We start from the raw sequence: 142,811 nt of genomic DNA, 5'->3' as shown, positions 1-142,811 counted from the left end.
AGAAACTAGTACTGTGTCCCATGACTTTTGGCAAGTCAGTGTACAAGATTTTGGCCTGAAATGCATTGTTTAGATCTCGTTTCAGTGGATGACCACATGCAGGAAGCTGTTGAGCCAAATAGCCCTTAGAGGTAACTTGCAGATTTTTTTTATTTTTTAGATCCTGGTTTAACTATATTTTTTATTGCATTGATCTCTTTTTAAGTATGCGTAGGTTTACTGTTGTGTTTGGATATAAAATAAAATATATATTTAGCTATTTTTGTAACTGTTTTGTGGACATGGTGACCCCAGCTCCATTCCCCGCCACCATAAAGCAATCTGAGACAGAATTCTTCATAACAGCATTCCTCTATAAGGCCCCATTTCCCACCAAACAACACTCAGTGTATCTGTTTAGATCAGTAAGACTGAACTGAAGACGTTTTGACAAATCAGTGGAATTACGCTTTAATGTGTGGACCTCTCAGGCTGGAGGATGCGTGACCTTGTCCAGGTTTCACCCAGTCATAACACGAGGACACGGATCCCCATAAATCTTGCCCACGGCTCTTTGGTTTGTTTGGCTGGGGTTGGTTTATCCTCTCTGCCTCGTCAGGACATCACTCTGCCATGTGATAAACACTCGCCACGGTGCGTTTCAGCCTGACCTGCCATATGCCTGGCAATCTTCTGCTGAACATTGAGAAAGAGAGTTTAGGTGCCAGGATGGGCCATTTGCTTAACAGTTGTGTAATTATCAAAATAGGAATAGTATTTTTTTTAGCTATTCATAATATTTAGAATACTTTTAAGACATTTTCCATCTTAATCACTTTTTATTTTCACTTACTTCACTTTCCTGTCACGCATGAGTCCACCCTGTTATGGCAAGCTGCACTACATGGTGACAATTTTAGTGAAAACTGGCATTTGATGAAAACATGGTTGACTTGCAGACATGTTAAACTTTTTAATTCCCATGATATTTTACCACAACAGGGTGAACCACTGAAGCTTCACCCTTAGGTTTATCTAAGTATAAAGACCATAGGAAATATATTAAATTAAGGCTAAAGATGCAGCAGCGACTGTCTTCAGTTCCTTGAATATAAAACAGTATGAAGTTTGTGATGTGCCTGATTAAGTATCAAAGGGGCGGGGTTATTCCGAGATGACAAGGTGTACAGGGAATTATTGGACACAATTTGTTTAAATAGATTGATATTTAAATATAGTCAGTACCAGTCAAAAGTTTGGATACACCTTAAACTTAGTGGGTTCTCCTTGTTTTAAAATGTACTTTATAGATTAATACTACTACTCATCCAAACTGTTATTAAAAAATATGGACTAATTTATTAAAAAAATGACAGCTGTGCTGAACTTAATTGCTTGAATTTCTTGTCCTCTTAATGTGTTTGAGAGCATCAGTTGTAAAGTTGTGAAGAGGTAGAGTTGGTATACAGTGAATAGCTCTATTTGAGTAATGCTCTAATCCATATTATAGCAAGAACTACTTAACTAAGTAAAGAAAAAAAAAATGAAAGTCAGTCAATCTGAAAAAAAAAATTGATGGTCGCAAAGACCATCAAAAACGTTATCATAAAACTAGATCTGTTTTGAATGATCAATTATTATCAATTAATTATATTAATTTGGCTTATTATTTCATAATCAGTACTCCATGCTGATGTAAAGCATAAGCTGTTTTCCCTGTTGTGGTAAAATATCACAGTAAATTTTAGAAGAATGACTTTAAAACAGAACATGGTCACCATTAACATTTTAACACATCCTCAACTCTAGGTCAAACTAGTTTATGTAGTGTATTAGTTACTGATAGTTACTGCAGTATTTTGAGCAAATTCTTACACAGCATGTTACTGTAGACCTGATAAGTAGTGGTAATGGTTCAGTGTGGGGTAAATGCTGGAGTAACCATCTAGAGTGCCATCTACTCAAGGCCAATTCTGCTCTGTCAGGGCTCCAGTAGCCAAAGGACAACTACATGAACAGAATTTGAACCGTGCTTAGCCTGCTGGACCAAAAATATTTTTTTATAGATTAAATTTACAGTATAGATACTCAAATAAATATCAAAGCCACTAATTGCTGCTAGCAAGTTACTGTGCATTTTACAGTGTTCTTTTTACAGTGCAATTTGCATTACAATTGTCCACCTTGTGCAGATTGCATGACAGGAAATAAAAAGTTTAAATATTAAGTTATTAGGCAGACAAATATGCCTGTTTTATTTATCTATTTCATAAGTCTTATAAAATTGTAATTTTCATCTGAAGTCTTATAAGTATCATGAGAAGTCATCAAGTTATTTCTTAAGGTTTTGAGTTACAGTATATTGATTTTGACTCATAAGCCAGTGGTGTAATTAAGGTCAAACTGGTCATAATGGTAGCTGTTCTTAAGTTTCTGCAGAAACTTTCTCAGCAGAGGAGTTCCTCCTGCAGCAGGCAGGAGTTATTGTGAGTGGTGTGGAGGAGTGAATGGGGAGTTTCCTGTATCGCTGGGCAGATGTTCCAGTTGTGGAGGAGTCTGAAGCTCTCAGTCATCGGAAATGCATCACTTCAGCTCAGCAGGACGACCAGTGACTCACACCGTTCCTGACCCCAGGCTATAAACCCCACTCTGGGACACGCTAGAGCTGAGCTGCAGAGCTGCAGATCCAACAGGGTTGGTCTGAATCCACCCAGAGCACAAACTCTCAACTCCTCACTCTCAACTCCTCACTCTCAACTCCTGAGCTGATTAAACACTGTTCTAAATCTCAGAAACTACAGCTGGAACATGGAGAAGCTGCTGCTGTGGACGACATTCCTCACTGCTGCTCTGAGTGCCGTGTGCTCCACTGTGCTTCAGAGAAGAATGGAGTTCACTGAAGCTATGGTAAGAACTTTAAGACGTTTGTGTTATATACGGAATATCTGTTATAGGAATATATTGATATGATGTATAATGCTGAATTTGATATACTATTAGATGAGAAATATTGTGAAATATTCACAATACAATAATATGTATTGTTAAATTATGACTACATATAATGTTGAACGAGAAATATACAAAGATATATGAGGAATAAATAAAATGTTATGTAAGGGATATATACAGCATAATATATGAGTAGTATATAGGATTATATGAGGAATATATATACAATTTTATAGAAGAAATGCATAATGTTATGCAAAGGCATAAATAATGATATATGAGGAATGTATGTTGTTATGCAACAGTGCTGTGTGAGGAATATGTAATGTTATGTTAATATGTAATTATATATTTCCTATATATAGGAAATATGTATAATGATATATGTATAATACTTTATATAATGAATCTGTGTTGTGTGGGTGCAGAATTATCTAAAACAGTTTGGGTATCTGGACACTCCACTGGATCTGGAGGTGCAAGCACACTGGAGCGATGAAGAAATCAAAGAAGCTCTCAGGTACTGATTTTTTCATGTATGATTTTTTTTTATTTTTCAATGCTATGAACTGTCTTAAAACAAATAAAAAAATTCTGTTGTGGTCAGTCTGTTTCAGAGGGTGTCAGAGCTGCCGATCACTGGACAGATTGATGAAGCTACTATTGGGCAGATGAGGCAGCCTCGCTGTGGGGTGGAAGACCCTTTCAACCAAAAGTCCATGAGATACAGGACGTTCGGTGGTAAGTATCAGAAAAACAGTCAGCATCATATATGTTAGGTAGGATTACTTTTTATTCCATATAGATTATAGTTGTGTGCTGCACAGTAAAGGTGTCTAAAGCGTTCTGCACGCTCTTTATTTATATGTGGATTAGGATTTGCCTTTATTCCTGCATATGAACACTGTACTATATCTTGTAGAACTATTATCTGAAATAATAACTGTCTATTCAACAGGAGTGCACAGAAGAGGTGCAATCTTACTTTGCTGTTTTTCAACTCTTAATGGGTTTTGAATGAGGGCAGCCATTCAGAATAGGGCTCATGTTTCTTATCACAGTCTTGCAGGAACAGAAAGTGTGTCATTGCTGTAAAAAGTGACCCAATCTTTGCATACAACTGGACATATATGCATTATACAGAATGCACAAATCAAACTAATAATACAAATAAACTTTAAGACATTAGCAGAGTGGAAGAAATGTTATGTGATAGGATGTAAAATCCATATATAAAATGCAGTGTTTATGATATTTCCATTTAATGGTATTTGATTGCATAATACATTCATTACTGCATTTCATTTGTGCTACAAGATTTACCTCATTACTAGCCCTATATTAATCTTCTTAAAACTTTGGAATGCATTATTATATTATTATATATATTATTAAACTAAATTATGCTGAGCAGATAAAGCATTAAATAAACTGGGTAAATACTGTCTGCAATCAAAGAAAAAATAAAAGAGTGTATTTTTATATTTTGCACACTGTCTCTACTTTTTCTAAGTTGACGTTGTACAAGTGTGTGGTACACACAAAGTATAGATGCAGAGAAAACACTGCTGACTCTGATCTCTGCTGGACAGCTGTGAGTTTTCTTCATGCTGGCTGAGTTCAAGTCTGAACATGAACTAGCGAAGGTCCTCTAATCTTGGCAGGGAATGTAGAGTAGGGGAGGGGGGGGTGATTTGTTGACTGTGTTCTTGATTCCAGGAAAATGAGTCATGTTGGACCGGGCCGTGTGGGACCGTTCTTCTGTTTACTTTAACATTTCAGCAGCTAGAATTTGTTCTGCAGAGGGAATAACTGAAATAAAGCTTATTACACCTATTAATACTGTACTACAGGTTTAGGACCTTTAATGCAGTTTTACTGAACAGTTTATTTATTTATTTTTAAAGTTTCCTGAATTTGTTTATTGTTGTCTATTCTGCAGGAGTTTGGAGGAGGAGGAGCCTCACTTATCGCATTTATAATTACACCCCTGATATGGGAAAGGCAGCCACCCAGCGGGCCATCCGTTCTGCCTTTAAGTACTGGAGTGACGTCACTCCCCTGAGCTTTAAGGAGATCGACTACGGCCGTGCAGACATCAGAATCTCATTCCATACGAGAGAAGGCTGTCCCTCACCTTTTGATGGGCCAGGTAACATTTCAGATTGTGGAATATACTTGACACTTTTTTTATTATAATACACAATATTATAGCAATGGGTGTAAAGTGAATTAGCTGAATAATATATTAATTGGACATGTGGACATATGGGGTCCTAGCCTACACACTGCAAAAAACGCATCATGATGCTCAATGCTTCAACAGTCCATCAGCAGTCTATTTTCATGACTTGCATCTGCGTTGTTTAAATAACAGCGGCGTTTGTGAACATATCTATGCCGATGGGCTTGGTAGCAACGCACATTCAACACGCATACACCCGACTCCTTAAACACATATACATGCAACAATGCACATACTCAATTTATACATCAACAATGAACAGAATATAAAATAACATTACTGTTCCTGTAAATGACCTGCTCACGCATCTTTACACCAGGGACCTGCAGGTCAGTGCACCATTAAAATACCAATCTGCCAAAGTTAGAGCACACCTGCAAGTGAAACACTGATTGGTTTATGTCACATTAACCCCAAAATACATGATTAAATAGAAGAAAGTGCAAAGTGTACTTTTCCCATCGTTATGATACCAAAGACACTAACACCCTTAATCAAGCTGTGCAGTACATGGTTAATGGTTCGCCTACAGATTGCTAAAATAGGGCCCCATGGTGTATATTAAATCTAAAAGAAATTTAAGCAATACAATTCTGCCCGTTCAGAGACTTAAGGCAGTGTTAGTTAAATCAGGTTAGATGGATTTGGTCGTCTCTATTTGTTGGTCGTCTCCACCAAGACTCATATTACCATCAGAGTATATGCAATCTATACCAATCTAGCAGCCCTGTAACACTCTGCATTTAAATCACAGAAATATCACATATTGTGATCATTACTGAAACTAAATTACTGTCTAGACCATAGGTTTTTGCTTGCAGTAGACATGCATAAACATGTTAATGCTGAGCTTGCAAAAATGTCAAATTGAACAGAGGTTGAGAAATGGCTAAGAAACTATAACATATGTTTATTTTTCAAAGTCACTCCCCTGAGCTGTAGAGATGTCCCCCTATATTATTTAAGCGGCTCTATATCATTTCACACAACCCACTTTCCAGTCCAGGAAAGTTTTGGAGTTCGTTGGAAAGCTCTGAAATTTGGGCATTCCCTTAAAAACCAATGTTCCTTAAACTATGAGCTCAGATCCTACGCTACTGCCAGTGGGCAACCTCAGGAGAACCTCTGCTGGAATGCCAGGCATAACACGGCAGGGGTGTCTTATGGAACGGCAGTCTTCAATTAGCTTTCGCGCTTCACTGGTTTTAAAGCTTTTGACCACAACTGTCGCAACTACAGGCCAGCGCAGTAAGACCGTGGTCAGCAAACCTGGACATCCTGAACATCTTCTGTGTTGCAGAGTTCGGCTGTGACTGTATCCTGCCACATGTTCATCAGCCGCTGTATGTGTTGTCTTCAGAAGTTCTTAACTTGGAAGATGAGGCCTAGTTTTTTCACTGTTTTCTTGTCACATTATGTCTGTGATGCTACATTAATGCAGAAAAATACATCAAGATCTTAGAACAACAAGACAACATCTTTTCCAGGGACATCCATTTATTTTTCAACAAGAAAAATCACATGCTGCACACATTACAAAAGCATGGCTGTGGACGTAAAGGGTACAGGTACTGGACTGGCCCTCCTGCAGTGCTGACCTGTCTTTGAAACTGTAAAAGTATAAATGGGTTGCTTGCCTGAAATGCAGGAATGGATGTACATAATATTAACTAATGAAACCTTTACAAAGTTATTTTCATTTTCTAATAATATTCAAATTTAATAGGTAATTATGTAATGAATCACACAGTACATCATACATTAATCTATCTTTTTCAACTTATTTTCATGTTTAGTTGAGCCAGTAGGTAATGAGGTAAGGGGAATTCTGATGGAATAGTTCTTGCTTGGGGCAAGTTTCCAACTCTGTCCTTGTTAAAGACCTAATTAGTTGAATCAGATTCACTGAGAGCTGAAAAAAAAATACTGAAACTATAATTTTCCAGCTGTGCTGAGATATCAGAACCCATGCCTACGGGGCAGCCCTGCTAATCCAGTGCTGTGATGTTCTTTATAGATGCTCAGAATATAACCTTGAATCTCGTCCTGTCTGCAGGTCATGTGCTCGCTCATGCAGAAGCCCCTACCTCAGGGATTGTTCACTTTGATGAAGATGAGTTCTGGACAGAGGGCAAATACTACGGCTCCAACCTACGCATCGTGGCAGCCCATGAGATAGGCCACGCCCTGGGTCTCGGCCATTCCCAGTATAAGAGCGCTCTGATGGCTGCACACTACACTGGATACAAGGCCAACTTCAGACTGCACCCGGATGACATCAGAGGAATCCAGGCGTTATATGGTAATATTTGTGTGGAGGAGCCAGTGAGGTCTGTTTCTGGTTATTTGTGTTCTCAGAATACGTACTTATGCCGCATATTACAACCCAGTGTGGACAGCACAGCGGATGGTAATGATAATTGGTAATCAGAATTTTTCAATGTGAAAGGACAAGACACTTACTGGATATACACATGGTCTCCTAGGACAATAGAGTGTCCCATTCTATTGGTCAATGCTTACAAGCCAAAAGTCATGGACAGCAGTATATAAACCATTCAAGAAGTGTTACCTCAGGGGATGGATTGGGAACACCCACACGCATGTGTGTGAGTTGTAAGATGTACGCATGTGTGTAAGTTGTAAGATGTTATCATGTTAGTGAAGTTCAAGACCGTCCAGCATGCTCAAGGCCACATAAATTTTGGGAGTTGAGAGATAAAACAATGCCTGATAATAGGTGCCAGACAGGACGGAACTGGACGTTCCATTTTAGAAGTTTAGAAGTACAGGAGATTAACATTCCTCAATCCAGTGTTACATGTGTACCAGAGATATGTCACAGAAGGCTAATATTACCACAAACAGTGTCCATGGGACGTGACAAAAGTCTAGTTAATTGTATGTCATTTCTGTCCATAAATCCATTCTGTTCCATAATTTGGCTTGTCAGTGTTGTCCACAACTAGGCTTAGTCACCCAATCTGAAAACAGTCTGTATGTAGTAAAAGTTGAACATTCCATTTTCTCCCATTAAATATAAATCATATCCTAATCTTAGATAAAAGCTCTTGAGTGAGTCAGATTTCTAGAAATGATGTGGAAACTTAATTTATCATCAGCTGTAAATTTATAAATGATCTGTGTTTCACTTTTGCTCAGGTAAAAGAATCTCGGGTACGACCACAGATGAAAATATTTTCACCTCACACCCAACAACCAACTCGCCTTTTCCCAGAAGAGAGGTTCCAGACCCATGCGATGCCAAACTGGACGCCATAATGCTGGGTAAGGAAGTAAGGTCGTCAACTCTTCAAAACATGAGGAGAATTATGAGGGTTTATTTGCAGTAGAATGAGCAGCACCTGGTTTTGTGGATTGGTACAGGTCCCTGGAGTAAGACCTTTGCCTTCAGTGGAAACTACGTCTGGACCATCACAGATTTGGGACACAACCCTCCCATTAAGATCAACCAGCTGTGGAAAGGGCTGCCCGGGAACCTGAATGCAGCTGTGTACTCTCAGAGAACCAATAAAACCTACTTTCTAAAAGGTACGGATATTTATATATATACACTGTATGAACATTTTTATGACTTCCTTTTTTAAACCCACATGCATTGATGCATAATCAGTCCCCATTTGCCGCTACACTATACAGAAAAAAAAATATTGAGACTCATACACCTTATACCTAGAGGAGCTTCTTGTATGACATTCCAGCTGCATTTGTATGGAGTCTGTCCCCCTTTGCAGCTGCACTACATAGAAAAGTATTAGGTGTGTCCCAATAACTTTGTTTATAATATGTTTTTAGGTTTTCCACACTTAATATAATTTTAATATTTGTTTGCCTTCAAAAAAGTTATATTTGTTATTTTAGTCAGACATAGTAATAAAAATAAAAGTTTTTTTAATCAGAAAAAAATTACAAAAAAGCAAAAACAAAAAAGATATCTGTAGAGGTCAAAAACAAAAGTGCAAAGGGCAGATTACATATATTTAAAAATGTCTAGGTGTTCATTCGCTTTTATTAATTTGATAAAAACTAAAATATAACATGTTTGCTGCAAAGATTATTCCACGTTTTATGTTTTGTTATTTACTGTATTTGTTTATTTAGCACATAATAAGAAATTGTTTCTAAAATGTGCAAAAAGTGTTTAATTTAAGATTCGTTGAGACATTTCACTAATAAACAACTGGTCATTTGAATAGGAGTGCAAACAAAAGTGTCAGTACTCTCATTATGTGTTTATCTAGTCATTTTCACTACTGACTAAATGCACTATAAAGTTTAATAGGTTGTTAAAAACTTAAGAGAACTGAATCACAGTTCAGGACGTCAGATAAAGTGTCACAGTTTGAATAAGACAGGATGTGATGATGTCTGCTGTGATGGTTTTGGAAAATGGGGAAAAGCTGTGTTCCTCAAACTGCTGCATTCTTGTTCAAACACACGTGATGTTCTTGGACTTTTTAATGACTAACAAACAGCTCAGTGTGAGTCATGCTGCTGTTACCGGGCTTCAGCTGTAAACACTGTAGCATTACAGCAATAATGTTAATATTAATGGAGATTATATAAATTAAACAGTAGTGAGTGACCAGTATGCTTTCAAATGGCCAGACTGGAGAAAGTGAATCACTGTAGATTTACTGATTCACCCTGTGAAGCATTTTGAAGAAATACAAACCAGTGTCCACCATATAAATACCAAGCTGATTAACCGGTGCTTTAATCACTTTGACTGGATGTGCATAATGTTTCAATTTTAGTCAATAACTTAATTATACTACTTAACTCTAAATGTCAGGTAAAAGTTAGGCTTTAAAATGTCTGCAGCTATTGTTTTTAGAGACTAATCATGTCATGGATCTGTCTTGTGACAAAATACATTGGTAAACCTTCAGTAACATTAATATTTAAAGTTTAAATAGGGAATGTTTAAAGTAAAATGATGATTCTAAAGTAATTTACAGACCATCTCCCCATTACTCAGCATAGGTATTAGGCTCCAATGATGTTGTCTTGTAGGAAGCACATACTAGCCCTTATTCTCTCAGCTCAGCACTGGAAGCATTGTATGATAGGGAAGACCTAGCTAGTGGGTGGTAAATTAAAGATAAAGAATTGTAAACAGATCATTGGTCCTCCTTGATTCTTTTCTTTACTGTAAAATGCTCCCCTCTACCCAACAGGTGACAAAGTATGGCGGTATACAAACTTCCAGCTTGACCTGGGATACCCCAAAGAGCTGAGGAGGATCCCAGCAAACATCGATGCAGCTCTGTATTATGAGAAGAACAAGAAAATATTCTTTTTAAAGGTACCTTGCAGATCCACCAACATTTTCCAGATGTACACACTGCAGTTAGAACTTACGACCACAAGGGGGCAGTCACATTACAGCAATAGGAACACACTCGGTCCTCTGGACCAGCACAACACAATCACATCCAGCCACATAAGCCTCCAGAACAGTGGGTTAGGCCCAGTCTTGGACTACATGTCTTGGACTATGGATGGAGATTATATATTGAATATATGAGGCTGTGGTAAGGTTACCCCAATATAGCCCTTTAAAAGATGTGGAATGTTCCTTACAGCACTCTGGCTGTCCTTTACTTGACATTACACATACTGAACATTCTGAAAACATCATTACAGCACAGTGTGTGAATGTGTGTTCATTCATCTGAGCTTATTTACAGAAAATAGGGGTGCTGGGTTAGTAACTCATCTTAGTAACTTCTGGAGCTCTGTTATGTTCCCTAGATCTGGTTCTGACCTGATTTGTAAAACAAAATGTTAATAATATTTATGAAATTGTTGTTGTAATGTTTCTGTTACATCAGGATTTCAACCTTCAAATTTTTAGACATGTCATCTGTTTCTTATAATAAGAAACAAACATGAAATAATTGCTCACTTAATTTATTTGAACAGGTGCACAGTATATTATTTATAAAAAGTGCAATGAAAAGTGTATATAAATCTGTATAAAACTATATAAAGAGAACTATCATCCAAACATTTTCCAGTCCTACTCTACAAGTGCATAAAAAAATGTATATAACTAAAAAATACTTTATTTCAATAATTCAGTTCAAATGTGAAACTATACCACAGAGTGGTTCATGCTTCTCTCTGCTGACAACTTTTATGGAGATGTGGATTTTATTTTCCAGCAGGACTGGGCACACTGCCCACACTGCCAAAAGTACCTTATATAATATTCCAAGTTTATAAAACACTGATTTTGGGGTTTTCATTGTCTGTAAGCCATAATCATCAACAATAAAATAAATAAACACTTAAAATAGATATCTCTGTGTTTAATACATCTATATAATATATGAGTTTCACATTTTGAACTGAATTACTGAAATAAAGTAACTTTAAATAAAATTAAGGAACTTCATGAGCTGAAACATATGAACAAGAACAAATATAAAAGCTATATGGTATATATATATATATATATATATATATATATATATATATATATATATATATATATATATATATATATATATATATATTTTTTTTTTTTTTTTTTTTTTTTTTTTTTTTTTTTTGTATTAATTGTTCTTTTTCCTCCAGGGCTCTGGTTACTGGCAGTGGGATGAAATGGCCTACAATGACCTCAGCATCTACCCCAAACCCATCTCCCGCCTTTTCACCGGAGCCCCGTCCAGACCGGACGCAGCGCTCACATGGACCAATGGAAAGGTCTACTTCTTCAAGGGTGACAAGTACTGGCGCATGAGTGACCAGCTGATTGTTGAACCCGGTTACCCCCTCAGCAAGCGAGAGCGCTGGATGAGATGCAACCACTGAGCCACTAGAGTGCAGCAGAGAGCTGAGAACTGCAGTGAGCTCAGGAGGGCCTTCAGTGGCTGGATGACTGACTGTGTGAGGGACATTGTTTAGCAGATGTTCAGCAAATCTTCTGGGGTTTAGAAACGCAACCAACATGATGATTAGAGCATTCATATTGCGGCGTTAGGGAGCTGAGAATGGACAAAGCTTCAGGTTCTCTTTTGAGAAGAGTACCTGTGCTCGGCTCCTGGGGTCTCAGCTCAGTGGTGTTATTTACATGGTCACTAATTTCAGGGAACAAACTTCACAGATTCAGTTTTGTTGATGCACTGAGAAAGAGTTGAAAACACTTGAGAACGTTCTCGATTTCTGTATAATAATGTGTTTATTGTAGCAAAACTCATGTCAGCACCAAAATCTGCCTATGTAAAGATGATTAGGCTGATAGATGCTCATCCCAGAGCTTTTCTTTATATTTCAGAGCAAGGAGCGTCTCACTGGGTTTAGTTTTACTCAGAAATGCAGAGAAGCAGGGCATTACAGAAGAGTTTGAGTTATTATTATTATTAGGTTCTTCTGAACCATGAGGAATATCTCGTAATAACCACATTATAGTTGAAACCACCCTAGAAACCACCCTAGCAACTACCTGGTATAGTACATGACCATGCGGGGTCTGTATGCATGGTAGCTTTTACCTGGTATATCAAAGTAACCACCTAGCCAACATTAGCTAACTTTATTGCCTTAGCAAGTAGCTGGCGTTCCAAAGCAAACACCAGCAATACTTTAGCAAATGCTTTTGCAACCACCTAGAACACCTCAGGAACACCATATCACCCACTTAAAATCATCTTTCTTTCTTATTATATTTCAGAATCCACCTAAAAGATAATAGCAACAAAATAGCAACCACGAGTTTTCTCTACGAGTTTTCCTTGTGATCTCAGGATAAGTTGATAAAAAAATATTTTATATAAAATTTTGAGATAACGGGTTTTAATTATTATTAACTCACAATCTGTCTGAATATCCACAGAAACTTGTGTAAAGAAACATTTTAAATTTGTAAAATGTTTTTGCTGTTGCAGGAGGTTTTGGTGATGGCTTCAAAACTCAAATGAAGCTTTATTGTTTTTAATTCTCTATATTATTCTCTTTTCATTATCTCAGAATTATAAAATAAACCACACCCTATAATTAATCATTTCAGGTTTGATTTGATACGTATGTATAAATTTGTAGAAGATGTTTACATGTTTAACAACTAATAAATTTTACACAAAAGAAAACATTTTTTGTGTCTTCATCAATATACAGACGTATGACAGTGTTTGAACACCCTATTTAATTTAATGTTTAGGGATTATACATTTTGGTGATTAGAAGTAAAAAATAAATGATAATCTTTATACTAATAAAATGTACAATACTGGTGCATGTCAAAAAATTAGAAGAACATTGAAAAGTTTAACGTTTTAAATATTTAAATAATTCAGTTCAAAATGTGAATCTCATATATTAAACACAGAGTAATCTATTTTAAGCGTTTATTTCTTTAATTGTTGATGATTATGGCTTACAGCCAATGACCCAAAAATCAGAATATTATATAAGACCATATTGCTTATGCTTATATTTGGGGTTCCGTGTCTAAGAGGTTCAGGTCTATGGAAAATTTGAATGGGTTTTTCAAAAACTGGCCTCTATCACAGTCTGTGTTAAATAAATATGTTCAGAACCCTGTACGTTTTATTCTATGAACATTTACCTCCTAAACATCACTGAATCCTCTGAATTATGAGATCGTTTAAGAGTAGTAATGAGAAAAAAATGCTAGCTTTAAGCTAATGCTTAACTGACATCACAGCACAGCGGCAGGGAATGGCAGCGGACTCGATTCTGCGCAACACCAGCGGACTCCGGACGGATCGTGTTTTGGATTATTCTTTCTCTTCACAGAGGATCATTAAAGCATTTAAACAGGTAAAAAAAACTAGCAGTCTGGTTGTGTTGAGCAGTGTAGCTTCTGTGCTAGAGCTTTAAAAGGCAGATAATAAGAGAAAGTGAGCTTCAGCTGTTCCATGGTTCTCTGTTGGGTTTAGTATTTATTTAAGGTCATTAGTTTATACTAATTACAGCACACCTGACCCAAATAATCAACTAACTATCTGCCTTCACTGAGGCGAGCTAAGTGATACAGCAGTAAAAACTAGCCAGATAGTGTTACTCCAGAACCACAGAGCTAACCCAGCTAACTTAAGAGCCATAGTCTAAAATACTTAATGTAAAAAGGCAGTGTGTTTTTTTTCCACAGAAACATATTAGAATGACAAATCTTAACGTGGCTTAATGTACTAAAACAACAAGCCAGAAACACCAAGAATCTCTCATTTATTTTACTGTATAATAAAGACAGTAAATGGTTATAGCGTTTAAAGCTAGTTCTGTGTTTGTGTTTTCCTGCTTTAACACTCTCAGCTTTTCTCAGTAAGGGCAGTTAATTCGTTGGTTGGATCGGCTGGGTGTAATATGCTGTAAACTCCGCTCTAGCATTAGATAAACGCTAGCATTTTTCTTATTACAACTCTTAAACAATCTTGAAATTCAGAGGATCCAGTGATGTTTAGGAGGAAAGTTTACACCGAATAAAACGTCCAGGTTTCAGAACATATTTATTTAGTACAGAATGTGATAGAGGCCAGTTTTTTTAAAAGCCTATTCATTTTCCTCATAGAGAAAAAAAAAACGGTTAAACGAGGACTACAGAATGACACGACTTCAGTGGTCTATTGGTACTTTTGGAAGTGTGGGCAGTGTGCCAAGTCCTGCTGAAAAATGAAATCTGCCTCTTAATTAATGTTGTCAGTAGCAGGGGGAAGCATGAAGTGCTGTAAGATTTTGTGGGAAAACACTGCACTGACTTTGGACTTGATAATAAAACACATTGGATCAATACCAGCAGATGACATGTCTCTCCAAACCATCCCTGATTGTGGAAACTTCAAACTAGACCTCAAGCAGCTTGGACTGTGTCTCTCCACTCTTCCTCCAGACTCTGCTCCCTTAATTTCTAAATAAAATGCTAAATTTACTGCTGATCAGTGATGGTTTGGAGAGACATTTCATCTGCTGGTGTTGATCCACTGTGTTTTATCAAGTCCAAAGTCAGTGCAGTGTTTTCCTGGAAAATCTTTTATGATGCAGATTTCATTTTCCAGCAGGACGTGGCACACTGCCCAAACTGTCAATTGGTCTTATATAATATTCCAATTTTCTGAGATACTGATTTTTGTTTTTTTGGGAAGCCATAATCACCAACAATAAAATAAATAAATGCTTGAAATAGATCACTCTGAGTGTAATACATATATATGATATATGAGTTTCACATTTTGAACTGAATTACTGAAATAAAGTAACTTCTCATGATATTATTTATTTTAGATGCACTAGTACATTGAAGCTTGTTGTTTTGTAGTTTTACACTGCTAAGTGGTATTCTATGTAGACAAAAGTTATTGCTTTTTTCTGAAATCAAGGGTATTAAAGCAATGCTTCAAAGTATAGTAGAAAGTCTTCCTCAAACAGTAGAGACAGTTACTCCAACAAAAGCATAATAAACTTTTTTTAATACACTTTATTTCAGAAAAAAAACTAAGAATGAGGAGGTCTCCCAATACTTTTATCTACATAGAGTACATTAACTTCTTAGCATCAGTGTAAAACTACAAAACTTCAAACATCGAATGTGTAATGACTGATTGAGAACATTTGGTGTAAATTAGATATTTTTCTGAACTATACTTAAATCTAATAAACTGTTTAATGACATTTATTGAAGTTGTTCCCCAATTTATTTGTGCTAAACACACCCTACCCCCCCCCCCTTCCCCTCACACACACTTCAGATAGAGTATGATGTCACTTTAACAGCTAATGAGAAACAGCTATCATAAAAAGCATGATGTCAGATGTTCAGGGATCCATGCTATAAGATCAGTGTGATGTAATGGGGCGGTACACGCTTTAGGAAACTATGCATTTATTCGTCAGGAAAAGTGGAGAGAACTTTCTGGGTCTGGCAATTAAGTTGAAGCTCTGATTTCATCTTCTGCCCCAGTATTTCTGTTCTCTGTGGTTTTACAGTATTCTGGAGAAACATGAGGACCACTGTATAAACCACAGCGTATATCAAAAACACAGATGTTGAGTAGTAGCAAAAAATCAAGTTACACAATTATTCCCCTCCTTCACAGTTTCTGATCAGACAAGACACGGTTGGGGTTAGTTTAATGGTTTAGCTGGTCTTATTATCAACCAGCCTTTGGACATAATCAGTGACCAGAATGACCAAGCTGGTTGACAAACATGACCAATATGACCATGCTGGTCAACTAGCATAACTAGCAAGACCAATATGACAAAGCTGGTAGACCAGCATGACCAGTATTACCAATCTGGACTATTAGCATGACCAACAAGACCAACACGATTAAGCTGGTAGATCAACAGGACCAATATGACCAAGCTGGTCATCTAGCATAACCAGCAAGACCAACATGACCAAGCTGCTCATCCAGCATAACCAGCAAGACCAACATGACCAATATGACCAAGCTGGTCATCTAGCATAACCAGCAAGACCAATATGACCAAAAAGATTGTTGTAGCCTAGAAGTTCTAAGGCTAGTGTAGCTAGTTAACTAATCTAACCTAGCAAACAAACCTCCTAAATGTTCCCTACCTATGCTTCTCTTAATGTTCTTAGACTTCATCCAGACTTTTTCAGAGACACAATACGACTTATTGTGAACTTAAAGTAAACACAATCTAACTAAGCAATACTAATAACTAATACAATCTTAGCAGTATAAGGTGCTATATGGCTTCAGTGCTTAGCTAAAGAAAACATTACCAGACTACATTTGGGTTACCGGTAATTGTCTTTGCCATAATATTGCTTTGAACAGGTTTTTCAGTGTAAATCAACATATAATATGAACTTTTTATGTTTTTGATCACTACAATTCTACAATTCTTTCTACTCCAGCAGGTAGCAGGATTTTCACACACATTAATAGAGGCTCCCTGATGCTCACGAGTGATCTACATTATCTCGCAAATCAGGACACTGTATTTGTGGCGCTCTTGCATACCGAGTGACTGACAAACATAGTGAGAGTGATATAACAGAGCAAAAAGTATTTTCTTTTTACAGATTTATTTAGTTTTTTGCCTTTTTGGCATGTTTGTCATCCATTTTTCCGGTTATCAAACTAACTTTAAACTAATATCAGACGATTATCTGAGTAGATGTAAAAAGCAGTGTTTTTAATGATAATTTCATTTATTAGGGTAAAAAAATCTGAACCTAATAACTTAGGTTGTGCCATCTTGGCGGCAACAACTGCAATTAAGCTTTTGTGATAACGCCTTTTAAATCTCTATGGGGGAATGTTGGCCTGCATTTTCAGCCACATTTATGGGTTTTCCAGCATGAACGGCCTGTTTCAGATCATCAAAAACCTACTCTAAAACCTTGATTCAACGGCGCACTTTCTGGTGTGTTTTGGATCATTGTCCTGCTGCATAACCCAAGTACACCTGAGCTTAAGGTCTTTCCTTCAGAATTTTCTAGTAAAGAGCAGAATTCATTGTTCCATTACTTTTTTTTTAAGTTTGTTTGGATAGCAAATACAGCAAAAACAAATTTAATTCGCATGGGCCAAATAATTTTTCACGACTGTAAAAGCTTGAGGATGGGGGGTTGTGCGGCAGGGTGCTTTCCTGAAATTCCTGCAAAAAAATTGTATAGTGGGAACACTGCAGTTCTAAACATATATTAAAGCCTTTTTTGTGCTCAAGCAATTTTTTAAGATTGTTTTTCCATGGCCTCAACCACTTTCACAATACAGCATCAGAAAAGGTGGTTTTCATAGTCTTTTAACTTTAAATATTTATTTAAAAGCCTTACCTTTCAAATACCTCCACCTTTAGCTCTGTTTTAGCTTCACACGCTGTATAAGTGTTTGATAAGCATGTTTTTAGTATGCATTTAATTTTTGTTGTGAATATCTAATTGTAAAATGGTTCTAATTAACCATTTTTAGAGATAATTAATTTATTTTAGGACAAATAATTTATGTTATGAAATCTCACATTTCCCTACGGCTCATTTTGATCATTATAAATCCATTCAGAATGTGACTGGAAAAAACATTATGGTGGAACATTAACAGACTACAACAGAAATAAACCAACGACTAATTTCTTCAGATTTACAGACTTCATAAACTTTTATAAACACATTTATACATATTCAGATTCAGGTCACTGTCTTAAAAAAGCAACAAAACAAATTAAAAAAGAGGTGGGAGTGTGTTTAACATGGTAACAGAGTGTTATCAACGTGAAAAAGGCACTGGGAAGAGAAATGAATTACACATACAGCACAACATAGATTTAGACGGGAAAACCAAAACAAAATGTACAAATTCCATTTTCTATTTCAAGGCACTGAATAATAAACACTGAAGGACACACTGCCTACTTTACCAGTGTAAAGAGGCTCACTATGGACACCCTGCAGGATTAGTTTAACAGATTTAGTAGTCTACAGCTCAGCATTTAGACCATCTAATGATGTATAACAGAGAAGAAAAGAGATTTGAGTCTTTAAGTGTAAAATGTACTATTAGAACTACAAGTGGGACGTTCTACATGTATCAGCATTTTCCACATCAGCTGTTAGGTGCAGGATTTGTCAATTTCCTGTATTATATTACTTACATAAAACTATACAAACTGACTGGATCTGACTGCAGAAACTAAAAAAAAAACATTATTATAAACAATTGTACAATTTATATTTACTGAAATACTTCTTTTAATTAACAAATACACACACACATACACCACATACACACTCACTCATACATCCTCATTCGTATCACACTGTTCAGCTGTAGTCTGAAAGTCTACAGAGCACTAACAGCAAACTTCACTCAAATTCCTCACCACAGAACTTCTTCCATTAAAGAAATGAACCCCTTCATTCACAAAGGGCTTCACATCACATTATATACAACACAGAAGACCATGAACGTTCGCTACATCATAAGACAATTTTAATAGCTCCATTAACAGTAAGCAGATGACAGTATGTATTGGCGGAGTGGGGTTTGAGGCTTGGCGTTGGATTAGATGCTTTATGACAGCTGGAAGTTATGAAACTGAGCTGAGCAATATGAAATAAATACTATGTATTAAATAAATGACACATATCCCACATTTTTACTGTTTTTTTTTTTTCATTCTTTTTTGCTGTATTTCATTGCTTCCACCTAAGGTCCATAAATGTCTTTAACCTCTGTATGTTCTGTTTACATCTAGCGTATGTTTTAATTGTTTTTTAGGAATATAAGGAATGTATAAGAAAACTGTAGTTCAAAACATTACTTATAACTCAACCTGAGGTGAATGGGTGGAATCTAAACTGTTGCAAATTAATTACCGTATTTTTCGCACTATAAGCTGCATTTAAAATACTTTTAAAATACTATTTTCCCTAAAATCGTGCGGTTTATAATCCGGTGCACCTTATGTATGAGTTCTACCAGTCAGGTGTAAGGAAGCCAATTCGCTGAAGTGCAGCGTTATAAAGCAGTTTCACTTTAGTTCTCCAGCAGTATTAGCATTACCCGCTAAGCGCTAGCCATTTGGCCATTCAGAGGTGAGTATACCGGCCTGTAGCCTGCACATTTACAGTGTTAAAACAAGCTACGTGGGATGAACCGCTAACTAATATTGCCCTGATTTACCAGAACACTCAGGGTTCCTCAATGTAGCGCTGATAGGCGAAGTTTGACGGCATTAGCAATTAGCAGCTAATGCTAATGCTCCAGCCTTATCTGTAAATCTAAGCTTACTGTAAGTAAACAGAAGCAGTTTACTCACCCAAATAAACAGTTTTTAGGAGAGAAATCTGTGTAGATTAACGTCCAGCTCTGGTTTGACTTGTCTGACTCATCTGAAATGTTTGTTAAGTGACCTAAACTTAATTAATTAAACTGAATTAGAAGGGAAACATGGCAACACTCCTGTTCCTAACAAGTGCCACTTAAAATGCTTCTTATTATTTAGTGTATAAAAATTGATTAAAAAAATAGATGTTTATTGATAGTGCGCCTTATAATCCGGTGCGTCTTAATAGTGCAAAAAATACGGTAAATGTTGGATTTTGTGACTTCACAAAAACAGTAAAATTTTGAAAATATAGTTTTTGTTGATTAGTTTCCACATGTACGAACGAGAGGAAGTGTGTGGGATGTTCTGAAGCTTAAACAATGTTCATACACTTTGACATCATAAAGAAAAGTCAAGAAAATTTGATTTCCCACAATACGGGCCCTTTAAGAGCACAGCTAATTTAATTAACCTAACATGTGTAGTTTCAGTCTGAGCTATGGTCAGGATCTAGTGTTTAATCCAGGTTCTCACAACACTATAGATGCTAAATGTACTTCCTAATAAACGTAACTATTATCCAAACCCGGTGCCACTCACTACGGTGTACCACACTATCATGTTTTCTCCTTATGCAGACTGTTAGTGCTGTGATCGCTGAAGATGTCATCAGGCCTGTGCTGCTGGAGTGGTCGCTGTGAGTGGAACTGTGGAACCAGTCTCATAGTCAAAATCCACCACAGTGTGGTTGGTGGTGCTCAGGCTGCTCAGAGACGTGCCTGTACCCATCTGGCGGTCTCGAAGACTCTGCAGGTAGCTCTGTGAGGTCACGGCAGAGAAACAGATACAGAAAAAGAGAAAGAGAAAAACAAGGAGGTGATTTTTCCCTCGGGCCATATTTAGATTCAAATTTTTAAATAAGATTCCATTAAAATATATTGGAAAAAACAGTTGCACCCAGAAGGAAGTGTTGGACTGTAATGCTATTCAGGAGGAAGATAAAAGTTACCAGAAACAATAAATTATTAAAAATTAAGACTGGAATATATGAAACTCATGGTCATATTTATTGACTTACACATACACAGTAGTGTAGAGGTTGTAGAGGTTCCTAATGGCGTCCTGCGATAATCTTTCCAGTTCCTGCAGATTTTGAGTGTTGACATTGCGTCTAATAGCATCTCACACATTTACAATCAATGACAGACCTGGTGCTGTCTTCAAGGGAAGCTTTTAAGATAGTAGCAGTATGTGGACGAGCATTCTCATTCTCATGTTGGAATAGCACACTGGAGTGTGCAGTCAGAATGTAACATTGGGTTGTCAAAGATCCTGCAATTGTATAAAATTGCACTCCATGCAACCAGGCCTTCTGGACGTGTGAGGAGTGACAGCAAATCTTGGAGCTGGCCTCGCACTGCCTCCACACACAGATTTGTTGGTCATCTCCAACAAGACACAAGTAGGACTCATCACTGAAGATTATATTCTGGCACGACTACCCACCAACTTTCATTCCTGTAGACGTATCCTTCCAGGTGCAACTATTTGTTGGACCATGAGTGTAAATAAATAAATAAAAGATGGACTAGCATTAGAATTTGCTGAGAAATGTAATTTATCAGATGTCATCAAGGGAACATCTGAACTATAGATTTTAGGAAGATAAATCACCATTAAGTTCTTATGAAACTAACTGGTGCTAGTAGATCTCCAGCATAACGTTTTACAGGCGTCGGTTTTCGGCGATACGTCCCCTCCTGACCCCCCGACAGCTGCAGCTTCTTAGCGTCCTTCTGCCGTATCCTCATCAGCTGCACTCTCTTCTGTCTCCTGCTGATAATCACTGAAACAGAGAAAACACAACAAAAAATGTTACAGGGTGGTAATACAAAAAAAGCTGAAAACCTCTGACCTGTTACTTCTTGACTTAAGTGCCGCCTTTGACACAGTGAGTCATTCCATTCTCCTGTCTAGGCTGCACGAACTGGGAATTGATGGTACTGCCCTCGATTGGTTTACATCCTACCTGACCAATAGGCAGCAGTTTATCACCCTCTCTGGTCACACTTCCTCTACCTCTGTGGTCTCTCAAGGGGTCCCTCAAGGATCTGTCCTTGGACCTCTCCTCTTCATTGTTTATATCCTTCCCCTTGGACACATACTTCGTCGTTACAACCTGCATTTTCACTGCTATGCTGATGACACACAGATTTACCTTAACACCAAATCACTTAAAAACCCACCCCTTTCTCACTTAGAGGCCTGCTCGTCTGAAATCAAGAGTTGGATGAATCACAACTTTCTTATGTTAAATAGCTCCAAAACTGAACTCATTCTCATTGGATCCAAGTCTATCCTTAAGAAAACTCCCACTCTTACTCTTTGTATCGATGGTTTAGCCATATCTCCCTCACCACTTGTCCGTAATCTAGGTGTTATCCTTGATTCAACCCTCTCATTTACTGCTCATATTAACTCTATTGTCAAAATTTCATTTTTCCACCTGCGCAATATTGCTAAAATAAGATCATCTCTCTCTCAGTCAGCTGCTGAAATCCTTATTCATGCTTTCATTTCCAGCCGTCTAGACTACTGTAATTCTCTCCTTTTAGGTGTCAACTCTTCCTCCATTCACAAACTTTAAATGGTTCAGAACTCTGCCGCCCAGCTTCTCACACACACTCGTGCACATCACCACATCACCCCTGTCCTCCAGCGTCTCCATTGGCTTCCTGTGCAATATCGCATTCAGTTCAAAATTCTTCTGCTCACCTATAAAGCCCTAAATAACCTCACCCCTTCTTACCTGTCTGATCTTCTTTCTCCCTATACACCCTCTCGCTCTCTCAGGTCATCCTCAGCTGGACTTCTCACCATCCCTCCATCTACCCTCTGAGGTTTTGGTGACAGAGCCTTCTCAACATCTGCCCCTAGACTTTGGAACTCTCTCCCATTAGTGGTTAAACAAACCACTTCACTCTCCATATTCAAATCTAATCTGAAATCTTATAATAAAAAAATAATAATTTGATTATTGAGGAAAATTTCTCTTATTTTTTAATCATTAAAGTTAATTACCGGTTTAAATACTAAATTTAGGTTATATCGCCCAGATACACACAAAAAAAACCCCATAAAAACCAAATAAAAACTGGAACTGTCTCCTGTACCTTCAGTATGTGAGAAGCCTTCAGCCGTGAGCTTCCACTGCACCAGCACACCCATGAGGCTGAGCGTGGGCCAGATGCCCAGGATGACCCAGCTGTACCAGCAGAGGGGCACGGGGGTGGGAACCAGGCGCAGGCAGTCGTACACGTGAGTGGCCAGCGCCAGCATCTCCACAAAATAATCAGCACACACCGTCATGATGGCAGCGCCGAACACTGCTGTGGAGAGGATGGTGAAGAGCTTCTGCCACTGAAGGGTGAAAACAGAACACAGCATGCCTGTACCGAGGAGGGCACCGAGGGGAACCTGAGAACAAATGGTTAATACAGGTTACCCAAATATATACATATATATATAACTTAATATATATACTAGTGAATCTCATAAAAATTAGAATAATAATTAAAAAGTTACTTTATTTCAGTAAATCAGTTTAAAATGTGAAATTATATAGTTGTTCTACACACAGAGTGATCTATTTTAAGGGTTTATTTATTTTATTGTTGATGATTATGGCTTACAGCCAATGAAAACCCAAAAATCTGTATCTCAGAAAGTTGGAATATTACATACGACCAACTGGTTCTATTGGCAGTGTGGGCAGTGTGCCAAATCCTGCTGGAAAATGAAATTTACATTTTTATAAAAGTGGTCAGCAGACGGAAGCATGAAGTGCTGTAAGATTTTTTAGGAAAACATTGCACTGACTTTGGACTTGATGTAACACAGTGGACTAACATCAGATGACACAGATGACATGGTTCTCCAACCATCACTGATCATCAGTAAATGGAAATCAATGGACCAGAGTCTGGAGGAAGAGTGGAGAAACACACAGTTCAAGCTACTTGAGGTCTAGTGTGATGTTTTAACAATTAGTGATGGTTTGGAGAGACATGTGATCTTCTGGTGTTGGTCCACTGTGTTATATCAAGTCCAAAATCTCAACACCACTAAAAAAGAATGGTTGACTGATGGTGGAACTTGTGGAAAGAAACATCTTGGTTCTCTCAGTCCAATAATCTGCCCTCTCTTAAAGTCTGGGCCAAATGTCTTATTGTGCATTTCAGAGCCATGTCTAGGAATTAGTGATCTCTCACCAGCAGGTACACTCTCTGACAGGCTTTTTATTCAGCAGCATGAGAAACACTTTTACGTCTCATCATCAATATATAAACTGTATACTAAAAATAGTCAGTAAAGCCAGTGGAGGATGTATTCATCTGTTTCAGCACATGCTAGTGGTACGTACCCATACAGTGCCAGGTGTGTAAAACTGGTGAGTGACCAGCAGCCCAGCAAGAGCGAGTAGAAGGCCCAGAAGGAGGCCGGTCATAAAGAGGCCAACACTGCGGACCAGCATGGTGACCAGGCCACACAGCAGCCCAATACCCAGCCCGATCCCAGCACTGGCCTCCACACTCAGCTGTGTGTCCAGCACTCGCTCTTTATGACACAGCAAGAAGATAATAACCGAGCCGAACATCAGGCCCGACAGGAACATGACAGCTTTGAAGCAGCGGTAACCTGAAACAGAGTGCAGTTACAGCAAGACTAATATACTATTATATTATTATAATACAGTTACAACATAAAGGACAAGTTACAATGTTTCCACATTTAGAGCAATCACGCTTTTTATCTGTAATAAATTGATTCAGCTGGAATTGATGGCAATAGTTTTGGTCAAACTTCGCAACCATCTGAAAAATCACCACAGGATCAGCACACTTTTGTAGCTCTCAGCTGGTCACGAATGCACGTGTACAGCTGTTGATGGGGTGGCGCTAAAAGAGTGATTTGTATTTACTGTAGTGGTTTAAAGGTGTATTATACCCACAAGCAAAAAGATTCAGATTTTTGTGTAATAGTTGGTTAAATAAGAATGTACCTGCCAACATTCAAAAACTTCATGAAGTGTCATGCAAAAACATTTTATCTCTACTGGAACTTTACAGGGGAAAGTGAAAGATTTAATTCCAAGTAATTTTGGAGCATTTCTATTTGTCCTTTAACCACGAATTACTGAAACAAAGTAAAAAAACATGCATTAACAATCCATTGATAATTTATTCAACATACTACACTGACACGCCACAGGTCACAAGACAGCAGTATGTAAGTTCTGTACAGATTGTTATCTTGGGGACCTTGGGAATGCCCACACCTGTATAAGTGGTGGGGTGTTATCGTGTGGAACATGGAAAGAGACATAGGAAACAATTTTAGTTTCATGTCTTTTGACATGTTAAATGTCAGTGTATAGCAGATCTTTCGAACGACAATGTTCGCTGCTCTTTGATGAGGAATGGACCAACAGAAAATGCTCTGAGATACAGAACATCTACATCACACACACTTTATTTGGGACACTAACATTGTAGCATGTGGTGCTAGACTGTAGTAGACAATACGACAGATGGGCTCCAGTCTGTAACTGATCTGTATGGGTTGAGTATTCCATATGGTGTTTCCTTTATTTTGTCACACAAAGTGCTTCATCAGTAGAATGAACTAAGCAGTTTATGTGGGACTGTTATCAGAACATCTCTCCTTTCAGTCTCTGCTTACCAAAAAAACAGTAGATAATTCCAAACAGGCAGCACATGGAGCAGATGACAGCAGGGATGACCTCATATTTCCTCTGAATCTCCAGCTGACAGGCGTCCACCTCCCCCAGGCCCGTCACTCCCTCGTCCGGGCCCGGCCCAGCCATCTCCATTGCTCGGACAGGGGAAGGGGCGTTCCGTGATGAAGGAGGAGACAAACTATTATCCGGACTTCATTGGGGATGAGTTGGCACCTAAAGACAAAGAACAAAAACAGACTCAGTGAGTGCGTTTACATGTGCTTGATAATCCGATTACTGCAGAACATCAGAATTGGTCAGTAAACCAATGAACTTAAAATTATTGGGACACTGAAAATGGAGTGACAGTTTAGAGGACAACAAATCTGATGGCAAACAAACTGGGCTGTTTTATCACTGAAAGATATGGAAACATGAGAACGGGTGGAGCTACACATTAAACTGCAAACAGCCGAGGCAGTACAGACGCGCAAGACCAGTGATATTTGAGAAGTGAAATTCAGTAAATATAGGATTTACAGAAAGTGTGCAATTATCATTTTCCCAACAGAAAAATGACATAAATATTTAGTAGATCCTCATTTTGCTAAAATAACAGCCTCTAAACTCTTCCTATAGCTTCCAATGAGAGTCTGGCTTCTGGTTGAAGGTATTTTGGATCATTCTTCTTTACAAAACATCTCAAGTTCAGTCAGTTTTGATGGTTTCTGAGCATGAACAGCCTGCTTTAAAACACACCACAGATTTTCAATAATATTCAGGTCTGGGGACTGAGATGAGATCAATCCAGAACGTTGTACTTGTTCCTCTGCATGAATGCTTTAGTAGATTTTGAGCAGTTTTTAGAGTCGTTGTCTTGTTGAGGTTTCCAGCCCTGAAGCAACTTCAACTTTCTCACTGATTCTTGAACATTGTTCTCAAGAATCTGCTGATATTGACTGAAATTCATACGACCCTCAACTTTAACAAGATTCCCAGTACCTGCACTGATCACACAGCCCCACAGCATGATGGAACTACCACTAAATTTTACTGTGGGGAGCAGTAAAGTGTTTGTATTGGAATGCTGTGTTCTTTTTCCTCCATGCATACTGCCCTCCAAATAACTCAATTTTTGTTACAATTATCAGTCCACAGAACCTTATTCCAAACTGTAGCTGACTTGTTCTTTAGCATACCTCAAGCGACTCTGTTTGTGGCGTGTGCTTAGAAAAGGCTTCGTCTGCATTACTCTCCCGTACAGCCTCTCCTTGTGCAAAGTGTGCTGAAAAGTTGAATGATGCACAGTGACTCCATCTGCAGCAAGATGATGTCGTAGGACTTTGGAGCTGGTCTGTGGGTTAACTATGACTGTTCTCACCATCCTTCTCCTCTGCTTATCTGAGATTTTTCTTGGCCCCCAATTCAGGCCTTAATTAGAAGTGTGCCTGTGGTTCTTCCATTCCCTCACTATGTTCCAGATGAAATCATGATTTTTAACAATCTTTGTTTTTTAAGTTCATTTGAGATTTGTATTCACCTGTGTATGTAGATTAAAGGTAATTTTGTGTTCAAATAATTAGTGCTTAGGGTATTCAAATCAATAAAAAGAAAAGGGTGCCCAAATTTAAGCACCTGACTAATTTTGTCTAAAGAATGATTGCACACTTTCTGTAAATTCTATTAATTTCATTTAATTCTCAAATATCACTGTGTTCATCTGCTATATAATATATTTAACTGAAATGGCTGCTCTGAACAACCAATTATTTATTAAGGAAAATTGTGGTCAAATTGTGGTCAAGAGGTGGCCTTTTTCATACCACTGTATATAATATACTGTCAATGGTGTTAGAAATATAAACTATTATTTTCATTATTGTTTTTTCTTATTATATAATGGTGATTGGGTGATTCCATGCTAATAAAATCCAGTAACATCCAGTTTTCCCCAGTAACTAAACAATCCTCTGTTCCTGCACACACACACACACACACACACACACACACACACACACACACACACACACACACACACACACACACACACACTCCTCTCAGCAGCTGCAGGGGAGTCAGCCGGTTTGAGGGTGGGGGCATATTTCAAACACCACTCACTCATTCCTCACAGCCAATCATACAGGCAGAGAGCTGTGAAGAGGTGGGACTTCTTGGTAAACAAAGCCAATAAGATGCGTTCACACTCTCTCAGCATGCCTCCAGCTTAACAAGCAGCCGGGGTCACAGCACAGATCCAGGCCTTTGTATCGGCCTATAATAGCCCCATTCTCCTCCACACACACACACACACACACACACACACACACAACCACACAAACTGTGCCTCTCCTAACTTACTCACTCACTCAAACACACACACATTCAAGTTTCTGCTCTGTCTTACAAAGGCTAGCTCAGTGGCAAACGTGTGTGTGTACTTGTGTGACTGCTCATTGCATTTTTTATAAAACGGTTCACTTCACTGTTGGTTATTAAATATGCTGCTGGCATGTGGGTGTGTGTGTGTATGTGTGTGTCTGTCGGATTGCACAGTATGGCATTTGTTAATAGTTGGCATGATGATGGCATTTTGCAAAAAAAGCCCTCTGACCAATCAGAGTGTTTTTTAAGATGTATTTGAAAATCCTGACCAATTGCAGCTTTCGTTAAATTATATGGACCAAAGTTCCGGGGCATCAACTCATTCAATCAAGGGTATCAAAAGTACTTACAGAGTACCAACAGAGAATAAACAAGCTGTGAGTGTGGATATGCACATCTGTGTCAGCAAAATGTGCAACTTGAAGTAGCTGAAGAGTAGAACTACTAAGGTATATTTATGATTAGAATAGCAGAACTAAGGTAAAAATAATCATTATAATAGTACTGCTTATGTACATTCATGATTAGAATAGAAGTGCTGGGGTAAATGGGGGGATGATGAGAGCAGCACTGCTGAGGTAATTTTTGTATTAGAATAGCATTACAGCAGTAACTATGATTTGCACAACACTTCTGAGGTTAATTAATGATTAGATTGAACCTGCTAAGGTACATGTATGATTACAGTACCACTGCTGAGGTAAAATGAATAATAAGTGTAGCACTTTTGAGGTAAATGTATGATTACAATAGCACTGCTGAGATAAATGATTACATTAACACTTGGTATGGTTTCGAGCAAAAATGTACATTTCTGTGTATATCTAATAGTTAGTGTTGGGTATGCCTTTAGTAGTGAAGGAAAACTTTGAGAAGATCTGTAAGGAATATAGAGCAGAGAAACCATCTCAAGCCTGCAAGAACTCCCTCCATCTGTGGAAAAAGTGAGAGAGCAGGAATAGTCATCTTTCCACCCGTCCCTCGTTCTCCTACAGAACACGAGTGGAACCAGAGAACATAAGGAAAGAGAGCGAGTGAACGAGGCAGCGGAGAAGAAAAGGTGGATCAGGGCCAGCTGGCTGTTTTTCCTCTGAGCTGAAAACGTGAGTTTAGTGTAATCGGATAGCGATGGGGGTGAGATCATCGGACTCTGTGGAGAGAGAAAGGCCATCCTGGCCTCCAGCATGGCTCCACCCCCTCCCACACAGCCCAGCCAGTCCTGTGTTTAACCCCCAGCACCCCCCCAACCCTCCACACTCCTGTAGTCTATAGCCTGACAGTGTTTATATGCAACCTGATCCAATTCGGCTGGTTTAAGATCTGCTGACGTTTCTCTGTGAGGGGCTGGTTTATCAGACTACCAGATGGCGATATTTTGTTTAACATGTACACAATTCCATTAAAAACCCTGAAGAGTTATTTTTTCCTCATTTCATGATTTTCTTTAAACCTGTTTATGGTGTTTGTGTGGTTTTATTCACCAAAAAGGGTGATTTCATACTTAGCTTCTTTGGAGTTTCTGACTTTTCAGGCTTTTTGATCCTAACCTAAAGAGCAGGTGTGAAATTTGGTCCGACCAAAAGAGGTAGTCTTCGTCTTGGTTTGCAGTGTGAAAACACTTTTTCGAAAGATTCGGACCAATCACAGGAAGATGAGTTAGGCTATCATCGCCCATTAAACAATAGAAAAAGACAAATAAGAAGTATTGTGACAAAATCCAACTCCCCTTGGTGTGCATGTGCGTCATGCAGAGGTATGGGCACAACAGGTCATGCTGGGTGATTACTGTATCTACTGTAACTGTAGATTTACATGGTTTTATAATCAAAAATAAAAGAAATCTGAGGGGAATCTGTTATGCTCAATCAAAGGGAGATGCATTCTGACAGGGACGCAGAATGTCACTTGATTTTGGAACATTGTTGTAATGCATTTATTGCATTTAGCAAATAAAAGCTAACTTAGTTCAGAATACTCTATGAAGAAGCCTTATTCCAAAGATGTGTTCCAAAGAGTACTATTCTATTGACTGTACTTTACCACAGGGACTAGACAAGGTGTGTCTGTGCATTTTAACATCTGCATCAGCAAAGTATGCAACTAATTTCAAGTAGCTGAATGTCCACAAATGTTTGATATATAAAATTTTCAATGGCAAGGAAAAACTTTACCATGCTGGCACTTTAAAATTTAGTTTTGTGTGGGATGTGGGGTATAGACCTGGTCACCTGGCTGCTTGGGGGAGGGTAACAGTTGGCTGACAGATTTCAGATCTTCTTTGAAGCCGTATTTTGGGGTGTGAGGGGGCGTCGGCGGTGGCGTCGGCCGTGCTGGAGGCCTGGGTGTGCCCGCAGGCTGCTTTTAGTTGTTTCATCCCTATAGGCTCTAATTAAGTCTGGGAAAGCTGGATCTGCTTCCCAGAGCTGTTTTTATTGTGAGAGAGCCCATTATAGCACCACCATACAGTCCATCAGAACATCTGCAGAGCTGTGTGTGAACACTCCTCACTGTCCCACTTACAAGCACGTCCAAATACATCTCTAGAACATCTTTAGAACATCTGACACCGAGTACATTCACATGCACTTCACATTAGTTTGTCAGTAATCACCTCAATACAGTTATTAATTAATTGGGTAATCAGAGAATGGCTAAAACTCCACGTTTACACTAGTCAGAAAATAACCAAATTTTTGCTTTGCAATCAGTCAATGGTCTCACATAAAAAAGAAGCTACAAATATTATTATAACAGACACTTTCAGTAAGTCTGAAATTCTCCAATATGATCTAACAAATTAGATGCTATTCAGCCAGCTAAAGGTGTGCCATTTGCTAGAGGTGCTGTACTCAGTCTTTGTTCTTCAGCTCATTTATTATTTGGTCTGGACCGAGTCCAAAAAGCAGTAAAAACACTATTTTATCTTCTTTTTGGTCACCGGTGTGTGCTGACTGTTTCGCAGCAGCTGAAAGCTTTTAAACCTCTATATTTGCAATTTATTCTTTTTATACTGGTACTATCATTTCTTCTTTTATCCCCTATCACTTGTGTCTTTTGTCTCACACACGTATATATCTGTGATCTTGCTGTATTGTACATTTAGTGTCTCTCATTTATTTATATTTATAATCTTATTTTGCTGTACTTGCTGTAACATCATTTTTATCCTCTTTATGTGCATATGCAGTATTGACAATAAAACTGCTTGACCTGACTTGTGTTAAAAATGTTACAGTAGTTTTGTAATTACATTCAGGTATAAATGTTTAGACTTTTTTTTAAAATAGTGAAAAAGTGCCAAACCTGAGTTAATTTTTGGTCTTAGGCTAAATGATTAATTTTAATCAGTTTCAGTCGAAAATCTTTATTTTTGTGTGTTCTAGTTTTTATCTCTCCACTGTGTGTAAGTGACACTTTTGGTACCAACAGGACAATCTGCAGACCCTAAACGACAGACTGATTCAGCAGCTCTGAACAGACGAGCCAAGTCCAAAGAACGCCAAAAAAGGAGAGCAATAAACCTGGAACAGCGTTACTGACAGAATACTGACCGAACCAGCCGGCAGTGCAGCTGAATCCAGAGCTTACAAATCACACTCTAATTACAGGTTAGTGTGTGGAGGAGGGTTGTAGGACTGAGGGTGAGGGTGGTGAGTCCTATGAGTGTGAATCATGAGAACAATTGAGAGAAGACAACAGAGTTTATTGTGACCGCACCACCTTAACTGGCAACCTTCTAATGACTCCTACAGCCCCTCCGACCAGAACACAGATCTGCTGTGGCCCGAGATCAAGTACAACAAACAACATTCACCTTTACCCAAAGATTTATGATCCTGAATGTAGGGCTGGGTGACATTCTGAAATTATTATATCACAATATTTAAAAATATTATTTTCATAACACATAATATTACTTTTTAAATACATTCCTATAATGCAATTCATCCAATAAGTCGGAATTAAATACACTCTCTGTATTGAAATGTACAGTTCAATGTTCTTTAAGCACTAATGATGTCATGATATGCTTAAAAAATTATATGTGGTCAATATGATAAGAAAATATATCACAATACCTCAGAACAAAACCTTGTACGTTCGAAAGAAAGCCTTAGCTTTTAGCATTAGTGCTGGGCAGTATGACCAAAAAAGTATATCACAGTATTTTTCAGGATATTTTCTATCTTATTTATTTATTTATTTTTTGCATGACTGGGCTTTTATATAGGTTTGTGACTTACTCTACTGTTAAGAGTATATATATAATATCAAACATTAAGGCTTTAAATTAAGGCTATTGGGTTTACTTTGTCTCACAAAATTACACAATATATGAAGAAATCAGACTTCAGTAGCAGAAAAACAGCTGAAGAATGTAAACAATAGACCTTAGAAAAAGATATGCCAACAACTTGAACACAGCTTCCTTTTTAAATTGTTTCATAAACACTACAATGGACATCAAATACTCAATGTTTAAGTATTTAAAAGATATATATTTTTAAAAGCTATATTATACAAGTGAGACACACATTTAATATCAATTTATAATGATTTTCTGAAGACATTAGAGGCATTACAGTATTAAAATTAGCCACAGTTCCCTTTTCTCTCCAGTTAACAAATACATTCAGTTAAGTGTGCATTAATATTATCCTTCAAGCTACAGTATTAATATTTAGTTATATAGTTCCTTCTTTAGTTTTCATAGTTTTAGGGAGTTTAATCTCTTGTGCTGAATAAATGACCGTTTCTGGGGTCGTCTGGTGTACAAGAGGAACATTTCTCCGTTATCTAGCGAACTGTGTGTCTTCTTTGGCAGCGCTTCTGCACAACGCTCTGCAGCGCCTCTAGTGGTATGGCGGTATGGGAAAAATCCATACCGGTTCAAAAGTCTCCTCTGGTATACCGTATGAACCGGTTTACCGGCCAGCACTAGCGTTAGTTAGTGTTGGTAATATTATTAGACTTTTAGCAAAATTTGGTCAATTTATGAGATATTTTGGCACAGTATATAGAAAAGCTGGGAAAATGTAAATAGGTTGAAACAGATATATTAAGTTTTATATATCTCAGTGCTGGAAGCTGGAAGCTGGAAGTTAAAATTTTGGGGAATGTTTCCTGTAACCCTCACTGACACGTAATCAGGAGGGGCTGATTTCTGACCCGGGTTCCTCTCTGCCTGTCCCAGGATAAACGAGCCGGGCAGGAAGCAGACCTGCTCTGGGTGACCTCTCGCTGAGAGACAGGAAGCAAAACAGGAAGTAAAAGACACCGTCACACATGACAGAGTTTAGAGCTTACACAGCGCAGTGTTCTGAGTTCATACATCACCATTACCACAAAACTTTAATTAACAGCCCCAAAATCTGTTTTTCTTAATCTCTGCTTTATTTTTTCAAAATATTATTAACTTCTACATGAGTACATATAATTAAACAGTCTGTGTTGATTGTTTAATACTTTCAAAATGATATATGTAAATGGCCTCATTTCTGATTGGTTGCAGGTTACACTGCAGGCCTGTATTGTGTGCCTTCATTCAAAAACTGATTGAAACACTCATAACTTTAAAATAACAGGCTGATTTGTGTAAATGTGTTGTTTTTGTGAGTTTCCAGTTTCCAGATTCTGGGGTTAATAAGGCCCAGTAATTTTTAAGTTTTCAATTTAAACTGCACTAATCAGTACATACGTATTAGTACCTACTAATTATTTAATAAGTAGTAAATATTATGTACCAACCAATTAGCCAATACCTAATTATTACATGCAATGCATTCAATAAGTAATTATTTAAAATTTACCTACCAATTATTCAGTATTTACATGTTATTTGGGTCTAAACTGAACCACTTGCGTGTCCACTGGCACGTAAGCCCCGATGCATCCTACTCATTTCCGCTGCATGCCGCAGTGCATGCTGGGTTGCGTTGCATTGAACGCAGTCCTGCCCTCGCACGAAAAAGTTCAGCAGAGCTCAACCTTATTTAACTGAATCCGGTGGCAAAGCTGCGTCTACTCAATCATGGAAGAGCTGGCTGCGACTTCGCCACATACCAGCCTCAGACACACAGAACAGTCGCCTTTAAACCACAGAAGAGAAGCTTAAAATGGCAGAATATGGATTTATAGAACTATAGATCACATCAAGGTTGAATAAAAATGTAAAAATCTTAGACTTATGATTGCCTACTTCTGTTGATTCATTTGAATTCAAAAACATCACAGACACGCCCACACGCAGCGAGCCAAGAGATCCTGCATGGCGGAGTGCAATGAAGAAAAGTGCTAGTGGACATGTACCGTTAGTAGTTTGTTTTACTAGATTTGAACCCATTGAACTCTGGGCCACATTTGACCTACATGTAACTAATTATGTGAAATGCACCCAGACTTGGACATGGTCTGCATGTAGGCCAGACTCAGAACTGGGTGGGACTGGGTCAGAACTCGCTTTCTATCGAGGTTGGCTACCGCTAAATTCCCATTAGCCTGGACTTGGTTAGCGAAAGAGATTACTGGTTAGCGTGAAGTCTTACCATTTAAGCAGCACTTCACCACAGATCCAGGCCTGGCGGAACTGATTAATGAACGGCTTTGGCATCTTAAAGAGTCTCTCAGTGTTTGTGAATCATCTGAACTCAGAGCATTCATCACAGCGCCCTCTTCAGCACTGCTATTTGTGGCTCTGATTACAGGCTGCTGGAGGCGCTGAATCGTCGGCATTGTTCGGCACAGTGAATGGGGGGAAAACCTGCCGAGGGTTTGGCAGCGACTTCAGCGGCCTCCCTGCCTCTCGTTCACAAACTTGCCCAGAACTATAGCTGTGACTAGAGAGCACAGCTCGGTTCTAAAGCCAGCGGGAGAAAGAGAGAGAAACTGGGGCACTTGGAAACCAGTAAAGCAGAAGGCTTTCAGGGATGGCAGTTGCCTAAATTAATCATTGGTGTTCCGCCATTAGCTAATCCCGGGTTAACCCTGCAGACTGTTCTTAATATTCTACATTGTGGAAAACGATGGATTTAGACAATTTTCCACTCTTAATACAAGTGTAGCAGAGACATGGTGGAAATACTGTTCAAATAATGGGCACTAAAACTGAGCCAGGGTCAAAAACACAGATAAAACTTTAGACATCAGGTCAAAAGACTGATGTCAGCTCAACACCCTATGAGAAAAACTTTACTAGGTTCTTTAAGAATTCTTCTTTTTAAATGAACTGAGCTCTATTATGTCCCATTATATATGTAAACCAGAATACCAGGGACTCAGCAAGAAATGACCTCATTGCCCTTTTGAACATAATGTGACTAACTGGAAACCCCTCTTCGAAGTACACATACGATAGTATTTCTCTTGGTGTTTCTTTTAATCAAATTTCCTTTATTAATAATGGTCATTCGACACCTTCCCGATATTACTATGCTGATACACTCAACCGGGGAAAAAACACAGCGCATCCAACAAGATCAAAAGCTTTGTCTGCTTTTCTACAGCAGTAAAACATGGTAGGTCACAGAAAGCTCTGCTGATGGATTTCACACACAGTTTTATTTTACTCTGTGCATTATGGACATACACCACCCTAACTCCTCTGAAGGCAGTTTTACACTAGTATACACACATATTTAACCAGTTTATTCCATTCCACCAGCAGTCTGACCACTAGGGGGCCTGTTGAAAGAAGTTAGGAGACTAAAATCTTTTCAGGCATTTGAATAACGGCACCTGGAATAAACTTTGATTTGAATACTTTAAAATCACCTATGTAAGGATGGTGCGAACCCTATACTGAGCTTCACTGTCAGATTGATGATCAGGCAAAAAATAAATAATTCAATGTGGAATCCCAAGTTTATCATTTCAAAACTTTGGACACAATTTCATTAAATGTTTTTTCTTTTTTTCCCAACATTATAAATTAATGCTGAAGTCATCCATGATTCATTATCCAGACACATAATGAATCATGTAGAAACTTAAAATTGTTAAACAAATCAAAATACTCTGCATTTAGGCACCTTTTCTTTAAGGTTTTGTTAACTTGCAGTTTCTGATGCTGGTAACTCCTGTGTAACAGAGGGAATCCTTGGTCTTCCTTTCCTGGGCGGTGCTGATGAGTGCCAGTTTCATCATAACGTCTTTGATGTTCTTTGCGACTGCACTGGACTACTTTCAAAGTTCTTGAAATTTTTTGGATTGACTGTCCTTCATTTCAAGTCATTTTTTCTTTACTTAGTTGAGTAGCTCTTGCCATAATATTAGAATTAGACTAGGATAAGAACATTTCTCAAATAGGGCTATTCACTTTATACCAACCATACCTCTTCACAACTTCACAACTGATGATCTCAAATACATTAAGAGGAGCGAACGTTAAAGTATTAAAGTAATTAACTCTTGATAAGTTCAGCACAGCGTTTAACTAAAAGCCATTCCAGTTCACTCTACCTCCTAAAACTAACTAAAAAAACTCCAATCTAAAGTATACAAAATATTCTGTTTTGTTTAACACTTGTAGTTACTAAACAATTTAATTTGTTTAATTCACAGTCTAGATAACTTTAGTATTAATACACAAAACAGAAAATGTTAATATAATTAAAAAACACTTGAATTTAAGCTCTGTACAAAGTTTTGGTACTAGAACTGTTCAATTCAACCACTGTATACAACTTGAACAGATGCAGCGAATTATTCAAAATACAGTAAAAAGGACACTAAACCACATTTTGACTTTTTAAACAGATGTCTCATACACACAGAACTAACTGTCCCGCTTCTCTGTAAAGCTAGAACAGCTCTCCACGCCTGCCTTTCAACTGAACAATAGAGCCTTTCTGCTGGAGATTGTGGAGAGCTCCTTACAGCAAAACAGAGGGAAACGTGTGACACAATAAACACCATTTGTTCTGTAGTCACATGTCTAAGCACACTTCACACACACTGTACACTCCTCAACACACTGGAATTATCTGTATTTAGGATTTAAATGTACTGTAGTTTCCTCCATATGCTTTACGTTAAGCATACATTTCTAAATATGTCAGTATGCTGCTATGTCTGTTATGTCTAACAGAAAACAAATGCTATGCTATGATACGCTAGTAAACAAAGTCAGTGAGAAAATACACAGAATACACAGTTCAGGGAAATGCCACAGAGGTTTAAAAGGACTATAAAATGCTAACTAGTGTAGCTGGTGTACAAAATACAAATACGTTTGTCTGTATCTAGTGTTACCTCAACTTAATTCTAACTACTTTGAACTTACTGTACTTTGTTCACTGAGGAGAAAACGTTAAAAACAAAAAAACTGTACAAAAACAAACAAAAAAAGTTATCTATCTATGCTAGCTACCTTATTCTGTGTCCATTTACCTCACATGTTGTATATAGCACAAGTTAATAGCATTTCAGGTCAGATCATTTTACCCTGTTTCAGATAATTTCCAAAGAATAGTTACCATATTTTTCTCAGTATAAGGCACACTGGATTATAAGGTGCACTGCAATGAACATCTATTTTCTGGTCTATTTTCATACACAAATTGCACCGGATTATAAGGTGCACTATGCAACACTAGTAAGGATTAGGGGTGTCGCCATGTTTTCCTTCTAATTTTAACAGTATATAGCGCGAGACTGGGAGCCTCTCTCACGGCAGCTCAATCACCACAGCTCCACCTCCACAGCTTGCTGGCCATTGCTTCCCCTGCATACACGGTTGTGCGTGAGACCTCTCTTACCACGGCTGCGCCGAATGTCGTAATAAAAGTCCTCTGTGATTATTATTATTATTGTTATATTACATCAAATTTAATGTTATATAAAATGTAATATTGTATTATATTATATTATATTAAAGTCAAGTCTACATCACGAGACAGAGAGACCTCACTCACCATAGCTCCAGTCCTCCGTGATTAAAAGGCTCATGGATGTCATAAAATTCTAAGTCAATAAAAATATTAAAGTCAACAATTAATGATTATGTATATTACATAAATGTCAACCTAATAAAAGGTGTGTAGTGTGTATGTATTTATAATATTATTGACTTTGAATAAATAACTACCTTTATTATTTAGATTTTTACTATTTTGTCATTTGAAAATTTCTCAGCACGGCAAATGTTTAAAGGTTTTAAATAAATAATATGTGGTTTGCAATGTTTCAATTTTGTAATTTTATTCATATCGGCAGTTAATGAAAAATATATTCCAATTACGTCTTTATTGTTTATTATTTAACTGTTATATAATAAAATATACTACATTTATTTTACCTAATATTCACCCAATATGGCATTTTAATGCAGGTATTCTGGACATCTGGAAATCTGTACGCACATTCAATTAAGAAAATTAACTACTAATTTATTTCTTATCAAAAGAAATATTGCACAGCATAACACCATCTTTTTAACTTAAACATTGAAACAAGTCAGTAGCAGTTCAAAGGTTTTAAGCTTCTGCGTTTTCTGTCTAGTCAGTTCCAGCTGACCTACAGAACAGTAAAGGGTGAACAGTGGTCCAGCTTCACCTGAAAAAAACAACGTTTAAAGATTTGGTCTCAATTTCATAAGCTACAGTTACTGAAATGATTAAGCTTCAGCCCTAACTTAAACACATAATCCACATGCATCACTGCTATAATATGTTAAATAACTGAACTTTACTCTCAATATCATAAACTGTGTTTAAATTGTTCACAAAACATGTTGAGCTAAAGAAGGTCTCTAAACATTCCTGTGAATTTCCAACGCAGATACCAAGCTAACAGATAGAATAGCTAGCTATTGTTTTAAAGTGCATGCCTGGATATGAGAAAATGTAGAACGTAAGATTTGTTTGCCCAGCACTTTTAATTAAAACAGATGAAGAAGATAAAGTTCATCATCTTGCGACACACCCTCCTCTCTAATTCAGCAGATCTCACCACTGGGTGGTGGTGTTGATTGTGGGGTAGTTAAGTAAAGCTAAGCTAAGATGTAATTCTGTAATTCCTGTAATTCTTAAAAAAAACAAGCTGTTTGTAAACTACACATATTTTCTAAAACCTGTTTATTTGGGTGAATACAGCACTTCTGTTTATTTACAGTAATCTTAGATTTCCACTAAGGTTGGGAGAGGGAGCCTTAGCATTAGCATTTAACTGCTAGCGCTAGCCCGACAACGTTACACTGAGGAACCCTGAGTGTTCTGGTAAGCCAGGGGGATATTAGCTAGCTGTTCGTCCCAAGTAGCTTGTTTTTAACACTGTAAACACGCAGACTACAGTCTGGTCACCTCTAAAAAAGAAAAGAGCTAATGCTTAGTGCATTTAGCAGCTAATGCTTATGCTGCTCCAGTGCTAGATGGGGTTAGCAGCAGGCTACAGGCCAATAATACTCACCTCTAAACAGGGAAATAGCAGTTAGTGGCTAATCCTATTGCTACTCCAGTCTCTGTGCTGGAGAACAAAACTGAAACTCCTGTATAACCCTGTACTTCAGCAGAGTGGCTTTACTTCTCCTTTCAACCTGACTGGTTAAATTCATAAATAAGCTGCACCGGATTATAAGGTGCACTCACGATTTGTTGGAAAATTAAAGTATTCTAAGTGCGCCTTATAGTGCGAAAAATATGGCATTTAAAGATTTTGGAGTTTACAACAATTCGTTTGTCAAGCATTTACCTTTTTTCCTTGTGAATCACTCACAAATGTTCCTATTTTCTGTTACTATTAGCATTGTTAGCATAGTCCCAGGTAGGGTTGCAGCGGTAACCGGTTTCACGGTATACCATGGTATTAAAATGCACGGTTATCATACCGTGTGTGTTTGCTTATTACCGGTAAAACGCAAGCCAGCGGAGAAACTCACCCGCGCATGCGCAACTCTGCTCCGCTTCAGCTCCTCAGCACACAGCGGTGAGAACAGCAGAAAGTGCATCAGACTAAACATTATCTCCGTCCGCCTTAAAAAAAGCTAAACTAAAATCAGCAGTGTGGGACTATTTCGGATACCCGCCGAACACACCCGAGGATGGTTATCTGATTTGTAATCAATGTGGACGTAAAGTCACAGCTAAAGGTGGACATACGTCAAACCTGTTCTCCCATCTCCGAGAACACCACCCCGCCGTGCAGCGCAAAGTATGTGTTTAGTTTATAATTTTAATCTGAACATAAATAAAATCTCTTTGTAGTCGTGCACAACCCATGCGGTAAGCGCCCGCAAAAGCGCTGAGTTACCCGAAATTTGGGCACGCAGGTACAGGCGTGAAGTGCGTGCTACGACGGATTCACGTGTCCGTGTAAAGGTCCTGGCCGGATTGGATGTAAAAGACGCCATTCATTTACATGCGTTCATTTTCAAATTCTGACGTGCCTGTTTTTCATATGTTAAAACCAGACTCGCTGTGAAAGCCTTAAAATAGAAATCTCTATTGTGAGGATCATGTCAGAAATAAAACCCCTCTTTCTGCAGTATCTGCTTATATACCAACTTGGCAGTAAAACGGACGTTTACAGCAGTTGTTGATCAGACACTGACCCAGGCTCAGTTTATCAGATATTAAATAATTTAAACTTAAATAATTGTACTGAATATTTTAAATACAGGACCATTACTTTTTAGAGGACATGTAATGTGTGTAACGTGTGTGTGTGTGTGTGTGTGTATATATATATATATATATATATATATATATATATATATATATATATATATATATATATATATATATAATATATTTATATATATATTTTTTTATATACACTCTTAATGCCCTTAAGAGTAGTGGAAAAACTAATTTCCTTCACCTGATGGTGTACAGCTTATTTTTTTTTAAGGAGACATTAAATTATAATTGTTCCAGGTTTCTACAATAAATAGTTAATTGAACAAAAAACCTTTGTTGTAATTTCTTTATGGGTCAGTTTAATAATATATGTAACAAACTGCGATACCGTGATAACCGTGATACCGCGGTATTTTCTGAGACGGTTATCATACCGTGAAAATCTGATACCGTTGCAACCCTAGTCCCAGGTAAGCATGACTAGCAATACCAGTAGATAACACTATGTAGTATTTTGCAAATTCAACCCCCATAGAAACATATACACAGTACTGCGTGTAAGGCTGATTTAATGGAACAAAGAATTGATAAAAAACTGTATAATACTACTACTTTTACTACTGATGATGTGCAGCCATCTTTAATTCTGAACTTGGGGTTGGTGGGGCTCTCCCGACTTTTCAAGCTGTTAGGCTGCTCCAGTTTCCTACTTAGAACTAGAAAATTCTGACATCTGTGTTCAAAAAGAATACAACATTAGTTCTACTCTTAGAATGAGCTCATCAGCTAACCTGAAAAGTAACTAATTTCTCAGCACAGACATTTATTTTTTTCCCCTATCTAGCACTATATACCATACTTATGTATTATGTTGCAAGTTAATAATTTTGGAGTATTTTCTAATAATTGACTGATTTTAACATACGCAAAAAACAAATGTAACCTATAAAATGTGCCATAAACACCTTTTGTTCATAAGGATATTACAATATGCAGAAGTGTGTTATCTACAGAACATGAACACATTATATATATATATATATATGCAGTGTAGTACATATGTAAATGCTCTCTTCTCCTTCCTAAGCTATGAAAGACATATAGCCACACAAGACATATGCTGGCAATCTCACACACACTCATACATGCCTCTGATCTATATACAGTAAATACAGCACTAGGTCTGTCAATCTGTCATTTAAAATAAATATACAGTAAACCAGAGTCATTTCCTTGAGACACCCTATCTTTTTCACAACTTTCACATCTCTAAAAATATGTACACTTCTGCTTCACTTCTGTTCAAATGCCTGTAACCTCAAAAATCAAGCAATATGATATTTCTTTAAACATTTCTGAGACAAGATTTTCTTTTTAAAGAGTAGAAAAAGGTCTTAAAGGTGGGAACATTTCAAAAAGTAAAACTCTTTGATGGATTTTTTGCCCGCTTTAGTGAAGGGATGTCTTGATCCTGTTATTTTTCCCCGCCATCCATCCAAAGCCTCTTAATGCTTAGTATATAAATATTACCGATCTGATCTGACATTGTGTTTGTGTAAATACTACAGCCCACAGTTTAGGTAAGATGTGCTGCTTATTAACACTGATGTAAAATCTTCTTTTGATTTTTTTTTCACAAGCCTGGGCTGATTAATTTAGTACTAATTTACTACTGATGTGGAATGACTGGTTTACATTAATTAAATAAATAAATCCAAATTTCTCTTTCAAACTGTAAATGTGAGATATTTTTTGTAAAAAAAACGTGCTCTGATTAGACCTGTCGTGATAACAAAATTTGCAGGACGATATATTGTCCCAGAATTGTCCCACTATGTAGTATTTTGCAAATTCAACCCCCATAGAAACATATACACAGTACTGCGTGTAAGGCTGATTTAATGGAACAAAGAATTGATAAAAAACTGTATAATACTACTACTTTTACTACTGATGATGTGCAGCCATCTTTAATTCTGAACTTGGGGTTGGTGGGGCTCTCCCGACTTTTCAAGCTGTTAGGCTGCTCCAGTTTCCTACTTAGAACTAGAAAATTCTGACATCTGTGTTCAAAAAGAATACAACATTAGTTCTACTCTTAGAATGAGCTCATCAGCTAACCTGAAAAGTAACTAATTTCTCAGCACAGACATTTATTTTTTTCCCCTATCTAGCACTATATACCATACTTATGTATTATGTTGCAAGTTAATAATTTTGGAGTATTTTCTAATAATTGACTGATTTTAACATACGCAAAAAACAAATGTAACCTATAAAATGTGCCATAAACACCTTTTGTTCATAAGGATATTACAATATGCAGAAGTGTGTTATCTACAGAACATGAACACATTATATATATATATATATATGCAGTGTAGTACATATGTAAATGCTCTCTTCTCCTTCCTAAGCTATGAAAGACATATAGCCACACAAGACATATGCTGGCAATCTCACACACACTCATACATGCCTCTGATCTATATACAGTAAATACAGCACTAGGTCTGTCAATCTGTCATTTAAAATAAATATACAGTAAACCAGAGTCATTTCCTTGAGACACCCTATCTTTTTCACAACTTTCACATCTCTAAAAATATGTACACTTCTGCTTCACTTCTGTTCAAATGCCTGTAACCTCAAAAATCAAGCAATATGATATTTCTTTAAACATTTCTGAGACAAGATTTTCTTTTTAAAGAGTAGAAAAAGGTCTTAAAGGTGGGAACATTTCAAAAAGTAAAACTCTTTGATGGATTTTTTGCCCGCTTTAGTGAAGGGATGTCTTGATCCTGTTATTTTTCCCCGCCATCCATCCAAAGCCTCTTAATGCTTAGTATATAAATATTACCGATCTGATCTGACATTGTGTTTGTGTAAATACTACAGCCCACAGTTTAGGTAAGATGTGCTGCTTATTAACACTGATGTAAAATCTTCTTTTGATTTTTTTTTCACAAGCCTGGGCTGATTAATTTAGTACTAATTTACTACTGATGTGGAATGACTGGTTTACATTAATTAAATAAATAAATCCAAATTTCTCTTTCAAACTGTAAATGTGAGATATTTTTTGTAAAAAAAACGTGCTCTGATTAGACCTGTCGTGATAACAAAATTTGCAGGACGATATATTGTCCCAGAAATTATTGCGATGAATGATGATATTGTCATTTTAAAGCGCCACTATAGAAAATGCTTTTTTCCTGCTTTTGGGCTCCCCAAAGGAGCGTTAAGACAGTGTGCCACAGTAATAAAATTCTAGCATACTATTACACCATTTTACAGTTCAACTAACTTTTTATTATTAAGAACAGACATTAGGCTTTCAATATAAAAATATTCAATATCAAAAACACAAGTGTCCATATGGTCAAAGTTAGTCAGTTATGGCTCAGCCATAACTGTTGTTATAAATGTATTTTTTATGTAACTGTCAGACAAACTCTGTGCAAGGAACACCAACATGTTTACCGTGTGGGGCTTGAGGCAGGATCTCTCTGGGGTAACAATATTCATATTCAATATTCAGCTCAGAAGATTGGGATGGATGGTTGTTCATGTTGATGGGTTCTCCTCGCTCCTCACCGGAGCCATGGAATGCAGCTTTAAAACACCTGGACTGGACTAGTTTAAACCTTCTTAACATTCTCTTAGGCTGTTTAGTTTAAAAAAGTCCTATTAGCCTCGAATACATTTGCAAACTTACACACTATCTCCACACACACACACATTCTCTGCTGGAGGCACCGTCATTGCTTAATCACCAGATTAAGATTAAGCACCGGTGCTTAATCTTTACGTTTACTCATTTCCTATCCAATAGCTGTCGCTGTCTGACAGATTTGTCGAGAGCCGGCGAGAGAGCAGCACAGCACGACTTGCTGAAATCCAGCTGCGGTTTGTTCTCATGTAAACAAACCTACACGGAAACCAAATAGTTATTATCGACGTCGGCAAAAATGATCACAGTTTTAAAATGTATCATACGGTAAGGCGATAACGTAATTGTCGCGACAGGCCTAGCTCCGATGGTCTGGTATAAAGCTGCTTTAGTCCCATGGAGGACTGGGGGTGTTATTGGGAATTGAACTGCCAAGTTGTTCCTAATGCTGTTAGTTAGCTCCTATCTGACGAGACGCGTCTGCTTTAGCTGTGCCTGTGGGCAGTCGCGAGCCAAGGTGGGTGAGGCCATGACTACTATTTCATGAGTTGACACAGTGCTTTTCCCGATAGACTGCAGTGGCTAGTATAAAGACCATGCAAGTTGAGGAATATAACTCAGAGAGGCCTATTGAATTTCACAAAGAACAAGAAAAAGCGCATTTCAGCGAAAGGACATCTTTAATTTTAACCTGAACCAGAGTGAAGCCTGAAAAAGGTCTATTTCCTCATTAGCAGTGGTGTCCGGTTATTTTGGGACACAACAGACAGGCAGATCTGCTAATCTTCAGAATTGCAAATGCAATCTTTTTGCAACCATTAAACCACACTAAATACATTAAAGTCAAACCACAACTAAACACATGCTGAGAAACATCCGGCTGGTAAGTGAGACCTCCCATTCTGGTCATACATTCAGCATACACAAAAGAAACTGGGAGGAAAGAGTGCTCAGCCAGCCAGACTGGCATGGCTATACTGTACCAACTGGCCACTGTTTAACACAGAGATGGCCTTGTTTCTGAGAGAGGCTCCCACTAAAGGGGCTTCAAAGAGTCCTCTGAACTGTAAGACCACTTTCCCCAAGAGTTAAGAGCGAGACAGACAGTAAAACAGGCTCTCAGGGGTGGGGTTTAGGCTGCAGGCCCCAAAGGGAATATTTAAACACTGTTTATGCTGGAGTGAAACACACCTGTACACTCTGAGACACATCTCTGAGTACACTGTACAGCTGCTAACTTCATACCAGCGCCTGGCTACACACCACAGAATCAGAACCAGAATCTGGAATAGAACCAGCAGAAAGTCATTTTAAATAGAAAAACAAGTCAGTGTCAGTACTGGAGAAGTCTAGTGAGAATTAACATTATTTTACACTAAGTGTTAAAAAATGGTTGCACCTTGAAAAGTTGACAGGAATGACACTACGTGGGTAGTCATAGGGAAGACCTGGTGTCATGCAATTTCGTAAAATGCCAGTTCACCTTTGGTCTTCATTAAAGGCACAATATTTCATGGTATTTCTGTAATTGTATTATCACATTAGATATGATATGGCACACTGCTAACTGAGATATTAAAACATACAAGTATTTTCACAATTTATTTTTTATCAGATTTGTAACAGAAGTCAATGATCCAGAACGTCATGATGCTAATAGTGCACTCTGAATATCTCCATATATCCAGGATTAAAGTACAATAAATGATACTGGACAAATATAATTTGTCTCTGTGAGATATATCATGGGAAATTAGAATTTTTCTTACTAAAAATAGCAAAAAAGTAGTACCCTAATGTGATAAGGGGTGGGTGATATGGCACGATATTCAGAGTATAATATTATTCACAATATATAAAAATGTTGGCGATATTATTGTGCACGATATGATATGGCACACCCCTACCTGCAACCACTCGCTGTACCTTATCTTAACACACACTTCAGTACACTATTCCAACAGGACAATGCCTGTCCACATACTGCTACCATCTCAGAAGCTTATCTTAAAGACAGAGATGCTATGCCATGGCCAGCCTCATTGCCAGACCTATCCTTAATCGAATGTGTTATGCTATTGTGGGATGCTACTGGATACACTACCAACACATCAACACTCCACCCTCTACTGCAAAATCTGCAGGAAATGCATGGGAATATTATTACAGGACACCATTAGGATCCTCCACAACTGCATGCCGGGATGTTTAGTTTTACATGTTTAGCGGAAGTATGTCATAAAAGGCGCTACCATGCACAGTGAACATTGCAGTGGGTGTAAATGACCATGGCCGGCTGTGTCTGGCTGGAATTGTCCATACAATCAGACAAGCAACTCTGTGACCCTACGCTCACATCCTACAGGTTGGTGAATTTTTTTTTCAGACACCTATCATGCAAGATGGTAAAAGTCATGGGACACAAATTAGTCCCATGTCCCATCCTACTTGGCATGTAGTTACATATGTACATTAATTAAAAGTATCAGATATTTGAGCATCTCCAGCCAAACATACAATAAATCTCCAAATTTTAATGCAATTCTTGTGGTCAAACCAGAAACCATGACCCAATTTAGATTCAATGCCGGCTAAATTGATTCACAACTGGTGTCCAGGTCATAAACTGTTCGTTTACTAAAGTCTTTTACTTTTACAATTAACTGGTCCTCGTGAAAAGCCGTCAGACTTCAGCACTGACCCGACGCCACCAACATCTGCTTCTGACTAGCAGTTCCGGGCTAATTTCCCTCTCTGAGGAACGGGAAGGACTCGGCCTGTGTTGTTCTAGAGCACTTCAGTCAGCACCATCTGGTCCAAGCCAACTGTGGGAGAAGGTGTCTGTTAAGGGGGTATTGGTATTGGGGGGTGGGGGTTGTAATTGGAGATGAAATGTGACTTTACCATGAGACCCCGAATTGTCTTTACACCCCTGTTCCACAAAGAAGTAGCAAAAACCACCCTCCCCAAGTAACTAAACGTGAAGGACCAGTGCAGGGACATTGCAGTGCAATGTGGAACCACTAAAATATGTTCTAACCACATTTTCAACCAGTTGGGAAGTTGAAAAAGTGAAATGGCTGAAGAGCTTAAATAATTTCTACTTCCAAACAGTTGCTAAGTCCAAAATGACTGCTAAGTTGCTGCTGTGGTATTCCTGGTGGTTTCTAAGGTGTTGACCTGCAGTTGTAATGGTATTTCAGGTGGTTGCATAGATATTGCAGTGGTTGTTTGGGGTTGCCAGGTGCTTTGTTAATGTGTCCTTGCTGTGGTTATTAATTGTTGATATGGTGTTTTATATCTTTGCTAAGGTGCTGCAAAGTGATTCATGTGGAACCCATGAGGATATCCATGTGGTTGGGTGTTGCAAAAGAACCTGTAAACAATACAAATCACTGGTCATGGAACACACTATCCAATATCCATTTTGTTAAAATAGTTCCAAAATATCTGTTTTTTGTATTCAGGATTAATAGGTATATATGTAACACACACAAATTAAACTCCAGTATAAGGGCTGGACGATATGGCAAAAATCTATATCACAATATAATTCTTAATTTCATGTGATACGATTGAATTCCGATATCAATATGAAGAGTATTAAAGCTACTATCCAAATCACATTTTTTAAAGAATTTTTTTATAATACACAGTATTTATCATTTTTGACATGCAGATAGAATTCATCAGTAATGGTAGATTCTGTACACTGTAGAGTAATATTAAATGTTTTCTGCACATCATCCAGTTATACAGGATTTTGTATTCTCTATTTAATGAAACATACTATTGGGTTGGTGTTCTTTAAGTACTGATGATATCTTCAATGTGCGTATTGTCAATGCAATAAGAAAATGTATCACAACACAAAAAAGTATTGAAATATTGTCCAGCTTTAATTTTATGTTACAACCTAAACATAGGTGTGACTTAAACTACAATTTTGACAGAATACTAGTATAAAACTGTTAAGACATTAAAAGATCATACTAATAAATGTGGAAAGTTATCATAGTTTGCAACTATTATAGGCAAAACTATACAGCTCTGGAAAAAAATAAATTACTTCAGTTTCTGAATCAATTTATCTGATTTTGCTATAGGTATATGTTTGAGTAAAATGAACATTGTGGTTTTTATACTATAAACTACAAACAGTATTTCTCCCAAATTCCAAATAAAAATATTGTCATTTAGAGCATTTGTTTGCAGAACATGAAAAATTGATGAAAAAAACAAAAAAGATGTAGAGCTTTCAGACCTCAAATAATGCAAAGAAAACAAGTTCATATTAATACAGTCTACAAATCAATATTTGGTGGAATAACTGTTTTTTAAATCACAGTTTTCATGCATCTTGGCACCAGTCTTACACACTGCTTTTGGGTAACTTTATGCCACTCCTGGTGCAAACATTCAAGCAGTTCAGCATGGTTTGATGGCTTGTGATCATCCAGTTTAATTATCTGATCGCAAAAGGCAAACTGATGACTAAAATACAATCTTGAGCTTTTTTAACATGTCCAGGCATGTTGAAAATACTGTATAAACTAACATTTTAATAATCAGAATTGCCTTAAAATATTTTTTTTGGCTAGCAACGAACAATTTTAACGTTTTGCTAACTAGCAAATATGCTTTTTTAAATTATTTGCTTGCAAACTTTTATGTGGTGTTTTACGAGGTCACATCCTGATTTAATACTTTTATTCACATATTGTTCTGCATTGACTTTGTTCATTATGTTGAACACGCAGTTTTTCTACTTTAAGTGGATACCGATATCTACGAAAAAACGCGTACTGTCTATTAATGAATGACGATACTGATCACACACCGATGTGTCGCCCACCCTTAACTATACTACCCTACTAAACTATAACAGCTGGATTAAACAGGTTACAGTGTCCTTGGCGGTGTGTTTGAGGCAGTTTAAGAATAAAGCGAGAGTTTGTAAGTATGAGCTGTACAGATAAAAGCACTGGTGGGAAAAACTCGCTCGGAAAGACTAAACTCTTCAGCAGAGAGGAGAAACTCACCGCCCGCTGCAGCGACGTGGATCTTCCGCAGAGAAAACAGCGGCGTTAATCAGACCGGGGTTTAAGATCCGTTAGGAGGGAGCGAGGCCGCGCTGCTGACCCGGCCGGGCAGGTACTAAAGTCCGCATTAGGTTCAGCAGAGCTCCGGTTCAGAGGGAAACAGGCTGGGGGTCTCGGTTAGCTCCAGCGGTCCCTGGACTTCTGCAGGCAGGGCTTCCCCGCCGCTCAGCCCGTCTGAAAAAGTTATACTGGGAAGGAAACGTCTCTCTCTCTCTCTCTCTCCCCTCACCCCCTCCCCCAGGTCACTCTCTCACCCTCCTCCCCCACTATTGTCTCACTAAATACTCCTCACACTACTCAGGGGAACTCTAGGCTCCCTCTAGTTCAGTGTAAACTCTTAACAGGCCCATTTAAATAACCTGTTTTAACCTAAAATGCAATTTTCCAAGCAAAACCCAAAATATAAGATTTCCAACATATTCTTACTGTACATTGACATCATATCATTAAAGGTCTCCTTCCACTATGAATTACTATACACTGTACCACAAATTATTATGCAAATTGGATTTAAGTGTCATAAATATAAATTTTTGTTTCTTGATTAAGTCTCAAGGCTCTTTGCATCATTGAAATGAATCTCAGACACCTGTGATAATTGATTTACCAGGTGATCCCAATTAAGGAAAAACTACTTAAGAATGATGTTCCACATTATTAAGCAGGCCACAGGTTTCAAGCAACATGGAAAAGAAAATGGATCTTTCTGCTTCCGAAAAGCGTCAAATGGTGCAATACCTTGGACAAGGTATAAAAACGCTAGATATTTCATGAAAACGCAAGCGTAATCTTCGTACTGTGAAGAGATTTGTGGCTGATTCAGAGCACAGACGAGTTTGTACAGACAAAGGCAAAATCTTCGGAAAGTTCTTCGGACTAAGAGAGCAGCTGCTAAAATGCCATTACAAACCAGCAAACAGGTATTTGAAGCTGCTGGTGCCTCTAGAGTCCCGCAAACCTCAAGCTGTAGGATCCTTCAAAGGCTTGCTGTGGTGCATAAACCTACTATTCGGCCGCCCCTAACCAGAGTTCACAAGCAGAAACGGTTGCAGTGGATCCAGACATACACGAAGACTAATTTCCAAACAGTTCTGTTTACTGATGAGTGTCGTGCAACCCTGGATGATCCAGATGGATGGAGAAGTGGATGGTTGGTGGATGGCCACCATGTCCCAACAAGGCTGCCCAGCAAGGAGAGGGCGGAGTCATGTTTTGGGCCTGAAGGTGTAAAAATGACCTCAGCAAGTATATAGGCTTTCTGACTGACCACTTTCATCCATGGTACAAAAAGAAGAACTATGACAATGCACAATCTCATGCTGCAAAGAATACCTCTGTCATTGGCTGCTAATGGCATAAAAGGAGAGAAATTCATGGTGTGGCCACCATCTTCCCCTGACCTCACCCCTAGAGAGAACCTTTAAAGTTTCATTAAGCAAAAGATCTATGAGGGTGGGAGGCAGTTCACATCAAATCAGCAGCTCTGGGAGGCTATTCTGACATCATGCAAAAAAAAATCAAGCAGAAACTCTCCAAAAACTCACAAGTTCAATAGATGCAAGAATTGTGAAGGTGATGTCAAAGAAGGGTTCCTATGCTAACATGTCACTTGGCCTGTTAGGATGTTTTAGATTAAAATAGTTTTTGATTTCAGTAAATGTGACCTCCTCCTAATGCTGCAAATTCAACAAATGACCATTTTCAGTTCTTTACAACCTATAAAATGTTTTGAAACTCTGCTGTGCATAATAATTTGGAACAATGCATTTTAAGTTTTTTTTTTTTTTGAAGAATATACTGTTATCATCGGGAGGTTTGTTCAATAAAATTCAATTTATACTATATATAATTTAAACGGGTGACGACTTTTAATATACTGACTGTCATTTGCATCGACCATTTAGGAAAATCAGGGAAAAATATAATTTGCATGGTAATTTGCATGCATGCATATGAAACTGAAAAAATATTTTCAGACAAATGAGTCGATCAGGAAAAGCCCAGTGTCTACGTCAACCCATGAGTGCATTGCTTGTTGTAACTCTTCCAAATGAAACTTATCTTTTTCCAACTCTGAATCTAATTACATTTTTAACTATTTAAAACATGCACTGGTCAAACTCAGGCAGCTTTACAAAATTTTTTTTACAAGGTTTCTAATTCAAAGATGGTTAATTTTTTTCTCAGTGCTGTTACCAAAATGTCTTTATTTTAAAGAAATGGTTGACTGCATGTTCAAATAATTTATATTTATGACAAAAAAAATCACTATATAAGCTTGCACAGCTTTTTTAATCTTATTTAGAAGACTTATTGTAATTGATCAAATTTATTATCATGCAATTTATTAAACAAATGGATAAATGATGAACCAAACATAATCGATATCATAATCAATACATTAACTAATATTCACATTAATAAACCAGAGGACAATACTTACTCCTTTACCTGAAACTCATTCCTGTTACTTTTTATGTTTTGAGTAACAGAGTAACTTAGAATTAGAAAAACATGAAAAATGTTCCTGTTGTAGATGTGACTTGTAGTTTCAGATGGGGCAATGTTGTTGCGGTAACTGTCTACTGCCCAAAAGTGTATGACCAAGTGTCCCAAAATTTCACAGTATACTGTTTATAGTAGTGTTTCTTTTTCCTGAGAACTTGAAGAACTTCTTTAACTTCTTTGGAACAACTTTCTGTACTAACTGCTTCTAAACAGGGCCGTTGATCACGTTTGGACGTCCTGATACTTTCCTGCTGATTCACAACAGCTTCAGTAACAGTCAGTGTTCAAAAACGCAACCCTTAAATGGCTCGCCGGCCTCAGTTTGAAGCCTCGTATCCACGTAGCAACAGCCTAAACAAGCCCAGAGAAAGTAATCCACACCGGCTCCTGGAGCGGCCCACTGGGGCGCCCCCCTAACGGCGCCACCCAAAGACCAGAGCACACACTGGCAGCTTCACACGCCCACTCAGGGATGCTCCAGCACTGCAATTGTGGGCTGAAGGCTGACCGGATGTATGTGAGCTGGAAAGAAGTGGTTAACTGGCTCCAGATGTGGAGATCTGGACCAGCCCACCGTAGCTGTGGAGACAGTGGGAGACCCTTGGCTTTGATTGTAAACTTTAAAAAGCTCTGTGTCTTGGAGTAAGAGCTGCTTTTCCTTGATGGAAATTTGAGAACACTCTTAAATACAATATAAAAGGTTCCCTAACAGTTCTGGGACTGGACGATGTTTACATTATATGGAGGAACTTTAATCTTTGAAAAAGTTCTGACGTTGTGTTAGATGTGTTTCTTTAAATAAAATGACAAAAACATCCCTGCTGATCAGCTTAGAGTGTGCTTGAGTGTGATGGTTTAGCTGGCCCCAGCATGACCAGGCTAATCAATTAGTAAGAGCAATTTGGCCGAGCTAGTTTGGACTGCTCGACCAGAATGACCAGCCTGACCACACAAAAAATAACGAAGTCCCAGCACAGCTGTAGGAAGATTTGAATAAAACAGAACACTTCAATTTATATTATTATTAATTCATGTTTAAGTTTTAATGACAATACCGATAGTGAAGTAATTCTTATCTATTTATGTCAATAGTAGAGAGATAGACAATAAAGGACAGCAACATCAGAGACAAACAATGGAGGGCAGCAACAGAGACAATGGAACAAAGCAACAGACAACTGAGGTGAACAACAGAGACAGACAATGAAGTCACATCACAGATGTAGGAAGTTTGAGTAACACTTACATTTATATAAAATTTATGTTAACAGTGGGGAGCAACAGATGAACAAATAAGGACAGCAACAACAGATTCACAACAAACTTATAATAAATAAAATATGTCTAAATTAAAAGGTTTGAAGTGTGCTCGTGTATTTAGGGGGCATTGGAGTAGAGAGCCAAATGAAGTCCACTTTTGGGGGAAAAAGATCCCCCCCATAACAATGCTGGCTACGGGCCTGCCACTGTAGATAGTCTGCTATTGTGAGTCTCATAAGTCCTCAGGCCAGCTTGTATACTTATACCTTTATACCAAGAAGAATACAGACCCTTTTTTATAATTTATTTGGACTTTACTAAACATTATTTAATTCTCTTAATATTTGCATCTTACTTATAATCATTCTAAGCAGGGCTAGTATATTTTTATCACAGAGCAACACATTTCAGCTATTAATGTAAAAAGTCTTAGAGTGAAGTTACTCCAAGACATATCTGAGCAGCCTACGATCATCTGATAATAACCTCTGACCATCTCCTATAAATTGTCATTAAGGCAAAAAAGTCTGTTTTAGTGCTGTAGATTATATAACTTTTAGATTTTTTTAATTTCATTTATCTAGAAATTTGTTACATTTAAATTCCAGCTCAGTGAAGTACTTTAAGCTCCCAAAAATGTAGTAAGTCGCCTTTCTATTAAAATTAAAATTTAAAAATTAAAAAAAAAAATCTTTGCCATTTAATTTAGACCAGATAACAAATAACAGCTGTGGGAAGACCATTTGTAAAAATGTGCAGTCTACAGATATCTTCTGATTTGCTGATTTTTTTTTTTTTTTAATAAAATAAACATGTCCATAGTACATAATGGTCTGTGTGTCTGATTTGAATCTAAATTATTCTATTTTTTCTGATAGGACATGCTAATTTTTTGAGGAGGAGGACTGGGGCTGGGTTTGTTGGTTTGCTCAGCCCCCCTAAACCTCTGATCTTAGAATTCTTCCTGATTACTAATACACTTATCTGTAACCAAATTGGTTTCATATTATTATTTATATCACATTACTAAAGGAGAATTCAGTATGGATTTTTGTTCATGTTAATCACGGTCAGATCATCGGACAGACCATGATGACCTTAAATGCTTTGTAATTCTGTTACTGACTGCTATAATTTCTAAATGTATGTACATGTACATAATTAACACAACTAGTGTTAAATATAGTAGTATATATAAATATATACTTATACGACGTTTAATAACCAACCTTTATTAAATGTTTTCAGGTTAAAGCACAATCCAGTGCTGCAGTGAGAGAATACACTTTAACACTAACAATGCGCAACTAACAAGAACAGCGTTGCTTTAATGTGTACAAAACAACACAGAAACGACAATCACCTCCCCCATGCTGCAGGAAAACCAGTGATCTTACTTGCCATAACATTATGTCTTTGCTTGAGGTAGCACAGGTAAAATATCAGGAATATCCAACAGATACGTGTACGGAGTGAAAGTAACCAATGATATGCTATTGTTGAACTGTTTTTTTTTTTTTTTTTTTAACAGTATTCATCACCTTTTTGTATTTAGGAAGAACCCAAAACCACAATTGTTTTATTTATGTTAGGGCTGGACAATATGAGCAAAATTTTGAAAAAAAAAAAAAAAAACCTTTTCCAATTCATCCGTTCCTACAGATAGATAATTTATTAATTAAAATAATTAATATATGAAATTAGTTTATCTGTGGAATAAAATAATGGGTGCGATGTAATTTGTTGGAAGGGCTTATCTGGAAAATTATTTTTTTAAGATTCCAGGTACAATGACAGAAGTTTCCAGATACAAATTTGCTTTGGTTGTTTTTAACTTTTAATACTACAATTACACTACATCAAACGAAATACAGAAATGTATTAATATACGCAACAAACATCAGTCAGCGGCAGATGCTTTATATACTGTATAGAAAATGTGTTTCAAAATCATATAACTCATTTTTGAAACATTTTCAATTGTGAGACATATTTCATATCACCATCACTGATTTTTAAAACTCCCACCCAAACCAGAACAGCCCATGGAAGCCAAGAGCCTCAAACATCTGAACAGGCACTGACAAAGAATAGGCCTTATTTTAAAAACAAAGCTAAAAAAAACCCAGAATTCAGTTTATTTATTTTGGACCACATCACCACTTCTGAAGGAGTGACTGCTATACCTAATCTATGTGAAGATTACTCATCTGTTTACTTGAGAGCTCTGAAGGCCAGCCCACATTATTTTTCCCTCCAGCTGCAGATGCTGAAATGAAGCTGGAATAAAGTCACAAGAACTAGGTGGACCAGCAGAGGTTACAAGCACCAGGCTGGATGGAGTAGTCAATAGTCAATAATAATATACTGTAACAGTTCAAATTCAGCGCATTTAGTCTTCATCCTCATCGTCACTCAGCACCCGCTGACGCCTGCGCTTATTAGCCGGGGCAGAACGAGCCTCAGCGTCTGAACCTTCGTCTGCCTCGGGCTCAGCATTCATTCTGGATGGAGAATCATCATCTGTAAAAGAAAAAGAGAAAAAGAACAGAAGTAAATATGAGGCTGACAGGAAGATGAATCTTTGGACTGTTCATTGCTTGATTGCCAGTGTTTGATTAATCTTAGTCCAAGAAAGCGATAAATTAATCAACCTTGCAAATAAGAGTTTCTAAAACTGCATGAACTAAATAAAAATGAGTAGTTTACCTGCCTCTATGTAGGTATTACATAAAATAGTTTAGAACACATCCCTGCTGAATTTTTGCAGGCAGATTGCACAGCAGGCTCTGTGGTAACATTCAAGCATACTTGTAGCCTGGTACCCTTGATTCTAATCAAGCAGGAAGCAAGATGTTATTCATAATGTAATTTTTCAAAGTGTTTATTGTAAAAACTCATATTGTGGTAACAATAATAATTTGATTTATCTTACAGACTTGCACCCCACTTCTGGTGTACAGTTTTGTGGGTGTATAATGAATTTTAATACTTCAATACAATGTTCTTTACCTTGCTCATCATCACTGTCCAACATACGACTCCTCTTTCCTGAAGTTTTACTTCCAACACCAGCACTGAAGCACAAAGTCAATATTTTTACATATAAACTTATTCTTAAAAATTATTAATACTCGCATCAAAACACCAAATTACTAATTGTTACACAGCTACTGAAATTAGGGAAATGATTATTGATCTAAGACAAGTGAACATTATAAAAGATAACAATATGAATTTACTACCATCTAGCAAAAAAAAAAAACTGAAAATAAGTAGAAATAACAAAAGTTAAATTAAAAAAAAAAAAAAATTAAATAAAACATTGTGCAATTAAATACTTATAATCTTATTGAATTCTATGACTAAAGCCCTTTCCAGAGGGGATTAGTTTCTCAGGGGGTCCTGGTTTAATTTTCTCTTTTATGTGGGGTCCTCTGTGATTTTATTCTTGTCCGGAACGACCATGTATGTGTTTCTCGGATGTCCTCTGAAAAAATTACAGGCTGAATTGATGATAGTCACCTCGCGTTTAATAAAATAGCTATTTGTCAGAAGTCTGATCCACGTAAACAATACAGCGAGTGGAATTGGTGCAGCTACTGAACGTGATGTGACCAAGAAAGCCAAAAAACTCACTGGTCTCCTATTTTTTCAATTGCAGTCCGGATGCAAGAGTTTTATAACGGAGTAAAAGTGTGAAATATTTTTCACAGACGCACCCTGAGAAACTAATCCCGTCTGGATAGGGCTTAAACAACATGTGTGAAATGCATTAGAGCAATAATATTTTTGCACAGATATGAGAACATCACATTTGTTAAAATGTAAGTTACCTTGTTTTTCCCACAAACTCAACATAATTTATTATTGAGCCTATTCTTTTAGATGTCTTATAAAAAAACAAGTGCTCTTTCCTTCCCTTCAGCAGCAGGAAAACAGAAAGAAAGTCACCCACCTCTGTGCTTCACCCTTGGGACTCTCAGGAGCCGCCTCCTCAACAGTAGAATCTTCTAAAACAAAGGATCAGTCCATAAATTAATACACTATAATTCAACCAGCCAACAGATCATAACTTATTGGCTGTAAATTTTGTAAAATAATAAAATCAGGCTCACTATTCGTATCCTCTGCTGAGCGTTTGTGCTGGCGAGCTAGTAGGAGGGCTCTGAGGGCCTGGGCTCTAAGCTCCTGACTGTCAGGACCTTCATCCTCCTGCTGAGGGGCGACGCTCGACGGCACAGAGTCCTCACTTTCTGCTGGTCCTCCAACCTCATTCTCTTTTAATGGGTTCAGCGAGGTCGCCAAGACCCGCAGCTGATAGATGCTCAATGTGGCTGGAATTCTCCAGAAGGACTCCTGAAGATAAAAAGGATAAAGGTTAAGAGGTACATTTTAAATTTATACAATAAATGTAAGAATATACAAGATTCAAGATTCCTTTTATTGTCATTGCATGTTTACCTACAATGAAATTCAGGATTTTTGCATATGTGACGCTCAGAAACAAGCAAATGAACAGAAAGAGCAAATTTCACGGGAAGCTCAGTCGAAGTATATGCCTTACAAATATGTATGGTGGCGCGTGCAAAGGTTTGCTATACATCTGAAAGTATCCAAACGAATTTGGGTATCAGCACTTGAATCTCTATAGAAATGCATTACTAATAAAAGGAAGAAAATGGACCTCCACCCAGTACATATGGGATAAGATGGGAAGGGTAGATCTAACAGGATCACCAAACATAAGTGCCTAACCTGACAAATGTTCTTGTGATTGAAATTTTATTCTCACAGCAAAGGGGACATATTTTTACTTTTAATTAATTGAGTTAATGTAATTTTTTTTTTTATAGTTTGTTGACCAAATACTGAAAAAACACTAATATAAAAACAGTGCTAAAGCTGAAGAGTGAGTAATAAGGCAATATTTTATCGCACTGTGATGCATTTTAATATTATGATATACCCATAAAGCATTTTGTGTATCATTGATGTTGGCAGATCTTTAAAAAAATAGCACCATTTAATTGGAAGAATGTACTCAAATGTTGAGTACAACAAATTACTGTACTTTGTAATAAAGAGTTTTTGGACGGGCATTTTTAAAATCCTGTGCTACTTCTGTATAAAATATGTTTCATGTTTCTTACCATCTGCCCACCTGTACCAATCTCAATTAATATTTATCATCAGAAAATTCTGCCGAAACAGACGAGAAAAAAAAAAAAAAAAAAAAAAGACCTGCTCGTCTGCTGGCGCCCGGATGCCAACTTTTCGGAGAAGTCTCTGGAAGCTTTTGTTCTCCATGGCATCCTCATTCTCCTCAGTCAGAGGAACCAGCGGCACAGGGTGAGAGACACCTGAGAAATCAAGATAATGGAATTCAGTTAAATAATAAATAATAATATAAACAAACAGTACATAAAACAATAATCAAAAGGCAATTAATAATTTTAGGGCATTCATAGATTATTTTAGACTTACCATCTTCTTCACGATCATCTGCTGCTCTATTTAGGCAGTTTTGCAGCCACAAGACCGGCCCAGACAAACCTGTTAACCAGAAAATAAAAATAAAAGGTAACTAATACGACCTTTTTTAGTCAAACAGCTTCCTTTTATCTTTTTTCTGCCACCTAGGGCTGGAAAATATGGCCAAAAATTTATATTACAATATATTTCTTTATTTCAATCAGTATGGTAAATTTTAACTTTGATATCGATATGAACAATATAAAAACCAAAGGAAACGAAAACACACTGAAAGCCCACAATGGATATCTGTTCCTACAAAGTTATAAAAAAATGTATTTGCCAGTTGGTGTAATGCTTTCCTTTATGAACGACAGTCAGTGAAGTGAAGCTGTAAATAATATATACTAAAATATTGTAAATGTGTTAAAACATAATTTCATTATTATGTATAGGACCGGGTATCGGTTAATTTTTTTTTTTTTATACCTGTACGATACTTTGAATCCAATACCAATACCCAAACTGTACTTTTTTGATACCTTTTTCTAAATTCTAACCAAAAAAAATCAAAAATCAATAATTATTCTCACATAATGTATTTATTTAACAGCAGACATGATTAATCTCATTCTCATGCTGTTACCATGAGAGGCTACCATACTTTTGGATCTTGTTGGAACAAAAACAACGAGCATGATTTGTGGCGCTTAAATTAGAAATGTTTTTCCCAAGCATATTACTGGATGCATTTTAGTTTTTTTTAGTTAATTTTAAGAAATATCAGCATCAGATTGCCAAAATTCAATTATATTTATATTAGTCGATTGCTTTAAATGTTGTATTATTGTGAGAGGACAATAAGAACAGTAGTTAACAGCAGACTAGAGTTTTTTACTGGGAGCAGTGTGTTGACTGTGTATTTGCGTGTGTTTGTTTCTGTGCATCAGGGCACTGTCGTGGCTGTTTTTACAGCGCTGCGCTCACTCTCTACATTTATGCGCGTTTCATGCTAAGTAACGAAAACAGGCACCAATTTATTCATTTATTTATTTTTTTTAGTCATTTTAGTACTCAGTAATACTGAGACATTTCAGTTTGTGCCTTTTTGGTATTGAATTTCAATTCCAAGCCCTAGTTATGGACAACATTCCTATCGCAATATACACAAATACTGAATTTTCATCTCAATTTTCTGCCTCTCACCCTCTCGCCGTACGTTCTGGGCCATTGTGCCTACGCTGGTGTTCTTTTCCACTGCACTCTCTCGCCTTCTGTTTTTCTTCTCCGGAACGACCCGAACCTCCTCCTTTTCTTCTTCATCCTCATCTTCATCCATCAATTCATCCTCCAATTCATCCTCCTCTTCCTCATCCCCAATTATGGCATCTCTTCTTGGTGCTCCACTCAGATCGGCAAAAAAGTCCTCCTCAGTCTGATATGAACCAGATTTTTTGTACAGATTAGGGGTGTGAAAACCATTTCAGGTGACCACCTCTTGAAGCTGTTCTAACTCTTGAGAATGTCAAGAGTGTGCAAAGCAGTAATCAGAGCAAAGGGTGGATATTTTAAAGAAACTTATATATTTCAGTTATTTCACTTTTTTGGTTACGTACAAAACTCCACATGTGTTCATTCATAGTTTTGATGCCTTCAGGGAGAATCTACAATGTAAATAGTCATGAAAATAAAGAAAACATATTGAATGAGAAGGTGTGTACAAACCTTTGGGATGTACTGCACATGCAATAAATATTCTGCACTATAATATTGTGGTAAATGTCTTTGTTGCATTACATTATATTTATTAGGTTATTTATTTATTAATTATTTACATTATCATTATTCATTTTGTAACATTTTTATTTTACACAAAATCAGACTTCTGGTAAAATCATATTATTTAGAAAAGATAGATAGATAAATAGATAAATTAAAAAATATTTTGCTGCAGTAGTATGCCTTTAAGTATATGCCTTAAGATATATTATATAATATTATAGAATAATATTCTTGTCATGAATATTCTTATTGTTAAAAATACATTATAACATAAAATAACAACAATAAATTGTGGTATCATTATAGTATTTAAGGCCTTACTGATGAACCAATGAGATAATTCTAGAGTAATTCTTATTAAGTAAGCATTGTCTGCAGTGCTGGAGGGCAATAAGGGTCAAATCAAAACCTTAAGTCTAATACCAATTCTATTAATAAATATTGGTTATATAATCTGGATAAAGATTTAAGCAGACGTTAAACCACCTTCAACAACAGAAATCTGAAACACAAAGAAGTTGTACTATATTTCTGTGCGTACCATCCCAGTGCTCTTCCCTGCAGTGTTGCGCCTTCGTTTCTTATACAGCTCCCTGCGATCTGACACCAGGCCCATGCTGAGAATCTTGTCTACGACTCGAGCCCTCGAGCGTTTAGCGGTGAGATGCTTTAGAATGTTCCCTAAGATATCTGTAGAGAAAGACGATCAGTTACAGACCAGAGATCAGACACTTCTTGTGGGAAATTTGCAGGGAATAATTAAAAAAAACTTGCCCTCAGAGTCTTTGTACTCTTCAAAGAGCATCTGAAGCTCCTGCTCCTGATCTTCAGTCCACAGCACAATGCGGGTGCCTTTTCTTTCAGGAAAAGGAAAAACGAGTAAACACATGGTTTAATATAACAATCATAATATAGGAAGAATTGTTTTTGAAAAATATTAGAGACAATTAAAACGTTTCATTTCCAATTCCATTTCATCATTAGTGGCAAATTTAATGATAATACTTCCATACTTTAAAGGTCTTATTCTGCTAAATTTATTTTTTTCTTGTTCTTTGTAAAATACTATAGGTCTCTCTGAGTTGTATATGAATGCTGCATATGAAACTGTTCTTCAGCCTCCATTGTCTGCAGTCTCTGAGTCGATCAGAGAGACTGTCAACCAGTGACTACATGGCCTCGCCCACCTCGGTTCAGGACCGCCCACAGGCAGGGCTGAACCTGGGCTACAGCATGAGGAGCTATAACTAAAAAGGAGCTAACAGCTCTGTTTACAGAGCTAGTTAGCGTTAGCTACCTTGTGTAAGTAACTCTAGGTTTAGACTAAGGAAGCATGGTTTGACAAGGGAGCTCAACTTGACAGAACACCGGACAAAGCAGGCAACATTCGCGTTGTATTTAATGATTTTATAGCAAACTCTGGGGGTTCGATGTGGTGAAACTGCCAAAGCTTCGAATCACCAAGACTGAAGTAAGAATTTAGTAGCTTTAGTTTAGCTGAAAGAAATCTAATCAATGGCGCTGGGAGGGGGGTGGGATGCTGTGGATTGGGGAATCGCGCTGCCGCTGGCATAGTGGTGTTGTAGCTGCGGAAAGGGGTTTATTTAGAGACCACAACTAGACTGTTTCAAATGATTTCAAAACGATGGAATGAGACCTGTGTACAATACACTTTGGCAACATTCCTCATGGTATAGGCTTACCTCTCTTTCTTCAGGTCCTTTACACTGTCCACCAAACCCATAGACACCATCTGAGCCACAACATGACGTCTCGTGCGGTTTGTGTTGCTCAGCAATGGGAGCAGCGTTTCAACAATATCAGGATCTGCAAGACAACACCAAGATCAAACAATGATGGGCAGTTAATCACACATTAATTATAATACTCATAATACAAATCATCATATTAGACTCACCTTCAGAGTCCTTGTGCTCTTCGTACAGCTGACGAAGCTCCTCCTCCTCCTCTGGTGTCCAGATCACTTTTTTCTTACCAGCACCATCGCTGATATAAAGAAGAATACCCTCACTGACCATAATGATAAAACTTTATAAACTGTTACTATAAAATCAAGTGTCTTTTACTTTAGCATTAATCTGCAGCAGATCTGATCTGAAATGTAGGGTCTTTATTAATTATACAAGCAAATATTGTATCAGAAAACACAAATTAAGAATTTCATACACACCCATCTTTGCTGTAGCCCTCTGTCATCTCTCTCACAGCACCAACATTCTTCCAGAACAGCAGCTCTATGAAGGCCTTGTTGTTCCGAGCAGCGAGAGCGAAAAAACGGTTCAGAATATATTTGGCAAAGGTAACCAGCTCCTAACAGCAATACAGAGGAGAAAGAGATGGTATATTACCTGGTCAGGCAGACAATATGGACATTTTTTTGAGATGCTACAAAAGCAGAAATTCACTCCAAATGTACTTAGACACATTACAATTTAGATGAATGTATTGATGATACAGTACTATGATAAAGTATTTACTTTTTACAAAATTTTAGTGCAAATATGTTTGTGTCATATGAGGTGGGTGAGGTGTCCACAAACTTAGACCCCTAATTTCAGTCTTACACTGTAATTCTGTGTATGTCATATTATATCGTATGGCCAAAATTATGACAATAAAAAATTTTAATTGTAATATTGCAAAATTTTTGATAGCAGTCCATCTTGTTTTGGTTTTGCTGTTTACTGTATTAACTTGTACTTTTTTTTACATTACTTTACTTTTGTTACACTTATTATTTTTAATCTGAGTAAGTCTTCCTACTAAATGCATAAAACTCTAATATTTACACTTAATTAAACTTTAATATTTATTTTGTTGCAGTAGTAGAGTCTTGAAATTAATTTGTAACAATTCAATGTTCTGCCATATTGCCAAGAATATCAGTATTGCAAAAATACCCCAAAATATCATAACATTTTAGACTGGAGTTCAGTGGGTGCAGTGTGTTCTGTTGAACTACCTTATACGCAGAAGCTGCAGGGTCAGATAGGATCTTATTAAAAAGGTAGAAAACTGAGAGCTGAAAGAGCAAAGCGTCCATCTTTAGGTCCACGCCCACACGATGCAGCATGCGCACTACGCAGTGGTTGGTGTGTGGTGTGTTTGTGGCGTACGAACGCAACAGGATCAGGTACGGCCGAACAATGTTAGGGCTGGCAAACCTGCAAAACAGAAAAATAAGTCAGTTAATCGCCTTTTACACCACTTTTATGCTTCTTATAGGTCCTTCAGGATACATTTACTGTGATGATGTACTCTGATGAGTCCCAAAAATAAAAGCAATACACAATACATGTTTATGCTACTGACAACAACAACCTCTAATGCAAAACCCGCCTATCAGAGGCTTAAACTAGCCCAATATCTAAGGTTATCACAGGAGTTCACAACACAGTACATTTTCATTTTAAATGGTTTGCAATAAGAGCTTTTTGCAGCCACAATAAATTAGTGGCCCAAATTTTCACAAGATACTATCAAACAAGACCTTTTTGCAAAAAAAAAAAAAAAAAAAAAAAAAAAAAAAAAAAAAAACACAAACTTGGAAAACTGACTACAGAGGTAATTCGAAAAAAGCAAAACAAAGGGAAATACTACTAAAAGAAACAAATACTACTAAAAAAAAAAAAAAACTGCATTAACGAAAATTCACAAATAAATTTTCAGTATAACTTTTACAAAAAACTTCACAACAGAAGATTGATCACATGCATTATAAAAATTCAAAGCAATATATGATTTCTGTTCATATTTACATCTCGTCCTAAAAAAAAAAAAAAAGAAAAATCATCAGATTAGGTAACTACAAAAATAGTCATTAGCTCAGATCATGTCCAGATAATGGATAATAAGCTAATCATGTAATTATCATGACAGCCCTATATTGAATAAAGTATTTATTAAAAACTGTTAAACCATCCTTGCCAAGTCCTTATCAGTTACATGGGACTACACTGCAAAAATCTCATTAAGGGCAAAACCTGTTCACACTCCACTGAAATATATTCAAAATACAAGTTACAAAACACTGGAAAGTCTCCACAAAGAGGAACTGTATTACTTAATAACGATACTAACGATTCCTAAATTTCCTTCGGGATAAATAAAGTAACTATCTATTTACTACTGTACTAAAACACTGCACTGACCTCTTAATGAAATCCAAGAAGTTAAACTCTGTTTCAGACACTCTTACAGACTCCAATTCTTCCTCCTCTTCTAGCTCCGCACCGTCATCATCCTCATCCATAGCAGCTTCTGTTTGTGTGGGTCCTGGATAAGATTTAAAATAGAGATTCAGTTAACTTCAGTAAAACTGATATTAGGTTCATTTTTCTTTAATCAGTTTGCATTCTCAATTTTATTTTATTTTTGTTCAATATGGTCAGTTTAAATCCACAGTATGTACTGACAGGCTGGAGTATCACAGTTTTCAATAGTTATCTTACTGGGAAGCTCAGCAAAGAGGATCTGCTTCAGCAGCTCCAGCTCCTCTTCAGGCTGCACTTCAGCAGAACCGAACACGTTCCCTTCAGGCCAAACCTCACTGTGAACGATACAGGAAATAATACAAAAATGTATTCAGAGATCCAGAGAAAAAATAAACTAAAGATACAGCACAAATCATAAGTACATATGCGTGTGATTACACATTACAGACTGGTGCTGCTTTACCGTGCGGCCCGCAGCAAGCTGAGAGCCTCGGGGCCGGTTCGGGCGAGCACAGCATCCTGAATACGGATCATGGCTTCGGTGCGCTGCTCTGTAACAGGAATTTCAGATGCTGCATCAAACGGCACAGCGCCCTCTGTCAGAGCCTCCGACAACTGCAGACACAAGAAACAACAGTGTTATTGATTCATTTAAAGAAGTGGAAGACTAAATGCATTATATTAAGACCCAACACATCTCTATTTCCGGCACGCATCTCAGTTATTTCCGGCACGCACAGAAGGCGTAAAAACACAAACAGGCGCCAGGATCATACTAACCTGCGTCCACTAAAACAAACCACGCCCACTACTACCTCATTCTCTGTTGGGCTATGGAACTGCCAGTCGGCTGTTAATAAAGCAGACTTTATCGCCTCTTATGCGAATCATCAGTCATTACAACTGCTGGCACTGAAACTTGGATCAAACCTGAAAATACTGCTACACCGGCGGCTCTTTCCAATTATTATTCCTTCTCCCACACTTCTCGTCTCTCTGGACGAGGAGGTGGAACGGGCCTATTAATTGCTAATGGCTTAAAACATACTCCACTATTACCGGCAAACACATTCAATACATTTGAGTATCATGCCACACTGGTTAATACTCCAGCAAAACTTGCCATTATTGTTCTCTACCGTCCTCCTGGACAAATGGGCGAATTCACGCATGAACTTGACATGCTACTGTCTTCTATCCCTGAGCAAGATTGTCCCATGCTCATTCTAGGGGATATGAACATCCACCATGACAGTACCAGCTTCACAGACTTCCTATCCCTCATGCAGTCTTTCGAACTGGAGCAGGTCCCCAGCCCTCCAACACATAAAGCTGGCAAACATCTAGACCTGATCTTCACTCGTAACTGTGACACCGACTCTCTAACTGTCACTCCTTTGCACGTCTCAGATCACTACTTTATGAAACTCAATGTTCATATTTCAAATAAACCCACAGCTACTCCTACTATGGTCTCGTTCCGCCGAAATCTTCGAGATCTCTCAGCAGACCAGTACTCCTCGCTGGTGACTGACAATATGCCTCCACCAGGCTCATTTTCATCACTCAATGTAAATGATGCCACTGACACTCTCTGCTCCACACTAAGCTCCTGTTTGGACAACCTCTGTCCTCTTACATCTCGAGCCATTAGCTCAAACAAACCGCAGCCATGGCTTAAAAATGACACACTCAGGGAACTACGCTCCAAACTCCGAGCTGCCGAAAGAAAATGGCAAAAAAACAAAAAACAAGCAGACCTAAAAAATTACCAACTGCTCCTGGCTTCTTTTTCAGCCAACCTCACTACTGCTAAAGCTGAATTTTATCACAATAAATTCTGCTCTCTCACAGACTCCCGGAAACTATTTGCTACATTTAAATCACTACTCAACCCTCCGCCTCCTCCTCCGGCTACATGCCTTACGGCTGAAACACTTGCCTCATTCTTTACTGGCAAAGTGGCGGCCATCAGCAACCAGTTTACTGATGCACAATGTAGCAGTCCTACTACATCCTCTACTGCCTGGTGTCCCTCCACCGAAGGCGGTGCTTTCTCCTCGTTCACTCCTCTCACTGAGAACGAGACACTGGCTCTCCTAACACGTAGCCGTCCTACTACGTGTCCGCTTGACCCAATTCCTTCAAACCTACTGCAAACTATCGCACCTGCAATCATTCCGGCTATCACTCACACGATCAATGCCTCTTTAACTTCTGGTGTATTCCCGACTGCTTTCAAACAAGCACATGTGACACCACTGCTTAAAAAGCCTTCTCTCAACCCCGCCCAGGTTGACAACTACAGACCGGTCTCACTGCTACCCTTTCTCTCTAAAACACTAGAAAGAGCAGTTCTAAATCAGGTCTCTGGCTTCCTCTCCCAGAATGACCTTCTGGACCAGAACCAATCTGGGTTCAAAAAAGGACACTCTACCGAGACGGCTCTGTTGTCTGTGACTGAAGCGTTGAAAACTGCCAGAGCTGCAGGTCAGTCCTCAGTGCTCATTCTGCTGGACCTCTCGGCCGCATTTGACACAGTCAACCATGACTTCCTCCTAACTATACTCTCAAACATGGGGATTGCAGACAATGTGCTGTCATGGTTCAGATCGTACCTCACTGGGCGCTCGTTCAAGGTGTCGTGGCTAGGACAGCTGTCCTCAGCCCGCTCCTTATCCACTGGGGTTCCCCAAGGTTCGGTACTGGGACCCCTTCTCTTCTCCATATACACCACCTCTCTTGGTCAGGTTGTCCGCTCACACAGATTTTCCTACCATTGCTTTGCTGATGACACCCAGCTATACCTGTCGTTCTCACCTGAAGATCACTCAATCTCTGCATGGATATCGCAGTGTCTCTCTGACATATCCTCATGGATGAAGGAGCATCACCTTCAATTAAATCTCTCAAAGACTGAACTTCTGGTTATACCAGCAAAACCATCTTTTCAACACAACTTCTCTATAAGTATCGACTCTCTCTCTCTCTCACCGACAAAGGTTGCTAGGAACCTGGGTGTTCTGGTTGATGACCAACTCTCCTTCACGCACCATGTGGCCTCAGTTGCTCGGTCCTGCCGCTTTGCGCTCTATAACATCCGAAAAATTAGACCGTTCTTGACGCAACAGGCCACCCAACTCCTGGTGCAAGCGGTCGTCATCTCACGCCTCGACTACTGCAATGCCCTGCTAACTGGCCTCCCGGCCTGTGTAGTAAAACCACTACAGATGATTCAGAACGCAGCAGCACGTCTGGTCTTCAACCAGCCAAAACGGGCACATGTCACCCCGCTGCTCATTGAGCTCCATTGGCTACCAGTTGATGCTCGCATCAAATTCAAAGCTCTTACAATCGCCTACAAGGTGATGACAGAACAGGCTCCTTCCTACCTGCACTCACTCCTGAAGGCTTACGCTACCTCCCGGCCGCTGCGCTCCTCCAATGAACGTCGCCTCGCTTTACCAAACATTCACACAAAGCAATCCAGACTGTTCTCATACAGAGTTCCCCAATGGTGGAACAAACTACCTTCCACTACCAGATCAGGAGAATCTCTCGCTATCTTTAAGAAACTCCTGAAGACAGAGCTCTTCAAAGAGCACTTACTCTCCTAACACCTCTAACACACTAACTACTTCTAACCTCATTTCCTTCTTCCCCTCTTTCACTCCTCTATCTTATTCCCCTTTGACCTCCTTTTATCCCTATCCAAAGATGTTTTACCTTTAAACTTATTTTACATTGTACTTGACTATTGTAAGTCGCTTTGGACAAAAGCGTCTGCCAAATGTAATGTAATGTAATGTAATGTAAACACAAAAAAATACGCTATCAACAAATCATAAAATTTATGGCCATAGAGAATAGTTTAGCAGAATTTGATAGGTTGTTTGTGTTTACATGCATGTTTGTTTACATAGGAACAAACTTCATTAATATTGTCCATCATAACAGTGTACTGCAGCATGGAAAAGAAAAAAGTATCTTAATCTATTAATATTAAAGCTAACCGCAAGAAACCAATTTTCCGAATGTTTAAAGTTCTGGGAGTTTTCTGGGACATTTAAAAACTGAACTGTAAAGGGCCCTGCTAACCCTGATGTTCTGACCAGCCCAGTGCTCATTTTATAATATTTTGGCGCACATGAACCAGCCATTTTCCACTGTTCTACAGTGCTGAGCAGTATGACCAAAAATGCATATCCTATATTTGGCAAGATTCTGGCGGTTTCACGGTATATCCCGATATGTTTTAATATTATTATTTAATTATAGTTTTTGCATGACTGGGCTTAAATATAGCCTGTATTAAGTCCAGATTTGTCCGTTTTTATAAACTAATTACACATAAGACAGTATTCCTAATAGTCAGCACTCCAGAGCGCTGTTATGTTATTAAGATACATTAATGTTCATCTCATTGATTTGATATAAGTTACATTTACCTTCTCTCAGCTCCATCGCTAACGTGTCCTCGGCTGAGACGGTGCAGCATTAAAGCGTGCTGTTGTGGGAGGCAGGGGTGAATACACGCTGTCCAGCCTGAAATGCTCCATTATTATTGCCATTTTTCCTCGTAAGTTGTCGCTCTTTTCCCTCGCTGCTTCAAAATACCCTCTTCTCAACTAAAACCTCCGCCGCTTCCTCCGTTTTTCCTGTCCGCGGGTGACGTAACGCTAAGTGCATTGTCACATTAAAAGCGCAAATTACCGCGCGCTGAGTTTTTCATGAAATAAACGATTACTTGAGGCACAGACCCTGCATCTAAACAATCACAACCCGAATCTGATTCAGATTAATAGTTAAAAAGCATATAATTAATCGCAATTATTCCCAGGACACTACATTAAATCAAAAACTAATAAAAAAAACAAAACAAAAAACAAAAAATAAATAAATAAACTAAAATGTTATTATGACAGGGCCAACTACATTGTCATTTAAAAAACATCCATCAACAACACACACAGCCACAGAACCTGCATCAGTGAGATACTGAGCGTGTGAAGAACTAACCTGAAAACCACAACTTTGAAGTTCTTCAGATATTATCTTCCAAGTCTCCTCCAGAGCTTCAGGTGTGTTCTCTGTCGGAGCGCTAGGTTTCTTTTTCCGCGTTGTCCGTTTTGCCTTCTTTTTCTAAAATAAACAAAAAGACAGTAAACGCAACACTAATTAATCAATTGTGTATCAGCTGTAAGTTTGTTAAAAAAGTTACTTATTTTTCCAATAATCAATACATGCATACATGCATAAATGATGCATACATAGGACACAGGACACAAGATACACAGGACAATCCTGGTTATTTAAAAGATAGCAGAGAACTGAAGGAATTTACTCAAAGTAAACCCAACACAAGCATTTTGAGATTACTGATATGTTAAGTATTTTTCTTGTGACAGATGTAGGAAGATCTTTTTTCCAAAAGTATCGTTTGTAGACAAAATGAGTCCATGAGAAAGACAAAATGAAGTGTAAAAATCCTCGTCCTGCTCACCTGCACCAGGAGGTTGTTGCGGCCCTTACAGAATCGCTCAAGCATCCGCAGGAACAGATGAGTGGACTCCACCAGGTCCCGCAGGAACGAGCGCGGCTGCATCCGCTCATCAAACTTCCGCAGTAGAGTCAGGAAGATCTCCCTGTACTCCATCAAGTAGAAGATATTACCTACAAGCAGTGACATGGAGTTAGGAGTGAGAATTCAATCTGTACCACGTATGAGTTTAAAAATTGAAGACTTCAATTTAATTTTACCTGAATTTTAAACTTTTCTACATATTTTTTCTTGATATGAAAACCCATCAAAAATAAACTATCACTGACAACAATACAATCTCCAACAGAGGAACACTAAAACAGTCTTTTACTCTTGATAACGTTGGCACTCTGGCGAATGTTTTCATCCTTTGAGTGATCCATTTCATTTACAGTCATCAGGAGCTCCTGATAGGCCTTCAAAGCCAAATGCATCCTATGAGATTAAAAAACAAACAAACATATTTATTCATTAATTGCATTCATTCATTTTAAGTTCTGTGCTCATTTAATAGCTTTAGACTCACCTCCGAGACCAGGATGTAGCTTCCTTTTTGTCGGTGAGCATCATTTCGTAGTAATTGGTGATGTTTTTTTCTATAAAATGGAAAGCACGGACAGATAAGGTCTCGGAGACCAGCTCTGCTTTGCAGCCATTCCCACGATTAAAGGCCATGAAGAAGCTCAAAGCCCACATGTAGTACGTCTCATCATGCTGCTGGGCATGCTCTCGAATCAGCGACTCCTGAAGAGAAAAAAAGATGATAAAGAGATGTAACTATTATTGTATATTAGTTAGACACCAAAATGAACATAATCTACATAGATCATAGAAAATGCAAACAATATATATATATATATATATATATATATATATATATATATATATAATTATTTAAATTTATATATTTTTATAAAAAAAAATCCAACTTTTACATGCATTAGAATTAAACAGTGCCTGTTAGACAAATTTATGCAACTGATCTCTACTCTGATTGGATGCCTGTAATGTGCTTTATTCGAAAAGCAGCCCCAGAACATTACTTATAACTGTAGTGTGAGCAGTTGGGGCTAAACTGCTAAATTTTAAATGAATGAATAATAAAAAAAAACCTAATTAATTAACATTAAAGGAGAACTCCAGTGTAAAATGGGCTTTTAGTGTAGTAAAACTTGATAAAAAGTTCTTACCTTTGATGAATAGCACACCTCTGTTCTCCTACAGTGTTCCGAGATCCAGAAATTTTAACAGTTTGTCCAAACACTCTTCAGACTGAGTGACACAGGGCATAAGAAGCTTAATAAAAGCCACTGTTTACATCCTATAACGCAAGCTTCAGCTCCGAGTGCCGCCATTACTGAAAATAACAGACACATAAATAGACTATGTATTTATGTCTGTCATTATCAGTACAAAGATGGCGGCACACAGAGCTGAAGCTCACGTTATGGGATGTAAACAGTGTTTTTCATTAAGCTTCTTGTGCACTTTTTAAGTTGTTAATGCCTCGTTTTAAATGTCAGGGCTCTCCGGATTCTATCAAGGAGATTTGGAGCTACTTTGAGCCTGAATAACGGTGGAAAAAGCGATTTATGTCACTTCTGGATCTTAGAACACTGTGGGAGAATGTAGGTGTGCATCAAAGAAAAGTATTTTTTTACAGCAGAGGTCTCCTTTAAGCTTGGAAACTTAACTCTACATTTTTTAATGTAAATATTAAGCAGTGATGTGTTGTAGCCCACCTTAACGAGGTACATAAGCCGATTGTAACAGTTCTCCAGGAAGTCGACGCAGAACTCTCTCAGGAACAGACGAACGTTTAGGACAGAGCGCCGCTGACTGTCTGTGTCCCGGGCCATCTGCTTGCGCTTGGGCACTCGCCTCGTCGCCTTTCCAGCATCATGAGAATAATTCTTAAACTGGAAACCAGAAAATATACATAGTCCGGTTTTGAAAACAGTCAAATTAAAGCTTTTACATTAATATAATTTATATATGAAATATAATTATATTGACATATAACGTATCAATCATTTACTATAACTAAATAAAATGCATCGACAACGAAAATCACCAAAATTAATTATTGAAAAAAAAAAAAGAAAAAAAAAAAAGATAGTTAATTGTTGTCATTTTTCAGACATTTACTCACATTGTGGAGTCCACTGTGAAAAATAACATCTTTCTCTCCAATAGACTTTAATCCTTCAACAACATATGAGCCTCGGAAACGAGAGTGCCTATAGCAGAAAGAGAAAACAGACTGCTGCCCTGACTAGATACCACCTAGACAATTAGAAACAAAAATAGCTCCCCCTTGTGGTGAGACAACTTTTGAGGCAAGTCTTCCTCAGATCAGGGATAAAACAATTTTAGGGCTAGATTATTATTTAATTGTACGTTTTTTAATGAGAGGGAAAAAAGGAGGGGAAAAATTTGCTCAATATGCCAAGTTATGCTATATCATTTTTGTTGTTCTATTCCGAAAACAAAGGTGAATACATCCGAAGAGTGATTAGGAGAGCACCAGAAGCATTCACCTGTTTCCTCTCTGCATGATTCGGCTCCGTTTCTCTGCCTGCTCTTTCTGTCTGAGAGACTCCAGTTCACTGGTGTCTTTCTGTTTCTCCTGAGCGGAACGGGAATGTCCTGCACTCACCAGCTGCTCAGGAGTCTGTGTGACAGAGAGCAGGAAAAAATGGAACAGAAACAGTTCATAAAATTTTAGAGGAACCATTCTGAGAGAGAACATCAGCATTACACAACGGTCAATTGATTTTAGATGTAGTTCATAAACCCATCTTACACAAATTAAATAATAGTTTATGGACATTGTAAACACATTCAGATACTTTAAGTACTTTACGCAACCAACCGTCAACACAGAACCGGGTGGATTTGTTGGTTCAGCAAATAAATATTACAGGAACTGGATGTATTAGTGCAATATTGAATTAATACACTTACTTGATCTCTAAACATAAGAGAGATAACCTCCAGAACATGCATGCTCCACTGCTGTTCACTCTGGGCGCTGGCCAAGAACTTTAGCAGGTCGTCCATTCCACTCATGTGGATGGCCCACAGCAGCTTATCGTGAACACTAGCATCATCGTCCACATTCTTTAATGGGCATCAAAAGAGAGACATGAGGGAAAAAAAGGAAAAGAGTTTAGAATGGGACCACTGTGATGGAAAGCATGTATAAATAAATACATCATTTTATAAAATGCATGACAGCTAACTGCTTAAAAAAAGTTACATCAATTCGATTTTATGACATTGTATACCTTTAACTCCAGAACTGCTGAGCTGCAATACAATTTCTTATTCATTTTACTGCATTACTGCATTTTTATACTGCACTCTAATAATCTTTTGCTGAGATCTATGTGAAAAATGACATATTAGCATTGGCTCAAAATTCCAAACGATTCATCACTGGTTTAAGAAGATGACAAATAAGTAAATAGTTAAACATGCATGCACACTTGTTTAAAGTACTTAAATGAGTGGAGTTGTTATCAATTAATTCTAACCTTCTCCTCGTAGGGGTCAGGAGGGACATGCAGAACGTTTCTGATCAGCAGCAGGATCCTCTCAATCAGCAGGTTATCCTCCTCTTGCCTCTGCTCCCAGTCCTGAGAGACAGTAATCAGAAATAAACTGGGAATTAATCAGTGGCGATTGCTCTAAGACTGCAAGGGAAGCTCAGCTTCCCCTAAAATGTAAAAAAATAAGTGATTAAATATATACTATTGAGTGTACATGTCACTGATTAAATATGCGCTACACCGCGCTGAACTTAGTTCAGAATCAGCTTCTTATCACTGGTAACGCTGCAGCTTTCCTCTCACTCATTCCCGCAGCTTCACAGCGCTGCTTTAAACAGTGCGGACGCTGAGCGTCCACAGACTTCAATAGCGGAGCAAAGCGCGCGGCGAAACGAGACGAGTCATTGGATAAATGCTGGGCTTTGTCCCACCCATCGGACGCTCAGTGTCTCTGGGGGTCTATGGGGCAGTGGGTTGGCCTCGGCGACGCTCAGCATCTGCATGATGATTGGATGATCTGTCTGAGGCAGAGTCTTTTTGATTGACAGCGAAATGAGCGAATCAGCGATCTTTGACTAGCGACAAATCAAGCTTCTATTTCTGGTGCTTTTCTGTAGCTGCTTGTGTTTGGAGACTGACTTCTATCACTCTTTCTGACTTCTATCACTCTTTTCTATCGCAGTTTCTGTCCAGCGGGTGCTGCTGAGCCCCTCCACAGTCACAAAGCACTCACAGACGGACACACTTCACACTAGCCTCGCGCCAGTGCAAGCTGCACATAATGTCAGACAGTTTTAATGTTGTGGACGGATTTTGGAGAAGCCTTTTGATAGTCTTCCATACAAAGAAAAACTTTCAAAAAAGAGTTAAACAGGAGGGCAGATCTACTGCTCAGATTAATTTGGTGTAAAAGGTGGGGAAAAGTAACAGGTATTTTCAGCTGTCCTGTATGATAAAGTGAGCTGGCTGACTGGAAGTGCTGTAATAAATAAAATGTCCTGTTGGCCATTCCTCTTGATGAAACCATCTCAGGACATAAATGAACAGGGGTCAGTAGTAAATATTGTATCATTAAAAATAATTAAAATAATTAAAAATAATAAAGGGATTATTCAAGGAAATTAAAACTGTCCAAAAAAGAAACAAATTTACCTGGATTTTTTTCCTTTACCAACTTTAAAGATTTTGCATAATGTTTTTTTTTACTGATCATTTTATGTTTATTCATGTCATAGCGTATTTTTTATGTAATTGTTCAATGTAAAGAATGGGTACCTTTTTGTGATGTAGTGAAAACTTGAAAATAATGCCTTTTGTTTACAAAAAAAAAAAAAAAATCATCTCAGGGAGAGTAGAATTTACGTATAAATAAAACGACATATGTTAAGATGTAGGCCGAAATTGAGCTTCCCCTCCTTGAAAGACCAGCATCCGCAACTGGAATTAATATATTATTACAACTCAAAACATGTCAGTACATGTGTGCTAATTAAATTCATTATGAAAATTTAACACAATAAAATGGGGGTTGGGTGTTTGTAGAAATCCTAGAGATAAATTTACAAAATGTAATACTAGGACCCAGAATCAAGACATTATTATTAAACTAGAAAAGGCAAAGTTCGTGAACGAACTTTAAGTTGGCTTGGAAAAGTACGCTAATAACGTTGAAAAGTTAAAATGGTTGCTTAGTGGTTGCTAGGCAGTTGTGATCATTTCTAAAGTGGTTGCTAGGCAGTTGCTATCATTACTAAAGTGGTTGCTAAGTGGTTGCTAGGCAGTTGCTAACGTTTACCTAGTGGTTGCTAAGGTGTTGCTAAGTGGTTGCTAGGCAGTTGCCATAATTTCTAAAGTGGTTGCTAGGCAGTTGCTAACGTTTTCCTAGTGGTTGCTAAGGTGTCGCTAAGTGGTTGCTAGGCAGTTGCTATCATTACTAAAGTGGTTGCTAAGTGGTTGCTAGGCAGTTGCTAACGTTTTCCTAGTGGTTGCTAAGGTGTTGCTAAGTGGTTGCTAGGCAGATGCTATCGTTTCTAAAGTGGTTGCTAAGTGGTTGCTAGGCCGTTGCTATCGTTTCTAAAGTGGTTGCTAAGCAGTTGCTAGGCAGTTGCTAACATATTCCACATGGTTGCTAAGTGGTTGCTAGGCAGTTGCTAACATTTTCCAGGTGGTTGCTAAGATATTGTTAACTGGTTGCTAGGCAGTTGCTATCATTTCTAAAGTGGTTGCTAGGCAGTTGCTAACATTTTCCAGGTCGTGGCTAAAGTGTAGCTAACTGGTTGCTAGGCAGTTGCTTACATTTCCAAAGTGGTTGCTAAGCGGTTGCTAGGCAGTTGCTAAAATATTACACATGGTTGCTAAGTGGTTGCTAGGCAGTTGCTATAATTTCTAAAGTGGTTGCTAGGTGGTTGCTAAGGTGTTGCTATGGTATCCGGGGTGGTTGCTAAGGTGTTGCTAGGTGGTTGATAGGTGGTTGCTAGGGTGTTGCTTGGTGGTTGCTAAGGTGTTGCTATGGTATCCGGGGTGGTTGCTAAGGTGTTGCTAGGTGGTTGCTAGGCAGTTGCTATCATTTCTAAAGTGGTTGCTAAGTGGTTGCTAGGCAGTTGCTAACATTTTCCTAGTGGTTGTTAAGGTGTTGCTAAGTGGTTGCTAGGCAGTTGCTATTGTTTCTAAAGTGGTGGCTAAGTGGTTGCTAGGCAGTTGCTAACGTTTTCCAGGTGGTTGCTCAGTGGTTGCTAGGCAGTTGCTAACGTTTTCCAGGTGGTTGCTAAGTGGTTGCTAGGCAGTTGCTAACGTATTCCAGGTGGTTGCTAGGCAGTTGCTAAGTGGTTGCTAGGCAGTTGCTAACGTTTTCCAAGTGGTTGCTAGGCAGTTGCTAACGTATTCCAGGTGGTTGCTAGGCAGTTGCTAAGTGGTTGCTAGGCAGTTGCTAACGTTTTCCAAGTGGTTGCTAGGCAGTTGCTAAGTGGTTGCTAGGCAGTTGCTAACGTTTTCCAGGTGGTTGCTAAGGTGTTGCTAAGTGGTTGCTAGGCAGTTGCTAACGTTTTCCATGTGGTTGCTAAGTGGTTGCTAGGCAGTTGCTATCATTTCTAAAGTGGTTGCTAAGTGGTTGCTAGGCAGTTGCTAACGTTTTCCAAGTGGTTGCTAGGCAGTTGCTAAGTGGTTGCTAGGCAGTTGCTAACATTTTCCAGGTGGTTGCTAAGTGGTTGCTAGGTAGTTGCTAACATATTCCAGGTGGTTGCTAGGCAGCTGCTAAGTGGTTGCTAGGCAGTTGCTAACGTTTTCCAGGTGGTTGCTAAGTGGTTGTTAGGCAGTTGCTAACGTTTTCCAGGTGGTTGCTAGGCAGTTGCTAAGTGGTTGCTAGGCAGTTGCTAACGTTTTCCAAGTGGTTGCTAGGCAGTTGCTAAGTGGTTGCTAGGCAGTTGCTAACGTTTTCCATGTGGTTGCTAAGTGGTTGCTAGGCAGTTGCTAACGTTTTCCATGTGGTTGCTAAGTGGTTGCTAGGCAGTTGCTATCATTTCTAAAGTGGTTGCTAAGTGGTTGCTAGGCAGTTGCTAACGTTTTCCAAGTGGTTGCTAGGCAGTTGCTAAGTGGTTGCTAGGCAGTTGCTAACATTTTCCAGGTGGTTGCTAAGGTGTTGCTAAGTGGTTGCTAGGCAGTTGCTAACGTTTTCCATGTGGTTGCTAAGTGGTTGCTAGGCAGTTGCTATCATTTCTAAAGTGGTTGCTAAGTGGTTGCTAGGCAGTTGCTATCATTTCTAAAGTGGTTGCTAAGTGGTTGCTAGGCAGTTGCTAACGTTTTCCAAGTGGTTGCTAGGCAGTTGCTAAGTGGTTGCTAGGCAGTTGCTAACATTTTCCAGGTGGTTGCTAAGTGGTTGCTAGGTAGTTGCTAACATATTCCAGGTGGTTGCTAGGCAGCTGCTAAGTGCTTGCTAGGCAGTTGCTAACGTTTTCCAGGTGGTTGCTAAGTGGTTGTTAGGCAGTTGCTAACGTTTTCCAGGTGGTTGCTAGGCAGTTGCTAAGTGGTTGCTAGGCAGTTGCTAACGTTTTCCAAGTGGTTGCTAGGCAGTTGCTAAGTGGTTGCTAGGCAGTTGCTAACGTTTTCCAGGTGGTTGCTAAGTGGTTGCTAGGCAGTTGCTAACGTTTTCCAGGTGGTTGCTAAGGTGGTTGCTAAGCAGTTAATAGGTGGTTGCTAAGCCTTGGCTGGGGTGCCGGGGTGTCCAAACTTTTGACTGATAGCTGCTCCATACAGCAGCTCCTCCATACACTCACAGTACTAGAGGAGCAGGGGAGAGAAGGGGTTCCGTGCGCAGAGCTGCTCGTGTGCGAGATGGAACTCTGGCCCCCCCATTCATTTCTATGGGAAAACTTCGTACGACAATTGTACGAAAACCGTACGTCGCATCATTTCGTAAAGCATATTTTCGGAAAGAACGCGGTAAGTTTTATAGACCAGCTGAATTACGTCTTCGTATCTCAAAAATTGTGACGTTCACGGCCGTTCAAAATTCTCCCCCATTCATTCCTATGGGAAAAAAAAGCGTACGTTTACGAAGTTTTTACGAAAACCGTACGATATATCGCTTCAAAAAGCACAAGCAACCTAATCGGGCATAGGTCCGACGATCCTGTAAAGTTTCGAGTTTCTACGTTAAAAGCCCTAGGAGGAGATAGTGATTAAATTTTGTGAAGAGAATAATAATAATAACTAGAAAAGGTAAAGTTCGTGAACGAACTTTAAGTTGGCTTGGAAAAGAACGCTAATAACGTTAAAAAGTTAAAATGGTTGCTAAGCTTTTTCCGTCTGAAGAGTGTGAATAGTCATTGATATGCTGTTAACTTTTGGCTAAACGCTAAATGCTAAAAACGCTGAAATCTAAAAACATTTGGTTAAACGCTGAAATCTAAAAACATTTGGTTAAATGCTGAAATCTAAAAACGTTTGATTAAACGCTGAAATCTAAAAACGTTTGGTTAAACGCTGAAATCTAAAAACATTTAGTTAAACGCTGAAATCTAAAAACGTTTGATTAAACGCTGAAATCTAAAAACGTTTGGTTAAACGCTGAAATCTAAAAACGTTTGATTAAACACTGAAATCTAAAAACGCTTGTTTAAATGCTGAAATTGTAAAACTTTTGGTTAAACTTTTGATTGCTAATGTGTTGCTAGGCAGTTGCTATCATTTCTGAAAAGGTTGCTAAGCTGTTGCTAGGCAGTTGCTAATGTTTTCCAGGTGGTTGTTAAGCTATTGCTAACTGGTTGCTAGGCAATTGCTAACATATACCAGGTAGTTGCTAAGGTGTTGCTAGGTGGTTGCTAGGGTGTTGCTAGGTTGTTGCTAAGGTGTTGCTATGGTATCTGGGGTGGTTGCTAAGATGTTGCTACGTGGTTGCTAGGGTGTTGCTATGGTATCCGGGGTGGTTGCTAAGGTGTCGCTAGGTGGTTGCTAGGGTGTTGCTAGGTGGTTGCTAAGGTGTTGCTATGGTATCTGCGGTGGTTGCTAAGGTGTTTCTAAGTGGTTGCTAGGTGGTTGCTAAGGTGTTGCTATGGTATCCGGGGTGGTTGCTAAGATGTTGCTAGGTGGTTGCTAAGGTGTTTCTATGGTATCTGGGGTGGTTGCTAAGGTGTTTCTAGGTGGTTGCTAGGTGGTTGCTAAGGTGTTGCTATGGTATCCGGGGTGGTTGCTAAGATGTTGCTAGGTGGTTGCTAAGGTGTTGCTATGGTATCTGGGGTGGTTGCTAAGGTGTTTCTAGGTGGTTGCTAGGTGGTTGCTAAGGTGTTGCTATGGTATCCGGGGTGGTTGCTAAGATGTTGCTAGGTGGTTGCTAAGGTGTTGCTATGCGGTTGCTAAGGTGTTGCTATGGTATCTGGGGTGGTTGCTACGGTGTTGCTAGGTGGTTGCTAAGGTGTTGCTATGTTATCCGGGGTGGTTGCTAAGGTGTTGCTAGGTGGTTGCTAGGTGGTTGCTAAGGTGTTGCTAGGTTGTTGCTAAGGTGTTGCTATGGTATCTGGGGTGGTTGCTAAGGTGTTGCTAGGTGGTTGCTAGGTGGTTGCTAAGTGGTTGCTAGGTGGTTGCTAAGGTATTGCTAGGTGGTTGCTAAGGTGTTGCTATGGTAACCGGGGTGGTTGCTAAGGTGTTGCTAGGTGGTTGCTAGGTGGTTGCTAAGGTGTTGCTATGGTATCTGGGGTGGTTGCTAAGGTGTTGCTAGATGGTTGCTAGGCAGTTGCTATCATTTCTAAAGTGGTTGCTAAGTGGTTGCTAGGCAGTTGCTAACGTTTTCCTAATGGTTGCTAGGCTGTTGCTATCATTTCTAAAGTGGTTGCTAGGCAGTTGCTATCGTTTCTAAGGTGGTTGCTAAGTGGTTGCTAACGTTTTCCTAGTGGTTGTTAAGGTGTTGCTAAGTGGTTGCTAGGCAGTTGCTAACGTTTTCCAGGTGTTTGCTAAGTGGTTGCTAACTGGTTGCTAGGCAGTTGCTATAATTTCTAAAGTGGTTGCTAAGTTGTTGCTAAGTGGTTGCTAAGCAGTTGCTAACGTTTTCCAGGTGGTTGCTAAGGTGTTGCTAAGTGGTTGCTAGGCAGTTGCTAACGTTTTCCAGGTGGTTGCTAAGCAGTTAATAGGTGGTTGCTAAACCCTGGCTGGGGTGCCGGGGTGTCCAAACTTTTGACTGATAGCTGCTCCATACAGCAGCTCCTCCATACACTCACAGTACTGGAGGAGCAGGGGAGAGAAGGGGTTCCGTGCGCAGAGCTGCTCGTGTGTGAGATGGAACTCTGGGCCCCCCATTCATTTCTATGGGAAAACTTCGTACGACATTTGTACGAAAACCGTACGACGTATCGTCGAAACGTTAAAATTTTCGGAAAGAACGCGGTAAGTTCTATAGACCGTCCGATTTTTGTCTTTGTATGTCAAAAATTGTTACCTACACAGTCGTTCAAAGTTGTCCCCCATTCATTTCCTATGGGAAAAAAAAGCGTACGTTTACGAAGTTTTTACGAAAACCGTACGATGTATCGCTTAAAAAAGCACAAGCAACCTATTCGGGTATAGGTCCTACGATACTGCAAAATTTCGTGGTTCTACGTCAAAAGCCCTAGGAGGAGATAGTGATTAAATTTTGAGCGCGGAATAATAATAATAACTAGAAAAGGTAAAGTTCGTGAACGAACTTTAAGTTGGCTTGGAAAAGAACGCTAATAACGTTAAAAAGTTAAAATGGTTGCTAAGCTTTTTCTGTCTGAAGAGTGTGAAGAGTCATTGATATGCTGTTAACGCTAAATGCTAAAAACGCTGAAATCTAAAAACATTTGGTTAAACGCTGAAATCTAAAAACATTTGGTTAAACGCTGAAATCTAAAAATGTTTGATTAAACGCTGAAATCTAAAAACGTTTGGTTAAACGATGAAATCTAAAAACATTTGGTTAAACGCTGAAATCTAAAAACGTTTGATTAAACGCTGACATCTAAAAACGTTTGGTTAAACGCTGAAATCTAAAAACGCTTGTTTAAATGCTGAAATCGTAAAACTTTTGGTTAAACTTTTGATTGCTAATGTGTTGCTAGGCGGTTGCTATCATTTCTGAAAAGGTTGCTAAGCTGTTGTTAGGCAATTGCTAATGTTTTCCAGGTGGTTGCTAAGCTGTTGCTAACTGGCTGCTAGGCAATTGCTAACATATAACAGGTGGTTGCTAAGGTGTTGCTAGGTGGTTGCTAGGGTGTTGCTAGGTTGTTGCTATCATTTCTAAAGTGGTTGCTAAGTGGTTGCTAGGCAGTTGCTATCGTTTTCCTAGTGGTTGTTAAGGTGTTGCTAAGTGGTTGCTAGGCAGTTGCTATCATTTCTAAAGTGGTTGCTAAGTGGTTGCTAGGTAGTTGCTATCGTTTTCCTAGTGGTTGTTAAGGTGTTGCTAAGTGGTTGCTAGGCAGTTGCTATCATTTCTAAAGTGGTTGCTAGGCAGTTGCTAACGTTTTCCCAATGGTTGTTAAGGTGTTGCTAAGTGGTTGCTAGGCAGTTGCTTTCATTTCTAAAGTGGTTGCTAAGTGGTTGCTAGGCAGTTGCTAACGTTTTCCAGGTGGTTGCTAAGTGGTTGCTAGGCAGTTGCTAACGTTTTCCAGGTGGTTGCTAGGCAGTTGCTAAGTGGTTGCTAGGCAGTTGCTAACGTTTTCCAAGTGGTTGCTAGGCAGTTGCTAAGTGGTTGCTAGACAGTTGCTAACATTTTCCAGGTGGTTGCTAAGTGGTTGCTAGGTAGTTGCTAACATATTCCAGGTGGTTGCTAGGCAGCTGCTAAGTGGTTGCTAGGCAGTTGCTAACGTTTTCCAGGTGGTTGCTAAGTGGTTGCTAGGCAGTTGCTAACGTTTTCCAGGTGGTTGCTAGGCAGTTGCTAAGTGGTTGCTAGGCAGTTGCTAACGTTTTCCAAGTGGTTGCTAGGCAGTTGCTAAGTGGTTGCTAGGCAGTTGCTAACGTTTTCCAGGTGGTTGCTAAGTGGTTGCTAGGCAGTTGCTAACGTTTTCCAGGTGGTTGCTAGGCAGTTGCTAAGTTGTTGCTAGGCAGTTGCTAACGTTTTCCAGGTGGTTGCTAAGTGGTTGCTAGGCAGTTGCTAACGTATTCCAGGTGGTTGCTAGGCAGTTGCTAAGTGGTTGCTAGGCAGTTGCTAACGTTTTCCAGGTGGTTGCTCAGTGGTTGCTAGGCAGTTGCTAACGTTTTCCAGGTGGTTGCTAAGTGGTTGCTAGGCAGTTGCTAACGTATTCCAGGTGGTTGCTAGGCAGTTGCTAAGTGGTTGCTAGGCAGTTGCTAACGTTTTCCAAGTGGTTGCTAGGCAGTTGCTAAGTGGTTGCTAGGCAGTTGCTAACGTTTTCCAGGTGGTTGCTAAGTGGTTGCTAGGCAGTTGCTAACGTTTTCCAGGTGGTTGCTAGGCAGTTGCTAAGTGGTTGCTAGGCAGTTGCTAACGTTTTCCAAGTGGTTGCTAGGCAGTTGCTAAGTGGTTGCTAGGCAGTTGCTAACGTTTTCCAGGTGGTTGCTAAGTGGTTGCTAGGCAGTTGCTAACATTTTCCAGGTGGTTGCTAGGCAGTTGCTAAGTTGTTGCTAGGCAGTTGCTAACGTTTTCCAGGTGGTTGCTAAGTGGTTGCTAGGCAGTTGCTAACGTATTCCAGGTGGTTGCTGGGCAGTTGCTAAGTGGTTGCTAGGCAGTTGCTAACGTTTTCCAGGTGGTTGCTCAGTGGTTGCTAGGCAGTTGCTAACGTTTTCCAGGTGGTTGCTAAGGTGTTGCTAAGTGGTTGCTAGGCAGTTGCTAACGTTTTCCAGGTGGTTGCTAAGGTGGTTGCTAAGCAGTTATTAGGTGGTTGCTAAGCCCTGGCTGGGGTGCCGGGGTGTCCAAACGTTTGACTGATAGCTGCTCCATACAGCAGCTCCTCCATACACTCACAGTACTGGTGGAGCAGGGGAGAGAAGGGGTTCCGTGCGCAGAGCTGCTCGTGTGTGAGATGGAACTCTGGGCCCCCCATTCATTTCTATGGGAAAACTTCGTACGACATTTGTACGAAAACCGTACGACGTATCGTCGAAACGTTAAAATTTTCGGAAAGAACGCGGTAAGTTCTATAGACCGTCCGATTTTTGTCTTTGTATGTCAAAAATTGTTACCTACACAGTCGTTCAAAGTTGTCCCCCATTCATTTCCTATGGGAAAAAAAAGCGTACGTTTACGAAGTTTTTACGAAAACCGTACGATGTATCGCTTAAAAAAGCACAAGCAACCTATTCGGGTATAGGTCCTACGATACTGCAAAATTTCGTGGTTCTACGTCAAAAGCCCTAGGAGGAGATAGTGATTAAATTTTGAGCGCGGAATAATAATAATAACTAGAAAAGGCAAAGTTCGTGAACGAACTTTAAGTTGGCTTGGAAAAGTACGCTAATAACGTTGAAAAGTTAAAATGGTTGCTTAGTGGTTGCTAGGCAGTTGTGATAATTTCTAAAGTGGTTGCTAAGCGTTTGCTATGCAGTTGCTAACGTTTTCCAGGTGGTTGCTTAGGTGTTGCTAAGCAATTGCTAGGCAGTGGCTAACATATTCCACATGGTTGCTAAGTGGTTGCTAGGTGGTTGCTAAGCAGTTGCTAACGTTTTCCAAGTGGTGGCTAAAGTGTAGCTAACTGGTTGCTAGGCAGTTGCTAACGTTTTCCAAGTGGTTGCTAGGCAGTTGCTAAGTGGTTGCTAGGCAGTTGCTAACATTTTCCAGGTGGTTGCTAAGTGGTTGCTAGGTAGTTGCTAACATATTCCAGGTGGTTGCTAGGCAGCTGCTAAGTGGTTGCTAGGCAGTTGCTAACGTTTTCCAGGTGGTTGCTAAGTGGTTGCTAGGCAGTTGCTAACGTTTTCCAGGTGGTTGCTAGGCAGTTGCTAAGTGGTTGCTAGGCAGTTACTAACGTTTTCCAAGTGATTGCTAGGCAGTTGCTAAGTGGTTGCTAGGCAGTTGCTAACGTTTTCCAGGTGGTTGCTAAGTGGTTGCTAGGCAGTTGCTAACGTTTTCGAGGTGGTTGCTAGGCAGTTGCTAAGTTGTTGCTAGGCAGTTGCTAACGTTTTCAAGGTGGTTGCTAAGTGGTTGCTAGGCAGTTGCTAACGTATTCCAGGTGGTTGCTAGGCAGTTGCTAAGTGGTTGCTAGGCAGTTGCTAACATTTTCCAGGTGGTTGCTCAGTGGTTGCTAGGCAGTTGCTAACGTTTTCCAGGTGGTTGCTAAGTGGTTGCTAGGCAGTTGCTAACGTATTCCAGGTGGTTGCTAGGCAGTTGCTAACGTTTTCCAAGTGGTTGCTAGGCAGTTGCTAAGTGGTTGCTAGGCAGTTGCTAACGTTTTCCAGGTGGTTGCTAAGTGGTTGCTAGGCAGTTGCTAACGTTTTCCAGGTGGTTGCTAGGCAGTTGCTAAGTGGTTGCTAGGCAGTTGCTAACGTTTTCCAAGTGGTTGCTAGGCAGTTGCTAAGTGGTTGCTAGGCAGTTGCTAACGTTTTCCAGGTGGTTGCTAAGTGGTTGCTAGGCAGTTGCTAACGTTTTCCAGGTGGTTGCTAGGCAGTTGCTAAGTGGTTGCTAGGCAGTTGCTAACTTTTTCCAGGTGGTTGCTAGGCAGTTGCTAAGTGGTTGCTAGGCAGTTGCTAACTTTTTCCAAGTGGTTGCTAGGCAGTTGCTAAGTGGTTGCTAGGCAGTTGCTAACGTTTTCCAGGTGGTTGCTAAGTGGTTGCTAGGCAGTTGCTTATATTTTCCAGGTGGTTGCTAGGCAGTTGCTAAGTTTTTGCTAGGCAGTTGCTAACGTTTTCCAGGTGGTTGCTAAGTGGTTGCTAGGCAGTTGCTAACGTATTCCAGGTGGTTGCTAGGCAGTTGCTAAGTGGTTGCTAGGCAGTTGCTAACGTTTTCCAGGTGGTTGCTATGTGGTTGCTAGGCAGTTGCTAACGTTTTCCAGGTGGTTGCTAAGGTGTTGCTAAGTGGTTGCTAGGCAGTTGCTAACGTTTTCCAGGTGGTTGCTAAGGTGGTTGCTAAGCAGTTATTAGGTGGTTGCTAAGCCCTGGCTGGGGGGCCGGGGTGTCCAAACTTTTGACTGATAGCTGCTCCATACAGCAGCTCCTCCATACACTCACAGTACTGGAGGAGCAGGGGAGAGAAGGGGTTCCGTGCGCAGAGCTGCTCGTGTGCGAGATGGAACTCTGGGCCCCCCATTCATTTCTATGGGAAAACTTCGTACGACAATTGTACGAAAACCGTACGTCGTATCGTTTCGTAAAGCATATTTTCGGAAAGAACGCGGTAAGTTTTATAGACCAGCCGAATTACGTCTTCATATCTCAAAAATTGTGACGTTCACGGCCGTTCAAAATTCTCCCCCATTCATTCCTATGGGAAAAAAACGCTCACGTTTACGAAGTTTTTACGAAAACCGTACGATATATCGCTCCAAAAAGCACAAGCAACCTAATCGGGTATAGGTCCGACGATCCTGTAAAGTTTCAAGTTTCTACGTTAAAAGCCCTAGGAGGAGATAGTGATTAAATTTTGCGAAGAGAATAATAATAATAACTAGAAAAGGTAAAGTTCGTGAACGAACTTTAAGTTGGCTTGGAAAAGAACGCTAATAACGTTAAAAAGTTAAAATGGTTGCTAAACGCTAAATGCCAAAAACACGGAAATCTAAAAATGTTTGGTTAAACGTTGAAATCTAAAAATGTTTGGTTAAACGCTGAAAACTAAAAATGTTTGGTTAAACCCTGAAATCTAAAAACATTTGGATAAATGCTAAAATCTTGAAAGTGGTTGCTAGGCAGTTGCTAACGTCTTACAGGTGGTTGCTAAGCTGTTGCTAAGCGGTTGCTAGTTATTTGCTAATGTATTACACATGGTTGCTAAGTGGTTGCAAGGCGGTTGCTAAACAGTTGCTTACGTTTTCCAGGTGGTGGCTAAAATGTAGCTAACTGGTTGCTAGGCAGTTGCTAAGTGGTTGCTAGGCAGTTGCTAACGTTTTCCAGGTGGTTGCTAAGTGGTTCCTTGGCAGTTGCTAATGTTTTCCAGGTGGTTGCTAAGCGGTTGCTAGGCAGTTGCTAACATATTCCAGGTGGTTGCTAGGCAGTTGCTAAGTGGTTGCTAGGCAGTTGCTAACGTTTTCCAAGTGGTTGCTAGGCAGTTGCTAAGTGGTTGCTAGGCAGTTGCTAACGTTTTCCAGGTGGTTGCTCAGTGGTTGCTAGGCAGTTGCTAACGTTTTCCAGGTGGTTGCTAAGTGGTTGCTAGGCAGTTGTTAACGTATTCCAGGTGGTTGCTAGGCAGTTGCTAAGTGGTTGCTAGGCAGTTGCTAACGTTTTCCAAGTGGTTGCTAGGCAGTTGCTAAGTGGTTGCTAGGCAGTTGCTAACGTTTTCCAGGTGGTTGCTCAGTGGTTGCTAGGCAGTTGCTAACGTTTTCCAGGTGGTTGCTAAGTGGTTGCTAGGCAGTTGTTAACGTATTCCAGGTGGTTGCTAGGCAGTTGCTAAGTGGTTGCTAGGCAGTTGCTAACGTTTTCCAAGTGGTTGCTAGGCAGTTGCTAAGTGGTTGCTAGGCAGTTGCTAACGTTTTCCAGGTGGTTGCTAAGTGGTTGCTAGGCAGTTGCTAACGTTTTCCAGGTGGTTGCTAGGCAGTTGCTAAGTGGTTGCTAGGCAGTTGCTAACGTTTTCCAAGTGGTTGCTAGGCAGTTGCTAAGTGGTTGCTAGGCAGTTGCTAACGTTTTCCAGGTGGTTGCTAAGTGGTTGCTAGGCAGTTGCTAACGTTTTCCTAGTGGTTGTTAAGGTGTTGCTGAGTGGTTGCTAGGCAGTTGCTATCTTTTCTAAAGTGGTTGCTAAGTGGTTGCTAGGCATTTGCTAACGTTTTCCAGGTGGTTGCTAAGTGGTTGCTAACTGGTTGCTAGGCAGTTGCTATCATTTCTAAAGTGGTTGCTAAGTGGTTGCTAGGCAGTTGCTAACGTTTTCCTAGTGGTTGCTAAGTGGTTGCTAACTGGTTGCTAGGCAGTTGCTAACGTTTTCCAGGTGGTTGCTAAGGTGTTGCTAAGTGGTTGCTAGGCAGTTGCTAACGTTTTCCAGGTGGTTGCTAAGGTGGTTGCTAAGCAGTTATTAGGTGGTTGCTAAGCCCTGGCTGGGGTGCCGGGGTGTCCAAACTTTTGACTGATAGCTGCTCCATACAGCAGCTCCTCCATACACTCACAGTACTGGAGGAGCAGGGGAGAGAAGGGGTTCCGTGCGCAGAGCTGCTCGTGTGTGAGTTAGAACTCTGGGCCCCCCATTCATTTCTATGGGAAAACTTCGTACGACATTTGTACGAAAACCGTACGACGTATCGTCAAAATGTTAAAATTTTCGGAAAGAACGCGGTAAGTTCTATAAACCGTCCGATTTTTGTCTTTGTATGTCAAAAATTGTTACCTACACAAACGTTCAAAGTTGTCCCCCATTCATTTCCTATGGGAAAAAAAAGCGTACGTTTACGAAGTTTTTACGAAAACCGTACGATGTATCGCTTAAAAAAGCACAAGCAACCTATTCGGGTATAGGTACTACGATACTGCAAAGTTTCGTGGTTCTACGTCAAAAGCCCTAGGAGGAGATAGTGATTAAATTTTGAGCGCGGAATAATAATAATAATAATAATAATAACTAGAAAAGGCAAAGTTCGTGAACGAACTTTAAGTTGGCTTGGAAAAGTACGCTAATAACGTTGAAAAGTTAAAATGGTTGCTTAGTGGTTGCTAGGCAGTTGTGATCATTTCTAAAGTGGTTGCTAGGCAGTTGCTATCATTACTAAAGTGGTTGCTAAGTGGTTGCTAGGCAGTTGCTAACGTTTACCTAGTGGTTGCTAAGGTGTTGCTAAGTGGTTGCTAGGCAGTTGCCATAATTTCTAAAGTGGTTGCTAGGCAGTTGCTAACGTTTTCCTAGTGGTTGCTAAGGTGTCGCTAAGTGGTTGCTAGGCAGTTGCTATCGTTACTAAAGTGGTTGCTAAGTGGTTGCTAGGCAGTTGCTAACGTTTTCCTAGTGGTTGCTAAGGTGTTGCTAAGTGGTTGCTAGGCAGTTGCTATCGTTTCTAAAGTGGTTGCTAAGTGGTTGCTAGGCCGTTGCTATCGTTTCTAAAGTGGTTGCTAAGCAGTTGCTAGGCAGTTGCTAACATATTCCACATGGTTGCTAAGTGGTTGCTAGGCAATTGCTAACATTTTCCAGGTGGTTGCTAAGATATTGTTAACTGGTTGCTAGGCAGTTGCTATCATTTCTAAAGTGGTTGCTAGGCAGTTGCTAACATTTTCCAGGTCGTGGCTAAAGTGTAGCTAACTGGTTGCTAGGCAGTTGCTTACATTTCCAAAGTGGTTGCTAAGCGGTTGCTAGGCAGTTGCTAAAATATTACACATGGTTGCTAAGTGGTTGCTAGGCAGTTGCTATAATTTCTAAAGTGGTTGCTAGGTGGTTGCTAAGGTGTTGCTATGGTATCCGGGGTGGTTGCTAAGGTGTTGCTAGGTGGTTGATAGGTGGTTGCTAGGGTGTTGCTTGGTGGTTGCTAAGGTGTTGCTATGGTATCCGGGGTGGTTGCTAAGGTGTTGCTAGGTGGTTGCTAGGCAGTTGCTATCATTTCTAAAGTGGTTGCTAAGTGGTTGCTAGGCAGTTGCTAACATTTTCCTAGTGGTTGTTAAGGTGTTGCTAAGTGGTTGCTAGGCAGTTGCTATTGTTTCTAAAGTGGTGGCTAAGTGGTTGCTAGGCAGTTGCTAACGTTTTCCATGTGGTTGCTAAGTGGTTGCTAGGCAGTTGCTATAATTTCTAAAGTGGTTGCTAAGTGGTTGCTAGGCAGTTGCTAACGTTTTCCTAGTGGTTGCTATGGTATTGTTAAGTGGTTGCTAGGCAGTTGCTATCATTTCTAAAGTGGTTCCTAAGTGGTTGCTATGCAGTTGCTAACGTTTTAATAGTGGTTGCTAAGGTGTTGCTAGGCAGTTGCTATTATTTCTAAAGTGGTTGCTAGGCAGTTGCTATCGTTTTCCTAGTGGTTGTTAAGGTGTTGCTAAGTGGTTGCTAGGCAGTTGCTATCATTTCTAAAGTGCTTGCTAGGCAGTTGCTAACGTTTTCCCAATGGTTGTTAAGGTGTTGCTAAGTGGTTGCTAGGCAGTTGCTTTCGTTTCTAAAGTGGTTGCTAAGTGGTTGCTAGGCAGTTGCTAACGTTTTCCAGGTGGTTGCAAAGTGGTTGCTAGGCAGTTGCTAACATTTTCCAGGTGGTTGCTAGGCAGTTGCTAAGTGGTTGCTAGGCAGTTGCTAACGTTTTCCAAGTGGTTGCTAGGCAGTTGCTAAGTGGTTGCTAGGCAGTTGCTAACATTTTCCAGGTGGTTGCTAAGTGGTTGCTAGGTAGTTGCTAACATATTCCAGGTGGTTGCTAGGCAGCTGCTAAGTGGTTGCTAGGCAGTTGCTTACGTTTTCCAGGTGGTTGCTAAGTGGTTGCTAGGCAGTTGCTAACGTTTTCCAGGTGGTTGCTAGGCAGTTGCTAAGTGGTTGCTAGGCAGTTGCTAACGTTTTCCAAGTGGTTGCTAGGCAGTTGCTAAGTGGTTGCTAGGCAGTTGCTAACGTTTTCCAGGTGGTTGCTAAGTGGTTGCTAGGCAGTTGCTAACGTTTTCCAGGTGGTTGCTAGGCAGTTGCTAAGTTGTTGCTAGGCAGTTGCTAACGTTTTCCAGGTGGTTGCTAAGTGGTTGCTAGGCAGTTGCTAACGTATTCCAGGTGGTTGCTAGGCAGTTGCTAAGTGGTTGCTAGGCAGTTGCTAACGTTTTCCAGGTGGTTGCTCAGTGGTTGCTAGGCAGTTGCTAACGTTTTCCAGGTGGTTGCTAAATGGTTGCTAGGCAGTTGCTAACGTATTCCAGGTGGTTGCTAGGCAGTTGCTAAGTGGTTGCTAGGCAGTTGCTAACGTTTTCCAAGTGGTTGCTAGGCAGTTGCTAAGTGGTTGCTAGGCAGTTGCTAACGTTTTCCAGGTGGTTGCTAAGGTGTTGCTAAGTGGTTGCTAGGCAGTTGCTAACGTTTTCCATGTGGTTGCTAAGTGGTTGCTAGGCAGTTGCTATCATTTCTAAAGTGGTTGCTAAGTGGTTGCTAGGCAGTTGCTAACGTTTTCCAAGTGGTTGCTAGGCAGTTGCTAAGTGGTTGCTAGGCAGTTGCTAACATTTTCCAGGTGGTTGCTAAGTGGTTGGTAGGTAGTTGCTAACATATTCCAGGTGGTTGCTAGGCAGCTGCTAAGTGGTTGCTAGGCAGTTGCTAACGTTTTCCAGGTGGTTGCTAAGTGGTTGTTAGGCAGTTGCTAACGTTTTCCAGGTGGTTGCTAGGCAGTTGCTAAGTGGTTGCTAGGCAGTAGCTAACGTTTTCCAAGTGGTTGCTAGGCAGTTGCTAAGTGGTTGCTAGGCAGTTGCTAACGTTTTCCAGGTGGTTGCTAAGTGGTTGCTAGGCAGTTGCTAACGTTTTCCAGGTGGTTGCTAAGGTGGTTGCTAAGCAGTTAATAGGTGGTTGCTAAGCCTTGGCTGGGGTGCCGGGGTGTCCAAACTTTTGACTGATAGCTGCTCCATACAGCAGCTCCTCCATACACTCACAGTACTAGAGGAGCAGGGGAGAGAAGGGGTTCCGTGCGCAGAGCTGCTCGTGTGCGAGATGGAACTCTGGGCCCCCCATTCATTTCTATGGGAAAACTTCGTACGACAATTGTACGAAAACCGTACGTCGCATCATTTCGTAAAGCATATTTTCGGAAAGAACGCGGTAAGTTTTATAGACCAGCTGAATTACGTCTTCGTATCTCAAAAATTGTGACGTTCACGGCCGTTCAAAATTCTTCCCCATTCATTCCTATGGGAAAAAAAAGCGTACGTTTACGAAGTTTTTACGAAAACCGTACGATATATCGCTTCAAAAAGCACAAGCAACCTAATTGGGCATAGGTCCGACGATCCTGTAAAGTTTCGAGTTTCTACGTTAAAAGCCCTAGGAGGAGATAGTGATTAAATTTTGCGAAGAGAATAATAATAATAATAATAAAATGGAATAAGAAGATTACGAAGAACAATAAGTTGGCTTTTCCAAGCCAACTTAATAATAAGAAGATTACGAAGAACAAGAAGTTGGCTTTTCCAAGCCAACTTAATAATAATAAGAAGATTACGAAGAACAAGAAGTTGGCTTTTCCAAGCCAACTTAATAATAATAATAATAATAAGAATAAGACTTAAGAAGAACAATACTGTGATTGCATTACTGCAATCACACTAATAATAATAATAATAATAACTAGAAAAGGTAAAGTTCGTGAACGAACTTTAAGTTGGCTTGGAAAAGAACGCTAATAACGTTAAAAAGTTAAAATGGTTGCTAAGCTTTTTCCGTCTGAAGAGTGTGAAGAGTCATTGATATGCTGTTAACTTTTGGCTAAACGCTAAATGCTAAAAACGCTGAAATCTAAAAACATTTGGTTAAACGCTGAAATCTAAAAACATTTGGTTAAATGCTGAAATCTAAAAACGTTTGATTAAACGCTGAAATCTAAAAACGTTTGGTTAAACGCTGAAATCTAAAAACATTTAGTTAAACGCTGAAATCTAAAAACGTTTGATTAAACAATGAAATCTAAAAACGCTTGTTTAAATGCTGAAATCGTAAAACTTTTGGTTAAACTTTTGATTGCTAATGTGTTGCTAGGCAGTTGCTATCATTTCTGAAAAGGTTGCTAAGCTGTTGCTAGGCAGTTGCTAATGTTGTCCAGGTGGTTGTTAAGCTATTGCTAACTGGTTGCTAGGCAATTGCTAACATATACCAGGTAGTTGCTAAGGTGTTGCTAGGTGGTTGCTAGGGTGTTGCTAGGTTGTTACTAAGGTGTTGCTATGGTATCTGGGGTGGTTGCTAAGATGTTGCTACGTGGTTGCTAGGGTGTTGCTATGGTATCCGGGGTGGTTGCTAAGGTGTTTCTAGGTAGTTGCTAGGTGGTTGCTAAGGTGTTGCTATGGTATCCGGGGTGGTTGCTAAGATGTTGCTAGGTGGTTGCTAAGGTGTTTCTATGGTATCTGGGGTGGTTGCTAAGGTGTTTCTAGGTGGTTGCTAAGGTGTTGCTATGGTATCCGGGGTGGTTGCTAAGATGTTGCTAGGTGGCTGCTAAGGTGTTGCTATGGTATCTGGGGTGGTTGCTAAGGTGTTTCTAGGTGGTTGCTAGGTGGTTGCTAAGGTGTTGCTATGGTATCCGGGGTGGTTGCTAAGATGTTGCTAGGTGGTTGCTAAGGTGTTGCTATGCGGTTGCTAAGGTGTTGCTATGGTATCTGGGGTGGTTGCTACGGTGTTGCTAGGTGGTTGCTAAGGTGTTGCTAGGTGGTTGCTAAGGTGTTGCTAGGTGGTTGCTAGGCAGTTGCTATCATTTCTAAAGTGGTTGCTAAGAGGTTGCTAGGCAGTTGCTAACGTTTTCCTAATGGTTGCTAAGGTGTTGGTAAGTGGTTGCTAGGCAGTTGCTATCATTTCTAAAGTGGTTGCTAAGTGGTTGCTAGGCAGTTGCTAACGTTTTCCAGGTGGTTGCTAAGGTGTTGCTAAGTGGTTGCTAGGCAGTTGCTAACGTTTTCCAGGTGGTTGCTAAGGTGTTGCTAAGTGGTTGCTAGGCAGTTGCTATCGTTTCTAAAGTGGTTGCTAGGCAGTTGCTAACGTTTTCCATGTGGTTGCTAAGTGGTTGCTAGGCAGTTGCTAACGTTTTCCAGGTGGTTGCTAAGTGGTTGCTAGGCAGTTGCTAACGTATTCCAGGTGGTTGCTAGGCAGTTGCTAAGTGGTTGCTAGGCAGTTGCTAAGTGGTTGCTAGGCAGTTGCTAACGTTTTCCAGGTGGTTGCTAAGTGGTTGCTAGGCAGTTGCTAACATTTTCCAGGTGGTTGCTAAGTGGTTGCTAGGTAGTTGCTAACATATTCCAGGTGGTTGCTAGGCAGCTGCTAAGTGGTTGCTAGGCAGTTGCTAATGTTTTCCAGGTGGTTGCTAAGTGGTTGCTAGGCAGTTGCTAACGTTTTCCAGGTGGTTGCTAGGCAGTTGCTAAGTGGTTGCTAGGCAGTTGCTAACGTTTTCCAAGTGGTTGCTAGGCAGTTGCTAAGTGGTTGCTAGGCAGTTGCTAACGTTTTCCAGGTGGTTGCTAAGTGGTTGCTAGGCAGTTGCTAACGTTTTCCAGGTGGTTGCTAGGCAGTTGCTAAGTGGTTGCTAGGCAGTTGCTAACGTTTTCCAGGTGGTTGCTCAGTGGTTGCTAGGCAGTTGCTAACGTTTTCCAGGTGGTTGCTAAGTGGTTGCTAGGCAGTTGCTAACGTATTCCAGGTGGTTGCTAGGCAGTTGCTAAGTGGTTGCTAGGCAGTTGCTAAGTGGTTGCTAGGCAGTTGCTAACGTTTTCCAGGTGGTTGCTAAGTGGTTGCTAGGCAGTTGCTAACGTTTTCCAGGTGGTTGCTAGGCAGTTGCTAAGTGGTTGCTAGGCAGTTGCTAACGTTTTCCAAGTGGTTGCTAGGCAGTTGCTAAGTGGTTGCTAGGCAGTTGCTAACGTTTTCCAGGTGGTTGCTAAGGTGTTGCTAAGTGGTTGCTAGGCAGTTGCTAATGTTTTCCAGGTGGTTGCTAGGCAGTTGCTTTCATTTCTAAAGTGGTTGCTAAGTGGTTGCTAGGCAGTTGCTTTCATTTCTAAAGTGGTTGCTAAGCTGTAGCTAGGCAGTTTCTAACATTTTCCTGGTGGTTGCTAAGGTGTTGCTAACTGGTTGCTAAGCAGTTGCTATAATTTCTAAAGTGGTTGCTAAGTGGTTGCTAGGCAGTTGCTAACGTTTTCCAGGTGGTTGCTAAGGTGGTTGCTAAGCAGTTAATAGGTGGTTGCTAAGCCCTGGCTGGGGTGCCGGGGTGTCCAAACTTTTGACTGATAGCTGCTCCATACAGCAGCTCCTCCATACACTCACAGTACTGGAGGAGCAGGGGAGAGAAGGGGTTCCGTGCGCAGAGCTGCTCGTGTGTGAGATGGAACTCTGGGCCCCCCATTCATTCCTATGGGAAAAATTCGTACGACAATTGTACGAAAACCATACGTCGCATCATTTCGTAAAGCATATTTTCGGAAAGAACGCGGTAAGTTTTATAGACCAGCTGAATTACGTCTTCGTATCTCAAAAATTGTGACGTTCACGGCCGTTCAAAATTCTCCCCCATTCATTCCTATGGGAAAAAAAAGCGTACGTTTACGAAGTTTTTACGAAAACCGTACGATATATCGCTTCAAAAAGCACAAGCAACCTAATCGGGTATAGGTCCGACGATCCTGTAAAGTTTCGAGTTTCTACGTTAAAAGCCCTAGGAGGAGATAGTGATTAAATTTTGCGAAGAGAATAATAATAATAAAATGGAATAAGAAGATTACGAAGAACAATAAGTTGGCTTTTCCAAGCCAACTTAATAAAATGGAATAAGAAGATTACGAAGAACAATAAGTTGGCTTTTCCAAGCCAACTTAATAATAATAATAACTAGAAAAGGAAAGTTCGATAACGAACTTTAAGTTGGCTTGGAAAAGTACGTTAAATAGTTAAATAACGTTGAATAGTTAAAATGGTTGCTAAGATATTTCTGTCTAAAGCGTGTGAAGAGTGGTTGCTATGCTGTTGACTTTCGGCTAAATGTTGAAGTCCAAAAAGTTTTGGCTAACATGGTGAAAAGCTTATAATTATCTTATAAAGTAAAGTGTTGCTAAGTGGTTGCTAGGTAGTTGCTAGGCAGTTGCTAATGTAGTCCACATCGTTGCTTAGTGCTTGCTAATTGGTTGCTAGGCAGTTGCGAACATATTCCAGGTGGTTGCTAAGCTGTTGCTAACTTGTTGCTAGGCAATTCCTAACGTATTCCAAATGGTTTTTAAGTGGTTATTAGGCAGTTTCTAATATTTTCCAGGTGGTTGCTAACTGGTTGCTATGGTATCTGGGGTGGTTGCTAAGGTGTTGCTAGGTGGTTGCTAAGGTGTTGCTATGGTATCTGGGGTGGTTGCTAAGGTGTTGCTAGGTGGTTGCTAGAGGGTTGCTAGGTGGTTGCTAAGGTGTTGCTATGGGATCCGGGGTGGTTGCTAAGGTGTTGCTATGGTATCCGGGTTGGTTGCTAAGGTGTTGCTAGGTGGTTGCTAAGGTGTTGCTATGGTATCCAGGGTGGTTGCTAAGGTGTTGCTAGGTGGTTGCTAGGGTGTTGCTAGGCAGTTGCTATGGTATCCAGGGTGGTTGCTAAGGTGTTGCTATGGTATCCGGGGTGGTTGCTAAGGTGTTGCTAGGTGGTTGCTAAGGTGTTGCTATGGTATCCTGGGTGGTTGCTAAGGTGTTGCTAGGTGGTTGCTATGGTGTTGCTATGGTATCCAGGGTGGTTGCTAAGGTGTTGCTAGGTGGTTGCTAAGGTGTTGCTATGGTATCCTGGGTGGTTACTAAGGTGTTGCTAGGTGGTTGCGAACATATTCCAGGTGGTTGCTAAGCTGTTGCTAACTTGTTGCTAGGCAATTCCTAACGTATTCCAAATGGTTTTTAAGTGGTTATTAGGCAGTTTCTAATATTTTCCAGGTGGTTGCTAACTGGTTGCTATGGTATCTGGGGTGGTTGCTAAGGTGTTGCTAGGTGGTTGCTAAGGTGTTGCTATGGTATCTGGGGTGGTTGCTAGGTGTTGCTAGGTGGTTGCTAGAGGGTTGCTAGGTGGTTGCTAAGGTGTTGCTATGGGATCCGGGGTGGTTGCTAAGGTGTTGCTATGGTATCCGGGTTGGTTGCTAAGGTGTTGCTAGGTGGTTGCTAAGGTGTTGCTATGGTATCCAGGGTGGTTGCTAAGGTGTTGCTAGGTGGTTGCTAGGGTGTTGCTAGGCAGTTGCTATGGTATCCAGGGTGGTTGCTAAGGTGTTGCTAGGTGGTTGCTAAGGTGTTGCTATGGTATCCGGGGTGGTTGCTAAGGTGTTGCTAGGTGGTTGCTAAGGTGTTGCTATGGTATCCTGGGTGGTTGCTAAGGTGTTGCTAGGTGGTTGCTATGGTGTTGCTATGGTATCCAGGGTGGTTGCTAAGGTGTTGCTAGGTGGTTGCTAAGGTGTTGCTATGGTATCCTGGGTGGTTACTAAGGTGTTGCTAGGTGGTTGCTAGGCAGTAGCTAAGGTGTTGCTATGGTATCCTGGGTGGTTGCTAAGGAGTTTCTAGGTGGTTGCTAAGGTGTTGCTAGGTGGTTGCTAAGGTGTTGCAATGGTATCCGGGGTGGTTGCTACGGTGTTTCTAAGTGGTTGCTAAGGTGTTGCTAGGTGGTTGCTAAGGTGTTGCTATGGTATCCAGGGTGGTTGCTAAGGTGTTGCTAGGTGGTTGCTAAGGTGTTGCTATGGTATCCAGGGTGGTTGCTAAGGTGTTGCTAGGTGGTTGCTAGGTGGTTGCTAGGGTGTTGCTAGGTGGTTGCTAAGGTGTTGCTATGGTATCCAGGGTGGTTGCAAAGGTGTTGCTAGGTGGTTGCTAGGTGGTTGCTAGGGTGTTGCTAGGTGGTTGCTAAGGTGTTGCTAGGTGGTTGCTAAGGTGTTGCTATGGTATCCAGGGTGGTTGCTAAGGTGTTGCTAGGTGGTTGCTAAGGTGTTGCTAGGTGGTTGCTAAGGTGTTGCTATGGTATCCGGGGTGGTTGCTAAGGTGTTGCTAGGTGGTTGCAAGGTGGTTGCTAAGGTGTTGCTAGGTGGTTGCTAGGGTGTTGCTAGGTGGTTGCTAAGGTTTTGCTAGGTGGTTGCTAAGGTGTTGCTATGGTATCCAGGGTGGTTGCTAAGGTGTTGCTAGGTGGTTGCTAAGGTGTTGCTATGGTATCCGGGGTGGTTGCTAAGGTGTTGCTAGGTGGTTGCTAGACGGTTGCTAGGCGGTTGCTAAGGTGTTGCTATGGTGTCTGTGGTGGTTGCTAAGGTGTTGCTAGGTGGTTGCTAAGATGTTGCTATGGTATCTGGGGTGGTTGCTAAGGTGTTGCTAGGTGTATCTGACTGGTCGCTAGGCAGTTGCTACCATTTCTAAAGTGGTTGCTAAGCAGTTGCTAACGTTTTCCAGGTGGTTGCTAAGGTGTTGCTATCTGGTTGCTAGGCAGTTGCTAACGTATTACACATGGTTGCTAAGTGGTTGCTAGGCAGTTGCTAATGTTTTCCAGGTGGTTGCTAAGGTGTATCTAACTGGTTGCTAGGCAGTAGTAGATAAAAAGAAAGAGTGTTAAATGTAGAAGTACAGAAAAAGGGAGAGCCTGAAATAGAGAAGTAGAGAGAAAATCAGCGTGAGAAGTAGAGAAAGAACACCCGAGAATGTGAGAAAAAGAGTGACAAGTAGAGAGAAATATTGAGCGAGAGAAAGAGAATTAGGGAAAAAGAGAGATCGAGAAATAAAGAAGTAGAGAAAGAAAGAGGATGTAGTAGAGAGATAGATAGAAAGAGAAAGCAAGACAGAAAAGTAGAGTGAAAGAGAAGTAGAGAGAAGAGCGAGAAATAAAGAGTAAGAGAGAAATAGAGAAATAGAAAAGTAGAAAGAAAGAGACATAGAAAAGTAGAGAGAGTGAGAAATAGAGAAGTAGAGAGAGAGTGAGAAAGAGAGAGTGAGAAATAGAGAAGAAGAGAGCAAAAGAGAGTGAGAAATAGAGAAGCAGAGAGAGAGTGAGAAATAGAGAAGTAGAGAGAGAGTGAGAAAGAGAGAGTGAGAAATAGAGAAGTAGAGAGAGTGAGAAATAGAGACGTAGAGAGAGAGTGAAAAAGAGAGTGAGAAATATAGAAGTAGAGAGAGTGAGAAATATAGAAGTAGAGAGAGAGAGTGAGAAATAGAGACGTAGAGAGAGAGTGAGAAAGAGAGAGTGAGATAGAGAAGTAGAGAGAGAGTGAGAAATAGAGTGAGAAATAGACGTAGAGAGAGAGTGAGAAAGAGAGTGAGAAATAGAGACGTAGAGAGAGAGTGAGAAATAGAGACGTAGAGAGAGAGTGAGAAAGAGAGTGAGAAATAGAGGAGTAGAGAGCAAAAGAGAGTGAGAAATAGAGAAGTAGAGAGCAAAAGAGAGAGTGAGAAGTAGAGAAGTAGAGAGCAAAAGAAAGAGTGAGAAATATAGAAATAGAGAGAGAGTGGGAAAGAGAGTGAGAAATAGAGAAGCAGAGAGAGAGTGAGAAATAGAGAAGTAGAGAGAGAGTGAGAAAGAGAGTGAGAAATAGAGAAGTAGAGAGAGAGTGAGAAATAGAGACGTAGAGAGAGAGTGAAAAAGAGAGTGAGAAATATAGAAGTAGAGAGAGTGAGAAATATAGAAGTAGAGAGAGAGAGTGAGAAATAGAGACGTAGAGAGAGAGTGAGAAAGAGAGAGTGAGATAGAGAAGTAGAGAGAGAGTGAGAAATAGAGTGAGAAATAGACGTAGAGAGAGAGTGAGAAAGAGAGTGAGAAATAGAGACGTAGAGAGAGAGTGAGAAATAGAGACGTAGAGAGAGAGTGAGAAAGAGAGTGAGAAATAGAGGAGTAGAGAGCAAAAGAGAGTGAGAAATAGAGAAGTAGAGAGCAAAAGAGAGAGTGAGAAGTAGAGAAGTAGAGAGCAAAAGAAAGAGTGAGAAATATAGAAATAGAGAGAGAGTGGGAAAGAGAGTGAGAATTAGAGAAGTAGAGAGCGAAAGAGAGAGTGAGAAAGAGAGAGTGTCTGGGGTGCCGGGGTGTCCAAACTTTTGACTGATAGCTGCTCCATACAGCAGCTCCTCCATACACTCACAGTACTGGAGGAGCAGGGGAGAGAAGGGGTTCCGTGCGCAGAGCTGCTCGTGTGCGAGATGGAACTCTGGGCCCCCCATTCATTTCTATGGGAAAACTTCGTACGAAAATTGTACGAAAACCGTACGTCGTATCACTTCGCAACCTCCTATTAATTTTAAGATCTCGGTAAGATCTATAAGCTCGCCAAATTTGGTCTTCGTATCTCAAAAATTGTGGCGGTTACGGACGTTTAAAATTTCGCCCCATTCATTCCTATGGGGGAAAAATGCGTACGTTTACGAAGTTTTTACGAAAACCGTACGATAAATCGCTCCAAAAAGCACAAGCACGCTAAGTTGGCATAGGTCCTACGATCCGTGAAAGTTTCGTGATTCTACGTTGAAAGCTCTAGGAGGAGTAGCGTACAGAAAAAAAGGCGTAAGAATAATAATAATAATAACTAGAAAAGGTAAAGTTCGTGAACGAACTTTAAGTTGGCTTGGAAAAGAACGCTAATAACGTTAAAAAGTTTAAATGGTTGCTAAGCTTTTTCCGTCTGAAGAGTGTGAAGAGTCATTGATTTGCTGTTAACGCTAAATGCTAAAAACGCTGAAATCTAAAAACATTTAGTTAAACGCTGAAATCTAAAAATGTTTGATTAAACGCTGAAATCTAAAAATGTTTGATTAAACGCTGAAATCTAAAAACGTTTGGTTAAACGCTGAAATCTAAAAACATTTGGTTAAACGCTGAAATCTAAAAATGTTTGATTAAACGCTGAAATCTAAAAACGTTTGGTTAAACGCTGAAATCTAAAAACATTTGGTTAAACGCTGAAATCTAAAAACGTTTGGTTAAACGCTGAAATCTAAAAACATTTGGTTAAACGCTGAAATCTAAAAACGTTTGATTAAACGCTGAAATCTAAAAACGTTTGGTTAAACGCTGAAATCTAAAAACGCTTGTTTAAATGCTGAAATCGTAAAACTTTTGGCTAAACTTTTGATTGCTAATGTGTTGCTAGGCGGTTGCTATTATTTCTGAAAAGGTTGCTAAGCTGTTGCTAGGCAATTGCTAATGTTTTCCAGGTGGTTGCTAAGCTGTTGCTAACTGGTTGCTAGGCAATTGCTAACATATAACAGGTGGTTGCTAGGCAGTTGCTAAGTGGTTGCTAGGCAGTTGCTAACGTTTTCCAAGTGGTTGCTAGGCAGTTGCTTAGTGGTTGCTAGGCAGTTGCTAACGTTTTCCAGGTGGTTGCTAAGTGGTTGCTAGGCAGTTGCTAACATATTCCAGGTGGTTGCTAGGCAGTTGCTAAGTGGTTGCTAGGCAGTTGCTAACGTTTTCCAGGTGGTTGCTAAGTGGTTGCTAGGCAGTTGCTAACGTTTTCCAAGTGGTTGCTAGGCAGTTGCTTAGTGGTTGCTAGGCAGTTGCTAACGTTTTCCAGGTGGTTGCTAAGTGGTTGCTAGGCAGTTGCTAACGTTTTCCAGGTGGTTGCTAGGCAGTTGCTAAGTTGTTGCTAGGCAGTTGCTAACGTTTTCCAGGTGGTTGCTAAGTGGTTGCTAGGCAGTTGCTAACATATTCCTAAGTGGTTGCTAGGCAGTTGCTAACGTTTTCCAGGTGGTTGCTAAGTGGTTGCTAGGCAGTTGCTAACATTTTCCAGGTGGTTGCTAGGCAGTTGCTAAGTTGTTGCTAGGCAGTTGCTAACGTTTTCCAGGTGGTTGCTAGGCAGTTGCTAAGTGGTTGCTAGGCAGTTGCTAACGTTTTCCAAGTGGTTGCTAGGCAGTTGCTAAGTGGTTGCTAGGCAGTTGCTAACGTTTTCCAGGTGGTTGCTAAGTGGTTGCTAGGCAGTTGCTAACGTTTTCCAGGTGGTTGCTAGGCAGTTGCTAAGTGGTTGCTAGGCAGTTGCTAACGTTTTCCAAGTGGTTGCTAGGCAGTTGCTAAGTGGTTGCTAGGCAGTTGCTAACGTTTTCCAGGTGGTTGCTAAGTGGTTGCTAGGCAGTTGCTAACATTTTCCAGGTGGTTGCTAGGCAGTTGCTAAGTTGTTGCTAGGCAGTTGCTAACGTTTTCCAGTTGGTTGCTAAGTGGTTGCTAGGCAGTTGCTAACGTATTCCAGGTGGTTGCTAGGCAGTTGCTAAGTGGTTGCTAGGCAGTTGCTAACGTTTTCCAGGTGGTTGCTCAGTGGTTGCTAGGCAGTTGCTAACATTTTCCAGGTGGTTGCTAAGTGGTTGCTAGGCAGTTGCTAACGTATTCCAGGTGGTTGCTAGGCAGTTGCTAAGTGGTTGCTAGGCAGTTGCTAACGTTTTCCAGGTGGTTGCTAAGGTGTTGCTAAGTGGTTGCTAGGCAGTTGCTAACGTTTTCCAGGTGGTTGCTAAGGTGGTTGCTAAGCAGTTATTAGGTGGTTGCTAAGCCCTGGCTGGGGTGCCGGGGTGTCCAAACTTTTGACTGATAGCTGCTCCATACAGCAGCTCCTCCATACATTCACAGGACTGGAGGAGCAGGGGAGAGAAGGGGTTCCGTGCGCAGAGCTGCTCGTGTGTGAGATGGAACTCTGGGCCCCCCATTCATTTCTATGGGAAAACTTCGTACGACATTTGTACGAAAACCGTACGACGTATCGTCGAAACGTTAAAATTTTCGGAAAGAACGCGGTAGTTTCTATAGACCGTCCGATTTTTGTCTTTGTATGTCAAAAATTGTTACCTACACAAACGTTCAAAGTTGTCCCCCATTCATTTCCTATGGGAAAAAAAAGCGTACGTTTACGAAGTTTTTACGAAAACCGTACGATGTATCGCTTAAAAAAGCACAAGCAACCTAATCGGGTATAGGTCCTACGATACTGCAAAATTTCGTGATTCTACGTCAAAAGCCCTAGGAGGAGATGCGTATAGAAATTTGAGCGCGGAATAATAATAATAATAATAATAATAATAATAACTAGAAAAGGAAAGTTCGATAACGAACTTTAAGTTGGCTTGGAAAAGTACGTTAAATAGTTAAATAACGTTGAATAGTTAAAATGGTTGCTAAGATATTTCTGTCTAAAGCGTGTGAAGAGTGGTTGCTATGCTGTTGACTTTCGGCTAAATGTTGAAGTCCAAAAAGTTTTGGCTAACATGGTGAAAAGCTTATAATTATCTTATAAAGTAAAGTGTTGCTAAGTGGTTGCTAGGTAGTTGCTAGGCAGTTGCTAATGTAGTCCACATCGTTGCTTAGTGCTTGCTAATTGGTTGCTAGGCAGTTGCGAACATATTCCAGGTGGTTGCTAAGCTGTTGCTAACTTGTTGCTAGGCAATTCCTAACGTATTCCAAATGGTTTTTAAGTGGTTATTAGGCAGTTTCTAATATTTTCCAGGTGGTTGCTAACTGGTTGCTATGGTATCTGGGGTGGTTGCTAAGGTGTTGCTAGGTGGTTGCTAAAGTGTTGCTATGGTATCTGGGGTGGTTGCTAAGGTGTTGCTAGGTGGTTGCTAGAGGGTTGCTAGGTGGTTGCTAAGGTGTTGCTATGGGATCCGGGGTGGTTGCTAAGGTGTTGCTATGGTATCCGGGTTGGTTGCTAAGGTGTTGCTAGGTGGTTGCTAAGGTGTTGCTATGGTATCCAGGGTGGTTGCTAAGGTGTTGCTAGGTGGTTGCTAGGGTGTTGCTAGGCGGTTGCTATGGTATCCAGGGTGGTGGCTAAGGTGTTGCTAGGTGGTTGCTAAGGTGTTGCTAGGTGGTTGCTATGGTGTTGCTATGGTATCCGGGGTGGTTGCTAAGGTGTTGCTAGGTGGTTGCTAAGGTGTTGCTATGGTATCCAGGGTGGTTGCTAAGGTGTTGCTAGGTGGTTGCTAGGTGGTTGCTAGGGTGTTGCTAGGGTGTTGCTAGGTGGTTGCTAAGGTGTTGATTTGGTATCCAGGGTGGTTGCTAAGGTATTGCTAGGTGGTTGCTAAGGTGTTGCTAGGTGGTTGCTAAGGTGTTGCTATGGTATCCGGGGTGGTTGCTAAGGTGTTGCTAGGTGGTTGCAAGGTGGTTGCTAAGGTGTTGCTAGGTGGTTGCTAGGGTGTTGCTAGGTGGTTGCTAAGGTTTTGCTAGGTGGTTGCTAAGGTGTTGCTATGGTATCCAGGGTGGTTGCTAAGGTGTTGCTAGGTGGTTGCTAAGGTGTTGCTATGGTATCCGGGGTGGTTGCTAAGGTGTTGCTAGGTGGTTGCTAAGGTGTTGCTAGGCGGTTGCTAAGGTGTTGCTATGGTGTCTTGGGTGGTTGCTAAGGTGTTGCTAGGTGGTTGCTAAGATGTTGCTATGGTATCTGGGGTGGTTGCTAAGGTGTTGCTAGGTGTATCTAACTGGTCGCTAGGCAGTTGCTACCATTTCTAAAGTGGTTGCTAAGCAGTTGCTAGGCAGTTGCTAACGTTTTCCAGGTGGTTGCTAAGGTGTTGCTATCTGGTTGCTAGGCAGTTGCTAATGTATTACACATGGTTGCTAAGTGGTTGCTAGGCAGTTGCTAATGTTTTCCAGGTGGTTGCTAAGGTGTATCTAACTGGTTGCTAGGCAGTAGTAGATAAAAAGAAAGAGTGTTAAATGTAGAAGTACAGAAAAAGGGAGAGCCTGAAATAGAGAAGTAGAGAGAAAATCAGCGTGAGAAGTAGATAAAGAACACCCGAGAATGTGAAAAAAAGAGTGACAAGTAGAGAGAAATAATGAGCGAGAGAAAGAGAATTAGGGAAAAAGAGAGATCGAGAAATAAAGAAGTAGAGAAAGAAAGAGGATGTAGTAGAGAGATAGATAGAAAGAGAAAGCAAGACAGAAAAGTAGAGTGAAAGAGAAGTAGAGAGAAGAGCGAGAAATAAAGAGAGAGTAAGAGAGAAATAGAGAAATAGAAAAGTAGAAAGAAAGAGACATAGAAAAGTAGAGAGAGTGAGAAATAGAGACGTAGAGAGAGAGTGAGAAAGAGAGAGTGAGAAATAGAGAAGTAGAGAGAGTGAGAAAGAGAGAGTGAGAAATAGAGAAGAAGAGAGCAAAAGAGAGTGAGAAATAGAGAAGCAGAGAGAGAGAGTGAGAAATAGAGAAGTAGAGAGAGAGTGAGAAAGAGAGAGTGAGAAATAGAGTGAGAAATAGAGACGTAGAGAGAGAGTGAGAAAGAGAGTGAGAAATAGAGACGTAGAGAGAGAGTGAGAAATAGAGTGAGAAATAGAGACGTAGAGAGAGAGTGAGAAAGAGAGTGAGAAATAGAGGAGTAGACAGCAAAAGAGAGTGAGAAATAGAGAAGTAGAGAGCAAAAGAGAGAGTGAGAAGTAGAGAAGTAGAGAGCAAAAGAAAGAGTGAGAAATATAGAAATAGAGAGAGAGTGGGAAAGAGAGTGAGAATTAGAGAAGTAGAGAGCGAAAGAGAGAGTGAGAAAGAGAGAGTGGTTGCTAAGCAGTTAATAGGTGGTTGCAAAGCCCTGGCTGGGGTGCCAGGGTGTCCAAACTTTTGACTGATATCTGCTCCATACAGCAGCTCCTCCATACACTCACAGTACTGGAGGAGCAGGGGAGAGAAGGGGTTCCGTGCGCAGAGCTGCTCGTGTGTGAGATGGAACTCTGGGCCCCCCATTCATTTCTATGGGAAAACTTCGTACGAAAATTGTACGAAAACCGTACGTCGTATCACTTCGCAACCTGCTATTAATTTTAAGATCTCGGTAAGATCTATAAGCTCGCCAAATTTGGTCTTCGTATCTCAAAAATTGTGGCGGTTACGGACGTTTAAAATTTCGCCCCATTCATTCCTATGGGGAAAAAATGCGTACGTTTACGAAGTTTTTACGAAAACCGTACGATAAATCGCTCCAAAAAGCACAAGCACGCTAAGTTGGCATAGGTCCTACGATCCGTGAAAGTTTCGTGATTCTACGTTGAAAGCTCTAGGAGGAGTAGCGTACAGAAAAAAAGGCGTAAGAATAATAATAATAACTAGAAAAGGAAAGTTCGATAACGAACTTTAAGTTGGCTTGGAAAAGTACGTTAATAACGTTGAAAAAGTTAAAATGGTTGCTAAGATATTTCTGTCTAAAGCGTGTGAAGAGTGGTTGCTTTGCTGTTGACTTTCAGCTAAATGTTAAAGTCTAAAAAGTTTTGGCTAACATGGTGAAAAGCTAATAATTGTCTTATAAAGTAATATAAACACTTTACTTTATATATACCTATATAAAGTAAAGTGTTGCTAAGTGGTTGCTAGGTAGTTACTAGGCAGTTGCTAATGTATTCCACATCGTTGCTTAGTGTTTGCTAATTGGTTGCTAAGCAGATTCTTACATATTCCAGGTGGTTGCTAAGCTGTTGCTAACTGGTTGCTAGGCAATTGCTAATGTATTCCACATGGTTGTTAAGTGGTTGCTAGGCAGTTTCTAATATTTTCCAGGTGGTTGCTAAGTGGTTGCTAACTGGTTGCTATGCAGTTGCTAACATATTCCACATGGTTTCCAAGTGGTTGCTAAGGTGTTGATACGGTATCCGGGTTGGTTGCTAAGGTGTTGCTAGGTGGTTGCTAAGGTGTTGCTATGGTATCCAGGGTGGTTGGTAAGGTGTTGCTAGGTGGTTGCTAGGTGGTTGCTAAGGTGTTGCTATGGTATCCGGGGTGTTGCCAAGGTGTTGCTAGGTGGTTGCTAGGGTGTTGCTAGGCGGTTGCTAGGCGGTTGCTATGGTATCCGGGGTGGTTGCTAAGGTGTTGCTAGGTGGTTGCTAGGTGGTTGCTAAGGTGTTGCTATGCGGTTGCTAAGGTGTTGCTATGGTATCTGGGGTGGTTGCTAAGGTGTTGCTAGGTGGTTGCTAGGGTGTTGCTATGGTATCTGGGGTGGTTGCTAAGGTGTTGCTATGGTATCCGGGGTGGTTGCTAAGGTGTTGCTAGGTGGTTGCTAAGGTGTTGTTATGGTATCCTGGGTGGTTGCTAAGGTGTTGTTAGGTGGTTGCTAGGCAGTTGCTAAGGTGTTGTTATGGTATCCGGGGTGGTTGCTAAGATGTTGCTAGGTGGTTGCTAAGGTGTTGCTATGGTATCCGGGGTGGTTGCTAAGGTGTTGGTAGGTGGTTGCTAAGGTGTTGCTAGGTGGTTGCTAAGGTGTTGCTATGGTATCTGGGGTGGTTGCTAAGGTGTTGCTAGGCGGTTGCTAAGGTGTTGCTAGGTGGTTGCTAAGGTGTTGCTAGGTGGTTGCTAAGGTGTTGCTAGGTGGTTGCTAAGGTGTTGCTATGGTATCTGTGGTGGTTGCTAAGGTGTTGCTATGGTATCCGGGTGGTTGCTAAGGTGTTGCTAGGCGGTTGCTAAGGTGTTGCTATGGTATCCAGGGTGGTTGCTAAGGTGTTGCTAGGCGGTTGCTAAGGTATTGCTATGGTATCCGGGGTGGTTGCTAAGGTGCTGCTAGGTGGTTGCAAGGTGGTTGCTAAGGTGTTGCTAGGCGGTTGCTAAGGTGTTGCTATGGTGTCTGGGGTGGTTCCTAAGGTGTTGCTAGGTGGTTGCTAAGGTGTTGCTATGGTATCTGGGGTGGTTGCTAAGGTGTTGCTAGGTGGTTGCTAAGGTGTTGCTAGATGGTTGCTAAGGTGTTGCTATGGTATCCAGGGTGGTTGCCAAGGTGTTGCTAGGTGGTTGCTAGGGTGTTGCTAGGCGGTTGCTAAGCGGTTGCTATGGTATCCGGGGTGGTTGCTAAGGTGTTACTAGGTGGTTGCTAAGGTGTTGCTAGGCGGTTGCTATGGTATCTGGGTTGGTTGCTAAGGTGTTGCTAGGTGGTTGCTAAGGTGTTGCTAGGTGGTTGCTAGGTGGTTGCTAAGGTGTTGCTAGATGGTTGCTAAGGTGTTGCTATGGTATCCGGGGTGGTTGCTAAGGTGTTGCTAGGTGGTTGCTAGGCGGTCGCTAAGGTGTTGCTATGGTATCCGAGGTGGTTGCTAAATGGTTACTAGGCAGTTGCTAACGTATTCCACATGGTTGCTAGGTGGTTGCTAAGGTGTTGCTAGTTGGTTGCTAGGTGGTTGCTAAGGTGTTGCTATGGTATCCAGGGTGGTTGCTAAGGTGTTGCTAGGTGGTTGCTAAGGTGTTGCTAGGTGGTTGCTAAGGTGTTGCTATGGTATCCGGGGTGGTTGCTAAGGTGTTGCTAGGTGGTTGCTAAGGTGTTGCTAGGTGGTTGCTAGGGTGTTGCTAGGTGTTGCTAAGGTTTTGCTAGGTGGTTGCTAAGGTGTTGCTATGGTATCCAGGGTGGTTGCTAAGGTGTTGCTAGGTGGTTCCTAAGGTGTTGCTATGGTATCCGGGGTGGTTGCTAAGGTGTTGCTAGGTGGTTGCTAGGCGGTTGCTAGGCGGTTGCTAAGGTGTTGCTATGGTGTCTGTGGTGGTTGCTAAGGTGTTGCTAGGTGGTTGCTAAGATGTTGCTATGGTATCTGGGGTGGTTGCTAAGGTGTTGCTAGGTGTATCTGACTGGTCGCTAGGCAGTTGCTACCATTTCTAAAGTGGTTGCTAAGCAGTTGCTAACGTTTTCCAGGTGGTTGCTAAGGTGTTGCTATCTGGTTGCTAGGCAGTTGCTAACGTATTACACATGGTTGCTAAGTGGTTGCTAGGCAGTTGCTAATGTTTTCCAGGTGGTTGCTAAGGTGTATCTAACTGGTTGCTAGGCAGTAGTAGATAAAAAGAAAGAGTGTTAAATGTAGAAGTACAGAAAAAGGGAGAGCCTGAAATAGAGAAGTAGAGAGAAAATCAGCGTGAGAAGTAGAGAAAGAACACCCGAGAATGTGAGAAAAAGAGTGACAAGTAGAGAGAAATATTGAGCGAGAGAAAGAGAATTAGGGAAAAAGAGAGATCGAGAAATAAAGAAGTAGAGAAAGAAAGAGGATGTAGTAGAGAGATAGATAGAAAGAGAAAGCAAGACAGAAAAGTAGAGTGAAAGAGAAGTAGAGAGAAGAGCGAGAAATAAAGAGTAAGAGAGAAATAGAGAAATAGAAAAGTAGAAAGAAAGAGACAGAAAAGTAGAGAGAGTGAGAAATAGAGAAGTAGAGAGAGAGTGAGAAATAGAGAAGAAGAGAGCAAAAGAGAGTGAGAAATAGAGAAGCAGAGAGAGAGTGAGAAATAGAGAAGTAGAGAGAGAGTGAGAAAGAGAGAGTGAGAAATAGAGAAGTAGAGAGAGTGAGAAATAGAGACGTAGAGAGAGAGTGAGAAAGAGAGTGAGAAATAGAGAAGTAGAGAGAGAGTGAGAAATAGAGACGTAGAGAGAGAGTGAAAAAGAGAGTGAGAAATATAGAAGTAGAGAGAGTGAGAAATATAGAATTAGAGAGAGAGTGAGAAATAGAGACGTAGAGAGAGAGTGAGAAAGAGAGAGTGAGATAGAGAAGTAGAGAGAGAGTGAGAAATAGAGTGAGAAATAGACGTAGAGAGAGAGTGAGAAAGAGAGTGAGAAATAGAGACGTAGAGAGAGAGTGAGAAATAGAGTGAGAAATAGAGATGTAGAGAGAGAGAGTGAGAAAGAGAGTGAGAAATAGAGGAGTAGAGAGCAAAAGAGAGTGAGAAATAGAGAAGTAGAGAGCAAAAGAGAGAGTGAGAAGTAGAGAAGTAGAGAGCAAAAGAAAGAGTGAGAAATATAGAAATAGAGAGAGAGTGGGAAAGAGAGTGAGAATTAGAGAAGTAGAGAGCGAAAGAGAGAGTGAGAAAGAGAGAGTGGTTGCTAAGCAGTTAATAGGTGGTTGCTAAACCCTGGCTGGGGTGCCGGGGTGTCCAAACTTTTGACTGATAGCTGCTCCATACAGCAGCTCCTCCATACACTCACAGTACTGGAGGAGCAGGGGAGAGAAGGGGTTCCGTGCGCAGAGCTGCTCGTGTGCGAGATGGAACTCTGGGCCCCCCATTCATTTCTATGGGAAAACTTCGTACGAAAATTGTACGAAAACCGTACGTCGTATCGCTTCGCAACCTGCTATTAATTTAAAGATCTCGGTAAGATCTATAAGCTCGCCAAATTTGGTCTTCGTATCTCAAAAATTGTGGCGGTTACGGACGTTTAAAATTTCGCCCCATTCATTCCTATGGGGAAAAAATGCGTACGTTTACGAAGTTTTTACGAAAACCGTACGATAAATCGCTCCAAAAAGCACAAGCACGCTAAGTTGGCATAGGTCCTACGATCCGTGAAAGTTTCGTGATTCTACGTTGAAAGCTCTAGGAGGAGTAGCGTACAGAAAAAAAGGCGTAAGAATAATAATAATAACTAGATTGCAGTTCCTACAGAAACTGCGAGTGTGATTGCAGTGCTGGCTGGTATCTGCTGTGGTGTTGCTAAGGTGTTGCTAAGTGGTTGCTAAGGTGTGGCTATGGTATCCGGGGTGGTTGCTAAGGTGTTGCTAAGTGGTTGCTAGGCAGTTGCTAAGGTGTTGCTAGGCGGTTGCTAAGGTGTTGCTATGGTATCCGGGGTGGTTGCTAAGGTGTTGCTAGGTGGTTGCTAGGTGGTTGCTAAGGTGTTGCTAGGCGGTTACTAAGGTGTTGCTATGGTATCCGGGGTGGTTGCTAAGGTGTTGCTAGGTGGTTGCTAAGGTGTTGCTAGGCGGTTGCTAAGGTGTTGCTATGGTATCCGGGGTGGTTGCTAAGGTGTTGCTAGGTGGTTGCTAAGGTGTTGCTAGGCGGTTGCTAAGGTGTTGCTATGGTATCCGGGGTGGTTGCTAAGGTGTTGCTAGGTGGTTGCTAGGGTGTTGCTAGGCGGTTGCTAAGGTGTTGCTATGGTATCTGGGGTGGTTGCTAAGGTGTTGCTAGGTGTTTGCTAGGTGGTTGCTAAGGTGTTGCTAGGCGGTTGCTAAGGTGTTGCTAGGTGGTTGCTAAGGTGTTGCTATGGTATTTGGGGTGGTTGCTAAGGTGTTGCTAGGTGGTTGCTAGGTGGTTGCTAAGGTGTTGCTAGGCGGTTGCTAAGGTGTTGCTATGGTATCCGGGGTGGTTGCTAAGGTGTTGCTAGGTGGTTGCTAAGGTGTTGCTAGGCGGTTGCTAAGTTGTTGCTATGGTATCCGGGGTGGTTGCTAAGGTGTTGCTAGGTGGTTGCTAAGGTGTTGCTAGGCGGTTGCTAAGGTGTTGCTATGGTATCCGGGGTGGTTGCTAAGGTGTTGCTAGGTGGTTGCTAGGTGGTTGCTAAGGTGTTGCTAGGCGGTTGCTAAGGTGTTGCTATGGTATCCGGGGTAGTTGCTAAGGTGTTGCTAGGTGGTTGCTAGGTGGTTGCTAAGGTGTTGCTAGGCGGTTGCTAAGGTGTTGCTATGGTATCCGGGGTGGTTGCTAAGGTGTTGCTAGGTGGTTGCTAGGTGGTTGCTAAGGTGTTGCTAGGCGGTTGCTAAGGTGTTGCTATGGTATCCGGGGTGGTTGCTAAGGTGTTGCTAGGTGGTTGCTAGGTGGTTGCTAAGGTGTTGCCAGGCGGTTGCTAAGGTGTTGCTATGGTATCCGGGGTGGTTGCTAAGGTGTTGCTAGGTGGTTGCTAGGTGGTTGCTAGGGTGTTGCTAGGCGGTTGCTAAGGTGTTGCTATGGTATCCGGGATGGTTGCTAAGGTGTTGCTAGGTGGTTGCTAGGTGGTTGCTAGGGTGTTGCTAGGCGGTTGCTAAGGTGTTGCTATGGTATCTGTGGTGGTTGCTATGGTGTTTTTAGGTGGTTGCTAGGTGATTTATATGCATAAATTAGATTAAATGGTGTTTGCACGTTGCTACGCAACGTGCAAATACATCAATCAGCTATGCACGCTAGGTTGCTCTGGCCGTTCGGGGGTGTCCAAACTTTTGACCCGTGGCTCCATTACACACAGTACTGGGGGGCCGGGGTGTCCAAACTTTTGACCCGTGGCTCCATTACACACAGTACTGGGGGGCCGGGGTGTCCAAACTTTTGACCTAATGCTGTTTTATCCCATAGCTGCTCCATACACTCACAGTACTGGAGTTCTAGCTACCTGTCCTTCGATCTAGCTGCCGTCCTCCGATTGGCCCCATTCATTCCAATGGGGCCACTTCGTACGACATTCGTACGAAATCCGTACGTCGTAACTTTTCGTAACGCATATTTTCGGAAAGAGCTCAATAAGTTCTACAGGTCCTCAATTGGTTTCATCTTCGTATTTCAAAAATTGCGACGTCCACGGGCGTGCAAAGTTCTGCCCATTCATTTTCAATGGTCAAAAAAACGCGTACTTACGAAGTTTTTACGAAAAACGTAAGTCCGATCGGAAAGCTGTATACAAGCCCACCATTCCCGATACGGACGCACGTTTTCTCTTTTGAACGAAGTCGATATTTCGAAAACTGCGGCACTAGTTAACCGGACAAAAAACAGGTGGAATAATAATAATAATAAGAAGAAGAAGAAGAAGAATAAGACTTAAGAAGAACAATACTGTGATTGCATTACTGCAATCACACTAATAATAATAAGAAGATTACGAAGAACAAGAAGTTGGCTTTTCCAAGCCAACTTAATAATAATAAGAAGATTACGAAGAACAATAAGTTGGCTTTTCCAAGCCAACTTAATAATAAGAAGATTACGAAGAACAAGAAGTTGGCTTTTCCAAGCCAACTTAATAATAAGAAGATTACGAAGAACAAGAAGTTGGCTTTTCCAAGCCAACTTAATAATAATAATAAGATTACGAAGAACAATAAGTTGGCTTTTCCAAGCCAACTTAACTAGAAAAGGTAAAGTTCGTGAACGAACTTTAAGTTGGCTTGGAAAAGAACGCTAATAACGTTAAAAAGTTAAAATGGTTGCTAAGCTTGTTCCGTCTGAAGAGTGTGAAGAGTCATTGATATGCTGTTAACTTTTGGCTAAACGCTAAATGCCGAAAACGCTGAAATCTAAAAACGTTTGGTTAAACGCTGAAATCTAAAAACATTTGGTTAAACGCTGAAATCTATAAACGTTTGATTAAACGCTGAAATCTAAAAATGTTTGGTTAAACGCTGAAATCTAAAAACTTTTGGTTAAACTTTTGATTGCTAATGTGTTGCTAGGCGGTTGCTATCATTTCTGAAGTGGTTGCTAAGCTGTTGCTAGGCAGTTGCTAATGTTTTCCAGGTGGTTGCTAAGCTGTTGCTAACTGGTTGCTAGGCAATTGCTAACATATACCAGGTGGTTACTAGGTGGTTGCTAGGGTGTTGCTAGGTTGTTGCTAAGGTGTTGCTATGGTATCCGGGGTGGTTGCTAAGATGTTGCTAGGTGGTTGCTAACGTGTTGCTAGGTGGTTGCTAAGGTGTTGCTATGGTATCCAGGGTGGTTGCTAATGTGTTGCTAGGTGGTTGCTAGGGTCTTGCTAGGTGGTTGCTAAGGTGTTGCTATGGTATCTGGGGTGGTTGCTAAGGTGTTGCTAGGTGGTTGCTAGGGTGTTGCTAGTTGGTTGCTAAGGTGTTGCTATGCGGTTGCTAAGGTGTTGCTATGGTATCCGGGGTGGTTGCTAAGGTGTTGCTAGGTGGTTGCTAGGTGGTTGCTAAGCTGTTGCTAGGCAGTTGCTAACGTTTTCCTAGTGGTTGCTAAGGTGTTGCTAAGTGGTTGCCAGGCAGTTGCTATCGTTTCTAAAGTGGTTGCTAAGTGGTTGCTAGGCAGTTGCTAACGTTTACCTAGTGGTTGCTAAGATGTTGCTATGTGGTTGCTAGGCAGTTGCTATCATTTCTAAAGTGGTTGCTAATTGGTTGCTAGGCAATTGCTATCATTTCTAAAGTGGTTGCTAAGCTGTTGCTAGGCAGTTGCTAACGTTTTCCTAGTGGTTGCTAAGGTGTTGCTAAGTGGTTGCTAGGCAGTTGCTGTCGTTTCTAAAGTGGTTGTTAAGTGGTTGCTAGGCAGTTGCTAACGTTTTCCTAGTGGTTGTTTAGGCGTTGCTAAGTGGTTGCTAGGCAGTTGCTATCGTTTCTAAAGTGGTTGCTAAGTGGTTGCTAGGCAGTTGCTAACGTTTTCCACGTGGTTGCTAAGTGGTTGCTAGGCAGTTGCTATCATTTCTAAAGTGGTTGCTAAGTGGTTGCTAGGCAGTTGCTATCATTTCTAAAGTGGTTGCTAAGTGGTTGCTAGGCAGTTGCTAACGTTTTCCAGGTGGTTGCTAAGGTGTTGCTAAGTGGTTGCTAGGCAGTTGTTATCGTTTCTAAAGTGGTTGCTAAGTGGTTGCTAGGCAGTTGCTAACGTTTTCCATGTGGTTGCTAAGTGGTTGCTAGGCAGTTGCTATCATTTCTAAAGTGGTTGCTAAGTGGTTGCTAGGCAGTTGCTAACGTTTTCCATGTGGTTGCTAAGTGGTTGCTAGGCAGTTGCTATCATTTCTAAAGTGGTTGCTAAGTGGTTGCTAGGCAGTTGCTAACGTTTTCCTAGTGGTTGTTAAGGTGTTGCTAAGTGGTTGCTAGGCAATTGCTATAGTTTCTAAAGTGGTTGCTACGTGGTTGCTAGGCAGTTGCTAACGTTTTCCATGTGGTTGCTAAGTGGTTGCTAGGCAGTTGCTATCATTTCTAAAGTGGTTGCTAAGTGGTTGCTAGGTAGTTGCTATCATTTCTAAAGTGGTTGCTAAGTGGTTGCTTGGCAGTTGCTAACGTTTTCCAGGTGGTTGCTAAGGTGTTGCTAAGTGGTTGCTAGGCAGTTGCTAACGTTTTCCAGGTGGTTGCTAAACAGTTAATAGATGGTTGCTAAACCCTGGCTGGGGTGCCAGGGTGTCCAAACTTTTGACTGATAGCTGCTCCATACAGCAGCTCCTCCATACACTCACAGTACTGGAGGAGCAGGGGAGAGAAGGGGTTCCGTGCGCAGAGCTGCTCGTGTGTGAGATGGAACTCTGGGCCCCCCATTCATTTCTATGGGAAAACTTCGTACGACAATTGTACGAAAACCGTACGTCGTATCACTTCGCAACCTACTATTAATTTAAAGATCTCGATAAGATCTATAAGCTCGCCGAATTTGGTGTTCGTATCTCAAGAATTGTGGCGGTTACGGACGTTTAAAATTTGGCCCCATTCATTCCTATGGGAAAAAAATGCGTACGTTTACGAAGTTTTTACGAAAACCGTACGATGTATCGCTTAAAAAAGCACAAGCAACCTATTCGGGTATAGGTCCTACGATACTGCAAAATTTCGTGGTTCTACGTCAAAAGCCCTAGGAGGAGATAGTGATTAAATTTTGAGCGCGGAATAATAATAATAACTAGAAAAGGTAAAGTTCGTGAACGAACTTTAAGTTGGCTTGGAAAAGAACGCTAATAACGTTAAAAAGTTAAAATGGTTGCTAAACGCTAAATGCCAAAAACACGGAAATCTAAAAATGTTTGGTTAAACGTTGAAATCTAAAAATGTTTGGTTAAACGCTGAAAACTAAAAATGTTTGGTTAAACCCTGAAATCTAAAAACATTTGGATAAATGCTAAAATCTTGAAAGTGGTTGCTAGGCAGTTGCTAACGTCTTACAGGTGGTTGCTAAGCGGTTGCTAGTTATTTGCTAATGTATTACACATGGTTGCTAAGTAGTTGCAAGGCGGTTGCTAAACAGTTGCTTACGTTTTCCAGGTGGTGGCTAAAATGTAGCTAACTGGTTGCTAGGCAGTTGCTAAGTGGTTGCTAGGCAGTTGCTAACGTTTTCCAGGTGGTTGCTAAGTGGTTCCTAGGCAGTTGCTAATGTTTTCCAAGTGGTTGCTAAGTGGTTGCTAGGCAGTTGCTAACATATTCCAGGTGGTTGCTAGGCAGTTGCTAAGTGGTTGCTAGGCAGTTGCTAACGTTTTCCAAGTGGTTGCTAGGCAGTTGCTAAGTGGTTGCTAGGCAGTTGCTAACGTTTTCCAGGTGGTTGCTAAGTGGTTGCTAGGCAGTTGCTAACATATTCCAGGTGGTTGCTAGGCAGTTGCTAAGTGGTTGCTAGGCAGTTGCTAACGTTTTCCAGGTGGTTGCTAAGTGGTTGCTAGGCAGTTGCTAACGTATTCCAGGTGGTTGCTAGGCAGTTGCTAAGTGGTTGCTAGGCAGTTGCTAACGTTTTCCAGGTGGTTGCTAAGTGGTTGGTAGGCAGTTGCTAACGTTTTCCAGGTGGTTGCTAAGTGGTTGCTAGGCAGTTGCTAACGTTTTCCAGGTGGTTGCTAGGCAGTTGCTAAGTGGTTGCTAGGCAGTTGCTAACGTTTTCCAAGTGGTTGCTAGGCAGTTGCTAAGTGGTTGCTAGGCAGTTGCTAACATTTTCCAGGTGGTTGCTAAGTGGTTGCTAGGTAGTTGCTAACATATTCCAGGTGGTTGCTAGGCAGCTGCTAAGTGGTTGCTAGGCAGTTGCTAACGTTTTCCAGGTGGTTGCTAAGTGGTTGCTAGGCAGTTGCTAACGTTTTCCAGGTGGTTGCTAGGCAGTTGATAAGTGGTTGCTAGGCAGTTGCTAACGTTTTCCAAGTGGTTGCTAGGCAGTTGCTAAGTGGTTGCTAGGCAGTTGCTAACGTTTTCCAGGTGGTTGCTAAGTGGTTGCTAGGCAGTTGCTAACGTTTTCCAGGTGGTTGCTAGGCAGTTGCTAAGTTGTTGCTAGGCAGTTGCTAACGTTTTCCAGGTGGTTGCTCAGTGGTTGCTAGGCAGTTGCTAACGTTTTCCAGGTGGTTGCTAAGTGGTTGCTAGGCAGTTGCTAACGTATTCCAGGTGGTTGCTAGGCAGTTGCTAAGTGGTTGCTAACGTTTTCCAAGTGGTTGCTAGGCAGTTGCTAACGTTTTCCAGGTGGTTGCTAAGTGGTTGCTAGGCAGTTGCTAACGTTTTCCAGGTGGTTGCTAGGCAGTTGCTAAGTGGTTGCTAGGCAGTTGCTAACGTTTTCCAAGTGGTTGCTAGGCAGTTGCTAAGTGGTTGCTAGGCAGTTGCTAACGTTTTCCAGGTGGTTGCTAAGTGGTTGCTAGGCAGTTGCTAACATTTTCCAGGTGGTTGCTAGGCAGTTGCTAAGTTGTTGCTAGGCAGTTGCTAACGTTTTCCAGGTGGTTGCTAAGTGGTTGCTAGGCAGTTGCTAACGTTTTCCAGGTGGTTGCTAAGTGGTTGCTAGGCAGTTGCTAACGTATTCCAGGTGGTTGCTAGGCAGTTGCTAAGTGGTTGCTAGGCAGTTGCTAACGTTTTCCAAGTGGTTGCTAGGCAGTTGCTAAGTGGTTGCTAGGCAGTTGCTAACGTTTTCCAGGTGGTTGCTAAGTGGTTGCTAGGCAGTTGCTAACGTTTTCCAGGTGGTTGCTAGGCAGTTGCTAAGTGGTTGCTAGGCAGTTGCTAACGTTTTCCAAGTGGTTGCTAGGCAGTTGCTAAGTGGTTGCTAGGCAGTTGCTAACGTTTTCCAGGTGGTTGCTAAGTGGTTGCTAGGCAGTTGCTAACATTTTCCAGGTGGTTGCTAGGCAGTTGCTAAGTTGTTGCTAGGCAGTTGCTAACGTTTTCCAGGTGGTTGCTAAGTGGTTGCTAGGCAGTTGCTAACGTTTTCCAGGTGGTTGCTAAGGTGTTGTTAAGTGGTTGCTAGGCAGTTGCTAACGTTTTCCAGGTGGTTGCTAAGGTGGTTGCCAAGCAGTTAATAGGTGGTTGCTAAGCCCTGGCTGGGGTGCCGGGGTGTCCAAACTTTTGACTGATAGCTGCTCCATACAGCAGCTCCTCCATACACTCACAGTACTGGAGGAGCAGGGGAGAGAAGGGGTTCCGTGCGCAGAGCTGCTCGTGTGTGAGATGGAACTCTGGGCCCCCCATTCATTTCAATGGGAAAACTTCGTACGACATTTGTACGAAAACCGTACGACGTATCGTCGAAACGTTAAAATTTTCGGAAAGAACGCGGTAAGGTCTATAGACCGTCCGATTTTTGTATTTGTATGTCAAAAATTGTGGCGGTTACGGACGTTTAAAATTTCGCCCCATTCATTCCTATGGGAAAAAAATGCGTACGTTTACGAAGTTTTTACGAAAACCGTACGATGTATCGCTTAAAAAAGCACAAGCAACCTATTCGGGTATAGGTCCTACGATACTGCAAAGTTTCGTGGTTCTACGTCAAAAGCCCTAGGAGGAGATAGTGATTAAATTTTGAGCGCGGAATAATAATAATAATAATAATAATAACTAGAAAAGGAAAGTTCGATAACGAACTTTAAGTTGGCTTGGAAAAGTACGTTAATAACGTTGAAAAAGTTAAAATGGTTGCTAAGATATTTCTGTCTAAAGCGTGTGAAGAGTGGTTGCTTTGCTGTTGACTTTCAGCTAAATGTTAAAGTCCAAAAAGTTTTGGCTAACATGGTGAAAAGCTAATAATTGTCTTATAAAGTAATATAAACACTTTACTTTATATATACCTATATAAAGTAAAGTGTTGCTAAGTGGTTGCTAGGTAGTTACTAGGCAGTTGCTAATGTATTCCACATCGTTGCTTAGTGTTTGCTAATTGGTTGCTAAGCAGATTCTTACATATTCCAGGTGTTTGCTAAGCTGTTGCTAACTGGTTGCTAGGCAATTGCTAATGTATTCCACATGGTTGTTAAGTGGTTGCTAGGCAGTTTCTAATATTTTCCAGGTGGTTGCTAAGTGGTTGCTAACTGGTTGCTATGCAGTTGCTAACATATTCCACATGGTTTCCAAGTGGTTGCTAAGGTGTTGATATGGTATCCGGGTTGGTTGCTAAGGTGTTGCTAGGTGGTTGCTAAGGTGTTGCTATGGTATCCAGGGTGGTTGGTAAGGTGTTGCTAGGTGGTTGCTAGGTGGTTGCTAAGGTGTTGCTATGGTATCCGGGGTGTTGCCAAGGTGTTGCTAGGTGGTTGCTAAGGTGTTGCTATGCGGTTGCTAAGGTGTTGCTATGGTATCTGGGGTGGTTGCTAAGGTGTTGCTAGGTGGTTGTTAGGGTGTTGCTATGGTATCTGGGGTGGTTGCTAAGGTGTTGCTAGATGGTTGCTAAGGTGTTGCTATGGTATCCGGGGTGGTTGCTAAGGTGTTGCTAGGTGGTTGCTAAGGTGTTGCTAGGTGGTTGCTAGGCGGTTGCTAAGGTGTTGTTATGGTATCCAGGGTGGTTGCCAAGGTGTTGCTAGGTGGTTGCTAGGGTGTTGCTAGGCGGTTGCTAAGCGGTTGCTATGGTATCCGGGGTGGTTGCTAAGGTGTTGCTAGGTGGTTGCTAAGGTGTTGCTAGGTGGTTGCTAAAGTGTTGCTATGGTATCCGGGATGCTTGCTAAGGTGTTGCTAGGCGGTTGCTATGGTATCCGGGTTAGTTGCTAAGGAGTTGCTAGGTGGTTGCTAGGTGGTTGCTAAGGTGTTGCTAGATGGTTGCTAAGGTGTTGCTATGGTATCCGGGGTGGCTGCTAAGGTGTTGCTAGGTGGTTGCTATGGTATCCGGGGTGGTTGCTAAGGTGTTGCTAGGTGGTTGCTAGGCGGTTGCTAAGGTGTTGCTATGGTATCCGAGGTGGTTGCTAAATGGTTACTAGGCAGTTGCTAACGTATTCCACATGGTTGCTAAGTGGTTGCTAGGCACTTGCTAATGTTTTCCAGGTGGTTGCTAAGGTGTATCTAACTGGTTGCTAGGCAGTTGCTAATATTTCTAAAGTGGTTGCTAAGCAGTTGCTAGGCAGTTGCTAACGTTTTCCAGGTGGTTGCTAAGGTGTTGCTAACTGGTTGCTAGGCAGTTGCTAACGTATTCCACATGGTTGCTAAGTGGTTGCTAGGCAGTTGTGATCATTTCTAAAGTGGTTGCTAAGTGGTTTCTAGGCAGTTGCTAACATTTTCCAGGTGGTTGCTAAGGTGTTGCTAACTGGTTGCTAGGCAGTTGCTAACATATTCCAGATGGTTGCTGAGCGGTTGTGATCATTTCTAAAGTGGTTGCTAGGCAGTTGCTAATGTTTACCAGGTGGTTGCTAAGGTGTTGATAACTGGTTGCTAGGTTGTTGCTATCATTTCTAAAATGGTTGAAGTAGAGAAAAAGAGAGAGTGTTAAATGTAGAAGTACAGAAAAAGGGAGAGCAAGAAATAAAGAAGTAGGGAGAAAATCGCGAGAAAAAGAGAAAGAACACGCGAGAATGTGAGAAAAAGAGTGACAAGTTGAGAGAAATATTGAGCGAGAAAAAGAGAATTAGAGAAAAAGGGACATCGAGAAATAAAGAAGTAGAGAAAGAAAGAGGAAGTAGTAGAGAGATAGATAGAAAGAGAAAGCAAGACATAGAAAAGTAGAGTGAAAGAGAAGTAGAGAGAAGAGCGAGAAATAAAGAAAGAGTAAGAGAGAATAGAGAAATAGAAAAGTAGCGAGAAAGAGAAATTGAGACGTAGAGAGAGAGAGTGAGAAAGAGAGAAAGAAAGAGTGAGAAATAGAGAAGTAGAGAGTAAAAGAGAGAGTGAGAAATAGAGACGTAGAGAGAGAGTGAGAAAGAGAGTGAGAAATTCAGAAGTAGAGTGAGAAAGAGAGTGAGAAATAGAGAAGTAGAGAGCAAAAGAGAGTGAGAAATAGAGAAGTAGAGAGAGAGTGAGAAAGAGAGAAAGAGAGAGTGAGAAATAAAGAAATGTAAAGAGCAAAAGAGAGAGTGAGAAATAGAGAAGTAGAGAGAAAAAGATATAGAGACATAGAGCGTGAGAAAGAGATATATAGAGAGCAAAAGAGAGTGAGAAATAGAGAAGTAGAGAGCAAAAGAGAGAGTGAGAAATAGAGACGTAGAGAGAGAGTGAGAAAGAGAGAGTGAGAAATAGAGAAGTAGAGAGCAAAACAGAGAGTGAGAAGTAGAGAGCAAAAGAGAGAGCGAGAAGCAGAGAGCAAAAGAGAGAGTGAGAAATAGAGAAGTAGAAAGCAAAAGAGAGTGAGAAATAGAGAAGTAGAGAGCAAAAGAGAGTGTGAGAAGTAGAGAGCAAAAGAGAGAGTGAGAAATAGAGAAGCAGAGAGCAAAAGAGAGAGTGAGAAGTAGAGAGCAAAAGAGAGAGTGAGAAGTAGATAAGTAGAGAGCAAAAGAGAGAGTGAAAAGTAGAGAGAGAGTGAGAAAGAGAGAGTGAGAGAAGTAGAGAGAGAGTGAGAAAGAGAGAGTGAGAGAAGTAGAGAGAGAGTGAGAAAGAGAGAGTGGTTGCTAAACAGTTAATAGGTGGTTGCAAAGCGCTGGCTGGGGTGCCCGGGGTGTCCAAACTTTTGACTGATAGCTGCTCCATACAGCAGCTCCTCCATACACTCACAGTACTGGAGGAGCAGGGGAGAGAAGGGGTTCCGTGCGCAGAGCTGCTCGTCTGTGAGATGGAACTCTGGGCCCCCCATTCATTTCTATGGGAAAACTTCGTACGACAATTGTACGAAAACCGTACGTCGTATCGCTTCGCAACCTATTATTAATTTAAAGATCTTGATAAGATCTATTAGCTCGCCGAATTTGGTCTCCGTATCTCAAAAATTGTGACCGTCACGGACGTTCAAAATTCTCCCCCATTCATTCCTATGGGGAAAAAATGCGTACGTTTACGAAGTTTTTACGAAAACCGTACGATAAATCGCTCCAAAAAGCACAAGCAACGTAATTCACTATAGGTCCTACAATCCGTGAAAGTTTCGTGATTCTACGATAAAAGCTCTAGGAGGAGTAGCGTACAGAAAAAAAGGCGTAAGAATAATAATAATAAGAAGAAGAAAACGAAGAACAATAAGTTGGCTTTTCCAAAGCCAACTTAATAAGAAGATTACGAAGAACAAGAAGTTGGCTTTTCCAAGCCAACTTAATAACTAGAAAAGGTAAAGTTCGTGAACGAACTTTAAGTTGGCTTGGAAAAGAACGCTAATAACATTAAAAAGTTAAAATGGTTGCTAAACGCTAAATGCCAAAAACAAGGAAATCTAAAAATGTTTGGTTAAACGTTGAAATCTAAAAATGTTTGGTTAAACGCTGAAAACTAAAAATGTTTGGTTAAACCCTGAAATCTAAAAACATTTGGATAAATGTTAAAATCTTGAAAGTGGTTGCTAGGCAGTTGCTAACGTCTTACAGGTGGTTGCTAAGCTGTTGCTAAGCGGTTGCTAGTTATTTGCTAATGTGTTACACATGGTTGCTAAGTGGTTGCAAGGCGGTTGCTAAACAGTTGCTTATGTTTTCCAGGTGGTGGCTAAAATGTAGCTAACTGGTTGCTAGGCAGTTGCTAAGTGGTTGCTAGGCAGTTGCTAACGTTTTCCAGGTGGTTGCTAAGTGGTTCCTAGGCAGTTGCTAATGTTTTCCAGGTGGTTGCTAAGTGGTTGCTAGGCAGTTGCTAACATATTCCAGGTGGTTGCTAGGCAGTTGCTAAGTGGTTGCTAGGCAGTTGCTAACGTTTTCCAAGTGGTTGCTAGGCAGTTGCTCAGTGGTTGCTAGGCAGTTGCTAACGTTTTCCAGGTGGTTGCTAAGTGGTTGCTAGGCAGTTGCTAACATATTCCAGGTGGTTGCTAGGCAGTTGCTAAGTGGTTGCTAGGCAGTTGCTAACGTTTTCCAGGTGGTTGCTAAGTGGTTGCTAGGCAGTTGCTAACGTATTCCACGTGGTTGCTCGGCAGTTGCTAAGTGGTTGCTAGGCAGTTGCTAACGTTTTCCAGGTGGTTGCTAAGTGGTTGGTAGGCAGTTGCTAACGTTTTCCAGGTGGTTGCTAAGTGGTTGCTAGGCAGTTGCTAACGTTTTCCAGGTGGTTGCTAGGCAGTTGCTAAGTGGTTGCTAGGCAGTTGCTAACGTTTTCCAAGTGGTTGCTAGGCAGTTGATAAGTGGTTGCTAGGCAGTTGCTAACATTTTCCAGGTGGTTGCTAAGTGGTTGCTAGGTAGTTGCTAACATATTCCAGGTGGTTGCTAGGCAGCTGCTAAGTGGTTGCTAGGCAGTTGCTAACGTTTTCCAGGTGGTTGCTAAGTGGTTGCTAGGCAGTTGCTAACGTTTTCCAGGTGGTTGCTAGGCAGTTGCTAAGTGGTTGCTAGGCAGTTGCTAACGTTTTCCAAGTGGTTGCTAGGCAGTTGCTAACTGGTTGCTAGGCAGTTGCTAACGTTTTCCAGGTGGTTGCTAAGTGGTTGCTAGGCAGTTGCTAACGTTTTCCAGGTGGTTGCTAGGCAGTTGCTAACGTTTTCCAGGTGGTAGCTAAGTGGTTGCTAGGCAGTTGCTAACGTATTCCAGGTGGTTGCTAGGCAGTTGCTAAGTGGTTGCTAGGCAGTTGCTAACGTTTTCCAGGTGGTTGCTCAGTGGTTGCTAGGCAGTTGCTAACGTTTTCCAGGTGGTTGCTAAGTGGTTGCTAGGCAGTTGCTAACGTATTCCAGGTGGTTGCTAGGCAGTTGCTAAGTGGTTGCTAGGCAGTTGCTAACGTTTTCCAAGTGGTTGCTAGGCAGTTGCTAAGTGGTTGCTAGGCAGTTGCTAACGTTTTCCAGTTGGTTGCTAGGCAGTTGCTAAGTGGTTGCTAGGCAGTTGCTAACGTTTTCCAAGTGGTTGCTAGGCAGTTGCTAAGTGGTTGCTAGGCAGTTGCTAACGTTTTCCAGGTGGTTGCTAAGTGGTTGCTAGGCAGTTGCTATAATTTCTAAAGTGGTTACTAAGTGGTTGCTAGGCAGTTGCTAACGTTTTCCAGGTGGTTGCTAAGGTGTTGCTAAGTGGTTGCTAGGCACTTGTTAACGTTTTCCAGGTGGTTGCTAAGGTGTTGCTAAGTGGTTGCTAGGCAGTTGCTAACATTTTCCAGGTGGTTGCTAAGATGTTGCTAAGTGGTTGCTAGGCAGTTGCTAACGTTTTCCAGGTGGTTGCTAAGGTGGTTGCTAAGCAGTTAATAGGTGGTTGCTAAACCCTGGCTGGGGTGCCGGGGTATCCAAACTTTTGACTGATAGCTGCTCCATACAGCAGCTCCTCCATACACTCACAGTACTGGAGGAGCAGGGGAGAGAAGGGGTTCCGTGTGCAGAGCTGCTCGTGTGCGAGATGGAACTCTGGGCCCCCCATTCATTTCTATGGGAAAACTTCGTACGACAATTGTACGAAAACCGTACGTCGTATCATTTCATAAAGCATATTTTCGGAAAGACTGCGGTAAGTTTTATAGACCAGCCGAATTACGTCTTCGTATCTCAAAAATTGTGACGTTCACGGCCGTTCAAAATTCTCGCCCATTCATTCCTATGGGAAAAAAACGCTCACGTTTACGAAGTTTTTACGAAAACCGTACGATATATCGCTTCAAAAAGCACAAGCAACCTAATCGGGCATAGGTCCGACGATCCTGTAAAGTTTCGAGTTTCTACGTTAAAAGCCCTAGGAGGAGATAGTGATTAAATTTTGCGAAGAGAATAATAATAAGTAGAATAAGAAGATTACGAAGAACAATAAGTTGGCTTTTCCAAGCCAACTTAATAATAAAATGGAACTAGAAAAGGTAAAGTTCGTGAACGAACTTTAAGTTGGCTTGGAAAAGAACGCTAATAACGTTAAAAAGTTAAAATGGTTGCTAAGCTTTTTCCGTCTGAAGAGTGTGAAGAGTCATTGATATGCTGTTAACTTTTGGCTAAACGCTGAATGCTAAAAACGCTGAAATCTAAAAACATTTAGTTAAACGCTGAAATCTAAAAACATTTGGTTAAATGCTGAAATCTAAAAACGTTTGATTAAACGCTGAAATCTAAAAACGTTTGGTTAAACGCTGAAATCTAAAAACATTTAGTTAAACGCTGAAATCTAAAAACGTTTGATTAAATGCTGAAATCGTAAAACTTTTGGTTAAACTTTTGATTGCTAATGTGTTGCTAGGCAGTTGCTATCATTTCTGAAAAGGTTGCTAAGCTGTTGCTAGGCAGTTGCTAATGTTTTCCAGGTGGTTGTTAAGCTATTGCTAACTGGTTGCTAGGCAATTGCTAACATATACCAGGTAGTTGCTAAGGTGTTGCTAGGTGGTTGCTAGGGTGTTGCTAGGTTGTTGCTAAGGTGTTGCTATGGTATCTGGGGTAGTTGCTAAGATGTTGCTAGGTGGTTGCTAGGGTGTTGCTATGGTATCAGGGGTGGTTGCTAAGGTGTCGCTAGGTGGTTGCTAGGGTGTTGCTAGGTGGTTGCTAAGGTGTTGCTATGGTATCTGGGGTGGTTGCTAAGGTGTTTCTAAGTGGTTGCTAGGTGGTTGCTAAGGTGTTGCTATGGTATCCGGGGTGGTTGCTAAGATGTTGCTAGGTGGTTGCTAAGGTGTTTCTATGGTATCTGGGGTGGTTGCTAAGGTGTTTCTAGGTGGTTGCTAAGGTGTTGCTATGGTATCCGGGGTGGTTGCTAAGATGTTGCTAGGTGGTTGCTAAGGTGTTGCTATGCGGTTGCTAAGGTGTTGCTATGGTATCTGGGGTGGTTGCTACGGTGTTGCTAGGTGGTTGCTAAGGTGTTGCTATGGTATCCGGGGTGGTTGCTAAGGTGTTGCTAGGTGGTTGCTAGGTGGTTGCTAAGGTGTTGCTAGGTGGTTGCTAAGGTGTTGCTATGGTATCTGGGGTGGTTGCTAAGGTGTTGCTAGGTGGTTGCTAAGTGGTTGCTAGGTGGTTGCTAAGGTATTGCTAGGTGGTTGCTAAGGTGTTGCTATGGTAACCGGGGTGGGTGCTAAGGTGTTGCTAGGTGGTTGCTAGGTGGTTGCTAAGGTGTTGCTAGGTGGTTGCTAAGGTGTTGCTATGGTATCTGGGGTGGTTGCTAAGGTGTTGCTAGGTGGTTGCTAGGCAGTTGCTATCATTTCTAAAGTGGTTGCTAGGCAGTTGCTAACGTTTTCCTAATGGTTGCTAAGGTGTTGGTAAGTGGTTGCTAGGCAGTTGCTATAATTTCTAAAGTGGTTGCTAAGTGGTTGCTAGGCAGTTGCTAACGTTTTCCAGGTGGTTGCTAAGGTGTTGCTAAGTGGTTGCTAGGCAGTTGCTAATGTTTTCCAGGTGGTTGCTAAGGTGTTGCTAAGTGGTTGCTAGGCAGTTGCTATCGTTTCTAAAGTGGTTGCTAAGTGGTTGCTAGGCAGTTGCTAACGTTTTCCATGTGGTTGCTAAGTGGTTGCTAGGCAGTTGCTATCATTTCTAAAGTGGTTGCTAAGTGGTTGCTAGGCAGTTGCTAACGTTTTCCTAGTGGTTGTTAAGGTGTTGCTAAGTGGTTGCTAGGCAGTTGCTATCATTTCTAAAGTGGTTGCTAGGCAGTTGCTAACGTTTTCCATGTGGTTGCTAAGTGGTTGCTTGGCAGTTGCTATCATTTCTAAAGTGGTTGCTAAGTGGTTGCTAGGCAGTTGCTAACGTTTTCCAAGTGGTTGCTAGGCAGTTGCTAAGTGGTTGCTAGGCAGTTGCTAACATTTTCCAGGTGGTTGCTAAGTGGTTGCTAGGTAGTTGCTAACAAATTCCAGGTGGTTGCTAGGCAGCTGCTAAGTGGTTGCTAGGCAGTTGCTAACGTTTTCCAGGTGGTTGCTAAGTGGTTGCTAGGCAGTTGCTAACGTTTTCCAGGTGGTTGCTAGGCAGTTGCTAAGTGGTTGCTAGGCAGTTGCTTACGTTTTCCAAGTGGTTGCTAGGCAGTTGCTAAGTGGTTGCTAGGCAGTTGCTAACATTTTCCAGGTGGTTGGTAAGTGGTTGCTAGGCAGTTGCTAACGTTTTCCAGGCGGTTGCTAGGCAGTTGCTAAGTTGTTGCTAGGCAGTTGCTAACGTTTTCCAGGTGGTTGCTAAGTGGTTGCTAGGCAGTTGCTAACATATTCCAGGTGGTTGCTAGGCAGTTGCTAAGTGGTTGCTAGGCAGTTGCTAATGTTTTCCAAGTGGTTGCTAGGCAGTTGCTAAGTGGTTGCTAGGCAGTTGCTAACGTTTTCCAGGTGGTTGCTAAGGTGTTGCTAAGTGGTTGCTAGGCAGTTGCTAACGTTTTCCAGGTGGTTGCTAAGGTGGTTGCTAAGCAGTTATTAGGTGGTTGCTAAGCCCTGGCTGGGGTGCAGGGGTGTCCAAACTTTTGACTGATAGCTGCTCCATACAGCAGCTCCTCCATACACTCACAGTACTGGAGGAGCAGGGGAGAGAAGGGGTTCCGTGCGCAGAGCTGCTCGTGTGTGAGTTAGAACTCTGGGCCCCCCATTCATTTCTATGGGAAAACTTCGTACGACATTTGTACGAAAACCGTACGACGTATCGTCAAAACGTTAAAATATTCGGAAAGAACACGGTAAGTTCTATAGACCGTCCGATTTTTGTCTTTGTATGTCAAAAATTGTTACCTACACAGTCGTTCAAAGTTGTCCCCCATTCATTTCCTATGGGAAAAAAAAGCGTACGTTTACGAAGTTTTTACGAAAACCGTACAATGTATCGCTTAAAAAAGCACAAGCAACCTATTCGGGTATAGGTCCTACGATACTGCAAAATTTCGTGGTTCTACGTCAAAAGCCCTAGGAGGAGATAGTGATTAAATTTTGCGAATAGAATAATAATAATAAGAACTAGAAAAGGTAAAGTTCGTGAACGAACTTTAAGTTGGCTTGGAAAAGAACGCTAATAACGTTAAAAAGTTAAAATGGTTGCTAAGCTGTTTCTGTCTGAAGAGTGTGAAGAGTCATTGACATGCTGTTAACTTTTGGCTAAATGCTAAATGCTAAAAACGCTGAAATCTAAAAACATTTGGTTAAACGCTGAAATCTAAAAACATTTGGTTAAACGCTGAAATCTAAAAACGTTTGATTAAACGCTGAAATCTAAAAACGTTTGGTTAAACGCTGAAATCTAAAAACATTTAGTTAAACGCTGAAATCTAAAAACATTTAGTTAAACGCTGAAATCTAAAAACGTTTGGTTAAACGCTGAAATCTAAAAACGTTTGATTAAACACTGAAATCTAAAAACACTTGTTTAAATGCTGAAATCGTAAAACTTTTGGTTAAACTTTTGATTGCTAATGTGTTGCTAGGCAGTTGCTATCATTTCTGAAAAGGTTGCTAAGCTGTTGCTAGGCAGTTGCTAATGTTTTCCAGGTGGTTGTTAAGCTATTGCTAACTGGTTGCTAGGCAATTGCTAACATATACCAGGTAGTTGCTAAGGTGTTGCTAGGTGGTTGCTAGGGTGTTGCTAGGTTGTTGCTAAGGTGTTGCTATGGTATCTGGGGTGGTTGCTAAGGTGTTTCTAGGTGGTTGCTAGGTGGTTGCTAAGGTGTTGCTATGGTATCCGGGGTGGTTGCTAAGATGTTGCTAGGTGGTTGCTAAGGTGTTGCTATGCGGTTGCTAAGGTGTTGCTATGGTATCTGGGGTGGTTTCTACGGTGTTGCTAGGCAGTTGCTAACGTTTTCCAGGTGGTTGCTAAGGTGTTGCTAAGTGGTTGCTAGGCAGTTGCTAACGTTTTCCAGGTGGTTGCTAAGGTGTTGCTAAGTGGTTGCTAGGCAGTTGCTATCGTTTCTAAAGTGGTTGCTTGGCAGTTGCTAATGTTTTCCATGTGGTTGCTAAGTGGTTGCTAGGCAGTTGCTATCATTTCTAAAGTGGTTGCTAAGTGGTTGCTAGGCAGTTGCTAACGTTTTCCTAGTGGTTGTTAAGGTGTTGCTAAGTGGTTGCTAGGCAGTTGCTATCATTTCTAAAGCGGTTGCTAGGCAGTTGCTAACGTTTTCCATGTGGTTGCTAAGTGGTTGCTAGGCAGTTGCTATCATTTCTAAAGTGGTTGCTAAGTGGTTGCGAGGCAGTTGCTAACGTTTTCCAAGTGGTTGCTAGGCAGTTGCTAAGTGGTTGCTAGGCAGTTGCTAACATTTTCCAGGTGGTTGCTAAGTGGTTGCTAGGCAGTTGCTAACATATTCCAGGTGGTTGCTAGGCAGCTGCTAAGTGGTTGCTAGGCAGTTGCTAACGTTTTCCAGGTGGTTGCTAGGCAGTTGCTAAGTGGTTGCTAGGCAGTTGCTTACGTTTTCCAAGTGGTTGCTAGGCAGTTGCTAAGTGGTTGCTAGGCAGTTGCTAACGTTTTCCAGGTGGTTGCTAAGTGGTTGCTAGGCAGTTGCTAACGTTTTCCAGGTGGTTGCTAGGCAGTTGCTAAGTGGTTGCTAGGCAGTTGCTAACGTTTTCCAGGTGGTTGCTCAGTGGTTGCTAGGCAGTTGCTAACGTTTTCCAGGTGGTTGCTAAGTGGTTGCTAGGCAGTTGCTAACATATTCCAGGTGGTTGCTAGGCAGTTGCTAAGTGGTTGCTAGGCAGTTGCTAACGTTTTCCAAGTGGTTGCTAGGCAGTTGCTAAGTGGTTGCTAGGCAGTTGCTAACGTTTTCCAGGTGGTTGCTAGGCAGTTGCTAACGTTTTCCAGGTGGTTGCTAGGCAGTTGCTAAGTGGTTGCTAGGCAGTTGCTAACGTTTTCCAAGTGGTTGCTAGGCAGTTGCTAAGTGGTTGCTAGGCAGTTGCTAACGTTTTCCAGGTGGTTGCTAAGGTGTTGCTAAGTGGTTGCTAGGCAGTTGCTAACATTTTCCAGGTGGTTGCTAAGGTGGTTGCTAAGCAGTTATTAGGTGGTTGCTAAGCCCTGGCTGGGGTGCCGGGGTGTCCAAACTTTTGACTGATAGCTGCTCCATACAGCAGCTCCTCCATACACTCACAGTACTGGAGGAGCAGGGGAGAGAAGGGGTTCCGTGCGCAGAGCTGCTCGTGTGTGAGATGGAACTCTGGGCCCCCCATTCATTTCAATGGGAAAACTTCGTACGACATTTGTACGAAAACCGTACGACGTATCGTCGAAACGTTAAAATTTTCGGAAAGAACGCGGTAAGGTCTATAGACCGTCCGATTTTTGTATTTGTATGTCAAAAATTGTGGCGGTTACGGACGTTTAAAATTTCGCCCCATTCATTCCTATGGGAAAAAAATGCGTACGTTTACGAAGTTTTTACGAAAACCGTACGATGTATCGCTTAAAAAAGCACAAGCAACCTATTCGGGTATAGGTCCTACGATACTGCAAAATTTCGTGGTTCTACGTCAAAAGCCCTAGGAGGAGATAGTGATTAAATTTTGCGAATAGAATAATAATAATAAGAATAAGATTACGAAGAACAATAAGTTGGCTTTTCCAAGCCAACTTAATAAGATTACGAAGAACAGTAAGTTGGCTTTTCCAAGCCAACTTAATAAGAAGATTACGAAGAACAATAAGTTGGCTTTTCCAAGCCAACTTAATTAGGTCGGCATGTCAAAATATAGTAATATGTAACCATGCAAACATCCAACTATTTTAATATTATATCTTTAAAACAAGCATTTAAAACAAATAAATTTCAATTCATCCTAATTTTAATGCTTGGGCTCATACGCTGTCACTCACCAGCTGCAGGAGGTTGTACAGAGTCTCACTCAAGACAGCAAAGACTTTCTCATTGGCAAATGCCTACAAATAATACATTAGCACATTAGTACATTATTAAGTTATTAAGTTCATTATTTAGCAGCTACAGCACCTCTTACTGTATTACAGATGTTTTTTCTATGATTAAACACTGCATACCTCTTTATACGCATGCAGATAGGACACAATTTGAAGAAAATGATGGCGGAAAGCTGGGTCATCTGGGATTTTTCCAAAGCAGAGAAGTGCCGGCTGGGTCAGGTTAACCATAAGCCTGGGACAGAAGAAGAATGAAGGGTTGAATGAATATTGGTGCTTCTTATTCTTGTCCATTTTACACAAAATCGTACACAGACTGATCTGTTGTATACTAGATGTTTTTCAGCTGCATGTGTGAACAGACCTGATGCAGGCATCAAACAGGGGTTTATCTTGTCCATGCTGGGTTATGATGGGCAGCAGGTCATTCTGAAGAATCTGTCCTGCTCCAAGCTGCTGTCTGATGTCCCTCGTGTCATCTTCATGTCTCAGGTAGCGGATCAAGTCCTTTACACTCTCTTTATAAAAAAAAAAAAAAAAAAAAGAAAGAGGGGTTGAAATTTAGGATTTAAAAAACAGTGTAATAATGTAATAACATCATCTTAAAACAGTTTAAAAAAAAAAAAACTTCAAGCAGTTCAGCTTGGTTTGATGGTTTGTGATCATCCATCTTCCTCTTCCTCTCTGGATTATATTGCAGAGGTTTTCAATTTGGTAAAATCAAAGAAAAGTGGCCTCTTACTTTTTCCCAGAGCTGTATATTACATCAAACATCGATGTACTTAATTTATAACTAAATATACAAAAACATACAAAAAAAAACAGAATTAAATATACAAGAAATACAGAAATACATAAATTTTGCAGAACAAAATATACAGTAAGCATAGAAACAAAAATATCAAAATATAATTAACTACACCCAACTTAATAGTCCAAAAAAGACTGACCAAAATATAGCAAAATACAGACTAAAGAAAGCAGTGCTAAGCAAGGAACTATGAACTATTTGCAAAATATTAGACAAAGATAATGTGTAAATATACAGTATTTGCAAATATATACATAAGAGTCATATAGTAGATTAAATATACGACAACCATTCTGTATGCACATAATTTATTAGACAGAATATGGTAAAAAACAATACATATATACATTTGAATATTATCAGCAGACTAGGGCTGCAACTAATGATTATTTTGGTAGTCGAATAATCTGATAACGATTATTTCTGCCATGTCCTCCATCTCTAAAAATGATAGAAACAGCTGAATATAAGATTTAAAAGCCATTTAAATGTCTGGATGTTTTATAAAAGTGGAAAGTTCTGATTATTTAGTGAGTAAATATGTAATCCGTTGTGTTTGTGCACTTTTGGAGACACAGACTAAATTGTAAATTGCTGTAAACTGTGTGATTAATCCATTTACCCATTATCTCCCATTGCACTTCTGTTTTCAGCACTTTGTGTAATGTGATACTGTTAAAAATTAACGATTAGTCGACAATTAAATTTGTTACAGCCCTACGGCAGACTGTAAACAACATAAACAGATACTGTGGCTCGGGTATTTAGCAGTATAATGCTCATGTACAGTGTACGAGTGTTGCAGAAAATATATTATACCGTGCATTTAAAAAGTGATCTATGGAGCATTACACTTACCGAGACAGTCCGGCTCTTTGTGGTAGGTTTCCCCCTCCAAGTAGCCCAGGGCACTGCAAGTGGCCAACAACTCACAGTTCATCATGTACAAGTCCATACAGCACTGCGCCTTCTATGGGTGTAATATGGTCTCAATCTGAAACAGATTAAAACATATGGCATGTCAATCATCATTTCAGTTTTACATTGTTTAAAAAAAGTGTGGCGTGTTTAAAGAATAAATACTTAAAGACTGAACTGTGTGAGTGCTCTTCTGTAACACTGCTGCCAGTCTGCTGTAAACCAGAAGCCGGCAGAGCGATGAGGAAGCTGTGTAACTCAGAGTTATGCAACTGTGACACTTACCCATAATGCTTCTAGTTAACCTACTTTCACTGGAGGAGGGGAGGGGGGTGTTGCTTAGCCCTGTCTATACAACACACCTACTCACCTCAGACACATTTACCAGTAGTAATACCATGTAAACATAGACTACATAGTATATTGCAGCCTAGAGATTCTGACCTCTGAATAGAAAAAATGTAAACAAACATATACACATATTCCATACCGGTGTCAGGAAACAAAAAATATTAAGGTATGGGTCTTATGTGATATGATTATGTTTATGACTTATGTTCCTTAATACAATTGTCTACTAAAACATACAGCTTTGACAATTTGATTTTAATTCATTTTATTTTTAGCTATATTTTTGTATATGATTTGATGATAATATAGTAAAATATAATTGAGACTTTTACCAGATTGTAACACAAGTCAATGTTTTCACATGTTATGATACTAATAATGCACTCCTTATATCCATGTTTAAAGTAAAACACATAATACTGAACAGATATTATCTGTCTCTAATAGATATTAAAAATAAAACTGTGAATTTTGCTTTTGGTACAAACAGTAAAAAACGGTGGCCCACATGGCCCTAAAATAATCTAATAAATAATATCAATATTTCAGGGCATTTTTGCAAAAAAATATTAAGACATTTTTTTTTTACAAATGGCAATATTTTACATAATTTATAAGATACAATATGGCACACCCCTAATATGTGGTATATAATACACTGCATGATGACCATCAGTTATTTGCTTAATATTAATTTAATTATCTGTTTAAAAATGAGGCCAGAGAATATCACCAATATCTTCTAAGTTGAGCTGAAATTTTAAACAAACAATTAACTGATTAATGAAGCAATTATTGAGCATTTTGTGATTCTACCTCAAAAGCTGTGGGACGTGATAGTGATTATATTTGCTGAAAATAATAATAATAATAATAATAATAATAATAATAATAATAATAATAAGAGGAAGATTACACAGAACAGTAGGTTGTCTTTTCCAAACAAACTTAATTAACGTTAGTGGCTAGTTCAAAATATTCACATATGAATATGTGGTCTTAATCTAACATTTATCACCCAGTTACACCGGTCAGCTTTACTTTATTCATTCATTTAAAGCTTGGAACATAACAAAACCACTAATATACAGACATTATACTCCTCCAAAACTTTTTTTTAAAGAACACAAACAGACATTCAGCTAAAATACAGTGTCCTTTTCCTAGCCTTACTAGCTAACTAAGCTAACTAGCTGTGGTTAGCTCGTGAGCTAACCTAAACATATTTAGGCAGCAGGCTAACCGTGAGTTAACTAACTACAGCCTCCAAAACTAAGACAAAAACCCCAAACTTACCAGAGACATCTGGCTTTAAAGTGACAGAAAAATTCTAACAGCCTTTGTCCAACAGTCCTCTCAGTCTAAAACGTTTTACTGAGCCGTTCCAGTGGTTTAAAGGTGGAATATTAAAGTTTCACCACACTACTCCTCCATGGCTGCAGCCCCGGCTTTCCCTCTACAGCCTCATCTCGCGCGCAAATTTTACATTCGCACTCGTTCACAGAATCGATTCATTTGAACAGTCTAACTGATTCATAAATCTGAAGCCTTCATGTTGCTTTATGAATAATACTATAATCATTGAAAATAAAAATTCAATTGGCAATAAAAACGAATATACAAATAATAATAATAATAATAATAATAATCAAAATATTTTACATTTATGTTAAAATAGCAGCCTCGTTTAATCAATTCAATGTATTTTATAAACTGTTTATATACGTTTATATATCTGTTTTGCATGATGTGTCGCACCAAAATAGAATATGAGCATTCCACCTTAAACAGTAAGCGTTACCAGAAACGTTATTTCTAATGAATGAGACTTTGGAGTTACCTTTAATACAGCGTGAACTATTTAAGGTGGAACGTTTAGAGCTGAAAGAAAAGTTGTCAAACAGTAAGACAATTTTATGCTATATTATTATTTTTACTGGACATAAAATAGATTAAAAACTGAATCAACTATGTATTATTGAATGGAGCGATAAACGATTCAGGGCTGAATCAGTGAACTGTTGAATCACTGAATCAGTTCTGTAATGTGAATCAGTCTTTCGTCACTGCCGCGAGTGTCGTCTTTCTTAAAGGTATCGTGACACATTTTCACTGTTAATAAAAAGAGCAAAAAAGTCTGGAGGGCAGGTTTATCCAAGTTATTTCTGATTTATTCATACATAAATAACATGCATTATATCTCTACTGTTGGAGTAGCGCCATTAAAAATAAACATAAATTAAATACATTATTTTTGCTATGCAGGCTATAGTGCAATGGATGATTATACATTTAAAGGATGATTATTAAATAATATTACAGTACACTACACAACGTAGTTTCATATATCAAAGCTGTATTAGCCTATTTTAGCCAAAGCTGACAGTTGACAACTTTTTATCGACCCTCCCTCAGACAGTAAGCACAGACTATTAATATGGATCAATACCACAAATATAGCTCACCTATAATAGCTAACAGTATGACACCTACCTTAATAATATACGGTTCCTGTTGTCAATCAGAAACTCCTTCCCAGTTTCCAGTAAGGGATCATAGAAGAGTATTACAGTAAACTGAAGGATAACAGACAGTCTAACCAGGATTCACACCATTCCAGAAACTGGGATTTCATAGGAACACAGTTTAAAAGTTAATTAAGCGCGATTCCGTAAACAATTTACACACCGTGTGCTTTAACTAGTCTCTATTAAACGCGCTGATTTCACTACAGACAGAATGAGGAGATCTGGAAGAGTTATAGTGGAGTTATTATTAAAGCGCTCCCCCTCTGACATGGATAATGGTTTAATCCAGTCACATTCAGCACTGCGTGACAGCGGCCGCTAGCTGTAACATGACGTCATTACCAATTTCGCATCCCAAACATCCTCGCTAGGACCTAGGCTGAAAATTATCCTCTTTAATTATTTAAGAGAGGAAGTTAATTTATTATTCATTTTTAGTACTTTAAATAAACAATACCAGACAAAATTTTGGACACACCTTACATTCTGTGTTTTTTTTAATTATTTTTAAGTGTTCTACATTGTAGATTAATACTAAAGTCATCCAAACATGGGATTATTTAGTAAACTAAACACTGTAAAACAAACCAGAACATATGTTATTTTTTACACACTTTAAAGTAGCACCTCCTGTTTACATGATAGTTTTCTCAGTTGTAAAGTTGTGAAGAGGTAGAGTTGATATACAGTGAATAGCTCTATTTGAGTAATGTACTAATCCATATTATAGCAAGAACTGCTCAACCAAGTAAAGAAAATAAAATACTTTGAAATAAATGAAATAAAGGTCAGGCAATCCAAAACATTTAAAGAATTTTGAAAGCTGCAGTCACAAAGACCATCAAAAATATTATGATGAAATTGGCACTTATCAGGACCACTCAGGAAAGGGAGAGCAAGAGTTACATGTGTTACGCAGGATAAGTTAATCAAAGTTAACAGCCTCAGAAACCACAAGTTAACAGCACCCCAGATTAGAGCTTAAATGCTTCAGTATTTTGGTTTGTTTAAGTTTATACATGATTTCTTATGTGCTCTGACTATAAATATTACTGTATAATGTAGGGAAAAATAATAAATAAACACATTAAATGAGAAGGTCAAATGTGATCAAATGTATGTGTGTTACAACATTAGCGCCATAAATATGGATTTAATATTAAAACCATTCTCTTTATGTATCTCTGCTTATATATACCTTTTCTACAGCTCTTATCTTTGCATTGCTTGGTGGTTGGTATTGCGTTGTTCAATATTTGCTAGGATGATGCTATGGTATCCCAGATTATTAATATGGTATTGCACAGGAGATAAAACAATGTTGCCAGATTGTTGCTACATGGGTGCTACAGTATTGCTTGGTGGTAAGAGTGTGTTCAGGACCATCTTTTTGGTAGCAGTCATTAATTAGTAAAGCTGTTTAGTGTAGTGTAGTTTAGTGTAGTGTTTCCGTGTGGGTGTATTTAGACAGCTATTTGTGTCCAAAGCTGCTCTGCAGTAAATCTTTTTAGTATCTATTTATACTTAATCTATAGCTCTACAGATAGCAGAGCGACAGAGACAATGGTACACCTGTGAATTTCTGTGTATATTTTTTTACTTTATTCCTAGGTACTAATACCAATAATACATCATTAGCAAAATGTCTCATACTCATTATAATATAGTAATTAAAAACCTTATTTATACTATTGTTTTTAAACTAAAATTAGACCCAGAATATTTTTAGCCTAGGCTGCTTTTATAAGACAAGCATTCTGTATAAAAATATAAAAAAAAAAAATTGACAGCATTTTCTTAGTAATGTGCATGGTGTACTGAAATGTGTGCGATTATTGAAATTTAGGACAGTCTCTAAATTGTTTCATAACACCATTCAGATGCAGCTGTAACAAAACTAACCATAAAATAAAAAGTATTTGATATGAAGAAATAGCATCACTATTAACACATTTTGTGTACCTTTTACAAATATGCTGTTATTTTGCTAATACACTATTGTCAAACATTGACAATATGCAAGAATATTCATAAATGAATGTAAAAAAAATTGTTAATTTTTTGACAGAATATGACTACCTTTTGCATACGTTTTTGGAATTTTTAAGCACAATGTTAGAAGCCTAAATGCACAGAGCTATTCCTCAACCACATGGGGGCAGAAAAGCCTTTTTTACTCTGAGTACAATCCCTGTGACTGGGATCCAAAACATCACATCTCCCATTGTAAAATCATGCTGTGGGTAATTGTCTGAGAGAAGTTGTCTCTGCTGTAGTTATTTCTGTAAATGAGCGTGAGTAATTAGTGAGCATGTTTTCATACTGCCAACTCAACTGCACCTCATCTTCTCCCACTCGGCCTAAACATCTCTCAGTGCTGAAGCTGCTGGGGTAAATTGGAGATGGTTGGAGATGAATTGTAAGGAAGAGTAGTGCAGTAAGTGCAGTGAGTGGATCAGCTAAAGTGCAGTTGCTAAATGTAATCAAATTCTCCCAGCCATGCTGTAAAATCTTGTAGAAATCCTACAGTTAATTCATTTACACCTTTTCATTTCATGTGTCTTGAGTATTAGAATTGTGCCTGAATTTGGTCAAACCACGTACAAATGCAAGTATAAACACACCAATAATCATTTGAGCCACATGTCATATTAGTGTGATCGCATCTGTCTCTCCAAGATGCATTCCACAACCAAAACTCCTCCCAGTACAACAAAACACCAGTAATAATTGCAACAAAACTAGCTAATCTGCATATTTCATCCAAACCAGCAACTACATTTCAGTCTGATTAACTGCAGTTTAGTTAGTTTACTAAGTGGTTAAAATATCATCAGGATATAATCAAGAAACTGGATTTGTTTTATTCAGTTTCTCTACAAATAAAAGCAGGATAAACTCTTTTTAAAACCTGTGACTATAAACAAAACAATGAATACACAGGTGTTCCAATACTTTGGTCCATGTATTTTTCTAAAAATGTACAGTTTTTTTTGTCCTACCAGCTTTTTGTGAGTGTATGAATGAACCAGGTCAGATTAGGTACTAGTGTGTACTATATGTATTTAAATGAGATGGATTTAAGTGTTGATTGAACCCAGCAGATCTAGATAAATAAATGAACAAAAGTGACTGTCTCTTCTTTTCAGAGAAGTCGTTCTACTAGATTTTGGAGCAGCATCGCTGTGAGGATTTCAGGAACAAGCGTTTAGAAAAACACTATACCAAAAGTCATAGGACAATTTTCTTGCCCAGTCATTTTTGAACTGTCCCATAGAAGATAAAAACACTACACTGAAGTGCAGGAAATGCATGGATGTGGAATCTGGAGTTCATAAGGACAATTCCAGCCAGACACTGCAGGACATGACAATTACCTCCCATTCCAAAATAGAATATCCCATCCATGCATACTCTATATCAGGCCTCGCTCCAACTCCCATAATTCGCGTCAACTTGAACACTGGACAGTGTTCAACAATACATCCTCACTCATAAGATAACACCTCAACATTTTATTATTTTTTAAATAATTTTTACAATTTACATACTGCAGTCTGATGGCTTTTGGCAGGTCAGTGTTTTGATTTTATCTGACAGAAGCCCGTCCAAGACCTTTAACTAAAGCCTTAAACTCCACCGCCCGCCCCACCAACTAGCCTCTATTCTCACCTGTAATATTCATCTAATGATGGACTGATGTTGAGGCCCTGGCTTTATCATGAGAAAAGAAGAGCTGAAATAATGACCATAATAACTTTAATATCCCACTTGACATTTGAGAAAAAAATCATTTTTTCAATAACCAAGGCTCTTGAAGCTGCCCCACGGTGGCGATTAAATACCTTCATATGCTCCTACTTGTATTCTCTCTGCAGCTTTATTGTTCTCACACTTTTGGATGGAAAAATAACTCTGTGATAGCGAGAAGCCTACAATCAGTCATGATGATCCAACATCCTGGTATCAACTAACATTCCTTTCACTGAATACAATCAAATGCTCACAGAAAAGCTGCAAAATTCTGTAAAAAGACTTAGAGGAGGTGGTCTGAGACAGATTTTAAAGGGACACCATTCCAATTCCTTAAACCACTTCAGAATATGGTCTGAGACGCATTTAAAACAGACACAAATCCAATCGCTCAAACCAATTCAGAGAATAATATGAGATGCATTTAAAATGAACACATATCTAATTTCTTAAACCACTTCAGGAGGTTGTCTGAGACCCATTTTAAACAGGCAAAAATATGACCCCTCAAACCACCTCAGGAGATGTTGTGAAACGCATTTAAAACAGTCACATATCAGATCACTAAAACCACCAACTAAATTATATATATAGATATAACCAATTTTGATAAACTACATTAACTCTTTGAATCCTAGGTTTGGATTTCAGACTAAACAATGAGTATCTGTCACCCAATAACTGAATGGGTGATAACACTCATATACTAGTGTCTGTCTCACGAAGCTGCCTCATGGTGGCAGTTTGGTGCCCTCGTATCCTTGAATTCTCTCTGCAGCTTTATTGTTCTCTCTCATTTGGATGTGGAGCGACTGGGCGTGCAGTCGAGCCGAGAAAAAAAGCTCTCACTATCTCTGATAGTGAGCCCGGCCGTCTTTATCACCTCAACAACGCCAGTGAGAATCACTCACACTTAAGAGGCTGTTGCCATGGTGACATACCCGCTGCTTATTCCAGCTTTGCCTGCCGTTTACAGTACCCTCCCATCTCGGTAGCGTTCAGCTGCAGTCACACCTCACTCTGCCTGAGGTCGACAAATAGGTTTGAAAGTGGCACTGAAATGAAGCTCACACCTCAGGTGCTGTAGATGATGTTTTGGAAATCGGGGTGCCAATGTGTAGGCCGGGTATGGATACTGAGATCAGGCAATAAGCTGGCATAGCAGTTTGGCATATAAGTGCACTGGGAGCTGGAGTGTGCGGATCTTGGTGCATTTGTTTATGTTTGCCTCAGGCTTGCATTAATAAGCTCAGGCCAAGAAGCCTTAAACCACATATTTATGAATTTGCAGTGTGTATGTGTTGAGCACAGGCATTTTACCTGATTCATAAAACTGCATTAGATCATGGCTTTAACTGGCCTTTATATCCTCCACGTATCCACCAGCTCTTGGAACATGGCTGTGAGGATTTGCTTCCATTCAGTCACAAGAATTCCATAAATCTAAAATGTATTTGGTAATGCTTTATAATATTGAGATTTTAAGGGATAGACAAAAACAAAGCAGCACATAATTGTGAAGTGGAACGAAAATTATACATGGTTTTCAAAATTGTAATCAAATAAAAAGTTTTAAAAAGTGTGATGTGCATAAGTATTTATTAACCCTTTACCCTTAAATAAAAATAGAACAATCAATTGCCTTCAGAAGTCACTTAATAAGTTAATAGAGTTCATTTAGTCTCAGTATAAAAACACCTGTTCTGTGAAAGCCTCAGTGGTTTGCTGGAAAAGGCCTAATCCCATTTCACCCCTTGGCCCTACCCTTACCCCTACCCCTCTGTTTTGTGTGTGCACGCCAAGGGGTAGGGGTGTCCTAATTTTTGTTAGGCTGGAGGATTAGGGGGAAGGGATAGGGCCTGATAGCCCTTCATAAGGAGATTTTTCAGAGGCACACTTCAAACCGAGGGGTTTGGTAAGATGGCGGAAGAAACGACCAAATAAACGCACAAATGTAAGTATTTTCCTTGTTAAAAGTGACCTTTACCCGAATTAAAACTGATCGCTAGTAGTTTGTCTTAGTAGCTAGCTAACTTATCTAACTTTCCGATTCCACCTTAAATGGTGCAACAGACGGCAGGAGCTGCAGCATTCAAGGCAGAATGGAAAAATAAAATAAAATAAAAGGTAATCAAAGCTAATTTTAACTCTCCATCACAGAGACATTAAGGAATGGACAATAATAATTCATTTCTGCAACATTTTCCCTCTTTCTGAAAACATACAATGTCCTAAACTTAACTAGTTACCCAGCAGCTAGCTTACTAAACTTTAGCACTCCTGATGACGTATAGGGTGTTTAAAGGGTTGTCCCAATTCTTAGGGTGGAGGATTTCACCCCTTCCCCTTATAACTCTGATCCAAGGGGAAGGGTTAAGCTAGAAAAGAAGGGGTAGGGTAAGTGGTAGGGCCAAGGGGTGAAATGGGATTGGGCCAAAAAATACCATCATGAAGCCTAAGAATTCACCCAACAGATCAAAAATAAGTTGTGGAGACGTGTAAAAGAGAGTTTTAGCATTGAGCATACCAAGCAGCACTGGAAAAAAGTATTCTACAACTGCAAACCTTTCAAGACATGGCCATCCAAGGTAAGCTCTGGTCAGAGAAGCAGACAAAGAAGGCCCATGGTCACTCTGGATGAGCTTCAGAAATCCACATCTCAGGTGGGAGAATTTGTCCACAATACAACTATTAGTAATGCAGTACAAAAATGTAAGTTGGTGGTTTTTAGGTGACAATTTGTGAAAACGTTCGAGGTCCATACTTTGCATTAATTTTGCAGTTCCACTGGAAATGATGGGAGCAGCGAAGCCAATAGTATAAGCCACATGCGATCACTGGCATATGGAAATGATAAGGAATTTTGCCATGGTTGAGGTTGTAGGACACTTTTGAACTCCAGTGTATGTACGAATTGCTTAACATCCAGGAAGGTCACATAGAGGTATGCGGACAGGGATGGTAAAGGTTAAAACTGATATATTGATTTTTTTTCATACATGATATTTAACTACGGACAATGTTAGGACTTTGGCCATGCCAGGCATCCATTAACTGCAATCTTTGTCTCCTGCTTTTGGGATCTGGAGATACATCAAATCCTTAAACTATTATACTCTTTGCTTCAAAGCTCTTCATTATGAATTCAACATTAAAACCCATTCAGCCTGTGCTGCTGAAGGTGAAACATCATGTAAATTCAGGCATGCCTCATTTCTGACAGAGCCTACTCACGTTCTTCCATCAGTCATTTTCCCCCCGCAGGCGCTCTTCAGTTTAAAAACTGTATAATGTTGGTGCTTCTTCAGGCTTAGCCCATCATTATTTCTCTACCTTACAAGATCTGCATGTTGATTAGCTTTAATGCTAGATGCTACAGAAGCTTTCCCTGACTAGGCCTCATTTTATATATTCTTTGTTTATAGTATATTTCCTCAGCTATTTTTGTATCAAAAGTTTCACAGCCCTCCTTATCCCTTAGTATTTTAATCTGCTCAAATATGCAAACTGTCACTGCTTTGATTTGGCAACATATATTCTGCTTGATTCAAAAGGCAATCTGGACTGAAGAACTCCTTATAACAAAAATCTTAAACTCAAAATTGGTGTTTTCCCCTTTTTGCTGTTTAACATTTGGTAATCGGATGGTGGGGAACACATATTACATCAAATTTCTTATCTAAGATCTGAATCCAAACTCCATAGAGCATTCCAAAAGAACATCACAGACACTCTTTTTTTTTACAGATTTAATCTCTGGACTCCCACTTGAATCTGTCATATTGACTGGAGTGGCCAGTGCCATATCATTTACATTATTGATGCTTATTCATTGACCACTGTCTCTTTATGAATGTCATCTATAAAAAAAACATTCCATCAAGACAGAAATCCTTTAGAATAGGACTTAAACCACTAGACGCTTGGCTACTATGAATAGGAGATTGCTGGTTCGAGTCCCGTTCATGTTGCCTGCCACTTAGCTGCCAGAGCCCTGAGAGAGCGCAATTGGCCTTGCTCTCTCTGGGTGGGTAGATGGCGCTCTTTCCTCTCATCAAAACAAAGGACGGTCTCGATCAGCACAGGGCATCTTTGAGCTGATGTATCAGAAACGAGTCGCTGCGCTTTCCTCCAAATGTGCTGGTTATTTGGTAATCATGGGCGTGATAGTGGGGGGAAAAGTGGACCTGACTACCCAGGGCCCGAGTAGGGAGAGGGGCCTATGAAAATCCTGATTTTTTTTTTTTGCTAACGTTTCTTGTGTACTGGCATGGATAGGGGCCCTCTGACATTGAGAGTGTACAGGGCCCAGGATTTGCTTCTACGCCCCTGTTGGTAATGATGCATCAGTAGCAGCTTAAAAAGAGGCGGTGGCTGACCTCACATGTATTGGAGAAAGCATGTGCTAGTCTTCACCCTCTTTTTGTTGGGGCATCACTCGTAATAGTAATTTATTTAGTTTAGTAATTAGTAATTAGTAATGTGAATTTATATATTTACGAAACAATCAGTAATAAATGCGAGCGAGTGTGTGAAATGGCTACAGGAGGCCAATATATCCAAACACTGGTTATATATGTTTGCCCCACCCGCTCCTTCAAAGAAGCCAAGCTCATACAGGTTGCCAGATTGACACACAGTGGCAAGCGACAACAAATTTTACTCTGTAGCTGATCATTGAATATATATGTTTCATTGTCCAAAATGCCCATCTCTACTATGCTATTGGTGGTAGTAAATTACCCAACTATTGTTAGTGCACCTTCCTGAAGCTTAGTGATTATCTGTTTCAAATAAGGTACGCCCACCACCTGCTCCTCTGGGCCATGTCCACAACAGGCCTAACTCCTGTGGGACGGGGCACCCGCAGCAGTGGTATGTTTTATTTTATGCTGGTGTTTTTAGCAAACCACTTATTAAGAAATAATTTCCTCTCTCTCTCTCTCTCTCTCTCTCTCTCTCTCTCTCTCTCTATATATATATATATATATATATATATATATATATATATATTTTTTTTTTTTTTTTTTTTTTTTACATATTTCTGTGTATTTTGTATCAAAATGTTTATATTTGTGAAAAATACACTGTCCAGTGATCTCCTGGGGACATTGACATTTTGCAAAGATCACTAACTGCAAGAGTGCAACTAGATTCTTTCTGAGATTATTTCCCATCATGCTTCTGGTGGAGTTTCCATACAATACATATTACATATTAAATTACAAATAATGTGTATATAAATACTGTAATTTATCAGAAACTCACAACTTTTGTCCCCATTAACAGTTTGTTTTCCTGCCACACTGTTAGTTCTGAGT

The 142,811-nt window shown here is 40.2% G+C and overlaps 3 protein-coding genes and 4 long non-coding RNA genes across 11 annotated transcripts; 4 read left to right on the top strand and 3 right to left on the bottom strand.

Annotated features, from left to right (window-relative positions):
- The first annotated feature begins 2,410 nt into the window (after positions 1 to 2,410).
- mmp19 (matrix metallopeptidase 19) lies at positions 2,411 to 13,291 on the top strand. The gene is made up of 9 exons (XM_007229643.4): positions 2,411 to 2,886; positions 3,360 to 3,451; positions 3,539 to 3,672; positions 4,874 to 5,083; positions 7,233 to 7,478; positions 8,339 to 8,464; positions 8,564 to 8,728; positions 10,378 to 10,505; positions 11,783 to 13,291. Exons 1-9 carry the CDS (start codon positions 2,788 to 2,790, stop codon positions 12,017 to 12,019), a joined length of 1,437 nt encoding a protein of 478 aa, XP_007229705.1. The 5' UTR covers positions 2,411 to 2,787; the 3' UTR covers positions 12,020 to 13,291.
- A 4,980-nt stretch (positions 13,292 to 18,271) lies between these two features.
- Positions 18,272 to 49,656, bottom strand: LOC103032980 (transmembrane protein 198). 2 transcript variants are annotated; one of them, XM_007229641.4, is made up of 6 exons: positions 49,379 to 49,654; positions 25,712 to 25,943; positions 24,393 to 24,667; positions 23,143 to 23,446; positions 21,667 to 21,815; positions 18,272 to 20,788 (listed from the first exon to the last, which is right to left on the bottom strand). In XM_007229641.4, exons 2-6 carry the CDS (start codon positions 25,860 to 25,862, stop codon positions 20,639 to 20,641), a joined length of 1,029 nt encoding a protein of 342 aa, XP_007229703.2. In that variant the 5' UTR covers positions 25,863 to 25,943; positions 49,379 to 49,654; the 3' UTR covers positions 18,272 to 20,638. The 2 variants fall into 2 exon arrangements, with proteins under 2 accessions (XP_007229703.2, XP_007229704.2); XM_007229642.4 differs by having other exon boundaries at positions 20,699 to 20,788; positions 21,644 to 21,815; positions 49,379 to 49,656.
- A 4,766-nt stretch (positions 49,657 to 54,422) lies between these two features.
- Positions 54,423 to 133,958, bottom strand: timeless (timeless circadian clock). Of its 4 annotated transcripts, none has more exons than XM_007229639.4 (30): positions 133,703 to 133,958; positions 130,799 to 130,934; positions 129,494 to 129,647; positions 129,250 to 129,364; positions 129,070 to 129,132; positions 73,780 to 73,881; positions 73,208 to 73,363; positions 72,781 to 72,914; positions 72,393 to 72,480; positions 71,983 to 72,159; positions 70,767 to 70,984; positions 70,572 to 70,675; positions 70,202 to 70,371; positions 69,718 to 69,840; positions 65,162 to 65,313; positions 64,936 to 65,033; positions 64,636 to 64,759; positions 63,447 to 63,648; positions 62,655 to 62,794; positions 62,382 to 62,470; positions 62,167 to 62,290; positions 61,238 to 61,320; positions 61,005 to 61,153; positions 59,888 to 60,116; positions 58,694 to 58,762; positions 58,451 to 58,569; positions 57,325 to 57,565; positions 57,165 to 57,219; positions 56,219 to 56,283; positions 54,423 to 55,729 (listed from the first exon to the last, which is right to left on the bottom strand). In XM_007229639.4, exons 2-30 carry the CDS (start codon positions 130,893 to 130,895, stop codon positions 55,599 to 55,601), a joined length of 3,771 nt encoding a protein of 1,256 aa, XP_007229701.3. In that variant the 5' UTR covers positions 130,896 to 130,934; positions 133,703 to 133,958; the 3' UTR covers positions 54,423 to 55,598. The 4 variants fall into 4 exon arrangements, with proteins under 4 accessions (XP_007229701.3, XP_015460571.3, XP_015460575.3 ...); XM_015605085.3 differs by lacking the exon at positions 133,703 to 133,958 and adding an exon at positions 132,506 to 132,681; XM_015605089.3 differs by lacking the exon at positions 133,703 to 133,958 and adding an exon at positions 132,506 to 132,681 and having other exon boundaries at positions 57,165 to 57,216.
- Positions 79,915 to 108,195, top strand: LOC125787431 (uncharacterized). The gene is made up of 2 exons (XR_007429322.1): positions 79,915 to 79,992; positions 107,131 to 108,195. It is a non-coding gene; the product is annotated as an uncharacterized LOC125787431 (long non-coding RNA).
- On the top strand, positions 91,566 to 92,601 carry LOC125787432 (uncharacterized). Its single transcript, XR_007429323.1, has 2 exons — positions 91,566 to 92,251; positions 92,479 to 92,601. It is a non-coding gene; the product is annotated as an uncharacterized LOC125787432 (long non-coding RNA).
- On the bottom strand, positions 113,002 to 120,628 carry LOC125787435 (uncharacterized). Its single transcript, XR_007429326.1, has 2 exons — positions 120,194 to 120,628; positions 113,002 to 113,811 (listed from the first exon to the last, which is right to left on the bottom strand). It is a non-coding gene; the product is annotated as an uncharacterized LOC125787435 (long non-coding RNA).
- Positions 124,078 to 124,841, top strand: LOC125787433 (uncharacterized). Its single transcript, XR_007429324.1, has 3 exons — positions 124,078 to 124,193; positions 124,259 to 124,680; positions 124,735 to 124,841. It is a non-coding gene; the product is annotated as an uncharacterized LOC125787433 (long non-coding RNA).
- Positions 133,959 to 142,811: the final 8,853 nt, after the last annotated feature.

The sequence above is a fragment of the Astyanax mexicanus genome, chromosome 24 (genome assembly GCF_023375975.1).
Source record: "Astyanax mexicanus isolate ESR-SI-001 chromosome 24, AstMex3_surface, whole genome shotgun sequence".
NCBI classification, from domain to species: domain Eukaryota; kingdom Metazoa; phylum Chordata; class Actinopteri; order Characiformes; family Acestrorhamphidae; genus Astyanax; species Astyanax mexicanus.
Note: the sequence above shows the minus strand (reverse complement) of the source record. Positions and strands in the feature narration are given on the sequence as shown.

Bases quoted from the DNA above. Each gene is read 5' to 3' on its own strand.
- mmp19 (XM_007229643.4), top strand. From the start codon at position 2,788: ATGGAGAAGCTGCTGCTGTGGACGACATTCCTCACTGCTGCTCTGAGT. The intron at 3,673-4,873 runs GTAAGTATCAGA...TCTATTCTGCAG, and splicing joins GAGATACAGGACGTTCGGTG to GAGTTTGGAGGAGGAGGAGC. The intron at 8,729-10,377 runs GTACGGATATTT...TCTACCCAACAG, and splicing joins TAAAACCTACTTTCTAAAAG to GTGACAAAGTATGGCGGTAT.
- LOC103032980 (XM_007229641.4), bottom strand. From the start codon at position 25,862: ATGGAGATGGCTGGGCCGGGCCCGGACGAGGGAGTGACGGGCCTGGGG. The intron at 23,447-24,392 runs GTACGTACCACT...ATTTGTTCTCAG, and splicing joins ACACACCTGGCACTGTATGG to GTTCCCCTCGGTGCCCTCCT. The intron at 21,816-23,142 runs GTACAGGAGACA...TCTCTGTTTCAG, and splicing joins AGGCTTCTCACATACTGAAG to TGATTATCAGCAGGAGACAG.
- timeless (XM_007229639.4), bottom strand. From the start codon at position 130,895: ATGGACTTGTACATGATGAACTGTGAGTTGTTGGCCACTTGCAGTGCC. The intron at 73,364-73,779 runs GTTAGAATTAAT...TGCCCATTAAAG, and splicing joins CTGACCCCTACGAGGAGAAG to AATGTGGACGATGATGCTAG. The intron at 72,481-72,780 runs GTGAATGCTTCT...TTTCTGCTATAG, and splicing joins ATCATGCAGAGAGGAAACAG to GCACTCTCGTTTCCGAGGCT.